Here is a 144,179-nt window from a genome sequence, read left to right as displayed (position 1 = left end):
ACTCAGCCTGTTTTGGCAAAGTAAATTTGAGGCCAATGAAGGTGTTAATCTGCCTTCAGGTTGATTCATGAGCGCAGGGTAAAGCGGGAACGGAGGCAGCGAGGAGCTACTAATATGGAAATAAAGAGAGCGTCGTCATGACAACGTGCGCATTCATTAGAGTACAGTGGTGGCGCCTCGACTTACATGTTTAATTAGCTCCGGGATCAGACTCATAACTCAAAATACTTGTATTTTAAAGCCTTTTCCCCCCGAGCCCCACATTGTGCTCCAACTGCTGAAGGAACCTTGGCCACCAGAGGGCAGTATGAAATGCAGACGCATTCAAAAGACTTATTAGTTGTTGGGTTTATTTGCAGAGGATAAAGAATATGTCCAAGTAATGTGTCTGTCGACATGCATTACTGCACTGTTTTTGTTTAAAAAATGGTTGTAATTATTATATGTGTGTGTGTATATATATATATATATATATATATATATATATATATATATATATGTGTGTGTGTGTATGTGTGTATATATATGTGTATGTGTATATATATATATGTGTATGTGTATATATATATATGTGTATGTGTATATATATATATATATATATATATATATATATATATATAGAACTTCCTGCCTTACCGCCATGTTTTATTTACATGGACGTTTGCGAACGCCCCTCGGCTGTTTTCGAGAAACTCCGCTGAATGTGGCGTCGGTACTCCCCGCGCAGGTTCGTCTTACTTCTTCAAGGGGAAGGAGTACTGGCGCGTGCCAAACAGCGACATGGAGGCGGAGGCGGACTACCCGCGCCTCATCGCCAAGGACTGGCTGCTGTGCGCCGACATGCAGTCGGACTCGCCGGGCGCCGAGGCCAAGAGCACGGAGAGCCGGGTCAAGGCGCGCCCTGGGCCCGACCACGCCGAGAACGGCTACGAGGTGTGCTCCTGCACCTCGGACGGCGCCTCGCCTTTGGGGGCTCGGCCCTCCCCGTCGCCCCTCTGGCTGCTGCCGTCGCTCTGGCTGACCCTCCGCCCTTTACCGCTATGATGCCAAAACGCAGGAAGTACTTAAGACTCACTGATAGACATCCAGCGTACATTGGAAACGGAACCTTCTCTTTATACCAGTACTAATAACTGTACGTTTTGTTCTTGTTTCTCTCTTATTTATTTCTCAAGCCATTTGATGTTTCTTAACTCATTCAATCCCAAAGACGTATTTTTACGTTTTTGTTTTTTTTTTTTTTTTAGTTCACGCATTCAGTCTCCGGTACTTATTTATTTTTTCTTCAGTTTTATTTTTCAAGTGTTTGGCTAAAGGAAAGACTAGAAATGGCTTTTACTCAATAACTAAACAACAAGAGTAATAAATTACTAAAGTATTCACTTACACGTCAATCAATGATGTGGGTGAAGCTCGTAAACAGTCTATTATTTTAATACCAAAAGTAATGGATTACTTTAGTGCTTTACAACCTAAAACGATTCATTACTTTAGTGCTTCATTACCAAAAGTAATGGATTACTTTAGTACTTTATTATCCAAAGTAGTGAATTACTTTAGCGCGTCATTACCAAAAGTAATGATTACCGTCGTACTTTATTAACTAAAGTAATCAATTACTAAAGTATTATGTTACTTTACAAAAGTCAATCAGTGAAATCAGTGAAGTACATAATTAGTATTCAAGTAGCTAAAGTAATCATTTACTTTAGTGCTTTACAACCTAAAACGATTCATTACTTTAGTGCTTCATTACCAAAAGTAATGGATTACTTTAGTACTTTATTATCCAAAGTAGTGAATTACTTTAGCGCGTCATTACCAAAAGTAATGATTACCGTCGTACTTTATTAACTAAAGTAATCAATTACTAAAGTATTATGTTACTTTACAAAAGTCAATCAGTGAAATCAGTGAAGTACATAATTAGTATTCAAGTAGCTAAAGTAATCGATTACCTTTGTGCACGACTACCTAAAATAATCCGTCACTTTGGTACTACATTACCAAAAGTAATAGATTACTAAAGTACTATACATTCTGTAGAAGTCAATTACCTTAGTAGTTCATTAACTAAAGTAATTAATTACCTTTCGACTTTATTATCTAAAGTAGCCAATTACCTTGCTAGTTAATTACCTCAAGTACTTGATGTCTTAGTACTTAATTACCTCAAGTAATCTAATTACTTTACGACTCTATTCATTGAGCACAAGCCTTTTTCAGACCGTCCTTTAGCCCAAAAATAAATCGGTGCCCGGGATTGATTGACTGCAAAAATATGTCTTTGGGATTGAATGAGTTAAAAAACTTGCAGTATACTTTGCGCATACTGTACAGTTTTCATACGGGTGGACAAAGTTAGTCCACGCTTTAAAAATGAGACCGTACAAAGTCTTCGAGCAGCTAAGTAAAGATGTTCGTCGGGTGAAACAAACTTCTAGCAGAGAGGGACTTTTAGAACGTAGACACAAAGTGGGAAAGCAGCAGCTTGACCTTTTTCAAAAGACACAATATGAGATTGCTAAATCCAATTAATGAAAGGCTATAGGGCTGAAGACAGGAAATTATATTTGACTTTTGCCTTGTAAATGCCCCACCAGTTTCACTCAAGATCATTAATTAAAGTGTTATTCTCCTCTAGGTGAAACCAATTCTACAACAGCTTCCACAAATTCAAATGATTTAATAATATTCCTTGTTGTGCCTGACAGATTTTTATTCAATATAATGTTATTAAGAGGATTTATTCCATTTTTTTTATTAATCATAAAATAATACAAATAGAAAATTTCACAACACAATTTCACAAAAATGTATTGCAGTATTGTGTATAGTGTCCAAAGGGTTGAGCAGACATATGTCCTCCTCTTGCCATATAAGGATATGAAAAGGCCCTCCCATACGCCCATATAAGGACATTCAAGGCCCTAAATTACCCAAATGAGGATATTAAAGCCACACCTTTGCTATAAAAAGACTTTGACGGCCCTCAGTCTCCCATGTATGGACAATTAAGACCCTCCCGTTGTCCAGACAAGGACATCAACTCATTCAATCCCAAAGATGTCATTTTATGTTTTTATCTTCTTTTTTTTTTTTCGTTTTTAGAGTCAAGACGTTCAATCCCAGGTACTCGTTTTTGTTTTTGTTTTTCAAGTGTTTGGCTGAAGGAGGGTTTCAAAAGGAATCAAGTACTAAAGTAATTAATTACCTTTGGTAACCGATTGCTGAGGTAATCGATAACTTTAGGCAAGGGTGTCAAACTCGTTTTTATCGTGGGCCGCGTTCTAGTTTTGAAATCAAGTTTTTAAAAGTAAAAGACAATATGGTATTTCAGCCAGAAACTCGAATTAGAATTTGAGGGCCACATAGAATGATGAGGCGGGCCGTATCTGGCCCCCGAGCCTTGAGTTTGACACCTGTGACCTACAGTAATCGAGTGCTTTAGCACCTAGTACCTAATATGATCAATGACTTTAGTACTTAATTCTGCAAAATATTTTGCTAGCCTATAAGTTATGAATTACTTTTTAATTACTAGTTAATTAAACAAAAAAAAACATGTCTTTGGAATTGAATGAGTTAAAGGGCCTTTCTGCCATATTAGGAAATTAAAAATCCTCAGTTGCCCTTATAAGGACATAAAAATGTCTATATGCCCATATAAGGGCAATATACAGTGGACCCCTGGGTTACGGCGTCCCTGACTTATGTTTGTTTTTTCACGTTACAAAGTGGAATACTAAGTTTGTAAGGCTTTTTTTTATTGGTCAGCGTTAGGGCATCACTTTGATTCCGATGTGTTAAAGAATTGATCTTGTGTGAGCGCTTACGATATTGTATTTATTGCGCATTTTACTGCTTAATTCAAACCAATTCGTTAGCAATGGGTCCCAAGATTGCTAGTGATGTAAAAGCGAGAATTTCGAAGCTGATTACTATGGAAACGAAAATGGAGATAATCAAGAAATACAAAGAAGGCATGCGCATCGTTACCCTTGCGAGGGAATATGGTCCTAACTAGCTTAATTTACATCACGCCAAAGGTAAATAAAATGATATTTTTCCTGTATATATTTTTTATTTATGATGTTATTTAATTATATATATATATGTTTATTATATATAAGTAGCACTTATTATACTAATTTGTGACTCATTTTTAATATGTATATAAAATTTGGATGTTTTTACCTGCGCATTAGCTAGTTAGCATAGCTTTCTATTGATGACGATTTGGCCTTACGATCCCAACTCCTGAACGGATTAATTTCGTCGGGCGGGGGTCCACTGTATCGGCTATATGGGCAATATAGGTTATAGATTACCCTATAAATACCTTAAACAGCCTCCACGTGCCTATATATGGACATGAAGTCCTTCCGTTTGCCCTTTTTTAGGGCCAAAAAGGCCATTGACCATTTGGGGACATTCTTACCGACAAAAAAGAACGAAATCAGTAGAATTGAATTGCATTTTTTTTAATAATAAATAAAAAAGAAACGGCCATGCTATTCGAAGCATCCCAAAATTCTCTCCATTTCTTTTCACAGCACATTCTGTTGACGCCGTTTAGTTTTATCCCGTGTGATAGGAGAAGCTTCCAGAAGAACGGGCGCAAGGTGGCATTGAAGAATATAGTCGCTGACGTTTGGGAGCTAACTGACATCCTGACGTATATCTGGCAGGCAAATGTAACCCCGGCATGTATTGGCGAGATTGTTAGCTTTACAGGCGTCACCGGGTAGACTCGCATCCTCCGCCGGAAAACCAACTCCTTTCTTTCATTCTGACAGATACGGCCCGAGACCTTCCGCGTCGTCGTTCCTCTCGCTTGTTAGCGCTCAGAACTTTTTCTTCGCGGAACGGTTTTCGGCCGCCACGCAGACAGAAACAGCTCGGTTGTATTTTTCCAACAGGGATGGATGCTTCCTGTTTGCAAAGCTTTCTTCCCTTCACCGCTGAACTCTTTCTCAAGCCCACAAGCTTGCAACTGGATTTTTTTTTTTCTTTCTTTCCCGATCTCGGTCAAAAACAAGCTGCAATTCGAAACACAAGTATATTTCAATCGTTCCCGGTGGAGTGTATATTTCGAGATGTGTTTTATAATGTGAGATATTTTTGTAAGAAAATAAATCTCTTTGTTTGGAGGATTTTTTTTTTGCTTGAAATGTTTGTCTTTTTAGCAGCGTTTTTTAAAAGCCAACAACCAACCGTGAGGTTCCCATTTCTGAGGGAAATCACTCTTTTTTTTTTTTTTTTCTATTTTTTTTCCAAGTCATCTGAAAATTTGGTTTCGGTCACGCCATCCCAAATTCAAATTAGAGCAGCAATTTCAACCTCCTCTTGACACACTTGACTAGTGCTAATTAAGAAGCTTGACTCAAAAGTTGGTGCAGATGGAATGAGACTCGAATAGTGAAGAAGAAGCAGCTAGGTTACTTCCAGAATTGGATTTCTATGGTTTTTTGCCAGCTAATTTAATTTAAAATAATTGCAAAAATTAAAACTACATGTGTGTTCACTGATAGAGATGGAACTAGCCTGACAAATCATTTCATTATTGCAGGGGTGTTCAAACTTTTTCTTCCAAGAACCACATACGGAAAAATCATAGGAACATGTTGGGACTTTTTATTTTTTTACTTCAATTCATCAAACACATCCAAATCAGGCATTAACCCTGAAAATATCTACCCTAGAAATTAGATATTTTCAATCCTGTCTGTAAAATGAATTTAGTAGTAGCAAATTACTTGGGGTGGGTCTCAAATGAGGGTACACAGGATTTTAATTAAAAATCTTTGAAACACAATTTTTAAAAGTAATTAAATGTTTCAGGAAAATATAGGTTAATAAAACGAATTTTACATTCAGTAGGTTATTCAATTTCATTATTTTAAAAACCCAGATCCTCCCCCACACTAGAATGGTACGACCCAACTTGGCTCGTGCCACCTCTCGTTACCTGTCAAGTTTTGATTTATTTTTGTGAACGCATCTCTACGATGATCCCAAAGGAGGACACTTTAAGTTGAGTATTTTTCTGTGGACAAATATTTATTCATAATTATTTCTTTTTAAAACGTATCTGCCGCTTTATGTTGATTATTTTTTGTGGACAAATAGAATATATAACAGATCTCTACTGTGATACTTTGTTTAGTATTTTTCTGTGGACAAATAATTATAATGATCTCTTTTTCAGAACAGCTCTGACACTTTATGTCGATTATGTTTTGTGGACAAATATTCATCAATAAAGTTGAGGGTTTATTTTGTGGACAGATCTAAAGTTTAACAAATCTGGCACTGATGATATAAGTTTTGGGGCGGAGGTTGAAAAAAAATAATTCACAGAGGAAAAAAATGAACCACTGATCTCGTATATACTGAGGGCCGCTGAAAAAACGAACTACAGGCCACAAGAGGCCCCCAAGCCATAGTTTGTATACCAATGCATTAAAGTCGATTGGTGGCCGTCGTGTATGGCGTTATATTTGTGCCACAATTACGCACGCGCGGAAAAAAAAATTGAGCGGAGAAAATCAAACTGAGCGAGCGAAAACAGATTTTGAGAGCAAGAAAAAAACTATTGAGCGCGTAATGATAAGAGTTTGAGCGCGCGCCGATGGAGTTTGAACACAGAAAAAGAAATTGCTCGCTCAAAATTCCTTTTTGCTCGCTCGCAATAGCATTCTCCCGCTCAACATCTCGCTCTCGCTCGCGATACTCCTCCCTCCCTCGCTCAACATCGCGTTTGCTCAACATCGAGCTCTCGCTCGCTCGAGTCGTCCTCTGCGCTCGCTCAGTTCTGTTCACGCGTTACGTTTGTGCCACAAAACCAGCCAATCAGAGCTTGTAAAAGCACATTGATTGACAGCTTTGTATCCAATGAGATTGCTTGTTGCGTTCACCCGGAACGAGCAAACGAGAGTGCGTCACATCGACGTAGGCGGGAGGGGTGGGCTTATATTATTTAAGTACAAAAACTAACAAGGTATTTCTGTCAAATGATACAATACAGTAATAATAATAATATTAAAAGTAATTCTCCAGCCCACGTCCGTGTTGACGCACACTCGTTTGCCCTTTTCGGGTGAACACAGGGCAAACGAGAGTGCGTCAACGGATAGCGTACAAGCAATCTCATTGGATACTAAGCTGTGTCAATCAAAGTGCTTTTACAAGCTCTGATTGGCTGGTTTTGTGGCACAAACGTAACGCGTGAACAGAACTGAGCGAGCGCAGAGGACGACTCGAGCGAGCGAGAGCTCGATGTTGAGCAAACGCGATGTTGAGCGAGGGAGAGAGGAGTATCGCGAGCGAGAGCGAGACGTTGAGCGAGAGAGGGCTATCCCGAGCGAGCAAAGAGGAATTTTGAGCGAGCAATTTCTTTTTCTGTGTTCAAACTCCATCGGCGCGCGCTCAAACTCTTATCATTACGCGCTCAATAGTTTTTTTCTTGCTCTCAAAATCTGTTTTCGCTCGCTCAGTTTGATTTTCTCCGCTCAATTTTTTTTTCCGCGCGTGCGTAATTGTGGCACAAATATAACGCCATAGTCGTGCGTATTGTATTCTTTTTGCAGGTTCGAAGACGAGCTGAAGAAAGTGGCACACAAGTAAGTATGTGCTGTATAACTTGCGTGGAGTATGAACGTTCTGTCAGGAAAAAAAAAAAATCATCTTAAGACTTCTCCAACAATAACATTATGCTTCAAAAGTAGCATAATAAAAGATACCCCTCGTTTTCTTTTGGTTTATGTTGCAAGGTGTCAATTATCAAGTTTTAATGAGGCTCGTTTCTGTTCAATTGAGACAGTAACACTGCCTCCTAGCGGACAGAGGAAAGATAACCCTTCAACGCGTGAACTTCTTAAAATAGAACCTCTTAATTTTCTACCGAGGATGTTTTGGAGAAATTGAGACGTTTAGGCAGATTCTCACTTGTTCAAACCTCTTTTTCAGGATCATTTGCTTTTAGAGTATAGGTTAGAATTGGGTGAGAGCTGTGAAATTATTTCAGATGGTTACACGCAACCCACCATGCATTGCGTGACAAAACTACGGATATCACATTATATATATATATATATATATATATATATATATATATATATATATATATATATATATATATATATATATATATATATATATATATATATATATATGTGTGTGTGTAAATTTGAGACATCTGCCAAGCAGTCCCTTGCGAACTAAACAGAAGCATGAAAAAAATAAGCTTAAATTTGACCCAATTTCTGCTATGCGTGAACCCCACTTAGTACATTTGCACAGCATTGTAAGACTCAGTACAGCATTGTGTTGTCAGCCAAAGAGTTTTCCAAATATATTCCTGTCATTCTGAAGTTCAAGTGTGATTAATGGTCCTCTCCCTACTCATGCATTTTTACAAGTACAAAAAGCTGAAATCCAAATGCGGTAGTCCGTAGAAATGCGGAGTACAGCTCGGCGGTGATATGGAAAGTGTCCATCCCCGGGGAGGTCTCTGCCGTGACGGGCTCCTGCGACAACCGATTATTTGACGCATATGTCAGACTTGTTCACACTGTGTTCTGGCAATCCTCGGCGGCCACATTCGGAGAAATTCAATCCAATTGTGGCCCACACAAATCAGCCAAGGAAGGAAAGGCGCACCCTTTCATTTCCTGTCAGTCCAGACGTGTTTGAACCTAAATATGACCCCTGTTGTCTTGAAATCTTGACACACCTCTGCAGGAAAGAGAGGCTGGAGTAGTTAAGCGCATGAACAGTTACACGCAATACATACTAAGAAAATCACAGCCCCAAAAAAACTGTTTTATTTGTAATTTGTTTGCCAAGAAGGCGGGACATGAAAAAAGCTATTTTATGGGTTTCTCAAAAGTGATGTGTTATTTTATTTACAGTTAAATGGACCTGAGTTGAAATCCACTTCGCTGTGGGCTTTTTTGCATGTTCTCTCCAGGCACTTCCCCGCAAACTCGTCTTTTCTTCCTGTAGCAGCTGAAGTCTGCTAAATTGGCGACAAAACGTAAAGGAGAATCATCGGCGCAAAGATGTTGACTTAGTTTTACTCAATTGTTGGCTAAATGATGGTCTAAATATGGCCGGCACTAAATAAACTAAGTACTAACGGAATTAATTACTTTAGGTAATTAAGTACCACAGTAATTACTTTAGGTAGGTAATGTAGTACTAAATAAATTTATGTCATTAAGTGCAAAAGTTATTACTGTAGGTACTAACATCTAAAAGTCATCAACTAATTTAACTACTGAAGTGATTGTTTACTTCAGCTATCAAGTCCATTCTGTAAATTGATTAGAACTTGAATCCTAATGTTAAAAAGGATACAGGTTTAGTTATACTTACACTATTTTTATAGATATTCATCTTATTTCTAGTCTTATTTATTAGAATGGGTGGGGTGCAAAAAGTTTTCTCTTTCCTGGGAGGAGCTTGACAAAACATATTTGACAAGCACTGACCTAAAGTCAAAGATGACTTTGGCACGAGACCACATAAACAAATTAAGTAATCGATTACTTTGGTTAAGTACTTTGGTGCTTGATTCATGGCATTTTTAGACTTTCTCTAGCCAAACGCTTGAAATAAATGGGTAGGGGGGCATATACACATATGCATACAGTAAATAAGTTGTAAATGTTTGGACAGAAAAAAAAAAACGTAAAAATACGTCTTTGGCATTGAATGAGTCAAAAAATGTATCTGCCAGAAGAGACACGCTGCAAACCTTCATAAAAGAAGAAAATAAGTACCTCTCATGCCATTCATCATGTTTCCCCTGCAGCTAATGGAAAATATGACAACATTCTCTCAGGAAGTACTCTGCGATAACAACACAGCGTCAAGGTAGCGGGCAAGACGCCTTCTGGGATGCGGAATTGTTTCGGAAGCAGCACGCAGGGCGCGGGGGGACCGCTTCTATCAGCTAACCTAAGGTGACATCAACAAGCTACGTTACCTCAGCTGACAGGACATCAGATAGCAGCCAGTCAACATCAGCTAGCAACACTTGCTCACGCATACGAGTTCCTGACATTCCCAGTGCGCCACGCTATTAGACTGGTGCTGCGATGCATGCAGAAACGCCGGATTGCGTTTCACCACGTCAGATGGTTGGTGCGCTTTGCTCCGAGCGCGCCGTCTCTTCTTATCGCGGACATTTTCTCTGCAGGGGTTTTCAGACGTTTTAAATATTTTAGTCGTTTTGTGCTTCTCTCACAATGATTGATTGTGTTTGGTGCGGCAATTCAACTATCTGCTCGTGGCAGGTGGTGCGGAGGGCCTCAGGTGTTCGCAGCCAGAGATGCTATCATCATTACGCCACTGGCCTTTTTGGATGGGAGCAGGATACCACAAATTGTGGCGCAAATGTACACTGGCTGATATGTACTTTTTATTGTCTAATTTAGCCCTCAACTCCTGTACAGAAAAAACATCTTCAACCCACTTTATAGTCGTTCTCCCATGTACTATACATATACCACAACTTTTTTCTCATGATTTGAGACTTGCGGTTTATAGCCCAATGTGGCTTATCTGCATGTTTTTTTTTTTTTTGTTTTGTTTTTTTTGCTAGCCACCAGGAGGCAATCCACCAGTAAAGCAAATGGGGACACAAGGGAGCTGAAATTTCACTCAGATGGTGACCACTCAGTTATCACACTACCAGGAGTGGGCCATCCCTTGGCTAAAATACTGCAAGAATGATGGGAAAAAAAGACCCAAAATACTGCACATATAGTAGTAGTAAATAGTCACATATACCATAATTTTTGGACTATAAATCGCAACTTTTTTCTCATGATTTGAGACTTGCGGTTTATAGCCCAATGTGGCTTATCTGCATGGTTTTTTGTTTTTTTTTTGCTAGCCACCAGGAGGCAATCCACCAGTAAAGCAAATGTGTGTACACAAGGGACACATGGGAGCTGAAATTTCACTCAGATGGTGATCACTCAGTTATCACTACCAGGAGCGGGTGATCCCTTGGCTAAAATACTGCAAGGTTAAAATGTGTTCAAAAACATTTACACATATGTTCAAACTTGAGGTGTGCCAAAAAATCAAATCACAAAACACTCATGATTTATACAAATAAATATGAAAGATCCCAAAATCTATATACTGAAAAAATCTTATTTTACACTGAAAAGGGTATGAAAATTATAGCTAGCTTCTAAGAATAGCAGTTGGAGTTCACATGTAGAAAAGGTGACATTGTTTACAATTGAAGCTAGCTAGCTACCTGGCTAGCTAGCTTGTGAGCTAAATGCTAAAAGTTTTACATTTTTTAACATAATGCTATGGGGTTTTGGCTTGCTATATATTTTTTATTTTGGCCACCGTTATACCAATTTATTCAAAATTTTGTACATGAACATTGTTTATTAGTCATTTTCATGTTTTTTTTTCCAAGGCTCTGATTTTTTTCCCATATTGTCACGAGTTATATACATGTACAAATTAATATCCTGTGGCATTATGGGGGAAAAAAAATCTCTGTTTTCAGCATTTGGCACACAAAAAAGGTCAAACTTTTTTTTACATGTTTGACAGTCAAAAATTTTTGCTGCATTTTGGCAGCTCCACATTTATATGTGATATTTGGTATGCCTGGTGATTTTTTTTTAAATTTTATTTACTTCCATTGACGGGTGTAGATAACAAAAATTGATTTCTACTGGGCTGATTTGGTTAATTACACTACCTAAAATGTGTTACTTTCAGGAACCATACACAAAATACATCCACATTGTGATGCTAACGTAGAAAATAGCATGATGGTCAAAGCAGTTATCTGCGCAAAAGATGCCTAGATTGATTTTAATCTAAATATCCATCAATATTTCTCCATGTTGTTTCCAAACTATAGACTAGTATTGTATTTATATTAGTTATTACGTGCAGAAAGAATTTGACCTTGGCGTGTAGTTCACCCACGCTTCACATGGCTAACACCTTTTTGCCCTATCATCCTTTTTGATGAGTTTGGTCCCCGGGCTGAATGGTTGTCGGCATTTCCCTCCTAGACAGATAGTACGACTCCCTTCCCCACCGGCGTGAAGGTCAGCGCTTCTTACAAAACTGTCTCGGTGCCGAAATGAACTTTCAGAACTTGATCAGCATAATAGTTTTGTCTGCCTTCTCGCATTGCCGTGCTCGAGTGTAAGCGTCCTCGCCAATAAGGTCAATGCCAGATAATTAAAGTGAGAAGTCGCGGATGGAAACTCGATAGCTCGTTTACCGCCGAGAAGCAGCCTCCGACCGAGGCCTTCAAAAAGGAGCATGCTGGGAATACGTGCTGTTAAGTACTGTATGGCACACTTTTACCAAACCAAATGTGGACACAAAATTGATACTTGGCCTTTGCATTCAAACCAAAGGAGATGTGCATTTGTATCACCGTTTATAGCGGTTCCCAGGTGTCAAAAGCTGTTGTAAAAATAAATAAGTAAATAGTGCGGGGATCTTGCATGTCCAATACTTTACCACAGTGGTTCTCAAATGGGGGTACTTGCAGGAACTCCAGGAGGTACTCGAGATTTTAAGTAAAACAAACAAACATGCAAACATCCTGGAAAAATAATTATTGAAGCGATTAAATGCTTCAGGAAAATATAAGTTCATAAAAGATATTTTATGTGCAGTAGATTATTCAATTTCGTTATTTTAAAAAGTCAGATTCTCCCCCATACTGGAATGGTTCGAGCCAACTTGTCACGCGCCACCTTTCGTTACCTAGTTTGGATTAATTTTTGTGAACACATCTCTACTATTATCCCAAAGGAGGGCACTTTAAGTTAATTATTTTTCTAAGAACACAATCTTGTCACAGGCACACATTCAGTAACAAATTGGGTGTTTTTATAATGTAATTTTGGATTTTTGTTGGTATATTTTTGGAATAACACACAGGGTTATTATTGAGCTCCATTTTGTTGTTTTTGGTTCAATACGGCTCTTCCAACGTTGTGGGTTGTCAACCAATGAGCTAGCTAGATCCGCTGCCCACGGCACTGATTTTCTCCAGTCAGAAAAAATGTCCAATATGTCCCCTTAATGTGAATTGATGAGTTCATTAGACAGTGTTAATTAGACCGTTTGCTTTTGGGGTTCCTTTACTTCAGTGAATAGGCAGAAATAAAAGCACAAGAACAAAAGACTGCTGCAGCAAATAAAGTGGAGACCAAAGTGTTTAATAGTGAATTCCTGTTACTTCAGGGTCTCAGGACAGACCTCATACAAATGAGCAACTCGCTGACATGCCCCTCATTAACTGTATATGCCACAAAAGAGCATTTTAACTAAATTGTGCAGTTGTGTTATTACTACTCTCTACCCTCACTTAAAAAGAATTGACTTTTTTTTCTCTAGGGAAACCCTTTCGAGATGATGCATTGATGTGAACCACAGATGATTTGTACTGTAAAATACGATGAATAAAAGGCAAATGGAAAAGAAAAAAACAACAACTTTTTTTCTTGTTCCTGTGTATAACAGTATATGGATAACCCTATTTTTTCACTTTTTTGTAAAAAAAAAAGTGCTTGTACTTTTAACACCAAAATATTTTTTCACAACATATTCAACATAGGTGGCAGTAGTCTAAACACGACATTCTGATCAATTTTGAGTTAATGAAATAGGAATTATTTTGCAAAATTCATGCATGTTTACTTATCTCTGGGAGCAGCCGTTTTGCATATTGCTGTCGACTGAAAATGACATCACAGTTGCTTCGGGCTCAGCTCAGAGGTGATTGGCCGTCAAATGAGCAATTGTGATGTCATTTGCAATCGACGGTAATGATCAAAATGGCCGCCAGTACTGATGACTAAGTAGACTACAGCAGAATATACACTACACAATCACAATATTGTAACAATCAAAACGGCGTCTTTAAATAGTGTTGGTGCGTAGAACATATTATTATAAAGGAGACTTTTGACATGAGTGAGAAGAGTGTGACTCGGCTATTTTCTGCCACTTCTGCAATAACCTTTTTTTCCCTCTGAAAACATTTATAAACTTTAAAAAAAATGACATCAAACTCACATTACAAATTATAACAAGAAGAAAGAACAAGTCTCAAAAAGTAGCCTTGTATAAACTGTCATGTTTATTTAGCAAGTTCCTGACATCATGAGCCCATAACGACACTCGACTACTCAGAACTCCTGTGACGTCAAGGCTACAGCTGTGCTCGCTTTGCGCATGCGCGTTCGTGCCTAGTCTGCTTTGTTGGGATCATCGATGCTGCTTGGACTCTGAGCGACTCCACTTTTCTTGTAAAGGGATAATGGAGTAGAGTTTAACGTTAACTACTTAATCGATATCCTATTTGTGATTTTAGGTAGCAGCCAGCACCTTTTATTTTGTGTGTTTTTTGACGCTGGAGACGACAGAGGCGAGGAGCTCCTGTATATAAACAAAACGCAGCGCGAGCTGCTTTTAAGGTGGCACGTCATTGGCGACAGCTGGAACAACAAGAGCAGGCTTGCCAGGCCCGCTTGGACGCGGAGGGTCTCGGTGTCCGGTCATGGAAGTCTTCGCTCGGCCTCGTCGGGAGTGAAACTCCGTAACGAGCGAACATGAGAGAGGAGGGCCGGTTGTTGTCTGGACGGCAGCTCCTGGCGAGTGAACGAGGGGGTGACTGTCCCCGCCGTTGCCCCCGCTTGACAGAGGAGAGAGGCGAGCTTGTTAGCCAAAAGGGTGATCGCAAGCCCTCCGGTTCTCCGGCCCGGTCCAAATAGTGCTCGAGCGGACGGAGGTGCATCATGGAGACGGTGGGCAGATTCGAGTTCAGTCGGAAGGACCTGATAGGACATGGCGCATTTGCGGTCGTCTTTAAAGGCAGGAATCGAGAGGTGAGCGATCGCTTCCTGTATAAATTTGATTTTTAACAAAAACTGAAACAACTGCTTTATCTATAAATAAAATTTGCAGCATCGTTTGTATTCTGGACTAAAAATCAAATACGCGATTATCGCGTGCGGTACCTTGAAGCAGCCTTTTCTTGTTTGTTTTCAAGGTACGACCTTAAGAGGCCTAGCTGCACGAACAGGATGTTCTGTAATATAATAAATGTCGTTTACAAAAATTCTGAAGTGGAATAAAACATACTTCGCTGTTGTGTGATGTATTGTCAGCGTCTTTCTTAGAGTTGCCACAAATTGGCCAGTTTTTTTTTACACTTGTCTCTTGTTAGCTTGCATGGTGTGCGAGACGGTTATAAACATGTTGGAACATGTTCACCAACTGGCATAATCACTATCATTATTATTAAAAGACACAAACCGGTATTATAATAAAGAGCTTTTGTGATGATAGGTGTAACTCATATACAGCGCGTTTATTTCTTATCAGCACGAATTAAAACAACAACATGGTAGAATCGCAACAGAGTTGTCCGTTTTTTTTAAACACTACACATGCTGTACCTGGCTGGTACTTTTGTCTTTTTTTTTTCACTGCCCATCACAAGGGCACCAGAATGCTGCAAAGGTTGTTAATATTGAGTCAAAAACATTCACGTTTGTTCCACTTGGCACGCTATTATGTAATGTGTTCTGGGGGCCAACTTTCACGTGGAGCCCCCCCCCCCTTCGAACCCCCAGAAGGGGGAGGAGCCACCATACATGCTGCTTTTACACTTTATGTCATTATTTGAGCAGTGGTTACTACTGAGAATGGCGCCTGCAAACTCATGACTGAGTTACTAAACATAATTCTAATTCGCAAGGCGGGCCATGATTTAATAACACCTTGTGCAGGACGCACCCTAAAAAAATGTCTTGGTTTGTGACAGAGCCAAGCTACACAATAAAGTCAGCTTGATATTGCTGAATATGGGGCACCTTTAGAACGTTTGATCATTTTTACGATTTCATATGCATGGGAATATGACTCTGAAAAATTACAGTATTTTAATTTGATGCTAAGTAACGTTATCAGGCCTTATTTCTTAAGTATTTGGAATGTTTGGAGACCACCAATACCAGCTGCCAATACTTAAAGGGATAATAAATTAAGTTACTTCATGACTGAGTTTATTTGGCATGTACAGGTAATAAGTTGTCATGTGTTTAAGGCTCATGCAACAACCAATCGGGGCTCACTTGTTTTCTGTGTTTGGTCATGTGACATGCACAGACTGAGTTCTGATTGGTCAATACCTGAGTCTTGAGGTCATGTGAAGTCATTTTCAGTCAACAAGTAGGAAAACGTGTAAAAAAAAAAGTAGAAAAACGTGTTGTTAATGGTAAGAATTGTTCATGCAAAATAATCATCAATATTATTTTTAAACAAAATATTGTTACTGCTGAAAATGGCTAAATAAATTTAGCATTCCTTCACGACAAAAATATAATTGATTAAAATTTCCCTCCTTTGACACAGTGAAACATCATCTGTATAAGACAGAAAGGCTTTGTTCGTTTTTTTTGTCATTTAATAAGTCAAATTTCATGTTAGGCCACTCTGATTAATATCGTATAAGTGCAATATTATTTAAGCTGCAAAGTCCACCTCTTTATATCCATGACTTCACAGTTACTCCAGAGGACAGGTAGCAACCAATCACAGATTTTCCGAGTTAGGTCATGTGACATACACAAGCTGAGCTGTGATTGATGGTTAAGTGTACTCAACTGTGATGTAATTTTCAGTCGACACCAAGGGGCAAAATGGCCACCCTCTGAGATGGATTAAAAAATGAGTTGATTTTTCTGCTCAAGTCATATTCCACGATTTTAAAATTCATGGGGGTGTATTCACAGTGTCAATTTGAGCTGTGGTAACTATTTTTAGAAGAAAAGCTCATATGATCTTTCCCAAATAATTTTCAAAAGTAATGGCAATGTGTGCATTTGTGTGTATTTCCTATCAGAAACATGACTGGGAGGTGGCTGTCAAATGCATCAATAAGAAGAACCTGGCAAAGTCCCAGACACTGCTGGGGAAGGAGATCAAAATACTCAAGGTGACATAGAACAGTAGTCATATTTGAATCGAGCAGTTCATCAATTTTTTAATGAGTTATGTGCTCTTTATTCTATTGCCTACTTTATTATTTGCTCAATGGTGGAATGTGTATATATATATATATATATATATATATATATATATATATATATATATATATATATATATATATATATATATATATATATATATAAAACATTGTACAAATTAAATTTAGCTAGTACTTTTCAGTCATTTCAACATGAACGCCCTCTTTTGCAGGAACTCAAGCATGAAAACATTGTTGCTTTACTGGACTTTCAGGTATGTAATAATATGCTTGCATGCTGTTTATACATGTAATTATGCTACAGTCGCTGTCCCAATTTGCTGTCAGTCTGTTCACCACATGGAGCAGATGGGCTGCTGGCCATGTCGGTGCCACATGACCCATTTGTGTGTCATGCAATGTGACCATTTTTTGGTTTGTTTTGTGAGTTATTGATTTCTTTTTTTTTTTTTTCAAGTAAGGCATTGCAGTAAAACGGCCTTTTGTTTTTGGAAGGTTTCACTTCCGGGTTTTTGCCTTGTTTACCTCAAGACATTGTTTACATTGTGCTCTAGCAGCACTTTGGTGGTTTACCTCATCATGAGTCATTTCTGTTTTTGCAACTTTTCGGAAGCCTACATTTGCTGCCTAGTGTCAATGTGTACATGTGTATTTTAAATTAGCAGTATTAAAGTCTTACAGCTTAGGAATCAGCAGTTACAAGTGCTCCTGCTTTGGCATTCACTTTAGCCTGCACACACACACACACACACCTGACATAGTCAGGATGACCTGACATGCATTCTCAACTTAAGCAGGTGGAACATAACTTTAACTGTCAACCGTCAAAATATGTTTTGAACTGAATTTGATTGCGTTCGAGATCTGATGAGGAGCACATGACTTTATTTACACTTTTGAACCGCGTAATCATGCACAAGAATGTTGGGGCTGTTACGCTGCATTTCAGTGTGTCAGCCTACTTGGGAACATACAAAGGTTTTCCTGTGTGCACCGTGGCTGTTTACAAATTAGACTTTTAAAACACTGGAATATGTTTTACTTGTCTGATATGTTGAGATGCTTGTAGTAGCAGGAGATTTCTTGTATTGGTTTTTCTTGACCTTTTTTTGACCGGTACTTATCATGTAAATAAGGCACCAGGAAGGTCATGACCACTGACACATTGATTTTTTTTTTTTTTTTAACATCCCAGCAGAAGATGAATGAATCATCACTCTATGGTTGAATTTTTCACTCCCAATACTGACTGAATTAGTTTGTCATTTTAATATGGGTCTTGGCAATGTTAAAAGGAAAAATAAACAGCTAAGTCTTGGATGAAAATTAAACTTTTGCCTTTTCAGTAGTATAAAATTAAGATTTAAGACTTGACAGACTGATCGTCTGGCTGATCAAATTGATCGATTATGCCCTGTCAACCATCAACCAAAAGTAATCGGACAAATTTTGATGATTTCTTTTTTAACTTTTTACCTATAGGAAACCTAACCATTTACAGCAGTTGTAGACAAGTAACAGTTGGTATCATTTTTTTTTTATCGCACATATATTCATAACATAACCTTGTAAATATAAATCATGAAATTTATTGATGTGGTAAGTCTGTGGTACGGTCATTCAAAACAAAACAAATCTTCATTTTTACATTTTACAAGTTGAAAAGAGGTTTTAAAAATTGAAAAGCCAATCTTTATAAAGATAAAAAGATAATGCTCCGTTAAAAAAAAAAAAAATGTAATGGTTGTAGTTTGTAGGCGTGTAGGCTACACAAGAGTAGCAAAAAAATAGAACCACAAATATCCAAATATATATTTTTTTAAGGCAGGTAACAGTGTGTGCATTCACATACACAACAGCAACTGTGATTCCGTCTGTGCTGTATAATTTTCCAAAACGGGAAAAAAACAGCCTCAAGAGCTGTGACACTTCCAGACCAATGTCATCTGTTGACATGTGATAAGAGTTTGTTTTTACCAAGCTCCAACGTTGTTTTCGCGCATAAAGCGGACAAATGATTCCGTGAGAGACTGCTGTCATTTAGTCTTATAGTGGGTATAAAAAGTTTACACACCCCTGTTCAAATGTCGTGGTTTTATTTTAAAGAGATAAGAGATTTCATAACATTTTATATCTGTGTTCTGGCTCACACTCTGTACATTGCAATTGCTTATGAATTCGACCAAAATAATGAGCCAAATGGCTATTATTTGACAATTATTTTAACTTTTTGCCTTTATGTACTGTAATACTTTACAACAGTTGTTTACAACTAACACTGATGCCATTATTTACCACCCATAAATCAATACCATAATCTCATATCCTGGACTAAAATATATAACATAAAATTTGTCGAGGTCAATTTGTGGATTTGTCATTCAAAACAAAATATATATTTTTTACAAGTAATGATTAATTGAGCAATGCAAGGCTAAAGTCACAGTTTCTTTAAAAAGAATATATGAACGCTGTTCAACATAAATCAAGCACAAATGTGCTAAATAAGACACATTCAACATCTCGAAACACATGACAAGGATCAATGTCCTTCTTACATTTATTAATGAAATGCTTTGCTCTACACAATGTATTTTCGAAACGAAAAAAAATAATAACAAGCGGGGAATAGGAACCAGACTGGCTTGCGAATAGTGAAAATTCAGGCATAATTGAAACATAGTGAGGAAAACAAATGTTATATATTATTCATTATACATTTTTTCATCGATTAGTCAATCTGTCGGTGATGTGTATCTTTTTTCTGTGAATAAATCCATACTGGACGAGCCCTACTCATTAAACTGATGGTGTTTTGCTATCTTTAATTTTATATGAAGTTGAATGTGATTGGTTAAAACTTAAGCCTGGCAGCTCCCCTGTTATATGTGAGGATGTGTACTTGCGTGACTCAATTATCGCAGCTGTTTACTTTTTGTTAACATCCCCCCTCCACAAGATGATGTATTATTTCTGTCACTGTATAACAATATGGTCAACATTGGGTTTCTTTGTTTCACATCGTTGATATAATGATGGCTCTACCTGCTATTTCCTCTTCTCACGTGAAGCCACCTGCTGACCTTTTGATTCATTATTCATGTTGTAGAGCATTCTCCCAAACAACCTTTTATTCTGTATATACTGCAGCACTTTTGCATGTATATGTCCCTTTTACATGTAAATGTCCATACTTTTGCCTAAACCATTCAATACTATCTAGCAACATGTTAGCTGTTTACACAGTCTGTCAGCTCAGTTCCTATCTTTGTCTGTTTTTGACGTTTTCTTTCTTTTTATTTCCACCCCTTCACCCCCTTAGGAAACTGCAAGCTCAGTGTACCTAGTGATGGAGGTAAGCTCACCATGGCCTTTGGCCTTTGTTTGCTCAGTCCTGTGCTCCCTCAGCATTTGTGCTAAAAATAGGCCGGTCCTCGGGCGTTAAGGGGGGGCGCCACCCGTCTCACACGCTGCTGTGTCCAGTACAATCCATCTGATTGTGTTAGTATGTTTATCTTGTACGTCGACATAGAGGTGTCTGTTATACAAAAGAGAATGGTGTGTTTATAAAAAGGCCCATGAAAAAACCCACATGAATAGACCATCAAAGTCTTGATTCTACAATGTAGCTCTAGACTGTGTTTTGTTTAATTTTGTTTCATTTTCCAAAACAAAGTGCATCCTTCCAATCACAAAGGATATCTGATCCGAACACTCAGGTTATTTTTGGGTCGGAATAAGTGATTTGGAGGACGCAATTTCCTGTCTTGATTCATATTAATGCTGCAAATAGGAACAAGGCCTTTCGTCTTGAATTGCATTTTCCTCCTCCGGAAATCAATGTCCTGATCCGCTGATGCTCTTTTGTAGCTTCAGAGACACTTAGTCACCTTGGTCGCACGTCTCCGCCAAATATGGTGCAGTTGATCTCATCACTGTGCAGTTTAGACACAACAGATTACTTTTTGTTATTCTATCCAAATGTCTGTTGATTGCAAGAAAATATTTGTGTGAAAAAGCAAATTGTCATTTTATTCTTTAATGGAAATAATGAGTCACTGTAATTTGTCGATGCACCAGTCATTTCACTGCTGGATCAACTATAATCAGTAACAATTGTGCTCTAGTGGTGAGAAGGTGCCAAAAAGTGCGTAGTAAAAATCCAACTGCTGCCTGGTGGTGGCAACCGTTACTCCTAATCCCGTTCCCTCTTTTCACTTTGCAGTACTGTAACGGTGGTGACCTTGCCGACTACCTACACTGTAAGAGAAGCATTCCAAATGCCTATTAATGCTTTTGACAAGAATAAATGCTCAACAGCTTACTGTCTCTTTGCAGCAAAAGGCACTCTGAGCGAGGACACAATTCGCGTCTTCCTGCAGCAGATTGCGGGTGCCATGAGGGTCCTGCAGGCTAAAGGCATCATCCACAGGGACCTCAAACCCCAGAACATTCTGCTCTCCTATCCACCAGGACGCAAGTCCCACTCCAACAACACCTGCATCAAAATTGGTAAGGTCGGGTTGCATTTCCCCCAAGTCACTATTAAAATTTTAATGATAAGCATTTGTGAACTTTTATAGAACTCGCAAAAGAGTTTTGTTGGTTGTTTATCCTCCTGAGACCCAGCAAATTTAATTGCATCCCATATTAACACACGAGATCTCATTCGAAAGGTCAGCTTGAATGAGTCAAACGATACCAACCGAAAACAAATTTCAATTCAATGGCTTCTCGGCTGAAATGAGTCCTTAAGTAATTCGAGTACCTTAGTTAAAAAAAAAAAAATGCTCGAGGTACTTTTTCCTGTCCCATAAACCTGCTTATTAATGTACACTTCAGCAAAAATATGGCAATCCAATCACAGCAACAATTATCAATTCTCTTTTCTTCTGAAATCATATTTACCTAACAAATGACCTATTTACATTGACTTTGACTTCCAGCACCTATTGGCAGTGTTTACCGGCAGCTCAAGCCCTGTTAGAGCTGGGTTGGTCCTAAATTATCTGCTAGCTAGAAGTACTCGACTGCTCCATATAGGCTGGCGTGGTAGGCATAAATGGCTCTGCACACTTTGATGCTGACAGCCTGACAGAGTTTCCATTCCTACTGATCACAATTTAATAAACCACGCTGACTCAACTGTGCTGTTTCCGCCGAGAAAATTCAACTCACAGATTAAAATTATCAGGAGGGATTTGCAACCCTAGTGGATACAAATAAGCCACATGGGTAACCACTATAGCTTCCTGACAACCTGAGACCGTCTATTTAATATTCATTAACTTATTCATTCCCATCCCAGTTGAAGCAGATCTTTGGTTTATACAGCTACCAATGGATCTCAATAAAAGTGTGTCTTTCACAGTTATAGTACTGAATGGTGCTGAATGAGTTAATGAAGAAATGTGTAAACCATGTACTTTACAGTATATGCCTCAAATTGTGAAGTATATGCTTTTAAAGACACTCATGAATATTCAGGGACTAGCTGACTGAATGTGTTTCTAATCACCTCAATCTCTTTCCGCAGCGGACTTTGGTTTTGCCAGGTATCTTCAGAACAACATGATGGCTGCAACTCTCTGTGGGTCACCGATGTACATGGTAATGAGGCCAGCATGAATACGTGCACATTGCAAGGTTTTCAAAAAGGAAGCGGTCTTATTGTCAAAAATTTAAATCTTTCAATTAGGCTGTTGCACTGCATAACATTTAAACAGGTTCATTGTAATAAAAAAAAAGTAGCTCTCAAAATATTTTTAACCCCTATCTCTCCTCACAAGGCACCTGAGGTCATTATGTCTCAGAACTACGATGCCAAGGCTGACTTGTGGAGCATCGGAACCATCGTGTTCCAGTGCCTGACCGGGAAGGCTCCTTTCCAGGTACACACAAGGCTGCTGCAGTAAAACAATATATCATCATTCTAAGCTCGAGACAAAATAACCGAAAAGCATAAATACAGGGAAGCTATTAGCGCGCCAAAAAGCAGAGCGAAATGAAAGCAAATATTGGACTTCACCAGGGAGCTCATGCTCGACTCCAGGTGCATGTTAATGTTCCTTCGTTTCGCAAACACGTTTGCTATGTCAACTTTGAAGGTAATGAAATGTCAGTTCAATAAGTGCTAAAATACCCTTGGTGCAGCTTAGTTGGTCTATTGAGGATCACGTCTCAGATCTCATTTCAAACATTTTCCTGAAACTGCTCCATAGCAATGTTATTGCAGTGTGTCTCATACGCGCTCTTTTTTTTTTTTCTCTTTGTCTGTGTCTTCACCTCTCTGACACCATACTGGAATTTATTGAAAAGTTTTACAATGGAAAGAATGATACTGACATTAATTTGTCTCTGTTGCCTTTAGGCTAGCAGTCCCCAGGATCTTAGGATGTTTTACGAAAAAAATAAAAACCTCAGCCCCAAGTAAGTAGCTGCCACGAGATTACCACATTATTCGTTTTTTTCTTTGCTTGTAACAGAAGCTGTATCTTTTGTATAAATTTAAAGTTTTGAGACAAGATTATATTACCTGTAATTAGGGGTCTTCTGGTACAACCTTTTCATTTTTTATGTGATCCGATATTGCAACTTTGAGTACGGTCAGATACCAATATCAATCTGATAAGATATCAGCAGGAATGATACATGTTTTTTGTTTGTTTGTTTGTTTGTTTTTTAACATGAAATGTTAAAAGAGACTCAAGTGATACTCTTCAAACAAAGCTTAGGCACCAACAGTAGGTATGAGATAATGTCACCCTTTATTCCAAACCTTTGGGTTCAATTAATTCACCCTCAAGCATGAGAATTTAGTCAACTTGGATAAAATAAACACAAAATAATTGAAAAGACCCTGTGACATAACCCCAAATAAGTCAATAAAAACTCACATTATTCTCTTTAAAGTGCAAAAATAACAATTCAAATCTACTTCAGTCCATTCAGAAGCAGTTTTTTTTGGGGATGGACGAGTACCGATACCAAGTATCGGTATCAGACCTATGCTTGGCCTTAATTTCAAGTTATCGGTTCTCGTAATAGTGGCCAAAACTTGTTTCGGCTGCTCTCTTGGAGCAGTTTTGCAATCGCAAATTTAGAAGAATAGAAAATTGCCATTCATTTCCTGGAATTTTAAGGAAAATGTTATTTATGGAACATATATGTGGGTCTTTAACTCGTGTAATGCCAGCCATTAAAAAAAAGAGAGAAACTGACAGTCAATTTTTAACTTTCTGACTGACCATACATTTTGTTTTTGTTTTTCATCTGTTACCGTCGCTGGCTCTCCTCGGAAGGGTTTCTGTTGTCTTTTTTTCATGTCAAATCCACTCAATAATTTAAAATTGTCAATTTTCTGGGGGTAGAGACTGTGTATCGAAGGTCAACGAGGTCTTCTACTGCGATTGATCTGAAAAAAGAAATGGTATTCAACTAGGGTACCACAGAAGGTAGCGCAAAAAAACAACTAAATATTGTTCAGTTTCTCACTGCTCAACGTGAAGAACCCCGGCTCCATTTTCAAAACAAAACAAACATGTGACTAATAAAAAGAGCAGAAAAAAAATTAACAGTCGGTTTACTGAAATGATGCTGACTACTAATGATGATAAAATTGTGTGTTGACATTATTTGCCCATATCGGTCTTAAAATTTCTTCACGCACAAAATGATAATTTTCCTGTTATTTTGCAGCATTCCTAGAGAGACTTCCAGCCATTTGAGGCACCTGTTACGGGGACTGCTGCAACGAAATCACAGGGACCGCATGGATTTTGGTGAGTGGAAGTCTTTAGGCAAAAGTGCTAATATGCTATAACACAATAATCATGCGAAGTAAATAAGAGTGAGGTCCTCCTGTCTTAGATTGCATTTTTAAAGGCATTTTTCCATGCTGTCATATGCATCACCAAGAATCAGTTGGCAAAGACTCAAATATTATGTTAGCTTATGTGTTTCAATGCAGCGGGGTTTAGCACTGAGCCTCGGGCTTTGTTTGCCTTTGTGTTCCACCTTTCCGCTTCACATTTTTTTCTTGCGCTTCTTTAAACAAGACAGTTAATGATATTATATTGATCGTTTGCAGGAAATAGTTTTCTCACAGTAGTCACATTGCAACAAAGGCGCATTCATTCTACGAGGGGATCGAAATCATAAAAAATACAACTACCGAATATAGTGCGAAATATCTCTTTTTTGTTTCCTACAGATGAATTTTTTTCTCACCCCTTCTTGGAAGCGACCAGCTCATCCATAAAAAAGAGTAAGTTACAGTTTTCTCAAAAACAGATGTGGTGTTATGTGAATGTTGTGATAGAAAGCCTTTTTACAAAAGTTAGTTTTGCTAAGTAAAAAAGGATTTTAATGCGCCTGTTTTCCTGGCAGCAACTCCAACAGTGACCATGACCTGCTTCCCAAGTTCTGCTTCAGCCAGCTCTTGCAGCAGTTCCTCCACCTCGCACCTGGCCTCTCCACCGGTTTGTTTACCATATCGTCAACCCCCACCCCCTCATGTGTGTAAATGATTAACAAAGGTCTTTGTGGCATCAAGAGGCCACCCAGATCCATAGCTAATTAATCATCCCTCTCATTTGCACTTTGATTCTCTTGTTGTGTTGACTCTCCATTGTTGTCTTCTGTTCACTATTCATTTGACTTTCCTGCCTCTGCAGCAATCGCTTGGTGATGCGCAACATTTGCGTGCCAAAGCGCTGGCCTCCCCAACCCAAGAGGCCACCGGGTTCCTCAAGGATTCGTCCGGAGGAGGCGGCAGCAGCAAGAACTCCTCCTCATGTGACACCGACGACTTTGTTATTGTGCCCGCTCACTTCAACGGTAAGGGAGAAGGCTTGTTTTTCTTTTTGGATGTGTCCCCTCAAGCAGTTGAATTGTCACAATAACAGATAAAAGTATGATATAACAGATAATAAATGTATAAGATATGTGGTTATCTTCCTGCAGCTGCTGAGCTGACGAGTGAGAGTAAAGTGCTGCAGGACAGTCTAATGAACAGCGGGTAAGAAAAGCTTATAACTTCTCTTGATAGACAATAAAGACATTGAAGTGGAACGTTTATGAAGAACACTTATCTCGCTAGTGTAGTAAATAATTTTCTTCTCGTCTCTTCTTTCAAGCTCTCTCCTGACTTCTGGTTTATGCGTCCAAGCCAAATCGCCACCGCACTCGCCCTCCTATAGTGGCTCCCCCAATCGTGCCAGGTAACGGCTGGATTTTTTTTTTTTAATTCAATAAGTTATTTATTATTTGAACAGCAAATTTTGAAATGGTCTTATATGACTATTTAACACAATATCTGCAAATCTGAGCAAAACTGATTTAATGTTTTATAATGCCATGAAAGGAATCGTACACTTTCAAATGAGGAGTAAAGTAATTAGAACATGAAGCATCGCATTGCTAAATTGTGTTATAGTGATTGCAAAACACTATGTATTTTGTTAAATCTCATACAGATGCGCATTGTCATTAGTAATGCATTTTTCCTGCACTGCTTTGCGCTGGTGTGGGGGCACTTGGCTGAGCAAAAAATAATTCACATGAGGTACATCAATGAAAAAAGTTGACATGTGATTTAGAACTCAAAAAAGCTGTGTAAGTTAGCTTGCAAAACGATCTTAAAATATTAAGGGAGGAAAATTAGGACATAGGTTCAAAAAATGTATCTATTAATCAACAAAATAATCAACAGATAAATCAATTATTAAAATACTTGTTAAATGCATCCTTAGTAAGTAGGCAAGTTTTGAGTATTTGTTATAGACAATGCGAGGTAAAAAAATAAAATGTTATCTTAAAGGGACAATGTGTAAGATTCTTGAATGGACAATGTGTAAGATTTAGACCGTTTTTCATTACGGACAGCAGGAGGTGCTGCACTTACCATTGTCCTGAGCTATAACATCATAACTAGACCTACAATTATATTTAAAACATACTGTTGGTCATTAAGAACTCATTTATTTGCAAGTTTTTGAAATTTATAATCATTTAATGTATTCCTTTTCAATGAAAAGCTGTCTAAATCTTACACATTTCCCCTTTAAAAAAAAGGTATCAAAAAGAGTTGCATCACCAACTACTATCCTAGCAAGTGTTTTTTAGCTAACTGTGAACTGTGGCTGTTTCGACAGCATGGTGGTCTGTAGACATAAAACTTTAACAAGCCAAAGAAAAACCATAACCTTAAATATTTATCATATCAAATGAAGTCTCATGTTGCTTATAAAAAATAGTGGTATTTCTGCTGCACAAGCAAGGCAGGGTGAGCAGATTTTTTTTATGAATACATTTAAATTGTTTAGCGATCAAATATTAATATGATTCATTTGATTATCTAATCACCAGTGGATTTTTTTTCAGTCCCTCTTAATGGGATGCACTGTGCATTTTTTTTCCATCTTTTGGCTGTTCCTTGGCAGGCCTAGTGAGACCTCTGGGAGTAACTATGCTGGCCCCAGCGGGAACCACGGTCACTCCCTGCCAATCCCAGTTCCCACTCAGGTGCACAACTACCAACGCTTGGAGCAGCATATTTACACTACCAAACAGGAAGGCTCACCACGGTATGTGTCTACTAGCATGCGTGCTGTGCAAACACTATGATCCATTCGTAATGCTCTCCACGTTTTCACTTCAACGAACTTCTATCATTAGGCTGTCCACTCCGGTGCATCGTTGCAGCAGTGGAAGTCCGCTGGGCTTTGCGAGGACCGGACCTTCGCCACCTTACGGAACAATGGCCACCACCCGAAGGCTCTCGCTGGGAGGAGCGAGACCATTTCAACTCTCCCCTCAAGGTAACTTGAGAGACTTTTAACGTTCCAATAGACACCCTTATTTCACCTTAACTACTGCATGACTGGATGCTTATAGCATAATTTATCACCTTCTGAGAAGCAGCCGATTCTCATTTTTTAGTCTTAAATGCAGATCAACAATCCCCGCCTATCAGTTTTTTTTAAAGGTATAGATAAGATAACTTATTGGTGTTATACTGTCAACTGTCCATTCTTAGAAATCTTTTGATCCCCCTCCCATCTATTGCAGCGGCTCAGCATGCAGAATCCAGGCCGACTACTCAGAAACACTCCCCGGTCGCTACAGGATTGGGGACAAGGCTCCACAGCGCCCCCTGTCTGTTAGAGTGCACCACTGGCGGCGGCAGACAAAAGATCCGAAAGCAGCACTCGGATCCGGTCGTGGTCCCCACTGCAGGCTTGATGACGGTCCGCCCGTTGCACTCATCCCCCCGCCTCAGTGAGCTAATGCAGCGAAGCCCACTGCCTACAATCTTGGGCTCCCCGTCGAGAGTGAGTCGTTTTTTTGTTTGTGTTCGTTTTATGTGTTACGCCATGTGAATAGTAACTTTTCAAACAAAGCTCTCCTGCGCTTCTGTGTTGCTTCTGTTTGCAGACTATGCCCCCATTTGAATTCCCCAAACCCCCCAGCTCTCCAAACCTTGTCAACTTCCTGACACAGCAGGGTTTGGTCGTTGGCTCCCCCAACAGCAGAACTGTGCAAATGGAGCCCAGAGATGCTGGACAGCCAGTGCCCACGCAGTGCCCTCAGCCCTCACACTGCATCCACAGGATGAATGATGATACTCGGGGATTTGGAAGGTGAGAGCTGGAATTGCAATTGCTGCCCTTAATAATTAAAGCATGTTTTTGCCGCTGAGAGGAAAACAGTGCAGCGATAGCTTTCATTTTTCATTCTCAGAACGATAAACTACAGTGACGCCTCGAAAGGCGAGTGCCTCAAGTTAGACCATATTTTGGAGGAAATTGGAGCGCTAAATATTAATTTTCATTTGTTACACACAATGCAATCATGCACCACAATTATTTATTTCAGGAACAGTCGTGAGAAGTACCTCTGAAAGCGCTCGCTATGTTTTTGGGGGATGCCAAGGATACTCGATATCTGAAGCCGATGTTCATTTATATTAAAAGGGAATACATTGGCGTCAAAAATAAAAACCAATTCCAACTTTGTTGGAATTTCTTAAAGCATATGTTTATTGAACAACTTTTCAGATTTGCATATTGTTGATATTTTAAAAAATAATTTTTAGACAACAGCATGTCTTAAAAATAAATGAAAATGTAAATAAGTAGCTCCCTATATTGTTTCTCATGTAAATCAAGTTCTCCAAAATTTCAAAATAACAGCTATTTCACTCTTAGTTTTACCTCATTAACTTTCAAACCAGTAAAAACATTTTTTACTACTATAGTTGTCAATGGCAGGGAATGAGTTAAATTATTCTCTGCCAGAAATTGATCTATGACTTCTGTAGCCGTCATTGGTAATGAATGAGTTCACATTGCATCTGCAAGTAAGGGATGCCCACCCAAAATAGTTTGTAATTATTAATAGATGCTACAATTTGGCAAGTAAACACTCAAAACTGATAGGATCATAAAGCGTCAACACTCATATGTATACAATCACGAACCAATGTTACATAAATGATATTCAGTGTTTAAATTGTTCAACAGATAAAAAACCATACAGCTTGAAATGGATATTTAGCATCTATAGAAGTCAGTGGAATGGAATGAGTTAATTATAAACAAAAGCAAAAGATGTGGTGTTCCCAGGGTCAGCAGAATCATTCATAAAATTCATTGAAAATAATAAATAACCATCCTTAAAGTGTCCTTTCCGAATATTCCATAAGTATCTTGAAAGTACTCAATTGAAAAACGTTGCATGCTGTGTGCTGCAGATCTCAGAGCGCCGGCCTCCTGTCGGACATGTTGTTGATGGCGGCCTTTGGTGGTGGAACAGTAAGCGACCGGGGCAGCACGGAGAACCTGGCCTGTGAAAAAGCTATAGACATAGCAGGTATGTCTTTCACAAGCTCTTAAATCCGTTTTGATGAAGCTTCACATTTGGATCACTGGGGTCACGCCATCGCTTTACGATTCTTGTTCTTTAGTGCCCTCAGGTGGTGTCTTGTGTCCTGCACCGGGCTCTTGCAGCCCAGCGCAGGTTGTCTTCACCATCGGCTCCCCTCCCAGTGGTGGAACCCCGCCTCAGGCATGCAGGCAGAGGAAATACTCAGGTAACAACTTGTAAATATTTTAAAATGCATTTACTGTCTCTCAGTCACTGTCAAATCTTTCTAAATAAAATCAATTGAATAATGGAGTGATCACACCCCACCCCATTGTTTTTTTTTTAATTATTATTATCAATTCCCTATATTGAATGTGATTTGATTTTTGTTTTATATAATCTACTAAGGTTGGATGTGAGTTGGAGTAAGCTAATATAAATACTAATTATGTATTATATTCTATCTACAATTCTTAGACACCAACTAAATTTGCCCATGCTCACCAGCTTGCAGTCATGATTACCTTTACCATGCAAGCAATCACTATTTAAGGTCACTAACTACTATTTAGTCACGCATACACCATTTGTACATTATACATGTAATGGTGTCCTAATAAAATATAAGGTCATCATAATGAGATTTAGGCATCATGATGAGATTTGAAGTAATCGTGGCAAGATTTAAACTCGTCAATTAGCATGACGGCGCCCACCATGGCTACCGTCTTGTGATCGCAGAGGTGAACAGAGTAAGAGTTTCACTGTGTGGTTTTGTGCGATACAAATGACAATAATTCTCTACAATCTAAACGATTTTTCTTCAGCAATATTCCATACGTAAACTGCCTGGTAGCTACTGTCAGGTTGATTTCTTCTTCTTCTTCTTTTTAGCCACAGGTTATATTTTCGAATCGTATGGCCCTAATTCTTTTTGGGAGGTTCTTTATTTTGAGAAGCTGTGTGCTAATATTGACTTTAACGATAGCCCGCTAACTACCAAGTCAGTAAGTGTGTTCAAGCACACAAATGGCATCAGTCATTTGGCCACTTTTTTTCTCTTTTTGCAAAAAATGAACTTTTTTCAGGTCTTTTCTTTTTGTTTTAGAAACTATCGTGAACTTGTTATATCCCGTTGACTGTCTGTGGTGCTGCATAAAATATCAGCCTCTTGAGGTAGCTGAAAACAGGACAATTCATCATCTTGATTTCTATTCCCCAACGCAATATTGTGTTCAGACTAGCGGTCATATAGAACATATTATTTCAAAGAACATTTATTACTTTTTTGCACGTTAAATCAGATATTCCGATGAAAAATTATGCACATATTGGCTCATTCACTGCCAGCTCTATTAAAACAGGTTTTTGGCTTTTTTTCCTGTCAATGGCAATGAATGAGTTACTGCAGGGTGGGGCATTCGAGGGTTACTATCCTGCATATATTTCATTTTCCCGACCCTTAACAGACTCGATTCAAATAATCAGGATCATTATCATGACTGCTTAAGTGTATGCTTATGAGTATTATTTGAGCCTAAAGCTGTCAATGGTGGTGAATGGGTTAATCATATTTTAGCTTTTGCAAAAAAGCAGAAGCAGCTATTGAAATTAGTTTGAATATCAACTGAGCCACGCCTGATTTTTAAAGCGCTAAAGAGTTGCGTTTTCCCTCTGCAGGCTCGTTTGCATCTGTCAGCCCCGCAGGCTCCTTCACCAGCCGCTATCCCCAGACCGGCACCTACGGCGACGGCTTTGAGGCTTCTTCCAGCCCTCGTTACAATTTCTTTGACCCCATCACGGCCAACATGGGCGGTCGCATAACCTTTGAGGCCCCCGAGCTTCCTGAGGAGACTTTGATGGAGGTGAGATAAAGGTTTTCATTGTGAAGTCACAAAAGTGGCAGAAAATGGGAAGTCTGCTTTTGGCACTGTGCAGCTACCGATCACAAAAAGGGAAAGTGTAGAGGCTAAGAGGAACAACAAAATAGCAAGTCAGTCCACAAAGTGCTTCAATGACGCCCTGTGTCCTCAGTTTAAAGTGCTTATCCCCTTTGTCCTCCTGTGTGTGTTTCCTGTCCCTGTGGGAGTGCAGCAGGAGCACACAGACACCGTGCAGAGCTTGCGCTTCACGCTGGATTTCGCTTACTGTCTGATGGAGGTGGCCGGGGCCCGCGGCAACACTCTGATGGGGGTCCCGGTTGATGCCGCTCAGCCTCACTTCTTGCAGCAGCAGCAGCAGCAGCAGAGCCTGGTGGCAGATCAGATAAGCTCACTAAGCCGAGAGTGGAGGTAAAAGCTCAATCAGCCACGCTTCTTGACCTCTTTTATTGGAGACAAAACTCTTGTTTTGAAGGCTTGATTGACTGCTTATAGTATTTAACCTTGGAAAATGGATGATTCAGGATATTTTAAATATAAAACATTTATCTATGAATACAGTAAACTCTGTCCTGCTACTTTTTACAATACGGCTCTTGTCATGATTCGTTTGATAAAGAACAAAATACAGAGAGTGATTAGAATACTTTAATAAACAAAAAGGCTGAAATTAGGCCAAACATGTTTGCACTTTTTGTGCATGATTAAAATTCATCGGCATATACAAATGTATCAATGTTATTGTCTCACCAGCCATGCTGAACAGCTGGTTCTATACCTCAAGACTGCAGAGCTCTTGTCTGCTGCCATACAAACGGCCATGGAGCGAGTGAAACAGGGCAAACTTTACCCCTCGGCTACAGTCAAGCAAGGTATGAACCATTCGCTTCAGGAAAAACCTCCGATGTGATTATTTGCCTAATTAATTTTTTATTTATAGTTGTGAGGAGGCTGAACGACTTGTACAAGTCCAGCGTGGCATCATGCCGCTCTCTCAGCACGCGTCTGGAGCGCTTCTTTTCCAAAAAGCACAGACTAATGGACAAAATCACTTCCATTACGGCTGAGAGGTTGCTCTTTAGCCACACCGTGCAAATGGTAAGCCAGAAATGTATTCATTAGAATTTTCAGTAGCTAATTTATTTGCAAAACTTGTAATAGATTAATTACATCTTGGAATTTACATCAGAACATCAAAAAAATATTTTCTTTCAAAGACCTCTATTACTTTTGGTCCTGTAATACTATACTATCTATTCCTGTAAAAGATAACGGTTTTAGGTTCATCAAACCAAAAGCATTTAAAAAATAAACTAGGTGGCTAAAAATGACTAAATATTGTCAAAACAGGTTGAGGTTCAAAACGGCACCATGCTATCATTCCTAAATGCTTGTAAATGAAATTTATTTGATTTAATGACTGTATACCATTTTTAATTGCTTTCTAAAGTTAACGTTTCAACTTTGTAAGCCCTAATATATGGCTCTTAATATATTTATACATTATTGCTCTTAAGCAATTATTTTTTTGACTAATCAAAAAAAATCCATAATTAATTGTGAATACTTCGGTTAATTATTCTCTATGAAGCTTGTAAGAGTTATTTACTTGAGTAAGTGTGGATATAAACTCTATGAAGTACAGAGATTAATGAATATTTGTTAATGCAATAAAAAAAATGTTTCGGGGAAATAACAAGTTTATTTACTCCCTGTGACAGATGACCTCTGCTAACTTTGCAACCAAATTTAGATGAAAGTCACCGGCACACAGATGGATGCTCATCAGAAAAAAAGAAAAAAAAATGCACTTTGGCAAAACCACAAACAACAAAGTCTTTTTAATCTATGATTTTATGTTCATCTCAAGATTTTACTGTTACAAGCTTCAAAGAAAATGGCAAAAAATGGGATTCTACGCATTTAATTATGGAAGATTTTGTGATTAATTAGTTAAAAAAAAATCTATATTGCTTGATGAACATTTATATATATATATATATATATATATATATATATATATATATATATATATATATATATATATATATATATATATATATATATATATATATATATATATTTTTTTTTTTTTTTTTTTTTTTCCACCCACAAATGATGATGGATGAAACGTAAAAGAAAAATCCCTTTAAAAATAATAAAATGATATTCTAAAAAAGGTTCAGTCTGCTGCACTGGACGAGATGTTCCACCAGGGGGAGGCATCGGTCCATCGCTATCACAAAGCCCTTCTGCTGATGGAGGGCCTCTCTATGCTTCTCACAGAACAGGAAGACATTCTCAGTGTGAGCAAATGTGAGTCAAATACGCGTGCAAATTTGTCACCCACTCACTTCATCCCAACTCACCCGAGTCCCTCTTCTCTTTTGCAGGTAAAGAGTGTATTGAGCGGCGCCTCACAGCCTTGCAGTCCGGGCTCTGCGTTTGAGAGCCCCCCCCACGCGATGTCACTCATTGGCTCCTCACCGACAAACTTCATCTCAGCACCTCACGTCCCGTCAAACATCACTTTCAGCTCTAAAGCCTACAACCCGAGCTTGGGAAAACGGCGCCTTTTTCCCTAAATCGGAAATGATGTTGGTCGTTGCTGATATCTGGACTCCTGTGAGAGACCGTGGCCAATGAGGATTTCCCACCCCAGCCTCATTTGAGGCAAGATGGCCAAGTAGTCATATATATATATATATATATATATATATATATACACATATATATATATATATATATATATATATCGACGCGCATGACGTACATACATTTTGAAGATGGACCTTTATGGAGGTACAGTGAGCCGCACGCCTACAAGGAGGTAAAGTTGAAGTATCATTCTCATCATATTATGTATGTTCACATGATACCACTTCTATGTGTGTTTGTTTCAAACTAGTTACATGCTTGCTACAGTGTACATAACATTGCTACAACTGGAGAAGAATTTCCGCCAAGTCTTTTTATAATACGTTTGATTTCAGCTCCACTGTAAGTAGCTTGTTTTGACACTTTATGGACTTGCCCTTCACAAGGAAGGCGGCAACTTATTTCGCAGCATTGCATCAAGCGGGCCCAAAAAGCCAAACGGCACTGCTAGCATCTCGGATTAGTATTGCGCTAACGATGCCCCGCTAACAGGAGGATGTTGTTTTGTGTGCGGCCCTTAATCACCCCCCTGTGTGGTTTCCTGTTTCCTCTTTACGCCATGGTATCTTATCAATCATCGTCGACGTTCAGCAAGTATAATCAAAATACGAATGTATCGGACGGGAGAGGAGCCGCGTCAACATCGGCGACACGCCTGAATGTTTTTGCACTGTTGAAGTACTGTACAGAGTGGAACATGCTACACATGTCAAGTATTGTTTTCTTTGGTTGAATATACTTTGACTGATTAGCTCATTTCTAATTCTACTGCCATACGTGGAGTGCAGTTGTATCATAGTTACTGTGTGTTTTGCGTGTGTGTTCATTAATAGAGGGATGCTGTGAATGCGGAGAACGTTTTCTACAAGAAAATTTTTAAAAAAAGCTTTACGGTGAGGAGGGTTTCAAAAAAAAGTATATTGTGTTTTGCTTCGAATTAGTCTTGATTTTGGAAAAAGATGATTTTGAGCGCTACTGGTAAATATTTGATTCGATTTTTTTTTTTTTTTATTTTAAAGTAAATCCCAAACAGATTTCTTTCACAATTTTCCTCAACTTTGAACCAGTAGACGCGTGTTTTGCCTGCGTTCAAAGGTGTACAGTATCGTGTGCATGCTAGCATGTGTGGAGAGGCCTGATGAGAATAAATTCCGACCCCTCATGAAATTCATATCTCCACTAAAAAGGGATTCCTCTTGTTACGAAGTAGGGCCACCCAAAACGGAATGCCATGGAAATGATTAAAAAGTGGTAATATTGCAACAAAAAAATATTTTTATAGCATCACATTTTGTTCACAACTTTTATCTTTCACACTCGACAACAAAAAAATACTTCATATTTTTTTAAAACACATGGCCATGATACTCCTTTATTGTGGGGCCCAGGACTACTTTCTTCACTGTATTTTCCTCCTTTTTTAAGTTATTAAAATATTCATGTTTCAAAAAGCTAAAAGATAGTTTACAAAGAGATCCAGTATAGTAGCACTGTTAGTAGAGCAGAATGGAAGAGCTTTTTATTTCCACCTATTTAAACATACTTATTTACTTTGAGGCCTTTTATTAAAAAATATTTGCGATATTCTTAGCCGAGACCATGTGTGTAATGGTTGACTTATACATTCCTATAATAGGCTCATCCTGGCTCTCGTCCTGCTCAGTATACGGTGGCGAGTACCTGTGATGCATATGTCACTTTTTTTGTTTTTAAATAATCCCCGCACAATCATTGCTACTGGCCATCCTAATTATTATAATCAGTCTTGGTCACCATGAAGAGAATGTGTGCATGCATTGAGATAACTTTGGGGAGGGGTCAGGAGGGTGCCATGTATTGTTTTCTGCTGTAATATCCTTGAGCAGGATGTTGACCGGCTGCCATTATGGTGGCTGCTACTCAAAAGCATTCCCACAAAGCTAAAATGAAGTGTAACCACCGTGAGGCGAGACTTTTAAGTGTGTGTATAAAAAACATGCCCGGATTTTGTGTGTGTGTGTGTGTGTGTGTGTGTGTGTGCGTGTGTGCGTGTTTAGGATCACCTCTAGGAATTGTAAATTAAGTTATTGCTGTCATTGTATTTATGGATTTGCGGGTGAGGAGGGAACAGTAACATACCATCTAATAATGTTTATTTTTCCCAAAGAAAAGGCTTTTTGCTGATTTCCCAGCAATGCATTTTCATGTTGTCATGTATGACGAGACACTATCTCAATGTCCATGTGTGTAATATAACCCTTACTGTTAGTTGCAATATGAATAAAGTAAAAGGAATGGTCAAGTGTTTTGGGGTTTTTTTTTGGCAGATAAAACTGTGCCCACAGTAGCGTTTTGAAGTATTAAATATTGTTTTATGGTTTAAAAAAAATGCAAAAAGATTGACAAACAGTGCATCAAGGATAATCTTGTTCTCCTTCCATACGAGCAAAGTGGTTTTGAACTTGGTCCCTGAACTGTGAGGCGGACGTCCTAACCACTGTACCACCGAGCCGCCTGCAAGGCTTAACTTGCCTTTGATATTAACAAGCGTGGGGAACTATTGAGAATATTCTGTTAGGAAACCCAGGAATGCTTTAGTGGGGCATGTTTTGATATGTAGACAGTAACGGTTTAAAGTGTATTAATTTAAAGAATCAGATTATTTAAATTTGTTGTTTTTTATAGCTAAAAATATATATAATTTCATGATTTAGTTTTAGGTCAGAATACAACAGTACCGTTTGTTTTAGTGACAGAATTGTTTTAATAGTTTTACACTTTTATTGCCTCTAAATTTACGTACCAATCACAACGCTCAGTTGACATGTTTTGCCTCCCTTGATTGGACGTTTCATCAGTCAGTTCTTCACCTGAGGTCACGTGTATGAATATGAGACGTTTAAGTTCTCTCAATAATCAAGATTTTTTTTACTCCATGTAATATGACTGTCAAATTGTAGTGAGTAAAATCAGACGTGAATGAATCCCGTTCTATTCGCCTGTTATTTCAAAAATTTTGAAATAACAATCCATTAATCGTATTTTCAATAAATTCTAAGAATTCTGTATTAGTGAGTCTTTCTGAAGTGTCACCAAATAATGTCCAACATATTTTTACGGACGCGTTGCTGTCGTGTTTTTAAGTACAAAATGTCGTGCACGATTACGTATTTTATGTTTGTGTCGTTAACCGCACGTCTGTTCTCTGTTGACAAGAACAAGGCGAGTCCTAGTTAATCCGAGGTAACGGCAACGCACCGTAAGAGGTGACTCGTCGCCATGGTAACTGGCGTCTGACCAGAGGATCGTTAAAGTTGACTGCTGACTTGAAGCTCTAAAGCTTTTGCCATACATTGTTTTGCTGACGAACATGGATTGCGATTAGTTATATTTACATATATTGTTTTTACTAAATGACAATAATGTCACGGACTCTTATGTTGCTACTTTAACCAAGTTGTCGCTTTTCGCTAACGGCTAGTGCTAAACGAAGCTAAGCTAGCTGGATGACGCACGGCTATGTCCGGTAACAAACTCCCGCCGGTGCGCCACCTGCCACACTGGAGACGAGTCGGACGTCTCGGAGTGCCGTGCTCGCCTCGACGTTTACCGGCGAACCGACTTCAGCCGCTGCCTGTCCTCCCCGCGAGGGACCGAGTGGAATCGAGGGCGACGGCGGGGTCAGGTCAGGTCGACACGGACCCCCGCGTCGCATCACTGCAGAGGAACATCGAATTTCTGCAGAGCCAGCATAAAGAAACGCTGAAGAAACTTCACCAAGAAGTGGATCTTCTCCGAAGGGAGAATAAAGGTAAGCGATTAACTAGCAAATAAATTGGATCAAATGTCAAGGATTGCTTTTACTTTTTATGTGTATTTTTACCCCCTCTTTACTTTCTACCCTTTCTTAAAAACTATACATGCATTTCGTCACTTGCTGTCAATTCAAAAATACGTCACTCGGGGCTCAGGTAGCAACCAATCATGGCTGGGCTTGAGAATGTCACGTGGCACAAACCAGAAACCAGGTGAGCCGTGATTGGTTGACGGCCCACGGAAGTATTTTACATTTATTTATAATAATAATAATAATAATATCTATTACTGTTGAAAAAGGCTAAAAATTTGAAGTATATGCATAGTTTTGGAAAATGTCTTACAGGGACAGACTACTCATTTCGCCATTTTCAGCTGTTAAAAAAAGTTAGTACAGTATTTTGTCTATAATTAATTGGATGGCTAAATTATTTTTCACATGAAATTAATGCACTAAGAAACATGTTTATTAAATTATGAGGAAACAAATTATAAGCAAACGTATTAATTAAAAATTAGATAAATTAAACCATGAGTAGCATAGAATAGAAAACAAGGAAATCAATGTACACATAAACATGAATGTTTAGTTGAAAAACATAAGCATTGTAAAAGTATGAATAGTACTAATAAAGATTTAATTTCACATATCAAAAATCAATCTAAAGTTAGTTCCCTTTTGTCTATTCTATTCAAAGCTACGCATACTAAACAGATAATTCAAGTTAAGAATTTTGATTAATAATATTGCATGTCGTGTGTTGACTCGTTTTGATTGCATAAATGTGATGTATTTTTCTTTCTGTGCACCTTTAAAATGACATTTTTCCACATGTTGCTTGAAAATTACACCATCTCTGCTCACCTGTTTGTTGTGACAACAGCAAGTGCCAAAACACATCTTTAAAGGTATTAAGTGCTCATTTAAGATGGTTATCTAATTGGTTATAGAAAAACACTAACTTTTCACAGCTGAAAATGTTTTCTGTGGCGAACGTCTTAAAGGGAAAGTCCATCTTGTTAGTCGTTTTCAGCAGTAAACCGTCATTTTGTCTAAAGTCATATTGTTAAATTATCTTTCATGTATAATTATTTTCCCACTTGTGATTGGCTGAAGTTTATTACATTACCTGTGGTCAAGGCTCAGGTAAAAACCAATCATGACTCACCTGTTTGTCATGTGATGTTTGCAAGCCTACTGTGATTGTTTGTTTTCTGAGTGTTGAATATCATTTTCAGTTAAGTAGAAAATGTGTTTTTATAGGTATTAATTTGACAATAAAATTGATTTTAAATTGATTATAGACAACATTTTAACTTTTTAAAGCGGAAAGTATTCCTCTTCTGCTTTCTCCCAGTAACATATATGCACTTGGAGCTAGCCTGCGTGAAGCCCTGGTCCACACAGTGTCAAGTAGCTCACTTAAAAAAAAAAAAAAAATCCATACTCCCCATTATGCCAGCTTTCTCTAAGTGGAATGTGCACACTCCTGACAACGAGGCACTCGTGAGCGGCCGCACAGAGGATTATCCAAAGAAAAGATTCCTTTTCAGAACGTAGGCAGGGTTAGCTCACTAAATGCATGTCGCAATTTGCGTTTGAATACGGTCACGTTCTCTGCTCTTTCTAATTTCATCGCTCATTAAAATGACAAAAGGCTATCCCATTCTAATAATATGATGGCAAGAAATGCAATCGTGGCATTTTGGTCGCATAGCAACGCTTTCGTTTAATTGCATTGAGTGGATGGAGTGATTATCTATGCTGGAGGTAGACATTAGACTAGTGTCACTTTACTAAACAGGTCTCTTGTTTCTCTGTAAAACTGATCACCCCTTTTTATTTGAATGTTGCAGAGTTGAAGTATAAACTGGTCATGGAGACTCCTAAGCAAAGTAGGAAAGGTAAGATGAAGATTTGTATAGCTATTAAATAAATAATGATTATAAAATTGACTTTTTATTGTGTATACAAGATCAGTGGTGTCAAACGTGTGACCCGCGGGCCGAATCCGACTCGCAAGCAGGTTTAATTTGGCCCACGAGATGAGTTTGTGAAGCATTAAGAAAAATGTACATGAGCATTCACGTTAGCATTAGCATCTAGCTTCGTCCCCCAGCCCAGGTAAAATCCTCAAATTGCCAAAGGGGTCGCCATCTGGGTCACGACCAAACTATCGGCTTAGGTCTGTGTTGTATTACTGTATAAACAATTACTCTTGTGTTGCTTTTTAAATTTACTTTATTACGCACAGCACCTCCGTATTTGACCTGACATCCTGACTATCAGTTTTCAATTTCTTTTGTCATGTATGTCATGACGTGGGTGCCACCCATTGTCGAAAATGAGACGCTACAGCACCATTATATTGTTTAATTGTCTTTGCACTTCACTGTACTCCTTGAAAAGAGGTTGTTCACCCACATATTTTGATTGTGGCTTTTTATTTTCATTAGATATTTCTGTTTCATTGTCTTGTAGTTATGTATGTATTTATTCATTTATTTCTCATTTATATATTTAGGGGGGGGTTGCTCATTTTATTTTGTGTTGTATACAAAATATGTATTTTATGAACAGATGGAGGGATTACCTTTTATGCAATTAAAGGAAAAATGTTATATTGGGATAAAAAGGAGATGACAAGGGAGTAATTTTACTTTATTTATCCTTAATAATCGTAATGCCTCACTTTATATTGCGCTTTTCTAGACACTCAAAATGCCTTAAAATTGATACGTTATTTACACACTCACACATGCAAACACCAGTACAGTACAGTACAGTACAGTACATGCACTTTTAGGTTTTTGCAACAATATTAAAAAAAATATCAAACCATAATGATGCTATTCGCTGAGAATTAGAATCAGGCCGACGCTCATCGCAAAAATCTACATAGAAGTGACACTCATTGTTTTTAAATGATATATCATTAATTTACCAGTCCAGCCCATTTGACAATAGATGTAGCCAGTGATCCTAAACGAGTTTGACTCCCCTGGTCTTGAGATAACCGCTTTTGCCCCACTGTTACATAACCAACCCCCCAAACTGTGTTCTTTTAGTAATGAAACCCAGCCAAGTGGGTGTTGGACCTGGTGTTCGGGGGAGGGACCTCACACAGAACCAAATGCTAAGGTGAATTGTCTTTATTTGACATTGTTTATCTTCGCTAACAAAGTCAAAACTGTTAAAACATAACTAGTTTGAGTAAAATCATTCTTCCAAATGTTTTTTTTTTGTCTTTGCTGTACATTTATGAGAACTCACCTGAGAATGATTTCGTCTGACCCTGGTTAGAAGCATAGGAGACTGCGAGGATAATCACTTAGCTTACAGAGGGACTCGCAGGTCAGAGCAGTTAGGGACGTTCGCCACCTCGCTGCGTCCTCTGCAAATCCACAACATTTCATCATCTCATCCACCACGCGCGTCCTCGCTGAGGGAGTGTGAGCTCATCATCCGTCAACTGTACAATACCAACAGTTCACAGTCTCTGGAAGTGAGTATCATGGTTTTAAGCGTTTGTTTTCAATTTTCTCTCAACTCACATCAATACTTGTGCGTCTTTGAGATTGTGCGCTGCAAGGAGTTACTGAGAGATATTGTGTTCAACAAGAGAGTCACCCCAGAAAACTACAATCTGACCAAAGCCTTTCTAGCCGATGATATCTGGTAAAATGCCCGAGAACGTTCATGCGTATTTACAAGCATGTTTCTCATTGGAGGTTTTTGTTTTGATTTTCAGCAAATCCTCTGACAACACGTTTCCTAAAGTGGATCTGCAAACACAAAAAACGTATGTAAATGTAGCACATCTATCTACCTACTTATCAATCAGTCATACATTAGAGCTGTCAAAGTTAAAACCTGAAATTATATTTTTTTTTTGCAGTATTTGTTCCTGTGGCAGCTTAACTTTGCAACCAAACTTAGAATAGTATCACCAGCACAAAGACAGAACATTTACATAATTTGACAATAAAACGTTGCTTAATTGGCTCATTGGATAATTTCATGAAATCTTCAATTAATAATACATTGTTTAAAAATATGAGTAATTAATCAATGAAAAGTTTGTGATATTAGTTTAAAAAATATTTTTTCTCTGGCTTTGGATTTGACTTCAAACCTTCGTGTACCTTTGAAGGGGTCAAAGAAAACCCACCCGCTATGGTGTTTAAAATTATTTTTTTCAAATGCATTTGTAAAATGTCAGGCACTATCTCAGTCAACTTGAAGCCTGAAAAAGAATCAACAACTGCTTTAGTTGTACATCCAATGCCAGTCCAGATGTACAAGTATGTAAACATGTGAAAGATGCGCTCAGTAATTTTATAAACAGAACATCTAAGTCTGTTGAAATTGAACAATTAGTTAGAAATGATATGCTGCTAAAGCGGAATTCACGTCAAAAATAGTTTTTTGCTCTGTACACGGTATATTGATATCTGATTAATATTTTGCTAAAAAAAATCCAACCATTTTTATTCTTCTGAGGCCATTTTGTTCATTACTGCCACCTGCTGGTGAATAAAATGTCACATTGCTTACGCAGAGTGAACATGACTTTGGCTCAATTAGCCTTTGGGCACTGTCAATGTTATTTTCAGTCAACAGCAGGTGACAGTACAGGATCCGAGTTCTAAACTACCTTATATTAAACAATTGAATAGAATAAAAATAGAATAGAATAGAATTTATTGTCATATTATCATCCGGTATACAACAAAGCTGTGAGCAATGATTTGACTAGTGCATATTAAATAAATATGAACAATAAATAGCATACATATTATAGTATGAAAAAACATAGTTTCACAGAGGGCAATTATCATTTTCAATGAGTTGTTGTTTTGTTATTATGTGTTTATAGCTCTGGGGCAAATGGTGTCTTTAGTCTGTCTGTGCGTCTTTCTTGAACGCTGTTGCTCCAGACTAGAAATTTAATTTGAGAAAGTATGGGTCTAGCTATCTAGAATCTCTCAATCTAGAAATATATATCTAATACACTTAAGTGAATGGTCAAGCGTTTTTTTTAAACTCAATTCACTGCCAGCCCAGTTAAAATGGATTTTTGACCGAAATACATGTCCAAGTTCATTTGTCCATTGCTAGTGAATCTCCTCTTTTTTTTTCAGTCTTTGCAATTGAAGTTATCTGCTACTAAACAGCTTTTTTCATGACATAAGTACACTTTTTTTTTCTAGGACCGGCGTGACCCTGCCAGCACTCACACAGAGCCTCAACTCCTCCGTGGCCGAGCGCCAGAGAAGGAGTCGCGCTGTGCACAGAAATCATCTCAAGACTACGGTGCGGTGAGATTCAGATTATCACCTTTTGGCACCAAACCCAGGACAGCCACTGTCCTTTCTGTGTCCCTGGACATTTTAAAGTCACAAATGACTTAAGTACATTCTGGAATATGTTTCCAGTAGCTGAGTGATTCAGGTAATTATGTTTTAAGTGTTGGACATGTCCCAAAGGATTGGTATCATGGACAAAGTTCTAGAGATTATAAATTGTGAGTTTATTAGGGGTTGGGCTGGCAAGGCTCCAGAGACTCAGACCAACACTTGTGAAGTTACTTAAGTGAGTAGCTGAGGTCACTCCAAAATCTTGGAGAAAGTCTTCCTAGAATAATGGAGTCTATCTTTATTACCAGGCGTTCGAATACGTTTGTCTCCAAAGTGGAATTGTTTTGTTTTCCACGTTTGATCATCAAACTTTTATCGCAGAACTTGATTAAAGTTGGGCTTGTTTGATATTTATGATTTTCTCATTCGCCTAAAATCATCCAGCAGACATTTACACCCACACTAGTGTTGTATTTTTCTTGGTCTGTTCGCCGACTGCAACACGATGATGAGCCATAGGATCAAATCAGCCAATCAGATTGGGCTGTTAGTGTCTCTTAACTTTCTCACCCACATATTTTGACAGAGTTTCAAGGCTAATTTAATTTTTAATGCCGTTACTGAAACAGTTTTTTCAAATTAAGAGCCAATTAATTGGAACATGCTGCAACCTAGTTGCTAAATTGTGTTCAGTTCTAGTTCAGTCACCAGTAAAGCAATTGTCCAGCACATGAGAAATAAAGATGTTGCTTAATAAATTACACCAAGAAATACCACTTACAAATGCAGCTCCAACTTTTGATGAATTCGACTTATGAAATGTTTTTATTTTCTTAATGCAAAAATGCTTTGCACTGGTTAGGGGACACTTGACTGAATTAAAAAAAAAATCACAAGGTACAGCACTCAACCCGATGACTCAAATGGATAGAAATGTTGGCCTTTCCCTTGCTTGCATAGATGAGAGGGGTAAATACCACAAACACCTCACAGGGGTAGAGGTGTTGTTTGGAAAAAAACAGTCTCAGATAAACCACTTTATTAACTCACAACTTTATTAACTCTTGAGAGAGATCACACAACGTTTAGCCTTAATTTTGTTCTCAGTTTAATTCCAACAAGTCAATGTTATGTTTTACCTCTATTGCAATTCCTTGATTTTTTTTTCTTTCACCCGGATTTTAGCTTGATTGTAGCATTAGCCATTCAGTGGGGGTCTATTAACATGCACATAGTGTTGCAGTGCTGCTAGCTGTTCTGTGGCAGCTGCAGCCACAAGGGAAACGATGACTGAAACCTCCAAACCAGAAGAACCGCGTCTTCTTCTTTTTATCATTTTTCTCTTAAGCGGCACGCCATTGAATGGCTTGTCACGCTAATTCTCTCTTATCGCATCCTTTTATTTTCCATTGGTTTTCTTTTTCTTGAGGTTCCTTTTTAGACACCAGAGCTGCAAAAAAAAAAAAAAAATCTGCATATTAAGTTCCAGATTTCACAGTTTTATGGCCAATGGCCACCAGCCCTTAAATTAGACTCTGATTATACATGAAGTTTTGCTTTTTGAATGTGTTCCTCAGAGCAAAATGAAATGCAGCTAAGCATCGCCTCAAATAGAATTGGAAGAAAAATAGAATGCAAATGCTGCCGTGCAATAATAATACATAACAGTAAAATAGCAAATATGCCTCCTTGGAGCTATGAGTATAAAAGTGGTATTTGATATTCTGTGTGTGCTATTTTTTTCCTCAGGACATTTACATAATATTAGAGCAACCCAAATTCTAATTTATACCGCTCAGCTTGCAAATATCACATGACCAATCCACCCGACCGTTTCAGTAGACAAATGAAAAAGCATTTCATCTATAATTATTTTTCTTTAAATGTTTTTAAAATATTTTGCCATTTCCTCTCGGATGGAAATGACAGCAGATTTACTCACGGGGATCGGTTTCAATTTATCAAGGCTCGGCTTGCAAAATATCACGTGACCAAACCAAGACAGGTGTACTGTGATGTGATTGGGCGCTATCTTAGTCTTCTGCCTGTTGACATCATTTTCAGTAGCCAAGTGAGGAAACAAAGTTTTAAAGTAAATATTTTGTCTATAGTTACTTTTCTAACGATTTTTTCAAAGTAAATATTTTGTCTATAGTTACTTTTCTAACGTTTTCACGGCTAATCACGGCTCATCTTACGAATATCACACGACCAATCCAAAAAAAACAGGAACGGTGGTTTTGAAGTTAATATTGTGTTCAAATGTTTTTTTAAATATGTTTAGCTTGCAACTGAAAGTGACGTCACATTTGCTCCACGACGCTGTGAGTGTCACGTGACCAAAGTCAGAAAATAGAGCCGTGGTCATTACTGCCTGAACCGTGGGCACGTGATGTCATTTTCAGGTATTTTAAAAATAATAATTGTGCCCGTAAATAATTTAGTTGTCAAAGTACTTATAGATATAATAACTTTTAATGTTGGTTATTCTGTTTGTACTTGGGAGAGTAATAGTGGAAAGTAGTAAGTTGAGAACCACTGTTTCGGCGTCACGGCAATATGATTGACAGCTTACACCGGGGGTAAGGGGCCGGTCCACTTTCGTCACCCGCCCACCCTCTCTCCTTTCCATCCCGCCTTCCCTCCTTTCCTCGCTCTCTCCCCCTCCTACCACCACCTCCCCCTCCGGGCGTCAGTGACGTGCATTTTGAGAGCGGGACCTGCCCTCCCGTCGCCATTTTTTAGTCTCGCACTCGCACTCCTCGGCGGCCGTGGTGAGGGGCGACGAGCGGGAAGAAAAGCAAAGTATTGCGGAAATAACGACTCGGGGGGTATACTAGCGACGTGCGCGCCACCGCTCCGGTGTCACGTGCCTGACATGCGCGCGCACGGGCCGCCGAGCCGCCGTTGTGAAATCATCTCGCGTGAAGAAGACGTGTGGCGTGCCGCCATTTTTCTCCTCCGCCGCCTCCGAAGTCCGCCCGGAGTCGAGACGGGTGCTTCGAGTAGGCCTTTCCGCGACGCGTCTACCCTAGCGTGAAACCGAGAAGCTTCTGCTAAGTCATTTTCCCCCCACCGGCGGCGTTGAGCCGACATGAGGAATTATAAGGCGAACAACTGAGACCGCTTCTCCTCCCCCATCGTCTTCTTCTCAGAACCGACACTGACGGGAGGAGATAAATTGCCAGACGAGAATCTTCGGTGTCTTCTCGGAAGGAGGAAGCAAAAGGGGAAGCTTCATTGATCATTTGTTGCTTTGGCGGCGGTCCATGTTTATCTGTCGTAAGTTTTCTTATTTGGCTTTCTTGACCGCTTCGACCCAACCTGTTTAACCTCAGGAACCGCAGCATGGTCCAAAGTTGGATCGGACCGGCCTTTTTGTGACCCTGTCAGGTAATTTTCTGGGAGGGTCGACAGCCTCCAAGGTGGAGGAGCCGACGACCTTCTGTGATTTATACAGAACCCAGCTTGTGGGTTTCCACCTGTAGACTGACTTAACTTATTTGCGAACAGAGATGTCCACTGCTCGTTTTGACTCATCTGATCGTTCGGTCTGGTATTTTGGACCCGTGTCCCGCCAAGAGGCGCAAAATAGGTTACAAGGACAAAGACATGGCATGTTCCTGGTCCGAGACTCGTCGACCTGCCCCGGGGACTATGTGCTGTCGGTTTCTGAGAACTCCAAAGTATCCCACTATATCATCAACTCTTTGCCCAGCAAGAGGTTTAAAATTGGAGACCAGGAGTTTGAGCACCTGCCCGCCCTCTTGGAGTTCTACAAAATCCACTACCTGGACACAACCACGCTGATAGAACCAGCTCCCAGGTAGGCCAGTCACAAAGTGCCCCAGTGTAAGATTGCCTGCAGATCAACGTGAACTAGGTTGGCTATTTTTATCAGAAGTAACCTACTTTTAGTCAGACTGCATGCAGACTGTTATGTCATGAAGGATCATGACAGATTTGGAAACGGTGCCCATGGCTGCTCTACATATACAGTCGTATAATTTATTGTACTTAGTTTAACCTGGGTTCGATTTTCACAAGTGCGATTTGGATGTTAAAAATAATATGAAGCGAATATGATACTATGCACACAATACAGTGCAGTGATCCTCTGGAACGTGAACGCAAGAACTTTCGATTCATTCCATTCATAAGAGAAAAATTTCACATCCGTGGCTCTTATTCATAAATGTTTAGTATTGTACAAATAAGTTAAAGTTGGGTTAGTCGCTTAAACGTCAACGACAAAAAAAGAATGTTCCCTAATCCCCATATCAAAGGTAAAAATTGTGGGAGAAGCCTAAAATATTTGACTCTAAAGTACAGTTTTTTTTTTTTTCAGTACTGATCATATGTAGACAATGAGACCAATATATATAGTTAATTTTCGAAAATAGGACTTTGAAATAAAAAAATTGTAATTTGTTGAATTGTTTTTAAGTATATGTCTATTTGCAATCTTTTCAGATTTGAATGTATTTTAAAATAAAGTTTAGATAGTGTTTTAGTTACAAATTTCTTAACAAAACGTACCGGTATCATCAGTCTTAGATATTAAAGGCAAACTTAAAAAGTAAAATATAAATAAAGTTAAGTTCATACGTATTTAATGGTTGACTATCAGGTTTTTAAAACGACAGATGCTTCTAGTCTTCAATGCAGGATGCCGGCCCAAACAATAATTTAAATATCTGAACTAAAATTCCAAATTGAAAAAAAAAAAAATCTAATCATTATATGTAACTTAGGGATGCTAAGCCAGACTTAAGCAGCTGTTCAGCATCATAAGGTTAACTTACACAGGTGGCTTTTTTACACAGTCTCTTTGACATTCTTACAAATAAAAGAACAGGTAATGTGAATGAAGGCACCTTAGGTCATTGTCACAAAAGCATCCAACTAGCTGTGATATACTAACCACATTCAAATGTGCTACAAACCTGTTTTTTTTGGGGGGGCAAAAGGTTCCTGTTTTCTTGTTATCTGCATTTTTAATTTCCTCTTTGACTTATCGTCACTGATAATGATGCGCCAGGACGAACATTTATGATATGTAGCCCTTCTTTGTTGTCGGCCAGTTTGTGTAATTTTTTAATAGTCCGAGACAGGGATTGGAGGTTGTTTTCATCCCCAAATCCTAGAATTAGTTTGTGGGTACTTTGCCAAATAAATACTTCACAGATCATTAAAAACTGTTTTGAGAACCATTTCAATAGACTACATGTACAACTCACTGCTAGCGGTTGTTAACATTTCAAATGAACCCTTTGTCTCAATCTCCCAAGGTACCCAAGCACAGCGAGCGGCCCCATCCAGCCCTTGGGCGCTCAAGAAGACAACCTGGAGTATGTTCGGACTCTGTATGACTTCACCGGTAGCGACGCAGAGGACCTCCCCTTCAAGAAGGGCGAGATTCTCATCATCCTGGAGAAACCTGAGGAGCAGTGGTGGAGCGCCAAAAGCAAAGACGGTCGCGTGGGCATGATCCCCGTTCCCTATGTGGAGAAATTGGTACGTCCCTCGCCCCACTCGGGCCAGCCCGCTCTCGGCTCCCGCAACTCCAACAGCTATGGCATCCCCGAGCCCTCGCACGCCCTCGTCCACGCCTACGCCCAGCCGCAGACCCAGTCGCCGCTGCCTCCGGGCACTCCCGGAGCCGTCAACGCCCCGCTGCCATCTTTGCAGAACGGACCCGTCATGGCTAAGGCCATCCAGAAGCGAGTGCCCTGCGCCTATGACAAGACGGCTCTTGCTTTAGAGGTAATATTTAACACATAGTACCTCTAGACCACATGTGTCAAACTGAAGGCCCGGGGCCAGATCCGACCCACCATTTCATATTTTGTGGCCCGGGACATGATGATTTCTCTTCAAATTTCTAGTTACAAACTTGCAAAATTTCTTTAACTTGTGCTTCAACACATGTGCTTTACAACAAACCACAATTTGGTTTGCTGCAAACCTCTGTTGTCAAAGTCAAGGCCGGGGGCCCAAATCCGGGCTGCCACATCTTTTTATGTGACCTGCAAAATGCCAAATATGACTTTAAGATTTTAACTAAAACATTCCATTTGTAAGTTGTCTTCAACTTTAAAACGGTTTTTGAGGACATAACAATCATTTTTTCGTCCCAATCTCTCCTTTGAACAGTTTTTACCTTTAAGACTACGTGCGTGACAAACTTTAAAATTGATTTGACTTCACTGTCATTTCGGCCCTCATACAGAAACTATAACTAAAATGTGGCCCACGATAAAAATGAGTTTGACACCCCTGCTCTAGACGATAGACAATGCGTCTGGCTCTCAAGTGACCTAAAGGAATCGAGGAGAATCCGGTCAGTTTGCAAAATATGTATATATTTTGCAAAATAAAATAATGACCACAGAGTGGCGGTTTGTGGACCCCTGGACTATTGAAACCAAAATTATCAAAGCTATCAGTCTTATGATCGTACTTATAAGCGAGAAAGACCTGCAACTTTTAGAGTTTGCATAAAAAAACAGCAGCTGCCCGGATGAAATTTCTTGTACGTAACAGCTTATGAAAGATGACAGTGATGAGTCAAAAGACATAAACGGTTTCATTCCGAGTCACGGGCGCCGGTGCGTGTCTCAGGAAAGCATTCGTAACTGAGCGCCTTCCACTGCCGCTTACGTGTTGAAACATGTAACTTGATGCATAGTGTGCACATATTACATGCATGGGGGCTCCATGGTGCGTCACGCCAGTCAATGGCGCCTATGTCTGCTACATTTACTGGCAGCCGACACATTTGATACTGATAGTTTTGTTGTTGAAGGGGGGAAAAAGGATGTACGCTGTGGATGACATTTTTCATTTGAGTGTAATGGTGCAATTGCAAGGTCAGTTAAAACATCTCCGCAAATAGATTGTAACTTAATTTGGAATTTGGCTGACAGAGCAACTTCAGGAGCGTTTGTGAATTTTTTTTGAGTAGCATTCAAGGAGCCACAGTTGAAACTTAATAACTTACTAATTACACAGATAAACATGTCCCTAGGCTTTGTCATTCGGTGAAGACTGGCTATCTACATAAGTGTGCGCTAAAAGATTTTATTACCCCTTTGTTCTCGTTTGAAGAGGAACTAAGGCCATTTTTTAAAATCAAGAATATATTGTAATTGCCAGTACTATTGCAGTCAAAAGTATTCATCTCATTCATTCATTAGCTTACACACTATCCTTTACACACAAGTTTAAGCCACGTGTTCGCCCCCTGCTGGTTGAAAAAAAATATGCTAGATTAAATGCATGATAGCATTTTAAATGTAAAATTGAATCAATTTACTAAATGCATACTAAATGCACTAAACACAATCCAAAGGATATCTCATTCGTTCATTGTGATGTTCTAAATTTTTTATCAGCATGAAAGACGATGCCATTTTAGCTCTTAGCTTTTTTTTGTCAATTCCTTGTGCCGTAAACAATGTCTGATGTCCTTGAAATCTTATTGAAGCCAAAAGTACAAATGGCGTGCCTTCACACGAACTTCTGTGTGGCTTTTCTTTGACTCTAATCCTGATGAAGACCATATGGTGCGACCAGAATGGGGTCACGTTTGTGTCACGAACCCATCTGAGCGGGAGCGTGCCGTCTACGACCATTATTTGCTAAAAGCACTTTTGATTTCAAAATGGCAGAAGTCGGTTTTTATTGGGTTGATGTCCAACTCCCACTATTGACTTTTTTGTGATAGTGTCACTGCAATATTGTAAATAAATTGGGACACATTGGACGTTTGTCGTTTTCATATAGACTATGATGTAAATGCAGCGCTAAAGATTAAAATTACTTTTAAATGTTGTTCAGGCTAAAATGAGACTTTTAATGTGTGTGACAAGGTTTTTGTTGAATCTCAATCCAGCTTTGAACATTGGCATTCAGTCGCTGAGGTAGGAGTTGCATAATACACTGAAAGATGCACTGGAATGTATTTCAGCTGGTTGAAAACTGTTTTGTTTCATTTTGTTTTTCAAACTTTTACCCCGGCTTGTGCATTTGTTGTCCTCTGGATGTTTTGGGGAAATCTTAATGGAAGTTATAGTGGGTTGAACAAACAAAAAAAAGATTATGCAAGAAGGGGAGAAAGGTGGGCAGTTAACAATATTTTCATAGTAGCATCATTCATCTTTACCCTGGGCGTTTGTCCCGCCATCATCAGTCTTTTTTATTTTATTTAATAAATAGTTTTTAGTCATTTATTATTTATTTGTCTACGGACATTCTGGCGGAATGCCCACCTCTGCTGATTTACAATGGTTTGAATTAAAAATGTAAATCTCGTTATCTCATTGAAAATTTGACCTGTAAACTCATGTGTTATACATGTCATATTTAATAAATATATGACAAAAAAATAAATCATTTGTGTGCGGCACGCCTGGTTTCCACCGCTGCAATCTACAACCATAAAATGTACTTTTGACAAAAGTCAAGACGCTAGCCATAAAATATCTGTAAAGGACAAATCATTGGTACCTGTTTGGGATTTTAGTATACTCTTTGTTCCCAAAATATTATGCATAAAGGATTTATGTCATTCATGTAGCATCCAACAGTCCAGTAAATTATCCTGCAGTTGTGGCAGCTCCTCTGACTTTAACCCAATAGAGAACCTGTGGAGCATCCTTAAAAGTTAAATGTGTGATGTTGTATGTGTGATAGGTAGTTTACAACTGATGAGAAATTTATCGTGATGATAAACGACACAATTGTTTTTACCTTGAAATATTCCAATGAAATACGGTCCTGACAACCTTTTTTTTTTTTTTTTTTCTTCAAACAAGTAAACACAGTATATTCGTGTTCATTTTTCCCCGTGTAACTCTGACCCTGACACTCCTTTCCCCAGGTGGGCGACTTGGTCAAGGTGACGCGGATGAATATCAACGGTCAGTGGGAGGGGGAGGTGAACGGACGTAGGGGGCTCTTCCCTTTCACGCACGTGAAAATCCTAGACCCCCAGAACCCGGACGAGAGTGACTGACCGACCTAAACGTGGAACCGCCTTGCCTGGACCGAGCCGTACGTGAGTCCACTCGCCCCGTCTGCCACCGGTGCCACCGTGTGCTTTCCCTGCTTGGGGCTCTACCATGAAAACAACCCCCCCAGCCCTCCTGCTCTTTTTTTCTTTTTTCTTGCCACTGCTGTCGCCGACTGCTGCCAGGCTTTGACTGTTTACATCCTCGGATCCACCCAAACTAAAACCGGATTCCCCCTGCCTGACAAGCGGTGTTTGTACACCAGGTTCCATTTCATTTCCCGATCTCTAATGTATATTTAGCACATGACATGTTTTGAGTGTGTATGTTGTGATTATTTGTGCAAATTGAGGGGAGGGGGGCCAATGAGGCGATGTCATATTAGCGCTCCACAATTGAGGGACCGTGAGTGGCCGCTTAAGAAGTTGATGTGGATCAATTGCTAATCCCTTCATAATCCATGTCAATTGGTATGACTTGTGCCACCTGGGTAGCAATTTGTTTCGTTTGCGATGGACAGGATGCACGTAGGCGGGGTGTCACACGTCTCCTAGCGCACGTCATGCATAGAGATTAGCTGCAAGGTAATGGCCCTAATTTTTTGGACTGGAATTCCAGCGCGGGGGCCGACCATACCCACGCATCCCGCCATCAGCCTCCTTAAAAAAAACAAAACTTTTTGCCCATCAATTGTAATAACAGACATTGGATTGTTGTATTATATTTTTCATGAATTTACGATGGCCTTCATTGGATTAGAAACGTAAAATGATTCCCCATTATATCATGTGTGACATGATTTGGCGGGCGTTTCTCATTTGCACCCCCGCGTCGCTAGAATTCTAGCCAATAAGACTCCCAAAATGCCTTTTTCTCTTAGAAAGATAAATGCATCATTTGTCACATTCAGTATTTTTATTTAATGATGTTGCTCCTCTTGTCTATTTAGAGTTTTAACCTTCATTTTTTTAACGTTGGGCCTGCGCAGTTGTTGATCTGCCTCATGTCAGTTGTGGAAATGTTGAATCTAGTTGAACCTTAGGAGCCCCCACCCTCCAACCCCACCTGACATATCTGCTGTAAAAACAATAATAATAACAACCTCTTTATCAGCTACATTTTTTTTTTTGGTTCAACTTGCTCTGTTTTTATTTGTCAGATGAGTTGCTGTGACTGATTGAGTGATGCTGTTCAACAAAAGGGAAACAGGCCTCTCAGACAAAGAGACGCTTGTGGCCACGTGCTGCTTTGTCGATCATTTCTTCATTGGTATTTTGACTTTCACGTCCGGGTCCTCACATTTTAACCAATCTACTAATTAAGCAATACACCCCATCGGTGTCAATGAGCCTCCCTGAGGTGAACTCGTGCTTCTGAGTTGTTTTTAATGGCATTAACAGTATTACTGTGTCCCCCCGACTCCTAGGAAAGCCTGTCTTAAGGATTAAGAATCGTGCCTTTTATTTTCTTATACCATTGACACGTGTTAAAATTTCCCATGGTTAACACCTGTGCTGGTATTGACCCTTTATGTACAGAACAAGTAAATAAAATTTACATCTACTACTGGAAGCTTTTCGCGTGTTCCTTGAAGCCGCTCATGCATGGAGACAAGACAGTTCCGCTTTTTTGTGGCTGTGCCCTGGAGAAAGGAAGCAATTAATAAATTTTAATGAAGTGCTAATATAAGAAAGTCAGCTGACCCAGACAGCAGATGGGAAACTTTTCAAGGGCAGCATCACGCACATGTTTGCTGTTTTCTTCAACACCTCCAACTAACAGGAATGGCTCACAGGCCCTTAGCGCAGTGGTGTGATGGTGCCTTTAAGGCATAGGCGTTAAACTCAAGGTCTTAGTGTCAAATTTGGCTCAGGGAAGCAAGTGTCAGCTTTCATAAATAGATGTGTCTCAAAACTCCATTTTACAGGAACAAATAGTTGTGAAAAACAGGTATCCTTGGCTTCTGACTTTAAAATGTCTAATCAGTTTGCTGTGTATTTTATACGGAACAATATTTGGCAAATGTTGCACAAGCTTCTCCTGCACTGTTACGTGAGATTTTTTTTTTTTTTTGCAAACAAAATTTCTGCACCAGCAATTCAAACGTAATGCTTTTTAAAGTCTTGACAGGAACGATGCACTTTTCTTTTCTAGTTAAGAGCAAATGAATTAGAACACCAAAGAACTTCATCCAAAATCACTTCATGAAATATATATTTGTAAAAATATATTTCACAGAGAAATACTGTACATTGTTTGTAGGATTTCAATATTTGGGTTTTAACTGGGTCCAATGACCGCCGTTTCAAAGGTAATAGGGTAAAAACCTTTTTGAAAAATGCTCTGGAGTTATATATTGTCGATTGTTCTTGCTGACTGATACCTGTGCTTTCAGATGAACCTCTAGAAAAGGGTGACCGAGGCCCTGATGTGCCATTAAATCAATGTTAGCACTGTTCAGTGATTGGTTACTGCTCCAGTCAAGTGACCCATTTTGATTCGAGCAAGTCTGACCTCTCCTCAGGGCACTTTGTGAGTAAATAAAAGTACAAAACATCGATGCCGGCTTTTATACAGTCCATTAGCGCCGCACCCTTTTCCCATCCCGCATACTTAGTTAGCTATTGTCATCAAATGTATCTGAACACGTTAGCATGTTTAGAGTGCTTGCGTGAGTTTTCATATCAAGTACCAGCATCCATGTTAGAAAAGAAAATCGTCGCGACGAATGTGACTTTGCCTGAGATAACTGGGATAAGCCTCGATTCAGTCATTTATAATTGTATCAAAGTACTTTTTCAGGTAAATTAATGTGAAAAAAGAGCTTGAAACTGAAACTTGTTTTTTGTCCAAACTTGTTGGTACTTAGAGAGAGGTAGTGGCATGTCTGATTATTTATATTCTTGTTAGGGCTTATGCATTACAAAAATATCAGAAGTTGAGAATTGTGTGCATGATTTCTGCCTGAAGAAAAATCAGCTATATTTATATGTAAATACAAGTTAAAGAATGTTCTAACGGCGATGCTAACATATTTCCATTACTTTTGATTGGAAAGTCGCCCCTCCCAACATGGCCGCCAGAGTGGCTTCACGTCTATTGTAAGTTAAAACACCCACCAACAGCCCACACACGTGTACAATAATGTTGCTATAAAATGTTTAGACAAAATGTACCAGGTATTTTTGTTCTGTCGAGGTGTTTTTAGGCTACCGCAAAAAAAAAAAAAAAAAAAAAAACGGACTTTGCTTGCAGAGATGGGAAACCAGGTCCAGATAATGAAAAATCCTGCCACATTTTGACTATAGCCACAGGTACTTCTTCATCCTTCATTCCAATGAGCTCATGAACCTGCCAGTTAAGTGGAAGCACCTGTGGCCAAAGCCAAACGGTGGCATGGTTTTTACTTTTGTGTTCCTGAAATGACCAACGTCTGCTTCAACGATTGCTGGAAAAAGCTCGATCTTCTCGCAATCTTAAACACGAACACAATGGGAAAAGAATGCTCGACTGAATTCAATATACAGGTATATGCATGATATAAAGAACCATACAACCCTCGGCAGAGAATCACGCCACTTGTTCCTAAATGACCCATATATTTGTGTTGTAAAATATTTACAGCCCAGACGCTTGTGCCTCCTGCTTGGAGAGAGAAACTGTGCCATAGCTCCGTCTGACACGTCTCCATCTCCCAGACGCTGCCGTAATGTGTTATATCTGGTAAGATTTTTAAAGGCAGCGCCTCAAGATGCACGTCGTGTTCTTGTGACATTTTGTAACATGTCATTTTGTCCTTGTCTGCGTATCAAAATAGTACCTTGGCACTGAAATAGTGCATTAACCAATTTTACATGTTAAAAATATTTGCCCACCTTACGTGCTTAATACTTTAATAACGAGTACTGATATAGAGTAGTCGAAGCAACAATCGTGATTGGTATGAATTCAGGCTGCAGACTAAAATGTCACGTTCGAAGAAGGTGGGAAGTACCAGTTTCAAACTCAAACGGTCGAGGCGAACGTAAACATCAAAGACGGCTATGAGAGGAATGTTTTTCTTTTTAGGTGAAGCGAGGGTCTTTTTTTTCGACTTCCCAACCCCGACCTCCAATTTTAAAGGGGCATTTGAGTGCACGTTCAGTCACAGGTAAAAAAAAAAAAAAGTTCAAATTTCCCACCCTTTCCGACGCAGCATAAGTAGAGTTAATGTCGGAGAGGGCGGAGGCTCAGAACAGCGCTTGGTTTGAAAACAGACCCGCCGCTGATGTGACTTTCACTCGAAACGTAAGAAAAAGCCGAATTATACGTAGCATAAAATACATCAGCGACATATTCGGCAATCAGGTGCGAGCGTTCGATTGAGGTTGCAGTTACGCATCAGGCCTAAAGATGTCGTTGTTTTGCAAAAAACTTGCTTCTTCGTTAATTTACCACTTGAGGTCATTTTTCTGTTGAACAAATCCAATTTTGTGGTGATAAGAGAACGTTTTTTTTTATTATATATTCCTTCACGTGTGTGTGCGCGTTCAATTAGAGCAGCTGCTGCGAAATTCAAATTTTTAAGTGGAAGAAAATGCACACGCTACAGTTGAAAACAAAGTCAAAATTGTCATAATACAAAAATCCTATATTCAACAAGTACGAAACACAACATCTTCCAATGACTGACGATGACGTTGCAAAGTCCAGAAATTCAAAAGACGCCCCTGCTAAGCGATCCAACACGACACATTTCTACACGTCCATACATGTGAAGACCGTGTGTATGGAGTAAGATCTTACTCCATACTTGGGGGAACTTTGAGTCAAGGTGAGGCTTCACCAGCAGGAACAGGAATAGAGTGGGTACTGGCTCCAGTCAGTTGTGTTGCTGTGCTGGTGGTAGGCGGGCTGCTGGTAGCCATTTTGTTGTGCGCCTTGGTCTGCTGTGATGATGGGGTGCACCACATCCACATCATTAGTGGGGAACGTCACTCTAGAAAATTCCCTAGGACACAATGAACAAGATTTCAAATAATAATCCACAATTCTACAGTATGAACATTTTTACAGTTAACTTGATCGTGTATGCAAATGAAACAGATTCAGGTTCTTTCATCTTACCTTAAATCCGGCCTGTACGGCTGATAGGGCACGTAGGCGGGAACCATCTGCTCCTCGCAACTGTAGTCGTAGTCGTGCAGCTCTAGCTGCTCCGCCTGTAGAATCTCTGAGGGGTCCTGACTCCAGCTGGGAGGTGGACCCCTTTTGGCTTCTGCACCCTGATTCTTCTCTGGCTCCTCTGCCTGAGTGGAAGAGGGCGTCCTCCGAAGGCCTGTGAGGGAATTGCAGCCTCATAGCTCATAATAACTCTCCTTTTTATTGTGACACAAGAATGTTGCGCATACCTGAAGGACTATTGCAAAGCTTTTTGCTTGGTGGTGAGGATGTTTTCTCCGAAGGCTTTCTGTTTGAACGACACCTGCAAACAACAATAACAAATGCATCATACTCTTGATTTACAGTTGCCTTGACGAAAAGATACTGTATTTTTGTTCGCGTGTCAAATGTAGCTTTACGACATCAAGGAAGAGAATTACTTTATTGAAAAGGACTACAATATTCCAGTAAAATTGTCTGAGCCTGGAAATGATCCACAAAGCAAGATGGAAATGAAAACAAATGCACATTTGAATTGTTTCAGCAGGTCAAGAAAATAACGAGAAACTAGTCAATAAAAAGTTGTCTAGCTGGTTTAGCTTTCACTTTCTTTTCTCCTGAAGTCCTGTGTGACGACTTCAACACGCTGCCTAATTTTGCACTCCCAATATAGAAAGCTACCTTTTCCCGTGCGTATGACCTCCCTCTCGGAATCCTTTGGCGAAAGGGTTGTGGTCAATCTTCAGCTTGGTGATCTTAAAGAAAGAAAAATATTGCTAATTCTTATAAAGCACATTGAACAATTTTTCCTGTGGGATATGTCCCAAATCTACTTAAAATAGAAAAAAATTGCATTATAGAAAGGTCATATGAACATACTTTTAAACAATTTATTAGAACAACAAAACGGAAACAATATAATTTTTATTGATTTCATGTTAGGGCCAGGCCGATTGAAAACCTTTTAAAGTATTTTGAAATCTCTTAAAATCAGCAAAGTCGGGTATCAAACCAGACATTCCAAATAAGATTTCGGGTTTCGAAGTAAGGGTTACAAGTAAGGCTTAGAGCTTCCAAATAACGGATTAATGGTAGAAATAGGGCTTCAAATTTAAATAATTAAATTTTGGGTTCTAAAGTAGGGTCTCAAACAAGGATGAGGGTTTCAAAGCAGGCCTTGCAAGAAAAAACTTGGGTTTCAAAGAAGGGTTTCAAACGAGGGCTGGGGTTTCAAACTAGAGGTTTAAATTAGGATTAGGCAGGAACCATATGCTCCTCGCGGCACTTCTAAATTCCGGTTACTTCTACCTTTGGGTTCTGGTATGCAGTGACTGCGGTGAAGGTCATCTCAGGGAAGGAAAAGGACTGGAAGGGACCCCAGCAGACCATGTGAGGATTATCCGCCTGGATGACGTGGAACCTCGGGTAGTAGCGATGCATGGAGTGCAGGATGATCTGATGGAAAGGTATTCACGGCCGATGCGGATTTGTGTGCAAACTGGACAAAGCCGTGGGCTCACGTGACGACTCACGTGTCCGTGCTGGTCCAAGGTGTTGTTGGTCAGCTTCATCTTGAGAAAGGACAGCGATTGCTTCATCCAGTGGCTTCCCAGCGCGGGGGAGTCGGGGTGCATGTAGGACCTGCGCGGAGGCTGAGGTTCCGCCTTGCCCGCCGCCTCCCACTCGTCCTTCTTCCACTGCGGAGAGAAGAGCGATTCTGGTTTTGAGCTTAGGCCAAAGTCACGTCTGATCTAGAAGTACAATATTGGTCCTCAGATCTTATGTGTTGAACTTGGCACTTTATTTAGTCGCAGGGAATTTATCATTTTCAATTTTTCCAGAAATCCTCAAGAATTTCCCCCCGCCCGTTCACATAACAAACAAGGCAAAAAAATGTAGCTGACGTGAATTGACGTCAACGGCGCTCCTTGATGGGGTTCCTGTTGACGTCAGTGTTGCTGCAAGAGGTCATTTGATCAACTAAATCATTTTCATATCCTATTAATAACTTTGCAAACACATTTTCACATGCTGTCACCTGAAAATGACCTCACATGTGCTAAAGAACAGCGACAACCAATAACAGCTGTTGGGAAACATCAGGCCAACCTTTTTCGTAAACCGTCATGTGTAGTACAGTAAAGGTTTGTTGTTTTTTTTTTTTTTTAAATGACCATTAATAGTAAGGTTTTTTTGTTTTTAATGGTTGTTTAAAAAAACCTTAGTACGTACACGTAAATGTTCTTAAAAAGTTATCTTTTTTTGTAAAGTCCTACACATAAAAAGCTTTACTATACATGTTTGTTAATTTTTCAGAAAAAATCCTTATACGTGGTCTTTTTTTCGCCAAAGAAGCTGCTACCCTGCATGGTTGTTTTTTGTCGAAAAAAAAGCCTTACTATCCATGACTTTTTTTTAATAAATATATATAAACCCTTACTGTACTTCAGCACATTTTTTTCACCAAAAAGAAAATCCTTCCGCCACAATTTCACATGGAAACAACGTCTAAGTTTGAATTGAAATAGGCACTTTTTTCTTTTCAATTGAGCTTTGGTGAAAGATTGTTTCAAGGCTTATTTTCCCTGGCACATTTTCAAGATAAGATATTCCCGTCTCCGTTCCTCGTTTTTCAAGCCCGTCTTCCACGAGCGAGCAAATGGCTCTCTTGAGCCATTGGGTGGCCGTCCCCCTTGAATGGGATGCTAATTAATTGGGCCTCCGGCTGTGAGTGCACAAACAGGAAGCCGGGAAAGGCTTTGAAATGTAGCCCGCCGTCTGGACCGATGCGGGCTTTGCGTCGGGATTCCACGCAAGAAAAAAAAAAAATGAACATCGGCTCTACCTTGTATTTGAAGGCGTCAACAGGAATCATATCCGTCACGATGACGTAACTGGCAAACGGCTGCAGGCCCGTCACGCTAACGCTGCAGTGCGGAAACATCCTCCTGCCGTGCTTGGTGATGATCATCTCCGTCCCGACGCTGTGAAAGGACTTCCAGAGATGGGCGTTCTCCAGGGTCATCCTCGCGCTTCCCTGCGCCAAGGGCTGGGCGCCCGGGGGCGGCCCGGCCACCATGCCCTTGGATTTGGACTCTGAATCGCCAAAGGTATTCAACGCCGTCACAAAATGACACTTTGCTCGCTTCCGACCTTAAAATTGCAATTCAAACTTTTTTTTTAAACTTATTTGTGCTTTTATGTACACCCCTGAAAATGACATCACGCTTGATCTCGTTTTATGAGTTTGGTCATGTGATATGCTCCAGCGGCGCTGCGATTGGTCATCACACGTGTGATGTCACTTTTTGTAGACAAGCAAGAGGTGTGTGGCTGCTTGATTCATATTCCATAAATCTAATATTAATCAGGAGAGCGCAGTGTTTTATGTTAGTAGGCGGTGCACATCTCAGCATTAAGATTTTTTTGTTTTTTCCTCAGTTAGTTGATTTAATGTGATGACGTGGTTAGTCTCAATTTTATTCATACGGCACTTATTCATTTGCAAGTTTTGGAAATTTACAGTCATTTCATGTATTGCTTTTTAATGAAAAACTCTCTAAATCTTACACACTGTCTCTTTAAGGACCACATCTGTAAAATGAAAAGGTAAAATGGCGACCGCATATCATTTAAAAAGAACAAAGCTGTAACAAAGGAAATACTGCGATATATAAATACTAAGATAACTTTTAGTAGTCACACCGGGAAATCACATAATGTGAAAATCAATAAAAATACATGCATTTCGTGTAGACATATAGGGAATAGTGATGCTGATCAAAAAATACTTTTGAGTATATCGTCTACAAAAACTCTACACAATACAAATTACTCAGTAAAAATAATAATTTACAACCATACCTAAATAAATATACATAGTACTAAAAGCACATGAAGCACATTGGATCTTACCATGTAAGTGTTGCATGCTTCCTCCAGTGGTTCGCAACTGGCAATGTTTGAGATTGGAGATCTGTGTTTGACCCTTGAACTTGATTGGTCATGAAATGAGGGCGGGACCACTACAGCAGGAGTGGGGTGGGTGGAGACACACCGGTGGGGGGTTTTAGGACCTAATCCAGATTCTTATACAACACTCGTTTTTGTTTTTTTTACGTACGTTTGTTTGCATTCTAAATCAGTGAGACGTGGTAATAAATTGAGATAAATTATAATTATATAGAAGACTATTGTCACCATCGCGTAAACTTTATTAAGAATATTATGATTGCATTTCTGGCTTTTTAGTGTAAAAAGAAGTTTGAAATAAAAACTCACGCTTTTTATGCCAGGGTTTTATAATAACCTTTTTGTTGTCCCTCAGATTTTTAAAAATAGGCTGATACAAAATTTGTCAAAACGTCAACTGCTGTCCCTGATAATTGAACACATTTTTTCATTAAATGTGTTGAGGTCAATTTGATTTTTTTTTCACACTTTCAAACCTTTTTTTACTACCGGTACTTTCTCAAATGGCATCGCTGGCCATGTCAAAATGTATTTGTGATAAAAAAAAAAATCAGATGGCGGGCCGCAAGTGGCCCCCGGGCCGTAATTTGGACACCGTTGATTAAATTCTACGTGAAAAATAATTATGTAATTAATCAGACAAAATAATAACTTTCTACTGCTGAAAATTGGTTAAATATCCCGATTACTACTTTACTTAGTAGAAGCTGGAAAGATCAGAAGTTTTGAGGCAAAAAAAAAATGTCTTTAAGCATATATTTATTAGTATTTTTGGACAGACATCTTTGTTCTTGCTTAGTAAGAAAATATCACAGATCACATTAATTTTCCACTTTCTCGAAAATATCGAATGAAATACTGACTTTTCCCAGTATTTTTATTTGAACTTAAAAAATAATAAGTAAAACAATAAAAACAATACATTCAGCGGTATCTATTGCTTCTATTGTTTTATCTGTTGTAAATAAAAACAACTATTGGCATCAAAGTAAAACAAATTACAACTTGTTTGTTTATTTTGAAATGTCTGAAAGCATATATTTATTAGTATTATTTTGGACCGACATCTTTGTTCTTGCTTACAAAAAGAAAATACCACAGTTCTCATTATTTTCCATAGTAAACAATAAAAACAGTAGATGCAGCAGTATCTCACCAAGTTATGTAATTTTATCAGGTGTCCGATTTTTAAATCGGCCGATACGATATTTGCCAAAATGCCAAAAGGCTTTCCATCAAATACAACAAGGTCAAGTTTTTATGACTTTTTGAAATGTCAATATGGTTTTTTACCATTTAAGTGGCCCCCTAGTTAGGCGTACAAATAATTGTTATTGGATTCATGATCCAAAATATGAAGCTGAAAATGGCTACGTATAAGCTTTAATAAGCTTTAATAATAAGCTTTAGCGGGCCCGGCCGCCGCGGAGCCAAGGCGAAGGGCAGAATCTCAAAGTGTTTGCCCAGCCAAGGGGGGCGTGTTGGGGTGGGGGCTGCGGCGCAGACAAACGGGTCCCTTCCTGACTGCTTGACTTTGCGTATTGAGATTGAAGAAGGTGATTGGGGCGGGCCACACAATGCCTCTAATCCCGCCGGGCCGTTTGGCCCCCCCGGCGGTCCCCTAAGCAGAAAAGGGGGCTCCCGGACGGAGCCGGCAGCGCTCGGCCACTCGTCGGGAAGAAGGCTTCATTTCAATGCGCGGATGCTTTTAAGGGCTTCCATATTTGTATGTGCGCTTCTCAACGGGAGCGCAGACACGTTGGGACCGAGCTGGTACTTGAAGGTGGAATCCGGAACGCGATGCGCCCGGGGCCACCTCGGGCGCAGCTCGCCGAAAATAAAGAATGCGCTAATCACGCGTTGATGGAATACTTTGGCTTCTGCCCCGGGAAGGTTTTTTTCAATATTTCGGGTTTTGTTTGGCTATCTGAACAAAAGTGTTGGGTCACACTAACAACTTTTTTTTTTTTTTAACAAGCCTTACTGTTGTTCTTTTGTCCGAAAAAAAAAAAAAGCCTTAGTATAGCCTTGTTTGTTTTTGACTGTCGTTTTTTTAGCGGCTTAAAAAAAGCCTTACTATAGACTGTCGTTTTTTGTGAAACAAAGCCTTACTATAGACTGTTTTTTTGCGAAAAAAAAGCCTTACTATAGACTGTCGTTTTTTGTGAAACAAAGCCTTACTATAGACTTTTTTTTTTTTTTTTTTTAAAGCCTTACTATAGACTGTCGTTTTTTGTGAAACAAAGCCTTACTATAGACTGTTTTTTTTTTTTTTTTAAAAGCCTTACTATAGACTGTCGTTTTTTGTGAAACAAAGCCTTACTATAGACTGTTTTTTTGCGAAAAAAAGCCTTACTATAGACTGTCGTTTTTTGTGAAACAAAGCCTTACTATAGACTGTTGTTTTTTTGCCAAAAAAAGCCTTACTATAGACTGTCGTTTTTTGTGAAACAAAGCCTTACTATAGACTGTTGTTTTTTTGCCAAAAAAAGCCTTACTATAGACTGTCGTTTTTTGTGAAACAAAGCCTTACTATACTGTTTTTTGCAAAAAAAGCCTTACTATAGACTGTCGTTTTTTGCGAAAAAAGCCTTACTATAGACTGTTTTTTGTGAAACAAAGCTTTACTATAGACTGTTTTTTGCAAAAAAAAAGCCTTACTATAGACTGTTGTTTTTTTGTGAAACAAAGCCTTACTATAGACTGTTTTTTTGCAAAAAAAGCCTTACTGTTGTTTTTTTGTGAAACAAAGCCTTACTATACTGTTTTTTGCAAAAAAAGCCTTAATATAGACTGTCATTTTTTGTGAAACAAAGCCTTACTATAGACTGTTTTTTTGCAAAAAAAAAGCCTTACTATAGACTGTCGTTTTTTGTGAAACAAAGCCTTACTATAGACTGTTTTTTTGCGAAAAAAAAGCCTTACTATAGATTGTCGTTTTTTGTGAAAACAAAAAAGCCTTACTATAGACTGTTGTTTTTTTGCCAAAAAAAGCCTTACTATAGACTGTCGTTTTTTGTGAAACAAAGCCTTACTATAGACTGTTGTTTTTTTGCCAAAAAAAGCCTTACTATAGACTGTCGTTTTTTGTGAAACAAAGCCTTACTATACTGTTTTTTGCAAAAAAAGCCTTACTATAGACTGTCGTTTTTTGCAAAAAAAAAGCCTTACTATAGACTCTTTTTTGTGAAACAAAGCTTTACTATAGACTGTTTTTTGCAAAAAAAAGCCTTACTATAGACTTTCGTTTTTTGTGAAACAAAGCCTTACTATACTGTTTTTTGCAAAAAAAAGCCTTACTATAGATTGTCGTTTTTTGTGAAAACAAAAAAGACTGTTGTTTTTTTGTGAAACAAAGCCTTACTATACTGTTTTTTGCAAAAAAAGCCTTTTTTTGTGAAAAGTCGTTTTTTGTGAAACAAAGCCTTACTATAGACTGTTGTTTTTTTGCCAAAAAAAGCCTTACTATAGACTGTCGTTTTTTGTGAAACAAAGCCTTACTATAGACTGTTGTTTTTTTGCCAAAAAAAGCCTTACTATAGACTGTCGTTTTTTGTGAAACAAAGCCTTACTATACTGTTTTTTGCAAAAAAAGCCTTACTATAGACTGTCGTTTTTTGCGAAAAAAAGCCTTACTATAGACTCTTTTTTGTGAAACAAAGCTTTACTATAGACTGTTTTTTGCAAAAAAAGCCTTACTATAGACTGTTGTTTTTTTGTGAAACAAAGCCTTACTATAGACTGTTTTTTTGCAAAAAAAGCCTTACTGTTGTTTTTTTGTGAAACAAAGCCTTACTATACTGTTTTTTGCAAAAAAAGCCTTACTATAGACTGTCGTTTTTTGTGAAACAAAGCCTTACTATAGACTGTTGTTTTTTTGCCAAAAAAAGCCTTACTAGACTGTCGTTTTTTGTGAAACAAAGCCTTACTATACTGTTTTTTGCAAAAAAAGCCTTACTATAGACTGTCGTTTTTTGTGAAACAAAGCCTTACTATAGACTGTTTTTTGCAAAAAAAAGCCTTACTATAGACTGTTTTTTTGTGAAACAAAGCCTTACTATAGACTGTTTTTTTTGCAAAAAAAGCCTTACTATGGACTTTCGTTTTTTGTGAAACAAAGCCTTACTATACTGTTTTTTGCAAAAAAAGCCTTACTATAGACTGTCGTTTTTTGTGAAACAAAGCCTTACTATAGACTGTTGTTTTTTTGCCAAAAAAAGCCTTACTATAGACTGTCGTTTTTTGTGAAACAAAGCCTTACTATAGACTGTTTTTTTGCAAAAAAAAAGCCTTACTATAGACTGTCGTTTTTTGTGAAACGAAGCCTTACTATAGACTGTTGTTTTTTTGCCAAAAAAAGCCTTACTATAGACTGTCGTTTTTTGTGAAACAAAGCCTTACTATAGACTGTTTTTTTGCGAAAAAAAAGCCTTACTATAGATTGTCGTTTTTTGTGAAAACAAAAAAGCCTTACTATAGACTGTCATTTTTTGTGAAACAAAGCCTTACTATAGACTGTTGTTTTTTTGCCAAAAAAAGCCTTACTATAGACTGTCGTTTTTTGTGAAACAAAGCCTTACTATAGACTGTTTTTTGCAAAAAAAAAAAGCCTTACTATAGACTGTTTTTTTTTTTGTGAAACAAAGCCTTACTATAGACCGTTTTTTTGGAAAAAAAAAAAAGCCTTACTATAGACTTTCGTTTTTTGTGAAACAAAGCCTTACTATAGACTGTTGTTTTTTTGCCAAAAAAAGCCTTACTATAGACTGTCGTTTTGCAAAAAAAAAGCCTTACTATAGACTGTCGTTTTTTGTGAAACGAAGCCTTACTATAGACTGTTGTTTTTTTGCCAAAAAAAGCCTTACTATAGACTGTCGTTTTTTGTGAAACAAAGCCTTACTATAGACTGTTTTTTTGCAAAAAAAGCCTTACTATAGACTGTCGTTTTTTGTGAAACAAAGCCTTACTATAGACTGTTGGTTTTTTTTTGCGAAAAAAGCCTTACTATAGATTGTCGTTTTTTTTGAAAACAAAAAAGCCTTACTATAGACTGTCATTTTTCGTGAAACAAAGCCTTACTATAGACTGTTGTTTTTTTGCCAAAAAAAGCCTTACTATAGACTGTCGTTTTTTGTGAAACAAAGCCTTACTATAGACTGTTTTTTTGCGAAAAAAAGCCTTACTATAGATTGTCGTTTTTTGTGAAAACAAAAAAGCCTTACTATAGACTGTCATTTTTTGTGAAACAAAGCCTTACTATAGACTGTTGTTTTTTTGCCAAAAAAAGCCTTACTATAGACTGTCGTTTTTTGTGAAACAAAGCCTTACTATAGACTGTTTTTTGCAAAAAAAAAGCCTTACTATAGACTGTTTTTTTTTTTTGTGAAACAAAGCCTTACTATAGACCGTTTTTTTGGAAAAAAAAAAAAGCCTTACTATAGACTTTCGTTTTTTGTGAAACAAAGCCTTACTATAGACTGTTTTTTGCAAAAAAAAAGCCTTACTATAGACTGTTTTTTTTTTTGTGAAACAAAGCCTTACTATAGACCGTTTTTTTGGAAAAAAAAAAAAGCCTTACTATAGACTTTCGTTTTTTGTGAAACAAAGCCTTACTATACTGTTTTTTGCAAAAAAAAGCCTTACTATAGACTGTCGTTTTTTGTGAAACAAAGCCTTACTATAGACTGTTTTTTGCAAAAAAAAGCCTTACTATAGACTTTCGTTTTTTGTGAAACAAAGCCTTACTATACTGTTTTTTGCAAAAAAAGCCTTACTATAGACTGTCGTTTTTTGTGAAACAAAGCCTTACTATAGACTGTTTTTTGCAAAAAAAAGCCTTACTATAGACTGTTTTTTTGTGAAACAAAGCCTTACTATAGACTGTTTTTTTTGCAAAAAAAGCCTTACTATGGACTTTCGTTTTTTGTGAAACAAAGCCTTACTATACTGTTTTTTGCAAAAAAAGCCTTACTATAGACTGTCGTTTTTTGTGAAACAAAGCCTTACTATAGACTGTTGTTTTTTTGCCAAAAAAAGCCTTACTATAGACTGTCGTTTTTTGTGAAACAAAGCCTTACTATAGACTGTTTTTTTGCAAAAAAAAAGCCTTACTATAGACTGTCGTTTTTTGTGAAACGAAGCCTTACTATAGACTGTTGTTTTTTTGCCAAAAAAAGCCTTACTATAGACTGTCGTTTTTTGTGAAACAAAGCCTTACTATAGACTGTTTTTTTGCGAAAAAAAAGCCTTACTATAGATTGTCGTTTTTTGTGAAAACAAAAAAGCCTTACTATAGACTGTCATTTTTTGTGAAACAAAGCCTTACTATAGACTGTTGTTTTTTTGCCAAAAAAAGCCTTACTATAGACTGTCGTTTTTTGTGAAACAAAGCCTTACTATAGACTGTTTTTTGCAAAAAAAAAGCCTTACTATAGACTGTTTTTTTTTTTTGTGAAACAAAGCCTTACTATAGACCGTTTTTTTGGAAAAAAAAAAAGCCTTACTATAGACTTTCGTTTTTTGTGAAACAAAGCCTTACTATAGACTGTTGTTTTTTTGCCAAAAAAAGCCTTACTATAGACTGTCGTTTTGCAAAAAAAAAGCCTTACTATAGACTGTCGTTTTTTGTGAAACGAAGCCTTACTATAGACTGTTGTTTTTTTGCCAAAAAAAGCCTTACTATAGACTGTCGTTTTTTGTGAAACAAAGCCTTACTATAGACTGTTTTTTTGCAAAAAAAGCCTTACTATAGACTGTCGTTTTTTGTGAAACAAAGCCTTACTATAGACTGTTGGTTTTTTTTTGCGAAAAAAGCCTTACTATAGATTGTCGTTTTTTTTGAAAACAAAAAAGCCTTACTATAGACTGTCATTTTTCGTGAAACAAAGCCTTACTATAGACTGTTGTTTTTTTGCCAAAAAAAGCCTTACTATAGACTGTCGTTTTTTGTGAAACAAAGCCTTACTATAGACTGTTTTTTTGCGAAAAAAAGCCTTACTATAGATTGTCGTTTTTTGTGAAAACAAAAAAGCCTTACTATAGACTGTCATTTTTTGTGAAACAAAGCCTTACTATAGACTGTTGTTTTTTTGCCAAAAAAAGCCTTACTATAGACTGTCGTTTTTTGTGAAACAAAGCCTTACTATAGACTGTTTTTTGCAAAAAAAAAGCCTTACTATAGACTGTTTTTTTTTTTTGTGAAACAAAGCCTTACTATAGACCGTTTTTTTGGAAAAAAAAAAAAGCCTTACTATAGACTTTCGTTTTTTGTGAAACAAAGCCTTACTATAGACTGTTTTTTGCAAAAAAAAAGCCTTACTATAGACTGTTTTTTTTTTTGTGAAACAAAGCCTTACTATAGACCGTTTTTTTGGAAAAAAAAAAAAGCCTTACTATAGACTTTCGTTTTTTGTGAAACAAAGCCTTACTATACTGTTTTTTGCAAAAAAAAGCCTTACTATAGACTGTCGTTTTTTGTGAAACAAAGCCTTACTATAGACTGTTTTTTGCAAAAAAAAGCCTTACTATAGACTTTCGTTTTTTGTGAAACAAAGCCTTACTATACTGTTTTTTACAAAAAAAGCCTTACTATAGACTGTCGTTTTTTGTGAAACAAAGCCTTACTATAGACTGTTTTTTGCAAAAAAAAGCCTTACTATAGACTGTTTTTTTGTGAAACAAAGCCTTACTATAGACTGTTTTTTTTGCAAAAAAAGCCTTACTATGGACTTTCGTTTTTTGTGAAACAAAGCCTTACTATACTGTTTTTTGCAAAAAAAGCCTTACTATAGACTGTCGTTTTTTGTGAAACAAAGCCTTACTATAGACTGTTGTTTTTTTGCCAAAAAAAGCCTTACTATAGACTGTCGTTTTTTGTGAAACAAAGCCTTACTATAGACTGTTTTTTTGCAAAAAAAAAGCCTTACTATAGACTGTCGTTTTTTGTGAAACGAAGCCTTACTATAGACTGTTGTTTTTTTGCCAAAAAAAGCCTTACTATAGACTGTCGTTTTTTGTGAAACAAAGCCTTACTATAGACTGGTTTTTTGCAAAAAAAGCCTTACTATAGACTGTCGTTTTTTGTGAAACAAAGCCTTACTATAGACTGTTGGTTTTTTTTTGCGAAAAAAGCCTTACTATAGATTGTCGTTTTTTTTGAAAACAAAAAAGCCTTACTATAGACGGTCATTTTTTGTGAAACAAAGCCTTACTATAGACTGTTGTTTTTTTGCCAAAAAAAGCCTTACTATAGACTGTCGTTTTTTGTGAAACAAAGCCTTACTATAGACTGTTTTTTTGCGAAAAAAAGCCTTACTATAGATTGTCGTTTTTTGTGAAAACAAAAAAGCCTTACTATAGACTGTCATTTTTTGTGAAACAAAGCCTTACTATAGACTGTTGTTTTTTTGCCAAAAAAAGCCTTACTATAGACTGTCGTTTTTTGTGAAACAAAGCCTTACTATAGACTGTTTTTTGCAAAAAAAAAAGCCTTACTATAGACTGTTTTTTTTTTTTGTGAAACAAAGCCTTACTATAGACCGTTTTTTTGGAAAAAAAAAAAAAGCCTTACTATAGACTTTCGTTTTTTGTGAAACAAAGCCTTACTATAGACTGTTTTTTGCAAAAAAAAAGCCTTACTATAGACTGTTTTTTTTTTTTGTGAAACAAAGCCTTACTATAGACCGTTTTTTTGGAAAAAAAAAAAGCCTTACTATAGACTTTCGTTTTTTGTGAAACAAAGCCTTACTATACTGTTTTTTGCAAAAAAAAGCCTTACTATAGACTGTCGTTTTTTGTGAAACAAAGCCTTACTATAGACTGTTTTTTGCAAAAAAAAAAGCCTTACTATAGACTTTCGTTTTTTGTGAAACAAAGCCTTACTATACTGTTTTTTGCAAAAAAAAGCCTTACTATAGACTGTCGTTTTTTGTGAAACAAAGCCTTACTATAGACTGTTGTTTTTTTGCCAAAAAAAGCCTTACTATAGACTGTCGTTTTTTGTGAAACAAAGCCTTACTATAGACTGTTTTTTTGCAAAAAAAAAGCCTTACTATAGACTGTCGTTTTTTGTGAAACAAAGCCTTACTATAGACTGTTTTTTTGCGAAAAAAAGCCTTACTATAGTGTCGTTTTTTGTGAAAACAAAAAAGCCTTACTATAGACTGTCGTTTTTAGTGAAACAAAGCCTTACTATAGACTGTCGTTTTTAGTGAAACAAAGCCTTACTATAGACTGTTGTTCTTTTTTTGCGAAAAAAGCCTTACTATAGACTGTCGTTTTTTGTGAAACAAAGCCTTACTATAGACTGTTTTTTTGCGAAAAAAAGCCTTACTATAGATTGTCGTTTTTTGTGAAAACAAAAAAGCCTTACTATAGACTGTCATTTTTTGTGAAACAAAGCCTTACTATACTGTTTTTTTTTGCCAAAAAAAGCCTTACTATAGACTGTCGTTTTTTGTGAAACAAAGCCTTACTATAGACTGTTTTTTTGCGAAAAAAAGCCTTACTATAGATTGTCGTTTTTTGTGAAAACAAAAAAGCCTTACTATAGACTGTCATTTTTTGTGAAACAAAGCCTTACTATACTGTTTTTTTTTGCCAAAAAAAGCCTTACTATAGACTGTCGTTTTTTTGTGAAACAAAGCCTTACTATAGACTGTTTTTTTTTTTTTTGCGAAAAAAGCCTTACTATAGACTGTCGTTTTTTGTGAAACAAAGCTGTTTTTTTGCGAAAAAAAGCCTTACTATAGATTGTCGTTTTTTGTGAAAACAAAAAAGCCTTACTATAGACTGTCGTTTTTTGTGAAACAAAGCCTTACTATAGACTGTTTTTTTTTGCCAAAAAAAGCCTTACTATAGACTGTCGTTATTTGTGAAACAAAGCCTTACTATACTGTTTTTTGCAAAAAAAGCCTTACTACAGACTGTCGTTTTTTTGTGAAACAAAGCCTTACTGTAGATTGTCTTATTTTTGGTGAAAAAAAAAAAATCTTCCTGTAGACTTTTTTTGGCTGAAAAAAAAATAGCCTTAATATAGACAAGTCTTTCACACATATTTAAATGACACAAAATTTATAGATTGCTGTCACATGATCAAACAGGACAATTCTGAAGTAGCTTGAAATGCCACAAAAAACAAACGATCCATAAGAGGCACAAATATTTATTAGATTTTTTTTTAGCTGCCTATTTCACAGGAATTGTATAACAATATTTGCACATGTGCTAACCGCGTTAGCATTTTCTATCATGTTAATTTACAGATGCAAACCTTTAGCATTCTCTTTACTTGCGTCACTGGATTTACTGAATGCATTCGGACTGACGTGTGCAAGAGTGTTGGGAAATGATAAAACCGTTTCTTTTTTTCCAAATTCTTCATATCCAGCTGCAAAACTATGTACCAGTACACTCATGGTATTCAGTTTTTCAACAACTCGTACAATCGATATCAAGGATATGGAATAAATGCACTTTCCTCAGACGAGTGTAAAACAATAAATAACAAAGCGGTTACTTACAGTACTTGAGCAACAGTCTCAACTGTTGACAAGATTAGTAAAAGAAGTGACAATGTCAAAGTTTTCTAACGGAACAAAACTTCAAAGACCATCAAAGTACAGTAATCCCCCACTATTCCACGCTTCGCAATTCACTGCACGTTTGTTTTTTCTTTCGAGCCAGAAGTGCAACAATAATGACCAAGTCTTGCAAGTTTTGAGTGTCACCCAAAATTGTTCAAATGCTCAGAATTATAGTCTCTCAAATGAAAATCTGAAGTGCCATAATCGAAATGATTAATGAAATAAGCGTTAGTTGGTGTAAGATTCAGCTGTTTGTGGACAAGGCGTTGGAACGGATTAATGACACTTCCATGTATTTCAATGGGGACTGATTATTTGAGATAAGTGGGGATAGTTGAAGTATTCAGCCATTTTCAGCAGTAAAATCATTTTGTTAACTCATTCAATAGTAGCCATTTTCTGACACGCTCTGAAAACTTTGAAAAAAAAATCCATGAGTACTTAGGACTTGTAAATTTGTCATTGGGATTGAATGAGTGAATCTAAAAAGACACTTTTCTATTTGCGCCAACTTAAAATTATGTGAGCTGTGCTCAAAACCACCAATCGCGCCTCATCTTTCATGTGATGTTGACAAGCTGAGCTGTGATTGGTCTTTACTCACGGCTTGAGAACATGACGTCGTTTTCAGTTAGCGGCATTTAGCAAAGTGTTTTTAGCGGTACTCATTGTATGTGAGTTTGCAGAAAAAAAACCATCTGGCAGACGTGCTCGCGGAGCAAATGAATCAACTTGTCAAACGTTACGACAGTATTTTGGAATCAGAGTTTCGGGTTTGCTATTGGCAGGGGATTACTGCAAACGATGAGCCAATCACGTCCATCGGCGTCCTCAAAATGGCGGCGCCGGCCACACGCGCGTGCGAGTGTTGGCTGCGAATGATTATTTTCTTGGTCTGAGTGGCAGGTCGACAGCGGCGAGTGCATCGTGGTCCTCGAGTTTATTTTGGGCTTTGGGGTGTCGGTCCCTCGGAGGGGCGCTCCGTCCTTTGTGGCCGCGTAAGACGCTTCCTCGCCGGGGTCGGAAGTCCGTCTCGGAGTCGGCGCTTTGGGCCGCAAAGTGGCAGATGTCCATCGCGCTTCCAAAAAGCCGCGCCGGCGGCGCGCGTTAGGACTTCTGCTCGGCCGGGGCGGCGGGCGCGGCCACGCTTTCCGGTTTGACGATCTGGTAGGTGATCAAGTACTCCGGGTAAGCCTGACAACGACAAACACGCCATCGGATCAAAAACCGGAAGCGGAGCACGGGTTTGAAAGGCTTAGCTTTATGCTAATGTATAATGGGAAAAGCCATAAAGGGCTAACAGACGTTAGCAATGATGTTCTGGTGTTTATAACACTTTAACTTTGAAATATTGAATTGATTTAATACTGAATTATTTCCATCTATGATATCTCCCACCTCAAAATATATTTTGAAATTAATTAAATTAACTGTACTTGATCAATAATTACGCTGCCAAATTTGACAAAAGAAACATTTTACTGCTGAAAAATGGAGGAATAAGTTTAGCATACCTTAACATTAAAACGTAAAAATAAAACTGCAGTGCTCTCAAAGTTATTTTCAGATGGTTTGAAACAATACTCTCTAGTCCAAGGAAAAAAAAAATCACGTAAAAGTATTGCTTTGGCGCCATCTGGTGGCACAATTTATACACACTTAACTGCTCATTTCTACGAGAAGAATATCTGACCTGCTCTCCTCTGTAGATGACGTATTCAGCATAGGCCAGTCCGTTGACACTCGGCCGGCCAATGACGGAATGATGTCCGGGGGGCGCGTGGGCCATCTTCATGGCACTAAACTGAAGGAAGGACTTCCCCAGCGTCACCCTGCAGAACAACATCTGCCTGAAAAGGCCAAAGGCGGCATTAGCGCGGGCCGAGACAAAGCGGGTCCCGACTCACCTGTGGCAAACGTAGCAGGAGCGGTCTTTGTGGGCGGGGCAACCCGTGCCTCCGCCTATCCCATAAACGTACTGGTTGCTTTTAGAGGAGTTCTCCGCAAAGTAGATGCCGGCGCCGAACATGCCGCCGATGTAGGCGTGGCGCTCGTCGAAGCCTTTGTGGATGATGGCGTTGATGAAGGGGGAACCTGGCGGGTCGGACGGAGAACATTTTTGGATTTGAGCTCCCCCGTAGGCCGCGAAGTTGATTCCTTTACCGTGAAAAAGCATGCGCTCGTTGTGGTGGTTGTGATTTTCATCCACGATCTCCTTCTGTCTGTGCGAGTATCTCTCCCGTAACTTCTTGTTCACCACCTTCTGGATCTGCGCCCGCAACGTTAAATCGCGTCTTATTTCAGTTATGTCTCTATTGAAGCCCCGCGGGCGAGTGGCGCTTTTTGAGGCGTCACCTTGATGATGTTGTACTGGCTGAAGACGCCGCCGGCGTTGCCGCCGTCGCGGTGCTCTCTGATGGTGCTCTGCAACTGAGGACGCCATCAAGACAAGACAACAGGAGCGCTTTTTACGTATTCAAACGGAGGATGCAAGGGTTTCTCTTTGTGTCTGAAAACCCTTGTGCTTTTCTTTCGAGACGTCGTTTGCGTTTCTAATTAAAAAGTTGAACATTTCCTTTCGGAAGACCGACAATTGATGGTGCTGGTATTAATGAATAAAAACAAAAAGCAACATCGCTTTTATACACGCGGTTTTCGTTGATTTTTATTTGTACTGTTTGATGTAGCAGCGGGACATAATATAGAGCTTACAAGCGTAACGATGACCGAAGGTACGAAGAAAGGTCCAAAACGACATTGCTGGAACTCCTTAGAATGTGTCGTTCACCACAATGATTATGACAATATGAGTTTGCAATTGTAAATTGATTATCACAAAAACTAATAGTTATCCTTGGCTCTACACAGAAGCTAACAATCAGCCTAACTTCTGCATACAAGTTTTTCATCACAGAGCTAATAGTTAGCCTGACCTCTACTTTTAACCAAGGTTCTACAGAGCTAATAGCTTAGCTTCTGCACAGAAGTTTTTACCTTTGGTTCTACAGTGTAGCTAATAGATAGCCTAACCCCTCCTTTGAAGCTTTTAGCTTAGGCTCTACACAGAAGCTAACAATCAGCCAAACTTCTGCATAGAAGCTTTTCGTCTAGGTTCTTTAGGTTAGCCTAACCTCTACTTTTAACATAGTTCTACAGAGCTAATCGCTTAGCTTCTACACAGAAGCTTTTGGCTTAGGTTTAGCCTAGCTTCTACACAGAACGTAATAGTTAGCCTTGGTTCTTCTACACATTAGATCTTAGCCTTGGTTCTACACAAAAGCTAAGGGTTGGCCTCGCATTTTCACAGAGCTAATAGCTAGTCCCTCGAGTTAAACTAATAGTTAGCCTAGGTTCAACAGTACACAGATGCTAACCGTTAGCAAAGCTTCTAAACAGAAGCTAATTGGTTCTACACAGAAGCTAATTCTGTAGGTGGGGCGTCATTTGACGCCGAATAACGAAAACATTCATATATATGTTAGAATCGGCGCCTGTTCAAAATGTATTACTACTATAATTGCAAATGAAATGGAGTACCTTTACTAAAAGAGTGCAAAAATGACTTTGCAGAAGCTTATAAGTGTGAGAATCATTCAGAATGATACCTGCCGTCTTCTTCTAGTATTACTTTTATTGACAGTTACTCGAGCATCTACACCAATATAAAATCGTCAAATTTTGAAACTACGCGGACATAGAGGAACGTTGGCAATGATTTGAATTTGAGCCGCACATGTACGCGCCATTGTGTGTCAGTGCGCTTACTTCTTCCTCCACCGACTGGAACTCCTTGTCGTCTGGGGCCAAGTCGATGAGCACGGTACCCTGGCTGGAGCAGTGGAACGTCAAGTACGGGTTGGCGCCTGCAAACACACCATAGTAACTCTCCACACAATTTTTTTTTTTTAACCGCAGCAATTTTAAGGGGTGGGACCGATTTGATAATGGAAGTACACGAGGTCACTTCAGGGGAGATGATGATATTTCAACAAGGTTCTGCTCCAAAGTAAAATAATGCTGTGACACAAACTTTACATTTTTCTTTTTAAACTAAGAACACAATGATCGGAACAAGAAGCAAAATATTGGTAATTCGTGTTTGCGTTGAAGAGTTTCACACGGATCAGCGTTGTCATTAAGTGACTCAATTTTCCGGGAAATAAAACAAATGCTACGGGAGCTATCATCTAAAGTTGAATAAAATATGCCTCGAAATACATGACATTTCGAGTTCCAAAGTTTATTGATTTATTTTTTTTTTTATCCAAAAATGCTTTGCGCTGGTTCGGGGTTACTTGCTTCAATTGAGTTACAAAAGTGTAGGTATCAAGCAGATCTAATGCTTTATCATTCAATGACAGGTACATGATTTTTTCTTTTCAAATTAAGAGCAAATGAGTTGGAACATGAAGCAACTTGTTAAATTGTGTTGTACTGCAGGACGATTTCATTTTATGATATTAAATGCTTTACTGCACCAACGCTGTCAATGATTTTGGATGGTTTGAACGGGAGTTTTTCAGGAACCCACCCGGTAGTTAAATGAGAACATGGATGTGTTGTCTCACCTTGCTGGCCTCCCAGCAGCCGCTCGATGCCCTTGATGAGTTTGTGTCTGTGCCCGTACGCGTTGATCCCGATCTCCTTTAACTCCTCGTGGCCCATGTCGGCCAACACGTCCAGCGAGATCTGCTCGGACGACGGAAAAAGATCTCGCGTCACTTTTGCCCCGGTAACTAAATAAAATTTCTTAAAAAAATAAAATTTATTAAAAAAAAAACAAACTCAGTGACATAACTATGAATGTAACGTAAAATATTAAAATGCAGTTGAGAGATTAGATTAGAAAGAAAACAAAAAAACTAAATACTGCAACAAAATGTTGTGTAATTGCTTAACTTATCTTAACAACAATATCATCTCAAGTAGCCCTCCAGTCTCAACAGGATGTTTTGATTATTGTGTCCGAATCGATGAATCAGACAAAATGGACACACAAATTATTCATGATTTAAAGTACAGATTTTTTTTTTTTGATCATTGCTTTATAAAAAATTTATAGGGGGCGTTAATGAGCCATTTTTTTGATGAATTAAATATTGATGATTTTGCCTGGCCTGATTTTTGTGTTTGTGCCGTAAGACCCTCAAAATTAGAGTAAAATAGAGTACGTATATTCATTGTGTTTATTATAATATGAATTAATCAGCAAAACCACCCATTTTGACCCTTGACTCAGATTGTGATCGTCTCCAGTCTCTTTTCCCGATAACTGACACCATGTAAATGTTAGGGCGGGGGTCGCGCGCCGTCAAACAAGCGGAATTTATTTTGTTCAAAAACAAGCGGCGACGAAATGGCAAGAAATCATCTGAAGCAAGCGGCGGATCATTGACTAGGCAATCGGTGTCTCTTTGCAGTCACAAATATTCCTGAGAGTCCGGTAACGGAGTGCAGGAAAGGTTAACGAATGCACGGCGGTCGCGGAGCGAGCGATCAAAGCCGAAGTTTGCCAATTGAAATCGTAAGCTTAATCTACTGTCATCCGGACGGCTGTCATGGATGTTTGCGGGCCTCGAGCGCCTGCCGGCCGGAATTCACAAAAAGACGTGCTGGGAAAAATTCGAGGAGAAGTCAGTGTGATGCGAGGACGGGAGTCCCCATCAAGTGAGGGTTTGAATCAATTGAGGTCACGGCTCTTCAGCTTCTCCAGCATCAAAGTCGTCCGAGAAGACCTTTAAGGACCTTGCGGAAAAGAAACTCCTTCCCAGAATACTTGCCGCAATGTTGGAAGCATAACATTGATTAAATTGCAGTAAGAGAGATGTAGAGGCTTTTTATTTTTGCCTTCATTAAGCATTTTTAAGGAATATTCTTTGATAGCCATTCTTTATAATTTGGAAAAAAAAAACGCAAGCAAGTAACTGGGATTGAATGTCTAGATTCTGTAAAAACGTATAAATACGTCTATGGCAGTGAATGACTTAATACCATAAGCATCAGTTCCTGATTAGCATTTTTACTTGATGCTGTAAAATAATTGAATTGCAATGTAGTAATTTAATTACAGTAAGTTCTTACATGCATTATTCAGTCTCAAGTGATTTTTGTTTTACGTGACTGAACCGTACTTGTAAATTGTTCAACCGCGGCAAACATTTATCACAAATATGAAAAGATTCATTCTAAATATTTGAGTCGATATTCTGTAAACGGTATAAAATATATGCAGCGAGTAAGCAAGTTATTCAAAGAGACATTTTGCTTTATCTTGTGATTGGAGCGGTAATTGTTATCAGGTAATTTGTGAAAAAAATCCTGTTCTTGTAAAGTCAAAGAACTCATTTGGTTCATTTTCTATAAACGTGTAACCGCATACGCCGCCAATATTTAAACCGTCTAACCAGCAATGGTGACAGGCTCCAGAAGTCCTGTTACTTTAAAGTCCAGTTGTCTGACTGTGTTACTTTAAGAACTACACATTTTTCAAGTAATATATATACATAAAAAAAAAAAAAAGTTTGACAACCACCGGAATAAATAAAACGCCCCAAAGAATTTGTGTCTATGGTGTAAACAAGTTGGTAATTTTCCCCATGTCAGCCAAGCATAACAAGAATCAATGCGGGCTGGAAAAAAAAAAAAAAATAAAAATCAAGCATACGAAAGGAACAGATACAGTGCGAGTGGTTGTTTATGTTGCAAAAGCTCCTTTTCTCTCTGGGCACAGACGAGGAACGCCTCTCGTCCATCTCAGCACTCAGAATATCAATGCAGACTTGCTTCCCTTCAGGGGAATTAGGAGAAACACACAGGCCGCATATTGCATCCACTCCTGACTTTGCTGCTTGGACTTCAGCCAGCTGTCACTTTCAATTTGTCTTCCCGCGTCTCTCCTTTTCTTTCCCTAAGTCCGCCCGCTTCCTTTCTGCTCTCGCTCCATCCCGCCCGGTCTCCACTTGCTGACTATGCCTGGAAACGTTCTTCTCTTATGGGCTCGCCGCCCTCGACCCATTCCTCGCGCGTCCCTTTTGACTTTGATCTTCTCGGAGAAGCAAAAATGGCGCGTACCTGTTCTCGTTGGAAGATGTCTCGAAGGTGCTCCAGTCCTAGACTCTTTAAGAACTGGTTGATGGTCATATCCAGAAGAGCTGGAAAAGATGAGATGTCAGCAACACGGAGGAGACCTTCAAACGACCCCAAACTTTTGCACGCGTACCCTCTCCTTCCTTCCTGTCCGAGCCGGACGCTCCGTCCGTCGTCCCGGTGGCCCCGCCCGCCGTGATGTCCCCGAGGGGCGCGGTCAGATTGTCGATGCTGCTGGCGGCCGATAGGCAAGACGACGGCGACGGCGAGGGGGAGATAACCACGCCCCCTGTGGCGCCTCCTGTTACTACACTGGCACTCACCTGGAAGTGAGAATTGGGAATCCGTTTCACATTTGTGAAATTTGTGCAAATATGTTGCTGTTTTTGTACACAACTCTTCTTTCTAAATGTCTTCAGAATGAAAAGATAAAACTTCTGTTTTTCCGTCTTCATAACAAAGAAGAAAAAGTACAGTAAGTGCGAGCCAGTCATTAGCAGGGGTGAAAATCGGTGGACATTTACAGCTGTTTCGCGGGCTAACAAGAGAAAATGTCAAAAAGTAGCGATGAAATGAAACCTGGATCAGTTTTTCACATATAACAGCCTTGTTAAAGTACATTATCAAGACCCTGACGAGGAAATACCAACAGATTGGATCTTTGCCTGCTATGTCAAATATATTAACACATTCTCTGCCGTTGACGGCCACGGACGTCAAAAATCAATTTTAACAGGGGTGCCAGGGATTGATTTCAAATCAATGTTTTTTTTTTTGTTTTTTTTTTGCTTTAAGTGCCCATCCATAATCAAAGATAGGACTGACCACTGTGGCCTGCGGTTTGAGACAGCTGGGCAGGGCATCTGGCGGCATGGCGTCGATCAGCAACGCTCTGATGTCATCGGCCTGTGAAGGAAATGTTTATTTTATTGTCATTGAACACTATTACATTTTTGTTTCTCCTATGATTGGTTAGGAGAAATTAAGTCGTTCTTGGGTATTAAACCATATTACAATAGCAAAATGGCATTAAACTAAAAACGATTGTTGTGTGTCCACTATAACGATTTTTTTTTTCACTAAGCAAGAACACGTATTTTTGATATTTGATATTTCTAGAGTGTTTTAATAGGAAAACCTTGACATGGGCCGGCAAAAAAAATTCATTTGTCAAATGAGAATTTTTTTTTGCCTATAGTTTAATTCGATCAATGTACACTTATTCCTTTAAAAGGTTTGAATTTTCCGTGTGTATTTAAATGGGAAATTTTAAGAAAATATGAATGCCTCAATGAGAAAACTATAAATTGTGTGGCGAAGGGTTTTACTGCTTTAAACATAGTGAAACCCTTCCCCACACAATTTATCATTTGACAACCAATAAAATATATGAAGTCTAATAATGACAAACAATGGAATGAAAGCATTTATGATAAATAAAAATGCATTTATCATAAACAAGCATTGCTGTAAAAAAAAAGTATAACTCAGAAACAAAGTGAAATAAATGGGAAAAGTACAATAACTATTAATAATGAAAAAAATGTTTAATGAGCATATATAATAAAAGAAAAAGCATTTATAATCAAAAACCGTTCAATTAAATAATATATACTTATATATATATATATATATATATATATATATGTTTGTGAATTTCACACATTACATTACTACTAAATGCTAGTGTTTGTTGGAAACAAGAAAGTTTCTTACTGTTGCCAAGTCCAGCGGCGTCTGTCCTTCCTGGTTCTTCATGGTGGGATCAGCTCCGTGGGCCAAAAGGAGAGCGCAAAGCTGCGTCCGGCCTTTCTGCGCCGCTTCATGGAGTGGCGTGAAGGCCCATTTGTCCGTGGCGTTAACGCACGTGTTGTACTTGATGAGAAGGGCCGCTATGTCCACATGCTGGAGGCAAAAGACGCAAAAGACAACCATTAGATACTTCTTTGTTGGCCTTTTCCGATGTACTAGCGCAACGGGACTTTCCAAACTTGGACGCTGAACCGGAGAAACCTTCATTTGTTAGTTCAGCGCTAGCTAGCTAGCTAGTACAACGTGAATAGATTTAAAAGTTTAGGAAAAATGAAAGACCACTGGAGAGGAGACTTGGAGGTTAAAGTAATGTATTTTCCGCACTATAAGAGACACCTAAAAGCCTTCATTTTTTTGAAAAGCCGACGGTGCGCCTTATAATCAGGTGCGCCTCATATATGGATCAATATTTAGATTGGGATTCGTAGATGAATGAAATGATAAAGTAAACTTGACCTGTTTCTTTTGTGTGTTTACAGTTAAACAAAGTTGCTCATATTGACATTGAGTTATTATGCTATTGAGAGTTTAGAGTTATTATTTCAGTCATTATTCTTATTACTTTGAGTATTACGATATTGTGATTGAAAACCTTTTAAAATATGTCATTGACCGGTGTTGGTACACAACAACTTTCTCCAAAAAGTGAATATGGCAGCTTGAAATAGCGCTTTAGACAATAAATTGTTATTTATTTTTTAAATATTTAGTGATTAGCGATGAATGTTCTTTAAAAATACCAGCCTGTTTTTGTGAATGACTAAAATTTTTGGGACTATTCTCACTATAAAAAATTTTCTGGATGATCGCTTGATTCTTAAACTAGTCGTCGATTGAGTTGATAATCCATTAGATGTCAATTAATCAATCATTTTGGACTCTAAGCTCTAAATTGGATTGTTCATTTGTTGGACTTGAACGTGTTTTTCAGTATACTGATTCGATGATGGATTCAAGCTTTAGTGGTTAAATGGTGAAAAATGTGAGCAGCGATTACTGATATGGAGTGCAAGTCAGACCGCACTAAAAATTTGTGCATAAAATCATCTTCATCAATCATCCACCCCCCAAAAATGAACAAATGACAGTTCATATCTCAAGACGATGGAGGGACCACTCAAATATAATTTGTGAAGAGGAGCATGTGTGCTTCTGTAAAATCAAAGCAACGCAATATGCTTTGCTGGAGAGTGGGAATTTTATGAATTATTAACCTCTTTCTAATCCTTTTCTCACTGCTCATTTTTCCCCTTTTATTGTTGTTCCCCACTCCGCGCTCACGTGTTTTGGCGACAACTACACAGCGTCCGTCGCCTTTCGCTGAGAAGAAGTGGGAGATGCGAAATCACTCATGTTCACGTTATATATTATATCGGTTTTTATTATTGCAATACCTTACTCGCCGTGTGGAGGTATGAAGTAATATTTAAAAAACAAACACAATGTCTGTCTTCAATATGGCAAGCCAATGGAATTATGAACCATTCAAAATATACAGAACAAACTCATTTATTACTCATTAAATTAAACATGCTCAGTTTTTTTTGACTTGCTCAAATTCAAAACAGCACAAATAATGAATGAAGCAAATAATCAACTCTGCCACAGTATTAACATTTTTTTTTTTTAAATAATAGATGGATGTTATTTTCTGGGGGGCACAAGTGATTTAAAAAAATAAAAAACAAGAAAAGAACCAAGAAAATCAATTGTGTGTTTTTTGTCAAATGTGTTAATTCATGGAATAATTATGGAATTATGGATTTACAACATGTGAATCATACTGTTTTAAAAAGACTGTTATTTAAAAACATGAATTAAATATAAAACTTGATGTTCCGGAGTAAATTGTAAATTTAGAGGTGTTTTATTATGTATAATTTAACTAGCATTCCAATATCGCGTGATAAATTAGCAAAACAAGGGGGTAAGGACTATATTCATTTTTTTTATTATATTCCGTGTTCCTCTTATCATTTTCTTTTGTATTGTGTTTATATGTTCAATAAATCAAATCAAATCAAACATGTATTTGATGATTATTATCAGGCCAGTGATGTTGAGGTCCTCCGGGAAAAAAACAAAACAAAAAAAAAGCTGACATTTTGATCCCCTTCCGATGACGAATTTAGCTGTTGTGCGGCTTACCCCGTATGAAGCGGCGTTGTGCAAAGGTATCAGACCGCCTTTGTCTTGCGCATTCACGTCGGCGCCGTGCTCCAACAGATATTCCGCCACCTCCAGGTTGTTGTAGCCAGCTAGACGGCACAGTGGGAGTTATGACAGGTAAGTAAAGAGCCACAACGTGAAGCAACAAAATCAAGTCGGCTCATTAGCGAGGTGGAAAGAAAAGAAACGCTGTCAGCGGGAACGCCAACAAATGAAGACAAACAGACAGAAGACGAATTTGCTACAAGTCTAAGATTTGTATAGCGATCTAGGCTCAATTAAATCGTCCGCCTGGTGGAATGCTAAGACACGAAAATATTGCAGAAAAATAGTTTTGTAGCTGAAACTTTGTATAGCAGCCTTGGGGCTTATCTGCAGGCTTATTCTTTTCGCCCAAACCTCTTGCGTGGGTTTATCTATACATTTAATGGCTCACACCTAATCGCTGAGTTCAGTCAAATGCTTACTGGAACTCTCCATGTTATAACTTCGCATCGACACAGTGTCAGCCCAAAAAAATATCTGTATTCCTTCACTGCTGGTTGACACATTATCAACACATATCAAGGAAGCTTTTGCACACATTAGCTGTTCTTGTTTCTGGTCAGAATTCTTCTGGATGGGACATTGCATCCTTTTTGAAGCGCTAAAATAAACCACTGTTTTTGGCCTGAAAACGTGCGTATTTGGGTCGCTAAAATGAGGAGTAGTTTTCAATATATTTGATGGATTCCGGGAGATGCTAATTCTTGATAATTAGTCGCGACGGCTTTTATAACTGACATGCTCACTCCACACTGAAGGGTCAGTCATACTGTGTCGGAGTGAAGATAAGTAAACTTGTGTTTACAATGTTTTTTTATAACATATATAGGGTGACCCAAAAAAAAAACGGGCCCCAACTCTAATTAGGCCCCGTTTCTTAGTGTTTTGTCCGAATGAAATGAAACTTTGGTCATAACTAGTTTATTATATTCCAAACATCACATCAAAACACTAAGGTCTTTGGCCTTTTTTTCTCTGTTCTACAGCATATGTTCTAGATGGCCTCCATTTAGCTCCGTGCATTTCTTGAACGCAGCACGAAGTTGTCCATGACGTTCTTACAGACTGAATTGGTAATGGCTCTCATCTCCTCTCTGATGGCTTTCTTGAGTTCCGTGATGGTTCTGGGTTTCCCTGCCTGTCCTTAAGATAGCCCCAAAGAAAGAAAAAAATCGGGGGGGGGGGGGGGGGGGCTTACGTCCGGGCTATGGGGTGTGCCCACTCAAAATCAGTCTTGAGACTGATCACTCGGCCTCCCAAGTTCTCTTTCAGCCAATCTCGCGACAGGTTTGAGGTGTGACAACTTGCTGGAACCAGAACTTGCTCATGAGCGACGAGTAGATGGTCTGGATAATTTCGTGCTGCGCCTCAATAAATGAAAGGAACTAAATGGAGGCCATCTAGAACATTTGCTGTAGAATGGAGAAAAAAAGGCCAAAGACCCTAGTGTTTTGATGTGATGTTTTGAATATAATAAACTAGTTATGACCAAAGTTTCATTTCATTCGGACAAAACACTAAGAAACAGGGCCTAATTGGAGTTGGGGCCCGTTTTTTTTTTAATATATTATAGTTATAATATCTAACACTTCTTTCGAGGCTGACAAAAATGACTATTACCTGCAAGGTGCAGAGGGGTGGAGTTTCGTCCTTGCGTATCTCGACAGTTGATGTTGTCTGGGCTGCATAACTTCTGCACTCTGGCAAGACAGCCTTTCTTGGCTGCATCCAGCAAGGCCGCATCCCCTCTCAGGAGATCCTGGATGTCCGTGTCACCGTCCTTCACCAGGTCCAGGGGTGTGTTTCCATCTCTGTTCTTTTTACTCGGGTCTGCACCATGCTGTGGACAGAATACAAAAAGGAATGACAAAAAAAAAAATCAACACTGAAATTAGGCTAGCTATAACATGAAGGGAATGGATACACAAGAGGCAAGTACATTATCCGTGTAAAATTCTCTCGCTCAAATGCCTCCTATCCCTTTAATGTATTATTTATATGTACACTTTGAAATCTGCTCATTAAATCTAATGTTAGGGGACTACTCCTTTGGGCAATACATGTCTGGCCACAAAATGGTAGTATATGAATACATTTTTGTTTTAGTCTTTGCAAAGATATTTTCATCCCACTTTCTGGTTGCTTCTATGCTAATTTAGCACTCACTAATATTGATTCTCCGTTCGGGGTGTATATCAAGAAACGCATTTAAAAAGCAGTCAGGGAGGCAATCACGGATTTAACGGCTAAGTGTGATGGGAGGAGAAACACATTCAGGATTCTTTTTACAGAGGACACAAAAGGACTGAGTGAAAAAATAGGATTCTAAATGGACAGTTTGCACCATGACACCATGGAAAAACAAATGATCAGATGTATAGCCGCCATTTAGGATTCAGGATGATTATTCAGTTAACCCAAATGACAAACTAGCAATATCAATTTAAGACCAGTAAGCCTGCTAACTCCATCAATGCTTCTCCATCTATTTTCCATGTCTACGCTCTACTGAATGCTTGTCAATTAGAATTACTTCTGTGTTTGTATTTGATTTCCAGACATGGAAAAACAAGATTTCATAATTCTGGAACTTTTCCAAGCTTTGCATAACTGCGATATCCCCAAATGTATTTCAGCATTTTCCCCCACAGTGGACTTGTGGTGATGCAAGTAGAAGAAGCGGCTTTATTCTAAGCACAACTTTGACACAAAATAGAACATGCAAAAAAAAAACAACAACAAACAGAGGCAACAAAAGAAAACCTACTGCTGAACTCAAACATTTAGAGTCAAGCGGATTAACACACACGCATTGCTAGCGTGAATGTGCGTGTACCCTTGTGCTTAGGGAAAATGAAGCCGAAGATGTGCCTATAGGAATTTAGAAAGTAGAATAAAAGTGGTAAACAGCAACCACACCGGACCAGAAAGCTAACATAAAATAAATGTGAGGATGTGTGCCCTTAGAGATCATACAAAAATTATTCCAGTCTTAAAAAAAAATCTTTACTCCTTAATGTTGCGGTTAGCCTCAAGAACACAGTTCAAGGACAATGAAGCATTTCCAAAACAACAAGTCTTGAGGCACAACATTTCCTGTTGTGACAAGCGTGTATTTGCCCATGTATGCCCTGCTTGAATTCTCTTGCTCTAATAATTTATGCGGCTCCATATGGCAACATTGCAGTGGTGATGTAAGCTTGTCTGTCGGTGATTATGAAAGCGACAACAAAAAAACACATTGGGAGGAGAAACTGCTCCACTTGTTTGCATTACTCATTCAGACTGATGTGACTGCCAGGTATTATACAACTGTTTGCCCTGACTTGGATCAGAGAGCAGAAGCCAAATAGTGAGCCATCTGGAATAACATTCTAAGGACTCGTCTTTAAATTTTACAATTATTCTATGCTCACCTGCTGGTCTAAACACGGCATTCTCATGAATTTTACGTTTGTAGAAAATGAATTAAGCAGCAAAATCAGCAAGTTTTTATCCATCTCAGGGGGCGCTCATTTTGTTACTTGCTGCCGACCGAAAATGAAATCACAGTAGTTCAGGGCTCAGTTAAGGTCCAATTCCGGTACGCCTGTTTTCTGAATTTGGTCATGTGACATTCACAAGCTAAGCCGTGATAATCATCATGCGATTTTCAGTCGACAACAAGTGGCAAAATGGCCGCCCCCGTAGATTTTGTTGTGCGTAACCGATGAAAAATGAATCAGAATACAGTGTCTAGCCTAGTGGAGATCCATAGAACATATTGTTGGATGTTCCCATCAATATTTTCGCACATTCTTCATCACCTGATTTTGAGGCTCTAACGATACAGTCCTGATCTGATACCCTAGAAATGTTTTGAGGAGGAAAATGTGAATTATTTTAAATAAACTATTCCAAAATAAGATCTTTGATGTAGGTAGTGAAGTAGTTTCACCAAGTAAAACATTTAAACCCTGTTTTTGTGGGAGGGTATCCATTTGTGGGATGTACTATTAAATTAGTAATGTTAAATGCAACAATGAATTGCTGCATTTTCTTTCCATTCACCTTTAGCAGCAGTTTGCAGATCTCATATTTGCCCTTGGCAGCAGCTTCATGCAGCGGCGAGAACTTCCACAGGTCAGCCACATTGACCGAAGCGCCATGCCTGACCAGCAGCTCGGCAACCTCATAGTGACCGTACGAGCAGGCGTTATGAAGGGGAACTAGACCGCTGCCAAAAGCAGACACATTATTGAGCCTCTGTTAATTTACAGTGATGATCTCATCCGTGGCAAGGTCTGCAATAGTGACAGTAATGTTTATTTTTGTGACTTAGTGTCATACCCCTTGTCCTTGGCGTGCACGTCGGCTCCGTGGTGCAGCAGGTACTCCACCACCTGCACTCTATTGTAGCCAGCAGCAAAGTGAAGAGGGGTGGAGTGGCGCCCCTCCAAATCTCTGCAGTTCACATTCTGAGCCGTACACAGTGACTGCAGGGACAGAGGGATGATTTATTTTTCTCTAATTTGTACAACAAATACACACGCTGGTGTCAAGCTCAAATGTATGCGTTAGAAAACGAGAGGTAGGGGGGGGGTGTCAAAGAGAAATCACAGTAATTCATTATTTCCTGCAGAATAATTAATACTTGTTGACTGTATAATCACCCTAAACACAATAGCCAGCCGTACAATAGCAAATGAGACCTTTCTTTTTCTCATTCCCCTTTCAAAACAAGGGCTAATTTAACATCAAAATAAACAAAGAATACAAATGGAACAAATTGACTCAGGCAAAGAATCGAAAATAACTTTGCTCCGCAGCCAAAACGTCAAGACAGAATCATTAAATTAAATATCGAGAGGGCAGAAAGTGTCCTGCTTGGATTGATTCAGAAATGAAAGGACCGCATCAGTTAGACGGTACCCCGAAATTTATGGGAAATAAGATCAAAGCTTTTTGTCTTTTTTAGTATTTCCGATACATTCACAATTAAACTAGCCAAGAGTTTGCGACTATTCCCTTCTTGTACCCATCACATCTGATTCTTTCTGAAAAGAAAACCCTTTCCTGGCAATCTTTGTTATCAATCAGGGAACACTAAGCCTTTGCTGGCGGGAGGTTTCAGCTGATAAGAAAGTTAAGTAGAAAGACACAAATTGAAAAATGTTACGATAATAAAATGATACTGGTATTTCATGTTAGAAGTGAAAAACGATATTTTATCTTTGTGAAATATCAAGATTTCAGTCAAAATCATAGCCTGTGCCCAAAGTGTATGGGAAGAAATGAAATAAACTTTGTAAATGACATTATCTAGAACAAAATACAACCTTGACCGTGTCCAGGTCTCCAGCTTTAGCAGCTTCTAGAAGTCGGTAGTCCACATCGGAGTTTCTGACAGGGACATTTTCTGTAAGACAAACATTTGCATGCGCTGGTTAAGACAAAAAAAACTATTCATAAATCCCATGTTTTTCCGTTTTCTGAACAATAACAAAAGTGAGCCAGTTTTATTTTCCTGTTGGAATTGGGCATTGCACGGCAACGAAAAGCGCAACACGACCGGCATACCATTGAGTATCTGCTGAACAGCCTCATTTCCCATCTGAGCAGCGGTGAAGCCCTGCAGCGACACCAGCGAGGCGTCTGCCCCGTATCCTAGCAACAGCCGACAGGTCTGCAGATGGCCCGCAAGCGCGGCACGGTGCAATGCTGTTTGACCCAGTGTGTCCAGAGCATTCACCTTAATGAAACAAAGCATTAGATATGGAAGGCTTTTATTTGGATCTTTCATTGCATTAATGTCAACAAAAACAAACAAACAAACAAAAAGAAACCTAAGAAAACGTAACCGGAGAAATGGAAATAGTTGTTTAAAGCACTGCCAATAATTTTGAAACATGCAAAAAGTTCGATATCTGACAAAAGTGAGCACGCCCTTTCTAGCTTGAGAAACTAATTACATTATTAAATGTTATCTTCAAGGACCAATGCCATAGACATGAAACTTGCATTTACTTAAGGAGTACGTGTACAGTTATTATAGCAATATAGAATATTTACAATCCATTGAAAACCATTTAACACAAAGGCGTCACTTTCTAATGGCCATCCCTGAACAAAGCTCACTGCATTGCTGGTGATCGACAAGCTAACAGCCGCCTTCAAACGATTCTCAAGCTGCAGGCATGCAAGTAAACAACAAAATGAAATCAATTGGAACATTAAGTTTTAATATGTTCAGATAAGAAGCAGTCTGAGTGGTTTGCCAACACAATAAAAGGTGGAAGTAAATAGAATAAAAGCATCGTAAAATGAATAAAACCGTACCTTGGCGCCATGTTTCTGTAGCACCTCCATAATATCATTATGAGCGCGCTCTGCCGCCACATGGAGAGGTGTCATGAAACTACAATAGGGGAAAAACAGGCACAACGAACAAAAATGGTCACATTTTTTTTTTTCTTCTCAACATCATGATCAAATTACATTTTTTTCTAATTGTGCTGGACTTACTCTTTATTTTTCTCATTAACATTGGCTCCCTTTCTGATTAAAAACTCTGTCACCTGTTTCCTCTTGGGGTGCGGCGATGCTACAGCACAATGCTGAAAACCACACACACACACGAACACACATAATGAACTTGCCTACAGCGTGTGCAATGCAATCGTTGCGTGTCTTACCAGCGCCGTTTCATGTGTGTGAGGATGTTTGAAGTTGATGATCTCCAGTGCCAGGCTCCTCTTCGCCTTGGCCATGTCAGCTTCCCGAGCGGCTTGAAGCAGTGAATGTCCCTTAAACTCATCTACGCACACACAAAAATTGTCAACATGTCAGCAGAATAAAAAAAACTGAAGTTTTTCTTATAACTCCAAGCAACGATTGAGTTCATCTTTCTGGTTTCTCGCAAAACTGAATACAAACAAAAGTAACACAACTTAACAAAACAGTTGAAAAAAATGGGAGTTCAAAAAAAAAAAACCTCCAGACGGTATTTTTGCTTTGCAATGATTCTGCAGGGTATCAATTTTTCACATTTACTTCAAAGTTTTTGTGCCTGCCAACAACAAGAGCGAAAACGAGAAGTCGCCCTCAGGGGCCCAAAATATTACAATATTGAGCATAAATGAGCCAATAGACATAAAGACATAACACAGAGTCAAGCTTATGTTAAGCCACATAACCAATCAATAATAGGGCCCTTCAAGCATCAGCCAAAAATATTTGCCCATTATTTTAATGTTTTACCTTTATCCAACAATTTACAGCAGTTGTGTCCAAATAATAGTGATGGCATTATTTTAGCCAAGGGATGGCACTCTCCTGGTTGTGTGATAATAATAAGTATAATAAATAATAAGTTGTCATGCCATGTTGAATTTTACACGTCACAATTTGGGTGAAATTTCAGCTTCCTAGGGTCTTATTTCAATGCATTCTCTTTGATGTAAATAAAAGATAAAAGGATTGGTCAAAATACTGCACAAAGGGTCAATTGTGTAAACATATCATTGGACACTATTTAAATGCATTGGGAGGAAACAAATGCTATTTTAGTCATTATATATATATTTTTTAATTATCAGCCAATTAATCTGCTATCTGTATCTTTTCCTGTCAATAGTGTGCCTAAAACAATCCATATTGAGAGGGTCCTAATCAAAACTTCAAGGCAATTATTGAACTATTACATCAATGTTATGAATCGCTACAGCGAAAAAACCCCCAAAACAAAACACTTTTTTCTCTCTACACACGCACAGTTGTACTCACAGGTTTGCATAACAACTTATGAGCACAACTGTATATGTCTGCCAATTACTAGAGAATGATAATGGGGATGCAAGTCATGTGTGCAGGTAAGATATGCGCTTGTGGGTTTAAATACTCCAGTTGTGAAAATGTATGAGAATAACTGTACATTGACCTAAAATGACCAAAGTAGGCTCATAATTATTTAATTTAGTTCCTACTACTCAGTAATGCTTTGTCTAAAGAACTCAGTCTCTTTCCTAGGGGTGGCTTAGCAAAATATAATTGAGAAGCACCGATTTAACCCAACATTTTGGGGATGCATAAATAAACCAAAAAGTTTGGCTTAAAGAACCCAAAAAGTTGAGCCAGTTCCTTTTTGGCACAATTTGAGTCAAAACTGTTTTTAGAGTGAGTGTACACTCACATGAGAGTCTCTCCTTGAGCTCAGGAGTGGGTGCCATGTCGACAGAGCTCTTGCTGTGGCAGTTGAGCAAGGTAGGGTCGGCACCGTGGCTCAGCAGTAGGGAGCAAACCTCGATACGGTTTTTGGACGCCGCCTCGTGCAGCGGGGTGAACTGCCAAAGATCCATGGCGTTCACGCAGGCACCATGCTGCAAAAAACAAAAAAACAGTTGAGACTTTGGAAATATTGATCAAGGAGCCTTGGTATCGTTTTCCACAATGGCTACTCAAATGTGTGTTCATATCACCTTTAGCAGCAACTCAGTAACTTCATAGTGTCCATAGGAGCAGGCGTTGTGTAGCGGCACCAGACCACTGAAACGCACAAAAAGAAAATAAATTACCTAGAAATGCATGTGTAGCCTGAAAAAAATCATTTATTCCATTTTGGAAAGATGCTCTACCATGCGAAAATGAGGAATGAGCAATTCTACCATACTGCTCATTATAACTTATGGTATCTATGAGATATGAACAATAAATGGTAAAAATTATACTTGTGATAGAATCGCTCGGGAAAAAAAAATTATGGCAATGGGCAAAACATTTGGGGAAAATGAGCTGACTAATCAAAGTAAGAGGTAGGAAGTATGGGGCTTTTTTTTAGGCTTCATGGCTTTTAGCATAGTTAACCAAATGTGGCTGCGTAATAACATCTGGTCTTAAAATTAATGTTGTCTGACCATGATCATTAAAGAGCTGCAAAGTTTGTGCAAGCTCTGAAGTCACAATAACACTGATATAAGCACTAGGGCCACATGGCTTGTCCAATAATATAACAGGAAAAAGTTGAGGTTGCTATGAAAATGACGAGATTTTAGTCAATTTATTCTAGCTAGTGGAGCACCTGCACGATGTGGACATTTGAACTCATTCACTGCCAGCCAAACCGAAATATTGCCAAAAATACGAATTTTCAATTTTCAACAGAGATGTTCAACATGGGATTTCTCCGAAAACAACCTCCTAAGTTCTTAACTTTTATTTTCCAGCAGCCGAAAGGTTCAAATTCTAATTGAAGTCTATGAAAATAAGGGATTGGTAGACTATGCGAATGGTTTAAAGATGAACGTGCCAAAACGTGTTTAAATGCGTTTTAATCAAATCTAAGGATTTCAACTTGGCAAAATTCACATTGCCATAACTTCTACAATTTTTTACATACCTCCATGTAGTACCATAATCTCCCAAAAATAAGCCACCATTTTTTCCCCCAAAAATGGAAGGAAAAAAGTATGGGTGGTTTCTATAAACTGTTACTTAAAATGTTGGATTTTTTTCTTCATTCAACACCATTCAAGGAAGATTGATCCATCAGCCACATTAGCTGAGTTTTGACACACAGGTGTGCATTTTTATATCAGCTGTATTCTTACTTACAATAATAACCATAACGGGACAAGCTAGAGGGCGGAAGTCATGAGGCTGTTAGCAGCCAGTGCCTCTTGCGGCTAACAGAAGCTTGTGTTAGCTGAGGTTGTTTTGGCAATGTTTTCAATAAAATAAGCAAGTGGACTGAACCAATGTCCGAGTTCATCCTTGTTCAGACACAGGAATGTTACAACGGAGATGTTATATGAAGTCTCCAGCTGATTCAATTAAGAGGTTAGAGATGCGTCGCGAGGAAAAGGAAAACCAACTGCGAATCAAGTGTGGAATTAGAATATATCAATAGCTCCATTTTCATTTTCGGAGACATAACCCTGATAAATATCACCATAAGTTCATCTCAATGCATTGTTGACTAGTATCCACTTGTCCGTACCCCTTGTCCTTGGCGTGAACGTCTGCTCCATGCTGAAGTAAGAGCTGAACTATCCTGACTCTGTTGTATCCTGCAGCCAGGTGGAGCGGTGTGGACTGAGGAGATACAAAGAGCGCAAGGTGAGCGGGAGGAGGGTGTTAGAGAGACATACAAGGACATAAATAAGAGACAAATGTTAAGTGGCATCCGTGCATTGGCGCATGACGGCTTCCAATCCTGACGTGGGGAGGATCACTCAGCCAGGTGTTTTGTCACGTCAAAACTCTGCGGTCAGGAAGTTATTGTTCCACGCCTGAACCAGACTGCAGTGATAAAGAATAGACTTCTACCATAAAAGTGATGTAAAGCTGCAGTAATAAATGCTTTAAGAGGGCACACAGATGAGACGCTTCAGCTGGCTGAGCGTTGTCTCACTAAAAGTCATTCTTCCCAAAAGCAAAGCAACTACCTGAAATACTGGAAGACAAAAGAAAAAATAGAATTCATTAAAACTAAAAAGTGATGAAAATCATTGCATAAAACACATTTTACCGCCGCTCTAAAATTACGATCCTGGGTAACATTAAATGAATGAAAATGAGAACCCTATTGATTTCCAACACCTCATAGCCAAACACGATGTTCTACTGTGAAATGCAATGGAAAGTTTTAAAAGGGAAAATCAAGCCAAAAATGTTTTCTTTACAGGATTATGTTCTATACGGCCTACACTAAGTTGAGGACAACATTCTGATTAATGGAAATGAAATTAAGCAGAAAAATCCACTAATTTTTATCTCTGTCAGGTGGTGGTCATTTTTTGCTTAGGGCTCAGCAAATACCCAATCAAGAATCAGCCTATGAAGATCACATGACAAAAGACAGAATACAGGTGAGGCCCCTTGAACTTAATGCTAACACTAATTAGATCATAGGTTGTAATGTTTTAACCCTTAAGGCAAAGGATTGAACAACAACATGGCAGCCAACAATATAATAAGATACTAACAGTATACTGCCTCCTAGAGGCCAAGGAAGAAATTGCAATAATGTTCCAAAAACGTGTTTTAATTTCTATTTCATTGTCTTTAAGTAATGTTTTTAGAAAGTATAGTAATTACAAAGTACTAGTTGTCCTTGTTTAATAACATTAAGAAAAAAATGTGTATTTTTTAGAGCTGGAATGGATTATGACCAATTACCAGTGAGTACTCAACTCTTGAGTCACTGATACTAATAACAAGTAATGATACCGCTAAATTACTTTAATTACTGAAGTACTAATTACTTTAGGTAAATAGGCAATAAAATAAATGATTACTTTAGGTAATATAAGTAAGTAATCCATTACTTTAGGTACTTAGGTATTTAGGTAATTGAATATTTTCTGAACTTAGTTACTTAAGTACCACAAGTAATTGATTGTTTTAATGTATAAAATCATTAATTAATTTAGTACTGAATTTCCTGAAGTGACAGATTACTTAAGTAGCCTTCTTGATTCAGTACCCAGCTATTTTTGGTCAGTTTTTGATTGTTAAAAATTTATATAAATACCCGGGATGAATGTGTCGGCTCTTAAAAATTTAAAAATATCTTTTGGGATTGAAAGAGTTAGGACATGAGCATTTTGAATGTGGTCAATGAACAAATTAAACTCATATCTCAAAGCAGCATTGTTCTTGTAGTCACTATCTGAAAATGAAAAGTGACTATATGGGGGATGTTTGCCAACACTGGATGGGAACTCGGCCATCATATGCTGGAATGCGTAACGAGTGGGGATTTTATGCCCAATATTGACATGAAATGTTAAAATATGCATCGTGTTTAGTAACTGCAGGCTGTGAGGGAGAGCTGGGCCTAGGCCTTCATGTACGAGATGCGACAGAAGCGTTAGTAAGGAGCGGAACGTTAGTCATCATCCTCATTGTAGATGCGGCGTCATTGCGCTAGCGTGTATGTGCGTGCGTGCGTGCCCGATTCCTTATTGGTAAACCAAGCATGTACAAACGTGCGTAAGGATTTCATCAGATTCTGAGTGAGTACATCTTTCCGTGTTAGCTACCAGCACCACGCATGTACTCTTGCATCATGGCAATGTCAGAATGAGAAGTTTAAGCTCATTAACTTGTGCGTGTGTTAAAATCGAGGTGCCTTACGCCATCGGGACAGCCTGTTACTTGTGCATGTATTTGTTATTTAATAAAGGAAAAAAGGCAAATAGCATGGCAGGATTGTGAGCGTGTGTTTAGTTTATATAAGCACAACATTTCTGCCACTACACCAATACAGCTGGCTGGAGGTCAGCTCAAGCTGTTAACACAATTCCTTTGCATGATGAGATCACATTATGTGCTCTCATCTTGCAATAATAACACATGTAACAACCCAGACAGGGATTTATGAAACACGTAAGCAGAAAATAAATATCCTCAGAAAACGGGGTGAGAACAAGTGCAACTGTAAATGACTTTTGAACAGATATTTGAATAGCGAGCGTTGACATTTTCTTCCGGCGCTGGCATTATGTGCAGGGGACAAAGGCTTGCTTTGTGTATGAAAAATGAAATATATAATGCTATGATTCAACTAACCTAAATGGCACGCTGCATCGCGACACTTCAACTACACACGCATCATGAGACTGCAAGCGAACAAAAGCAATGAAAAAGGGCCCTTCTACTTTGTTGTTTTTAATCATCTAAAAGCTTTTGTGCAAGCAATCAAAGGGTGTAGGAAGGCAAGCGCGTACAAATAAAGGCGACGGGGGAAATGATGCGAACTGTAGGCTTTGGCTAAGTTTTCTTTTTCTGCCTTTCTGTGAAACTATCCATTCACTGCCCTAAAGAAACAAACATTGTGATGACTCACACATGCACATGGAAGTTAAAGAATTCTAAGATAGTGACTGAAAATGGCAATTACTCAATATATGAATGACAAACTATTACAGTTACTTCCTCCTTTATTGCAGCACTGAATTGTTCAAATTAATTGTTTAAACGCATCTGCCAAGATGTTGCCATGACAACAATGACTGCTAGCTGTCAGCAGGTGCCAGAACAATGCTATGTGATGTACAGTATCTTGGGGCGTGAACAATCACTGGCTCAATTATGTTTTGTGCTGCGAGGGAACAACATATCATCACGTGTGCTGTCAGCAACAACCACAAAGTAAAATAAAACAAACAAACAAACAAAGCCATTTAACTGCTTGAGGCCTGAATGATGAAATAAAGATGTTCAGGAAATAAAAGACAACTAAACAAGATCTTCTGCATTAAAATAAACTTATGCAAGTAGGGCTGCAACTAATAACTAGTTTAACAATCTCATTATTCACACTTAAAAAACAAGTTTTCATTTGCATTTGTTTATTCAAAAACAGGTCATTGTTTCAAATTGAAAAAAAGCAGAAGACGCAAAACAAATGTATTAAGATTCAGTTACTAGTATGATCAACGACGTCAGGAAAAAGGCAAAAAATTCAACTGTTTTCTCCTGAAAGTTAAATCCCTGCAGTTTTTGTTTTGTTTAAATACATTGCCAAGGTATCAGATTGTGACTCGGTATTAGGAGATCCTTAAAACCAATGACTCACGTGCCAAAAAACTATGATAGGGACACTCCTATCAGAAATGAATTATCTGGGTTGCCGTGGCATCCATTTTCCCTTCTTCCAATTACTTCCAGCTTTTTAGCTTGGATAACACCCATTTTTCGAATTCTTTTCCATAAAATGATTGACATGCAAAGAGCTTTTTCATTACAAAGAACATTGTCTGTTGTCATGGTGCTCTTTGGAAGCTAAGCACTCATAATAAGTATTTAAACATGTCTTCGAGCGCCATGTTTTTCTTCTGTCTTTCTCAACCTGGCTGTCAATCCCTCTGGCACAAAGACGCTTTCCGCTAAAACAAGAGAATCCTAATTCAATAGATATTTAATTTCAAACATGGGATGTGTTTGCAGAGAAATAAATACAATACGTAAACGGTCTGCTAGTGTTAGTGTTTAAGAAGGAAAACCTATTGTGCATACAATACAAATATATATGAGAACATGAGCATCACAGTGACTATTCAGTGTGGGGCCGAGAATGACAAGTGTCATCTATATTTCACAATGTATCTTTGCACATTAAGAAGGATTTTCTCCATAATTCATGTTAGCAGTGGAAAGTAATCCCCATCAAGCCATTAATTTTACCCCTAAGACTATAACAAGGATAAAATTGCACTTGCGTGAAAATGTATTCCATCTACTCTGCTTGGTCGCTTTTAGTCAGAACAATTTAAAGAGCTATGGAAATGTGGCGTGAGGTCATTTTAGAACAAGCTAGGACTGGACGGATACCGCGCTGGAGAATTGCAGTTGTCTGTTTCAGCGCCATTGACTTTATGTTTCCCTTTGTGATCCCTTTTGTTTGTTTTGTGGATTTTGGAGGACATTTAATGTAGCTAATAGGCCCACTTGCTGGAGAATGAGGTGCTGCACAAATGCTGTCACACAATTACGGGTACGCCGGTGATATGATGCAAGTGGGCTATAGACGACCATTATCAAGAGCTCTTCAGTACCTATAATTATAGACGACAGCTCCTTTGGGCTTTTATGGCATCACTTTGACATTGACATTTACTAACAACGAGGTTGTGTTCAGTTTTCCTCATAAGGTTCGCGGCGTTGAAGTTAAGTTGGCCATGCAAGCCAACCAAACAGACTAGACTTGAATAATGTAGTACACTATCCTTGCAGTCTGTGGGGCTCATAGGTATGGGCAATGATACACAGCTGCTTTACAATACCCGACGGGACTGAGCCAAAGCGGGCAGGCTTGGAAAACATGGAGTGAGGAAGTTGGCGTATCTGGTGAGTTGTTTCAGTTGTTGAACTGCCAACCAAGTTGGCACTAAGCTGCTAAAGTAACTCAACCGTGGAAACTAGATTTGACTAATAGTTCAAAGATATCCTTGTGTAGTTCCCAAGAAGAGTGATGTGATGAGTTGTGGTAAAAGTGTTTGTGAGCAGTTACGACGCCGGCTACACTATCATTGTGGCACATATCGCAGTAAATCAAGCGCATAGAAGCTCTCACATAGACGAAAATGTATCCCTGGGTTTAATCAATGGAGAAACAGCCGGCCGAGACATACAAATCTAATCTGTACAGCAGGCCTGTGCTGTGTGTTACAACAATACCTTACCATATTTACAATACTGGTGTATGAAAGGGCAAAGCTTGTGGTGAAAATGTATGTGAAGTACGCCCATGCAGTGCCATTTCCATTCAAATGAATAAGAGCAAGCCCTTCTTTGAGGATAGGTTGTGGTAAAACCGTATGTTTTTGTTTTCTCCAAAATGTACTGCTACATCAGTGGTTGCGATATGAAGATGATAATGGATGCAGTTCCATTTAAGTGAATGGGAGTGAGCCCTTTATATCCCTTCTCTTTTTGGGTCTTCATTGCGGGCGCACACCCTCCTCCTATTTTCTGTAATAAGCAGTGTCTTCCTTATCTTTCTTATGGAACCTCAGAACGTGTTATAGTCTTGCACAGTTCACAACACAGGGTGGGTGGCTCACTGTTTGTCTCTGTGTTTCCTTCTGTCCCAGTCCCGGGATGTCCCTTGACTATCATTTAAAGAAATCTGGGACTACTTCCAGCTCCTAACAGCCAAAAAGGCTTTTAAAGTTCACTGGTGATTGGATAATTTGATAGTATCAAGGCCTGTGGCCGCTAACATGAGCATTTGCAGTAACCACCAATAAGAAGACCACAGCAGGTGGATGGCCATGTCACCCTAATGAGTTTCCTGTCGCTGCTTGGCCATATTTTCTTTGCGTGTGGCAAAGATTTGTTCTTACCTTGCGGCCGTCACTCGCGTGGCAGTTGACGTTAAGCGGTGTAAGCAGAGCCATTAGCTTCTCCTCGTTCCCACTCCTGCGAATGTACATGCGCACACATTAGAGAACATCCGCCACCACGCGGGATTAGTGCTGTACCTCAGCGGGAGAGCATGGATGGGTGTGGGGAGTGAACAATGAGATAAGCAGCACGAAGGACTGAAGCGAAGAATTTTCATTTGCAAACTGACATGATTTGCAAGTGTGTGTGGTTGTGTGCATACAGCAAAAAAATCTGCCCAAGAAGACAGGCCTTGAAGAATGAGGATAACGTTCATGTTCCTGATGGGTTTCCTGGTTTGTGGCCTTACTGCCCTGTCATTGGATAACCAGAGGAAATAGTTGCCATGGCAGCCACCAATCAAACTAGGAATCCTTAGACAGCTAAAAGAATCTATCAGAAGAAACTAGCTGTTGCCTTGCTCATTAACCTCGTCATTTTGTTCCATTCTTACTCTTCTGCTTTGTTTTTCTGTCTCTAATCTCAAAATCCAGTCACCCCTCCATGTTAAAACCCACCTTTACACGCAGTATCATCTGCTGTAAATTTTCAATCACTCTCCTCTCATCATCTCAAGACAAAAGCTATTAGCAAGCATCTTCCTTCTTTCACTCAGGTACAACAGCCAGATGCCTCCACAACATGAGCTGAGATATTTAACATCTGATTTTCATTTATTCTCAATTTATTATATTGACCGTCCTGCCAAAATTAACAGGGGAACGTGTCTAAACTGCACAGAGGTAAAAATGAATGCAACTATTTGAAGTAGATTAACTATCAGATGTTAGCCTTAAAGAGCATTGTCAAAGTTACATTCACTTATAATATGCATAATTTCACATCCAGTGTTAAGTGTTTGAGCCATAATGCATTCTTTTATGCTAATAAATTACAAAGAAAGTGAGACGAATCATTCTGACTTGTCTGTGTCAGTTAATTAAGTTGGAACCATTTTATAAGCCGCCACTTATACTTCCATGCCACTGTGCAGTGATGATACGCGGGACATAAAAAGCTGAGAGACAATGTTATCCCATAAGCCATGTGTGGGAGTTATGTTTCCAAAACTATTAAAGTTAAAAAAAAAAGAGAGAAAAAAAGTTGCTCCGAAATACTGTTAGAAATGTATTAGTGAGGTCAGCTTGTGGCTCAGCTGTTAGAATGACATGGCGAAATAGCCCGCTGACCCCATAATATAGTGCTCAACCACCCACACTATGGTGGAGATACAAGAGAAAGAACCACACACGCAACAGACAGAGCCCACCTTCACTAACTCTAACAATAACAATCAAACTAGTACGCTTAAGTAACTATAAAAGTTACTTAAGGCCACATCAGAATGTTCCAGTGTTCTGTTAAGTGCTCATGCACATCTTGTTCTGAATGCAATGACAGTCTTCAGATTTCAAGAACCACATGCACAATAAACACCTCTTACTTAATGACATAAACTGAAAAACATCTGGTCTAGACTGATGCATTTGAGTCAAATGTAGAACTTGTCTTGTTTATGTAAGAGATATGCATACAATTTCAAATACATTACTTTTTGTACAGCTGCACTTTTTCATTCTTTTCAATATATGCCTAAATCTCTATTGTACAATATTTTAGAAATAATGCTACTTCAACATCAGAACTTATTATGATTCAGACTGAAGTTGTTCCAATTGAAGATCTGTGGTCACCTGTTCACATGTGACCTGATCTATTCTGATATGCAGTTTACATGCTAGACTACGTTAATCAGATCGGCCGTTTTATAGCTGTCGGACAAAGACTGAGATCAATGTAAACATTAAAGGATTTGCCAATGGGGTTCATAAGTTTATTTAGCACAATAGTTGTGATTGTTTCGTTTTTATTCAAAGAACATCTTGATAAAAAGTCCATTTCATCACTGCTGACCACCAGAGGCGGATCTTAAATTGCTGTATTATATGTTCAACACAATCAAAGAACTGAGGTTTTAGTCTTTTACTTAAACGATTTTAAAACAAGATCTCCTATCAGAGAAAAACCATCTTAAAATGTACATATGATTTACGTCAAGCCTAAGGGTAAAACAAGTCCTCGAGTAACTCAAGTGCCTTGGTTAAAAAATATGCTTGAGGATTAATTTTTTTTGGTTGAAGGTACCCATTTATTTAATGTACACAGTGTTCCTGCTATGCATGACAGTAACGCTGTGCCAATGCAGTGAGAAGGTCAACTTATAATCGACTTTACCTTCCCAAATAACATATGGACATCGATGCCTCGGTAACCTTTTATTCTGAAGTAAACCCTGGCAGTGTGTTGTGGTGTAATGGCTGACTTGACTCATCACCAAAGCCAACAACAAAACACCATCCTGAAATCACATTCAGTTGCTAGTTATGCTAATTAAGGATGTCTAAAAAAGACAACTTAAAATTGACATTGTTTTAACGGGAACTCTTGTCAGCTATGGTGACGGCAATGTTAGCAGCTAGCAACAGCAAGCAGCATTATATGCTAATGGAGCTAGCAGCACTCAACAACCCCATATATGGTGGTGAGAGCCGTCAGATTACTTCTCAAAGTCATCTAATAAATGTAAATGATTTGGCTGAAATTGGTGACTTTTCAACCACCCGCACTTAATAAACCAGATAGTGAGATGCTGATAGATATTGATAGTGAGATACTGAGATAACAGTTTAAATTTAAGTTAATAAATTAAATCTAACAATTAAAAAAATATACTGAGTGGAAATGTGTTTAAATCATAATTGTTATTTAACCAAGCATAGAAATATATTTATTACTTTATCCAAATATCTGATTGTTTGACTCGATCTTTAGTAGGATGTGCAAATACAAAAATCTACAATAGCTGCAGTCCAAGTCAAGACAGTGCATGCACACACACATGCAGCTTGGCTATTTCGATCAAACTGGAAGGAAGATACCACCCACGTGAATGAATACATGTCTACATGTAAACCCCGCAAACGCTAAAACAACAAGCGTTGACGCAAGACATAAGTCAAAGACTAAGGCATTAAACGAAAAGAATAAACCAAACGGTAAAACGTGGAGGAAGAGGCAATAGGGAGGAGAAAAGAGGATGGCATCAAATGAAAGTAATGATGGATAGGGAGAAAAGGGAGGATACAAGATGAGGGACACAAAAAACGTCGGGGAAGAAAGTATGATTAGGATGTAGGGATGTGAGTGTGGGCGTCAAACGGAGGAGAGGAGACATCATGCGAGGATGCCATAAAGTTGGAGGAAGCGGGAGGAGGCGAAGAGACAGAGGAGGAGTAGAAATGAAAACAAAAGAGTATCTGGTACTCACCTCGCTGCCTCCAGCAGCTCATCCTTCTTGTATTCGCCTAGATGGTGACAGAAGATCATGGTGTCAGTCAACTGGTCGCGAACACACAACCGCGTGTGGACATGCTAAGAACACGCACACAAAGGCACACACACAAACAGACACACACAAACAGGAAGGATCTGTCTGTCTCTTGAGAGAAGGCGCTCTCTCAATCGCCCCCCTCGCTCTCTTCGACTTCCACATTCCCGCTCAGTGCGCACCCCTCTGGCTCCGGTTGCCGTGACGATACGTTGCCGGCAGCGACCACAGCGCGTTCATTGTTTAGGCGAGGAGCAACGCTTCGCCGCTATCCATCCGTGAGTCCGTCCCCCGTGTCCCCCTTCGTTGTTGGTATCGCTAACCGTCCTCCATCGCGCCCCATCATCCCCCCATCCTCGCACGCGCCGTCTCCCTGCTTTTGTCTCAAACCCCCCCGTGGGCTCCGTAGGCGCTGTTACCGTCAGGATACACAACAGAGATAAACAAACCCCTCCCCCTACCTCGCTTAGCCTCTCTCCAGTACGCGCTCCCTCGTAGTCATGCACCCCCACCCCTCCCAAAAGCCCACCCTTCTCCCTTCTGATGATCATAACATAATCGACATCCCGTATGTACTTTGTGCAAGGGAATCTGCATCATTACTTGCTTCTTTTGTATGTAGACTAAAGGCCTCTTCCATGATGCATTGTCAGCAAAAAGAAATGAATTGGTAGCAATGGTCTTGGGTGGAGGTGAGCGCCCAAATGCATCTCCGAGCTTTCTTAATACTAACCAGTCTGTTTTGATTAAGCATAAAATGTATACAAGGGAGGGCTGAACCAATCACTAAAAGAAAAAAAAAAAAAAACATGAACACGATGAACAAAAACTGCAAATAGATAATAGATGTAAATACGAAATGACTGATAGTCAAGTGTGAAAACTTGGATTGTGCGATACCACTTTTTTCCCCGCTACCAGTACGAGTAGTCACAGATACCAAGTACTTAAACCCTAGTAAGTGTGATAAGCAGATGCGTTTTCTGTTCTTACAATTTGTAATTTCATACAACTGCTCAAGTGAGCGGCTGATACTTGTACCATCTGCCATCGCAAGTACCAATACCTTGAAACGAGGCAACAAGTTTCAGCCCAATAACCAATACTTGGAATCAGTGCTCGCCCACCCCGAGAAAACTAAGAGTACCCCAATTCAGTACGAATTTAACACACTGTACTTCAAACTAGAAAAACATAATAAAATGAGCAAGTAGTTCTATCCACTGGTTAAAAAGGTGAAGACTAAATCGTGGAGCATTGCAATTAATTTTGTGCACTCAACATTTCAAGAGGCTTTTCAATTCCAGGACTGTGCGATTTTGGATTCTGGGGTCAATGGAATGGTTCAATCAAGGCTCACACTATTTCTTCTATTTATTTTTCTTTTTTTTTGCTGGTAGTGGACAGATTAGTCAACATGCAAATGATAGTCCCTGCACATAACTTTCAAGGAACTGCAATGCCACTGAAAGCCACAATCACACTGAGCTACACATGTTGGTGAACATAGCGAATTTTGCGCTTCGTCACTCTTCGTCAAGATGCGGAATCAGTCATCAACGTCTCCGTGATTAGTCTTACTTTTCGCCATTGTCACGGACATTTTGAAGATGTTCAAAATTTCCTTGCAGGTGCATTGTTTTGCCCACATGTACATTTTTTCGTAAGACAACCGTAATCCATTGTAATTATGTTGGCAAATTCTTTCGATACTGCCAAAGGATTTTTCCTCATCCCTCAGTTCAATTCTAGGAATACATCTAACAGTACTTGAGCGTCTGCGGTGCAACAACGCTATGAATGGATTCATATAGTATCATAGGCACCTGTTTCCAAAATTCACTCAGTGTACAGCACTACACAGTTTACTATCGCCAACATTTTAGATTGGACTATGTTAATGACCTTTCCAAAACACCGCCTCAAGGAAACAATCCAAACTTTCCTGCACATTTGCAGAACAGAATAGAGAACTGAAAAAGTGAATTAATCTTTGAAAAATTATCTATGAAACGGAAAGAGTCAAATATGATGGAGCTACATAAGGAGAGAATGAGGAGGATGAGCTTTATGTAGCAGACGGACGGCTAGGGTAGCAGAGGCGCGAGGTTACAGAGAAGGGAAAGGGGGAGGTGGGAGGGGAACAAAGGATTTGCAGATGAAAGAGAGAAGAGATGATTAGGGATCTGGAAGCTGACATGCATGGATTTGACACAGTATAATTGGTGTTAGCCGGTCGAGGGCGGAACGGTGTGACGGCAGATAGGGGAAGCAAGAGAAAAAAAAAATTCAAAACTATGAATATAAAAAAAAAGAAATGAGCAGGGAGAGATCAAGAAACTAAATTAGATGACATAGTTTGGAAGCCGTTTGAACGGTGAAACAGTTCAATTCAGGTGTAACCTGGTGGTTGGACATACTGGCCTTTCCTGTTTCGTTAACAGGCTCATTAGATTACACACAATTTGACTTTAAGAAGGCTATTACTTCACTTTAATTAAAGTAAACCGCAGTGGACTCTTTAGGACATAAAAATACGTCTTTGGGGTTGAATGAGTTTTTAGTGAAATTGGGTAATTTCCCACAGCACCCTTGAAGAACTTACATAAATCCAGGTTAGGAATCATTGATCCAAATAAATGGGTGACTGATTTAAACCAACATCGTTATGACAGTTGTTAATCTAAAAAGATATTTGTGTTTTTAAAAATGAATGTGATTTATGTATTTGCTTACGTTATTTCATATCAGAGGAATATGGGCAAATTCCATCTTTCTCCAAAACAACCACTTTGGAATTTACCAAATTTGGCCCTAGAAATTTTAGGCATATTGGTGACGATTTGCAACATAAAAGTTAATACTTCAAATAGATTGATTTTTTTTTTTAATCTGTATAAAGAGTGGCGCTGAATCTGTGAAATAAACATTTTTTATCACAATTGAAAAAAGATACAATTTCTGCAAAGGTAGAGTTCATGAGTACTGTAAATCCACACAACATTTTAATTTCAACTCCAAATGTTGAGCAGGCAAAAAGGATGAATGAGGGAAATAATGAATGACTGAACTCGCTGTGTCCCTTCGGCTACAGCAATTAGTTTCTCGCACACTCTCTCATACACACATATTCATAATTGTGTAGAATGGCTTTTTCCTATTTAGTTTTAAAAAGTCATTTTAGTGTTAAGTTTCCTTTCTTATTTAATGCCATCAGAAAATCTAGACATAAAATGTGTTGCAATATATACAGTGTGGCCGATACGTATTGAGCAATTCAGCCATATAAAAAGATGATCGTGGTACTCTTGATGTGTGTGATGGAAACTTACTAACAACCTCTCATATCTTTTTAAATTGCTGAAATTGCAAATGTTTTAAGTTGCCGAATACTTATTGGGCCTCACTATATGATACAGCTGAGAGTAAAACTGCACCATGGAGGTTTTAAATGATCCCATCCATTAAATGCCAGCTCATAATGCTGTAAAATACTTTGTTAGCAATTAGCATGAAATCTGCAATAAAACTAAAGACCGATTGTATTTTTTTTCTTAAGGTGGTTCTTATGGGACCCACTCCGTCCTCTGAGCCATGTTGCCACCTACTTCTTGAATGCACTGACAATGCACTAATGAGGTGAAACGGACCGTTCACATTTCCTGGAAAGGAATGATTGGAAATCGGACCAGATGCCGCTGCCGTGATGAAACGATGTGTTAACATCCTCGCTACCTTGCTGCACGTTGACAGATTGGATTTGGGGCGGGGGGGAGGGTGCATATGGATGTGCGCGGATGCAAATGGGATCCCTCCGTCAGCCAGTGGAAATCAGAATCAGCTTAGAACATAGAAGGGAAGCAATTTGCGGTCAGGGTGTTTCATACTTAAAACGTTATTCGTCTCTATAGAACTATAACTTTTACCATTATGACTTTGTTGCACAACGTGAATAATAATTGTGGCACTGGGCAAAGAAGAGATTGTTTATTAACACCAGAGCATGAGCGTAAACTGTTTCAACACTACCAACCAACAACTCCAGACAAAAGTGAAAAATTAGAACCCGCATTTTGGACAGGCTCGCTGTCTCCTGAATGATGATCTTAAGTGTGTGTCTGTGTGACCCTTGACAAAGTGCAGCAGACACCGGCGATTGCTGTTTGAATTCCAAATGTCGGAGGCTTGAAAGCATGTACTACTTTAAATGCAAAGGTGTTGGTGTGTATGTGCAAGCCTGAGGAGAACCAGATTGCGCATATGAGTAAATGTCACGGATAAAAAGACACTGACCAACTAAGCAGTCTTTTTCCCGGTTTTAACCTGGCTGTCACTGGCTCGCTGTAGGACTGGGCAATTTGGCCAAAAAATGAAATTAAATCTCCATTTTGTTCAATCCTTCTGGATGATCATTATAATTGATTTTAATGGATCGAAAAGAAACCCAACACATATTCATTTGAAGATTTATTAAAATAAAAATATTAGATCCTGATCTCAAATCAGTTTTACTGTATACTTGCTTTCCAGAAGTAAATTGTGCATTGTCTAAAATTAATTTCATATTTTTCATGCACAATTAATACCTTCAAAAACACATTTTTCTACTTGCTGTCGACTGAAAATGACTTTACCTATGCTCAAGACTTGGTTAACCACCAATCATGGTTCACCTGCCTGTCGTGACGTTCAAAGTGTAACCATGACTGATCGGTCATTACATGAGTCTTCAGCACCTGCTTGCTTAAACTGCTTGAAAATGTTTAAGAACATTTGGGACCATGAAAGAACCCAGAAAAAAATGCAAAATTCACTACCTTTGCAAAATCCTTTTATTTTGCTTTACCACCAGCTTGTCAGTCCTACAAGCAATACAAATCTTATAGCATCTTAAATCGTTGAAATATTTTATGGCTAATGTTTCACGTAACCTTTTAACGTTTCCATTTTAGATCCATGGCACTTTGCCAATTTCTAGTTTGCCTTATTATTTCTATACTTGTAAATGGTTCAAAGCAAATCTACAGAAAATGCAACTTTGAGGAAAAAAAAACAACAACAACAAAGATTGGCATCTTTTAGCATCTAGCAAGATGGCGGCCACCATAGCAACCATCTCCGTTTCGCTTGAATCTTTCCCCTAAATTTTGGACGATCCCTGAGTTGACACACTCCAAGAGGTAATCAGGAGAAAATCCTTTTCTAACAAAGTTATTGTAGTGCCTTATGACACATGTCTACACACAAAAATTTTAATGTACTGTAGCTGAGCTTAGTCACCCAATTTTCATCTTAACCTTCAGAGAAGAAACGTCATAAAGGGACCAAAACAATAGCAGTGATACACAGCCAAGATTAAAAAAATAGTTGGAAGAAAGAGCGCGATGCTGCGGGGCCCCGAGTGAAAGACTTTCATTTGAAACTTTTCCTTCCCTGAGCTCCTTCCTCTTTTGCCTAAAGCAGTGCATCGTCCGATAAAAGTTTTCGTGTTCGAAAAAGATATTTATCAGTGATGATATCAGGAGACCAAAACACACTGAAGATAGCTTAGTAGTGCAGGTCCAGTCAATATATCCAAATGAGTCTTGACATTCAAATCTCTACATATTTGAAAACAGTGACCTTTATAGCTCTAATTTAAAGGGAGTATTTGTATATTTTCGCATGCGCCCGTGTGGGCATTACGGTAAATGCAACAATACACATCCTCCTCCAACTCCGCGTAACTATAACAGACGTGGCGACATCCGTAGGAGTGCCACCCCCCATGTGATATAATTTAATGATAACTAGACTTGTGATTATATTTAAAACATACTTTTGGTATGAAAAACAGAAAAAAATTACTGTATTTTCCGTACTATAAGGCGCACTGGATTATAAGGCACACCCTCAATTAATGACATATTTAAAAAAAAAAAAATCCACATATAAGGCGCACTGGATTAAAAGGCGCATCCTCAACTAATGACATATTTTAAAACTTTTTCAATCACAATATAGTAATACTCAAAGTAATAACAATAATAACTCAATAATAACTCTAAACTCTCGATAGCATCATAACTCAATATGACCAACATTGTTCAACTGTAAACACACAAAAGAAACAGGTAAAGCTTACTTTATCAGTTCATTCCCCATCTACGGATCCCAATCTCAATATTGATCCATATATAAGGCGCATCTGATTATAAGGCGCACCATCAGCGTTTTTAAAAAAAATAAGGCTTTTAGGTGCGCATTATAGTGCGGAAAATACGGTACATATTGTCACTTTTAAGCCGATAAGTCACTACTGAAAAAACTGAAAACTTTTCATTCCCAGATGACGTCACAAAGTAGCAGATTTAACCAATTATCAATTGCAAATTCATTTCCAGCCTAAGTTTGATTTTAGATGTTCATTCAATTTGCTTTCACGTTTCCATTTTGATGTGCGCAAATTAGTCTGTGCCCCCTCATTTTGATTTAGTCCATTAATCAAATTCTGTCAGCCTACTGCAGAGTGGCCGCTTGCCTTCACTAACTCGCACGGTGTTGTGGAGCTGGGCATCCATGCGGAAAACTAGGCAATTTCAGCTGCAGGAAATGTGCTAAATCGGGGCGAGGCAACCTCAGAAGTGCATCAGATCTACACGTTGTGGATATATACATGAAACAATACCCAACTTCTCTTCCTAGGTATTTCATCTTGTCTTAGATTAGAAAGCAACAAATCTAAAATAATGTATTGATCCTGAGGCGTGAGCGCCCGCGAGTCTGAGCGGAAACAAGGTCCAACTCATTCATCACTAGAAGCTAATCGAAAAGCAGTCACCATGGTAATCAATGAGCGTGTCACTGATTAGGCGAAGAGGGATGCACACCTGGCTTTTGGAAGATGCGGGAATTCACTTAGTCTGGTCCGCGCAGGTGAAAGTTTGCCGTTTTGCTCACTATTGTTCTTATCAGGCAAACGACTTCAGAGTGTTTACTCTTTATCTTGATGACACCCTCCACCTCTGTCTCCGTCTTGCATTATTCATACACCTCAAGTCTTAAGAATACATTTACAAGACGGCAACCGAGTTTTTGGTTTGACAGCGTTTGCTAAAGTAAGCAGATTTGGCCATTTTTAGTCATGTATTCTCAAATGTTACAGTGACTTGGTAATAATCTACAGATGAATCTAGCGTTGTCTTAGCTAACCAGGTAGTAGAAATCGTTCCTTAAAATAATTTGTGTCTCAAGTAGTGTTTTTTAATGTTTTTTTCACGTTTTATTTACAGCTAAGTACCTCCAAACTGGCATTTATGGATGTGAAGTACACCCATGTCTGAATTAGGAAACACTGCAACTACATTTTTTTTTGGTGATACCTCTCAGCATATGTTTACCAACTCCCAAATTGCATTCGTAGAAAACTAAACTAGATGAAAGCGTGCAGTTTTACAAAGGAGTGAAAATAATGCATTCTAGCAACAAGTTGAGTCATTCCACTTAATTCGCTCTTAATTTGAAAATAAAAAAGAAAGCGACTAATTCTTCACATGAAAAAAAATAATATCAGGAAACAAACAAACAATAACATTCATGTAAATTTGTTATAAGGATAATATAAACACGGGACATTAAAACAAACCTCATCAAAATCAACAAAATAATCAACAGATTAATCCATTATCAAACATTGATTTTACTGCTGTAAAGTCAGAAAAAAATCATAACAATTTTGAAAATTGAAATGTTTTAGTTTAAAGACCTGAAAATGTAAACTTTTTTTTAAAATTATAATTCTTAGAGTTGAGCAATCGATTAATCTACAGAATAATCAATGATCAAAATCATCCTTGATTGCTCTTCTACTTTTGTCATTGAAAACTGGCAAAATTAGAGCTATGTTGAACACTTGTCGATGATTAAAAAAGAAAACAGCAAAAGAAGCACTACACACAGTTACATACTTTAATACACTTTGCTGACCCAGATATCGATTTAAAATTGGATGTACAATTTCATCCTGAATATAAACAAAACAACTGCTGGGATAAGCGACTATAAAAAAATGAATGGATGGATGGTTTAAAAAAACAACAACAACAAAACAAGGACCTGGAGAAGCCCAAGTCATCTTGCCTATCAAAAATGCTACAACTGTGGCTGGATCCCTCCAAATTATCAATAAAATATAAATAAAATGAATTAAAAATGCTGCTTAAAATTAGCACAAGGACAAAGTACACTGTAACAGGTAGTAGTACCCTAATAAAATATCTCCATTCTAATTTCTCTGCATCTCAATAATCCAAAGACTCTCACTTCTTAGCGCCCTTCAGATGCAAATGCCGTTCAAATTCCTATCCCTCTGATTCATGAAGTATTCATTACAAGCCTTTAGTTCGCACAGCAATTCAAAAAACAAGACCTGACCTTTCTAATGATGCCAGTTACTCGCCTGTGCACTGGCAAAAAATAAACGTTCACTTTTTAATCGCAGTGAAAATATGCACAGAGCTCAGTTGCTACTACCGCTTTGGAGGGATAAGTAAGTCGTAAAATCCCAAATAATTATGAAATTTAGTTTTCCTGCTGATTCTAGAGGTTTTAGATCTGCAAAGAATTTAGATATGTCAATTCGTTTCCCACTTAGTCTCAGTTTGTCATGTGATTGAGTGGCTAAAAGTCCAGGGGTGTTTTCCGACTTTCATCCCGATTCAGCTGGGAGAGGCTTCAGCTTCCCGCACCTGAGCAGGATAAGAAATATCTTTTAAACAATTCTTGACTTGTCATTCGACTGTATAAGCTGGGACAAAGTCATCCCAAAGCTTCAGCTGAGCAGCAGCGACTTGAAAAGCCATAATTGATTCTAAGAGACGGAAAAATGATAAGATCCACTTATGACAGCTAAAAACAGCAAAAACCCATTTTTCTCTCCCGCAATCCCTTTTCCTCCTCAACTGTCTATCTCAAACAAGAATATTCTTATAAGCACTTTTTTTTATTACCATGTGACGCTATTGCAGCAGTCTCACATGAAGAAACATTCACTGTGACAAGATGACAAGTGGAGGGTGGCTGGGGGATCTAAAATAAATGTTAAGTTCTGTTCAAACAGGCACACAAAGGTTTTATATATATTTTACAACAAAGGAGACAAGGAGCGTATGGAATTATTTGAGTTCCTTGGTGGCAAATCCAGTTGTTGGACATACCAAAGAGAAGCAAATCATAAGACAATAATCGAATAATTGACAAGTTTTAATAATAACCTAAAACCGTTTAAATCTTCCCAAATCTTCTATTCGAGACTCTCAATAGTAACTATTACTTTTATGTCTGTAGTCATTCATAAAAGCAGTGTGATTCATTTTTGTGTTTAAAGAAATTTGTTTCATACTACTTTTGTTCAGAAAGATACAAGTACAGTAATCAACTCTTGATTCGTCAACGGAACCAAGCATCGATACAACAAGTACTTTGGATACACAGAATCCTCTCCACCCAAAAAAAAGAAGACAGATAATTCTCAAGAAAAACCTAGCTATTGCAAGATTGAATTTTCCTTAACATTTCATGAAATTAAAGGCATTATTTCTGATTTGTACTTTCTGGTTTGTGATGGCAAAACTGCTGTAACAGAGCAGGTGCCACTAGTACCAACATCTTGAAATCTCAGTACTTGCCTGTACCTACAATTGCAAAAATCTGCTTTTATAAGAAATTGATTTTTTTTTTCAATTTGGGACAGCACATATGCTTGTCTTTTTCCGCAAACTGCTAGTTATTAAGGAAAAGACAACTCCCAAATGTTCCCATCGGGCGCATTTTGATTAGTGGTATGTTTGTAGAAGGCTTCTTAAGCAGCAAAATATACCAGTTTTTATCCCTCTCATGGGGTGGCCATTTTGCCTCTTGCTGTTGAATAAAAATGGCATCACAGTTGCTTAAGTAACAACCAATCACAGCTTAGCTTACAAATGTAACATGACCTAAATAAAAAAAAAAAAAAAACAGTTGAGCTGTGATTGGGTGTTACTTGAGCAACTGTGATGTCATTTTCCATCAGCGGTAAATATCAAGCTACATTCATATGCCACAAACGCAAATGTTCTTTAGAATATCGTATTTAGACTTGTGGGCCTACAGAAAACATCTTATTGCAAAGAATGGTTCTGGGCTGACTTCCGCCTTAACTTGACCTGAGACATTTTCAATGTGGATTTAACCATTTTCATTTTATTCTACGGTCTACTGTTTCGACCAGCAAGGATTTTGTGACCTTTACTTTGTCAGTCTATCAGCAGCAGAATTCTAAAAATGTCACACAGTTATTGCCTTGCACTTTCTGACTCAACTGAGCAACACTCAAAAGAAAATAGAGCAAGAGTTGTTTTTAACGTGTCAATATGTGTTCATCTCTTTGTATTTTATGTATCTTCTGACTGAATCGCATGGAATTACGGTCTATTGTATAGGAAGTACGTAGTCATGGTATGCTTTCACAAATGGTCCAGCCCTAAAAAGACCTTTACAGCTCGACTCCAAAGAACTCCAATTTCACTTCTAATCCCTCAATTTAGACTTATTTCAAGGACAAAGATAGGGCATAATACCAAGTACTAAACTGCTTTTCTTGTCAAATATTCACACAGAAGCAATTGGAGCAAACCCAGTCATGTACAGAGGGCAAATATCTATAGAATGGCACTTTTTTGCAAGAAACGTTTCTTGTTGGAAAAAGGGTAATGATTCAATACGCACAACAATTTAAGTGCAAATAAACTGATTTGAAAGTATGTTTGATGTAACAAACAAGGTACCATGTAGGGCTTGGCGATATGGCCCAAAAATTTCGATTAATCTGTCATTCTGGACAGTTACAATTGTAATCAATTTTAATTCAGGTAAACATCCCAATAGATAATCACTTAAAAGTTTGATTTATGAATAAATATATTGTGTTGAAAATATGACAATAACAATAATGTATACTGACTTTCAATCAGTTTTGATATAAACTAAAGATTCATTGCTTGTGCATAACTTGCTTAAGTATTACAATTAATTCATCAATCGGTAAAGAGAGATGTATTTTTACATATTTTAGCTGAGTCCAGGCATTCAGTCGTGGGTATTTATTTATTTGTTAAATTTTAAGTGTTAGGGAAAAAGCCGCTTTTTCCAACATTTCCAATTTTAGCTGATTTTCAAATCTTCGATTTTTAACATGATGACAATTGAATGTATTTGATTTATTGCCCATTCTTACTCCCTAGACCTTTAGTTTAAACCTATTAAAAAGGTTTGGAAATGATGTTTTATTGCTTGACAAAAACAGCAAAACCTCATCAAAACTATCTTTGCAAACCTCTCATGTGAATTTACTTGAGTGGGGTCCAAAGTGGAGAACCCATCTCTGAAACGCTGAAGAAGCTTGTCTACGAATACCAATTAGAAGTAATTAATATAGTTAATGGACTCCCTCTGTTCATCTGTTTTATTACTTCCATTCCAGTGCTTGTTTGGGAGAGAGAAAATCTTCATTAATGATACGAAGATCAAGGCAGGTAAAATGAGATTTCCGCCTTTATTTGTTCAACGAACATTTATGAATAGAAATTGGACCTTGTAGGTTCTAGTTAGCAAATGGAAAAGCAACTGCACATCTGGCCAGGCTATCTAATAAAACCTGCTGATGACAGTGAATAAAACGCTTGCAAAAAAGTTTTTAACAGTTATAAAAATAGATAAAAAATAGGTACTAAAGGAAGCTTAAGGGGAATTTCAGAATATAATGCAACACTTCTATTTCTGTCACACTGTGATGATTTAATGCTGACAAGTGAGACGATTGGGAGAAGAGGTGACAAACAGAGAGGAAAGATGATAAATGGGTGACAGCAGGGGGCAGAGGACAACATGTACAAATGATGTGTTTAAAGACAGGTGAGTGACACTAAAGGAGCTGGTGAACTGGTGACACAGTTGTGAGTTCATTAAACAACAAGGCTTGAGAGTAGTCAAGGGCAGACAACCGGATGAAAGTGAACTAATGATAGCGTTGCGATTGGGGCAGGATCAATGACGGGAACCACGGTGAAGAAAAACAAATCATGACGATTCTTTTGTTCCACAAGGCAGCTCTATTGGGAATTTTCACTCAACTAATGTGTTTATTTTAATTACGTCTGTCTGCTTGGCAAAACTCTTCTCAATTTTCTGATTTGATCACTTTGCGGAAACGTGGCTTAACAAGTTGGCCGTCGAGCCAGAACTTTGGAAAAGGTTATCAAGGATTACACGTAAGAAGACCAAACTGTGACTATAACTGGGGATTACATGCGCTGCTGAATCTGGATGTTTATCTTTCAATCAAACACTCCTGGTCTGAAGTCGATGAATTTGGGTCAGACTTTGTTTGGGATCAGATTTTGGTGTCCTGTCTGCTTAAACCCCTCTCAAAATGCTTCCTTTCGGTCTCGTTACCTTGTATTTTCCAACTTTTTGACATCTTCGGTTAGTTAGGCATCTAAAAGCGGTGTTTCAAAGATTTTTTATTTTTTTTGGTACATTAGGATTGAAACAGTTTATGACGCATTGTATTACAACCGTTACATGACGAAACTCTCAAAACGTGAGCTGTATTTGGTCGCAACCTGAGTGCTGAGCATCTATGATGTCATTTTCAATTAATAAAGTACTTTGGGGTGTTTAGGGTGAGAAATCAACATTTTAACATAGTTGCAACTTCTAAAAAGTTGACTTTCCCCCTTTAATTACACTGACATGAATATATGGCACCTGTAGCCAGTGTTTACCGGTGGTTTGAGGTTCTTTATGGCTGCAACTAGCATAAATTAGCCGCTAGCTAGCAGTGCTCCATATCGGCTGGCAGTCGATTTCTTTTCAAAAGCAGTTTAATAGATGTAACTGCACACTTTGATGCCTGTTACGGTTGTCTTTCCTACTGATCACTTTTGAACAAATTAGGTTGAAATAAATAAATGCATAATATTGCACATATAACATGCTATTGCAAAAAAAATGTTTTGACTTGACTTTTTACCTTCAACAAAATTTACTGACAATGAAAGTTACAGACATCAAAGAAGCATTTTAGTGCCCTGAGTGAATAAGTTGACTCATTAACTGCCATTGATGGCAACACAAGTCAAAAATCAATTTTCACAAGGCTGGCAGTGACTCCAATTAACAAATACTGAAGACCTCACGGCTGACTTATACTGAGGGTGTTTCTGTTCAAGATGCCATAACAAAAACACTCATTCTCTGATTCAAATCCTGCTATGTGCAAACCCAATAGACTATTTGCAGTAGAAGTTGTACTGAGAAAAATACAGGGGCATAAAGCCAAATTTGAATCCACTGCAGACTTGTTTTACTGAACCACGTAGGGAGGAATTCAATTGTAACTTCAATGCATCTGTAATAGGCTTTGCTGCCCAAACTTTATATCCCCTCATTTGCTTTGTGAAAGAGCACAGCCTCAAGGTGGTTTAGTACGTTTTGAAACAAACAAACCAAAAAAAACAACAACACAAAAAACTGGTGGAAATGTGGATGGTATTCATGGCAAATGGTGCATGTTAGGAACGGCACACACCGAAAACTAGAGCCAAAACAATATAAATATTTTGAGGCCGATTTTTACCAGAAAAAAAAAAAAAACACAGTTTACTAATCGGCAGATACATTTCAAAACCCTAAAAATATTCTTCTTATAAAAAACAAATTGACCTTAGGTTGTGTGTAAATTAGTGACCGCCAAGTCATTTCCTTGTACAACTTCCTGGCATTGCTCACCTAGTAATTTCTTGTAGAAATTAAGATTTGCTTTGTGATAAATGATAAGTCCATGACCTTATAAACAAATTTCATGATATACATTTAAGAATATGTGGTTATGATGTCATTTGTGTGGAATAAATAATGCCACCCGAGTTACTTGCGTACAACTGCTATAAATGGTTAGAGTAGATAAATATAAAAAGGTAAAATATTCGACAAACAATGGTCATTTGGCAAATTATTGTTTTGCAGATGATTTAAGTGCTGTAATAGGCGATTATTAGCCACCCCATTAATTGCTCGGGTTCAACCGAAAACTGCTTATATCATGCTACTCTATGAGACAAATGGATGCTTGTGTCAAAATGTTGCAAATGGCTGATTAATTTTCGCTGATATAAAAGCCATAATCGGCCTATTTAATGGAGAGGCTGATTAATCATTCAGCCTCTACTGAAGACCGCTCATCAAGCTATATAACACGTTCGTGGAAGCTCCTGTCAAATGATGCATGTGAAAGTGTGCCCCCTGGTGTGGCATCAAGAGTGCAATCTCATGAATGGCTGAAAAGCGATTATGTGCTGTTCTTTCTTTCTCAAGAACAATTTTGAAAATGGACCTTAGCATAGATTTTGACCAGGACCATCTAGGTTGCGATGCCTGTTTAGCCTTATCGGGGATAAAATACATTGCTTTCCACTTTCTTAAAGTACACCTTCTAGAAAAGGGGGTTTAAAAAATGTCCTGTCTTTGCTTTTCTGTTCTCCAGCTAACAGAGAAGAGAGTCTATCATTCCTCAGAGCAGTTTGGATGTGACAGAGCCATACAGTTAATTTATGGGTCAATATAAGCTTCCCTCACCACTGACAGAAGCAGAAAGCTGTGCTTGCCTGCGGCAGAGATGAAGACGGTGAGCCGAATCTCTAAATCACAGTGGTAGAAAATAAAGGAAGGGGGAAAATGTGCAGGTTGTCACTGTAGACATTTGCATAGTGGCGACAGTGCATATAAAGTCTGCACACCCCTGTTCAAATTAGGGGTGTACCCATTATCTACAAGGAAAATTTGGCATTTTACAGAATATTGGCATCATTTTATTTTTTAAATCTAATGGTCAGTATGAGAACACTTTAAAATTGTTACCTTCAAGGAGCCATGTATTAAAATTCCCAGTTAGATGGATACAAAACTTATTCAGCCATTTTAATCAGCAAAAAGTTATTATCTCATCAATAAAGAAATTGGCAACTTCTGGAAATTATTTTGAATCTACGATGAATACCTTTCAATACAAAGTTTTCCTCTTGTTGTTGACTGAAAAATGAAACCGCGCATGCTCTGGTGACTGGTAACAACCAGTCACGCTCACTTGTTTTCTAGGTCTGGTCATGTGACATACACAAGCTGCTAATAGATTCTGCTGACCCTGGGAACATTCTGCACCTTATATGATTTGACTGAAATTAAAACACAGATAAGTGGAAATGTTAACATTTCCATCATTTTGAAATTTTTGAGAACATTTACTGTAGAAAACTTTACGGAGAGTTCTCATTTAAATTTTTAGGACATGTTGATGACCATGACAGCCTCTGGGCCGTTTTGTTTGGATTTTACAACAATGATGTTTGTCGACTAAAATCAATTATAAAATAACTAAAAGGTAATTTAAAAACACAAACATCATGCAAAGCTCATTAAAGTTATTCATAGTCAGTTTATTTAGCCATTTTCAGCAGTAAAAAGTTATTTCATCTATATTTAATTGGACGACAATTATTTTCATAGACAATAAATACTTTTTAAAAGAATTATGCGACTCATTGTGAACTTAAAATAACATGTTTTGAAGGCTAAGGTAATAACCAATCACAGCTCTGCTTGAGAATGCCACATGACCTACAAGTGAGTTGTGCCTGGTCATCACAACCTTGAGTACAGGTGATGTAATTTTCGGTCGACAACAAATGGGAAATATATTTTTAAAAGGAACTAATTATATATGACAATTTGGTTCTGAAATTAATTATTTAAAAAAATAGTTGTTGCTGCTGAAAATGGCTTAAAAAGCGGACTATTTATTTAAAGAAATTTCAAATAAGAGTTTAGTTTTTTTATTTGGTTTGTTTTTAATTTTGACTGCAATATTTTCCAAATATTTACCAAAAAAGAATATTGGGTCCAAATACATTATCGGTCTCCTCAAGAACTAATCATATGTATGGGCCCTTAAATAAAAGATATCGGTCTATCTCTAGGTCAAATACCATTATTATGATGTAAAAAAAAAAAAAAAAAAAACGAGACCAAGAAAAACAACTTCAAAACCATTACCGTGACGCTATTATATATTATGCTATGCAATTGAAAGAAGCTATTGATGACACTGTGCCAGCATGTTGAAACTGCAGCACTCTGAAACAGGAGGCTATTGCAAATCTGTCTTGTCTGATTTGTTCAAATATAAATATGCCCATCTGCTTCTTTTGGATACAAGTGAAAGTTGGCATGTCCGCCAGTGGAATAACCAACACAGTACAGCAGAAGAACACAGATTCACACAAATCAGCCAAAGCGTCCATCGGTCCAGCTCATGAAAAAGCAAATTAGCTTGGAAACTCGTAATTACTCCAAGACCAACTTTAACACTGGCCTGTTAGGTACTGGAAGATGCTGGGAACGCAGTCAGAAATCAATGTCATGAACTGAGGGTTCCTACAGTGACACCTTCAGGTTCAAAATAGGACCGCACCCATATTTATCACTATTTAGATGGAGCATCTGCTAACTTCTTTAGCCACAGTAAACCACTACCAACTGCATGGAGGTGGTGACATCTTGCTGTGCGGCTGATCTGGCTCCCAGGTAGAGATAAATGGAAGGACTACCTGATTCTCCAGCATCGCGCATGTGAAATGGTAGATCATTTATTTGCTGAAGGTTTACCCTGAGCAATGGGACCTGTGTTAAATCTCGGTTACTCTAAAAGCAGCGTCATTTTGTCAACGCTGTGTCCGTCTCAACTTGTTGTCATGACAACGGTGAGCCAAAATTCAACTCCTTGCCATAGTGGTACTTATGTGTGTTGAAAATAAGATGAGAGAGAAAAAAAAAAGCCAAGTGTGGATGGTGACTGGGGAAAGGTGCAACTTGAGATGCCAGTGTTAGAGAGTTGGAGGTGAGTCATGTTGATGACAAGCTGACAAACATTAACTATAGCAAAAATAAAGTGCACCTCCATTTGAGTCCCGCAATTGCTGCTGTTCTCTCAGTGTTGAGTTTGCCGCTGATAAATTTAATTGCTGTGTGCACGTGCTGATATTCAATCACTTTTCATCAGGTTAAATTAGATTAACTACGTTCAAAAACATCTTCCGTCAAATAATGGTTGTAAGGGGGGTCCATAACTATTTCTAAGTGCTACAATGAATGGGAGGTGTACCATCACTATTTTTGATATGAGAAAAATATGAATATTGAGTCATTTAGACCACCACACACAAAGAGATGTATTTCAAGACTTTGTCTCAGTTTTGATAATTATGTCATAACAACAAAAATAAACAAGTCCAGTATTCCACAAAATTAGAATCTTTCATGTGACAAAAAAAAAAAAAGTTGACCAGAAATGTTAGCTTTTGAAAAAGTACTTTGTTGGGCCTTGTTTTGCAGGTTCAGGTGTAATTGTAGCCCATGTTTCTTTGATAACTACAGTGACTAAGAGCAGAGCATTGCAACAGCCAGAATTCTACAAAGACTGGAATGAGGCCAAAAAACAAACAGCAACAAAAACAACTGCCAACAAAAAATACAAAAACATTTTAAAAAAAGCAACCAAAAAAAAAGATGGAACACAAAAATAAAGGGCAAAAAAAAATTGCTGAAATTTGCTGCAAAAAAAGATGAAGACATTCAAAGAAAAATGCTGCAACTAAAAAAAGCAATCACAAAAACGGCAAGGACGGAACCTTAAAACAAAAGAAATGAAAAAAAAAAGCACTTAAATAAAAACAGCTATAACAGCAACAAGTCAGTCAAACCACAGGGGTGCAAATGTAGACATTTTTAATGGGGTTCGACTAAGGCGACTTTGTTGGTCAAAGCAAGTAGTGCTATTCCGTGCAGGGCCCAAATCCTTCTGGAAAATAAAACTGTTGTTTCCAAAAAGCTCGTCAGTAGAAGGGCGCATAAGGAGCTCTAAAATGTCTCTATCTGTGCTTTTATAACGCCGTCACTCGATCCATGCAGTTTAGATCCAGACTTTAACAGATGGACGAGTTGGCTAGAATGAATATATATGAAAATATATGAGTGAGATTGGATGTAACATGACCGCTGTGCAACTGTGATATCATTTACAGGCGAGTACAAGAGGCAGAATGTATAAGAGGCATATTATATTATATTAATTATATCAGAAGGTGGTGTTTAGGCTAGTGGGGCTGCATAGGACATTGAAATGAAAAATTTAGAGTTGCCTTTGTATTTAAACATCAGGCAAATTGACTAACATGGTTTGAAATCTGCACATTCCAAATGTGCACGGGATTCTGTTGATAATTCTCTGCATTCTCATTGAGTAAAGTGTAATAACACCCTGTCGTAATACATGATGATGATGGTGAAAAATGCCTTGCAAACATTCTATTTTACAACTCAGCTCAGTTGCAGTCAGAGTAGGCAAACCAACGGGAGAAAGTAAGCAATCGGTGCAATTAAATGGCCATTCACGGAAGGTGTATAATGCACGTTGATCCTGTGACATGCCTTAATGAGTCACCTCAAAAGTCCTCATTAAGAATATTAATTACAGCAGAAGTTAAATCGTCCGCCTTGAAAAATCGTCGACTACAGTCCCTTTTTTTATGCAAATGAAGGCGCACACAATCCCTTTTCACATGATAGAGGGTTACGATTCAGCCAGATGGGGTCTCATATCTGCTTCGGCCGTATTTTCCATTTTTAAAATAAACCACGGTTCAACGGGTCACTGATGAGCTACGACCTTTGCCTGAATGTAAGCCACAAAACTCATAAATAAATGCAAAGTGTGAAAGCGGCGTATGTGCACGGAATCTAATTTCACTGGACTCTCACCGCAAAGAATCAAACAAGAATATAGCCAAAGAAATATAAATTTTGCAGCCACCCTCCACCAACCAAAATTCATTGAATTCACGTCTGGCATTTGTTAAGTGTGTCTGCTGCAGTGAAATTCTCCTCAGGGTTTTGACACAATACTGCTCCTCGCCATGTATCAAAGTTTATCTCATTAACCACAGAGCTCGACGAGGGGAATTGATGATGTAAGACAGTGTTAACATTGAGGTGGGAGAGCCAAAAGTGATATAGAGACTGCATCTATTCCCAGGCAGACAAAAGTGAGGAAGTGAACAGAGGCGAGAATTTGAAATCAACATGTCAGTGCAGATTCTCTGTCATCCGGGTCATGGGGGTTCAGTTCTGAACCGGCGAAGCGGAATAAAGGTGAAGTGGCTTCAAAATCCAAGGAGTTGCCTCAATCTAACTTTTGCAGATTTTAAAGGGGAAGTCAGCCCAATAATGACCTTTTCAATTCTATGTGCTAAAAAGCCCCACTAGCTTAAATGCACCATTTAGTTTATTATTGTGTTTGTGGTAATGACTAACACCGTAATGCTAATCGCAATTTTGACTAGTTTGCATAGGAACATTTTGGTCTCTAATAATTCATATGTCTAAAGCAGTGCTTCTATAGTGGGGCGGGCCCCCATGGGGTTAGGTGATGCTGGGGGGGGGGGCATGAAAAACCTAATTGAGAAGCACTGGTCTCAAGGCATTTATATCCACTCTTCAATTCATATCTAACTTGAATAAATTATTAAAAACAAAACTATAACAATATTTTGAGGGGGGCTCAATTATCTGATTGAATAATCCATAAAATAATAAGTTTAAAGGAAATAGTGACAATAATATGTCGTGTTCTCCCGCTAGTCCAATCAAAACATTCAGATTAATCTTCGTAAAATAATAATGACGCAGCAGAATCCAACCAATTTTATCCACCTTTGAATACCCCAGAACACCCAGTTTAAACAGGTGAAGGCAATTAGAACATATTATAAGAAATTAAATTAAATCCTAATACAGTAAAACAAGAAAATTAATGTGAACGGTGGCTACAACTACAACCACACTGCCGCAGATCATGCATATCATAGTTCCTGTTTTTATTTCTCTGCTACCACAGTAGGCAGCAGAAACCATTTTTGAGGGAATAATTTGTGAAAATACATATATCATGCCCATTCCATTTCTCAACATTCTTGGATGATAAATAAAACTTTATCATTTTGTTCCTGCACCATGATAAGAGTTTAGCCTTGGTGCAGTCAGTAGCAGGCTCTGCTGGCCTGTGATCTGCAATAAACAATATTAACACATTCACTGCTAGCCCATTTAACATTTCTGACTTATATAGGGGTCCAGTTAAAATGGATCTTTTGATGTCTGTAGTCGTCAATAGCAGTGAATGAGTTCAAATAAAAGGCAGTTTTGTTGATGTGTGACTGAGACGCATGCACAGTAGAAAATGAGTCCGATTATCTGGCCTTGTCTAAAATGTCATTCTCTCCTAGCAGTACAACAGGGCTGAATCCAATCTGTGTTTTGCTCTCAAGTGGCACAATACAGCAGTGAAAAATCGACATAACTGCATAGAATTGGTTATCTGCAGATCACAATCATGCCGCTCCCAAACGTGGATAAAAATGACACATATTGAATGTATCTGTCGGTGTGAGTGTGGCGTAAACGCGCAGATCAAATATAACCTGCCAAAGTGAGCTTGACATCGTCAAAATATGCCCATCAGTGGCATGTACGCATCCGAGTCAAGTTAAAAAACACAATATAAACACATTACAGAACACCTGCTGCAGCTCTAAACTACGGCAAATTGCGGCGAGTCGAGTCTTAAACAAGCAGAATAATTGGTGACAGTGGCCAAAAAAGAGATGGTGAATTTTAAGCAATCGTGGGGATTGGGGACTTTGTCATGGAAGACAAAGGCAATCGGAGAATGTTTACCGTTGAGAGGCAATTTCACTTCTGCAGTATTTGTAGCTTGTATGCCAGAAAATTGCATCACTAACAACACTTAACAAAATGAAGGCATACAATATTTTGCACTACAGTCACTATTACACACTTTAAGCAATAAATTGATTCATGTTCCAAATAATTTGCTCTTGATTTGAAAAGTGAAATGTAGGCGAGTACCTACTAACCAGTGCAAAGCATTTTGGTTGGACACCCAAATAAATATGTAAATAAATCGAATTCTGTGCCATCCGTGTCTGTTTTAATACATTTGTTTGGGTACATCTAGGTGTATTTTATTCAACAACTCCACAAGATAAATAATTAAACATTGACTGTTTTATTTCTGGCTCGTCGAGCCACTATACCATAATTTAGATGTATGTGACTGTGTTCCAATTAATTTGATCTTAATTCAAAAAGAAACCTGCTTGTCATCGCATTGGAAAGGATTGCTGATATCTGCAAAAACTGTTGAAATTTCACATACCCTGTCTTCACATACTCCCATTGTGCTGTTGTGTTTATTAATGTCTTTAGCTGTTGTGTCTGTATAAAGTACATTGAGTTTCTTGTGTATGAAATGTGCTATGTAAAATAAAGCTGCCTTAAGTTATTAATTTAATTTAATTTATCGTTTGCCCATTTTTATATCCAGGTGCCTTCACGTACCCCAAGTAGAGAATAATCAGGAAAAACAAAATAGAAGCAGATATAACAATAGCAGCAGAAGGAACAAGCCATTTGTCTGAAAATTTGGTGTGGCATCCTGGCCACTAAATCTTCTGCAAGGATTGTTTATTTTTTTTTTTTTATCAGGGCACATAAAACTACTTTTGGCAGAGTTCTCTCGGAAAACCAACTGTCCACCCCATTGGCCAATCAGCGCTGGTTGTTGGGCGGCGGGCGAAGCCCAAGAATAATCACGACGTGGAAAGTGGCACTGACCTGTAAGCACGGCCTTGGCGGAAGGTTCGGCCAGGTCCAAGGCAGACTTTCCGTCCGTGTTGCGGATGTTGGGGTCGGCTCCATGCTGCAGTAGAACTGTGCAACAACAGGGCAGACACAGACAGTAGCTCAGCTCCTGGACTGACATGCAAACTCCCTGACATACGCTCCGACCCAGTCCGGAACCATATCCAGATCCGAAAACCGCTCTGTCCGGACCTCCCCGTTGCTCCTGAACTTCGCATCGCTCTCCTCCTCTGTTGCTAGCGCTGCTCCCTCGCCTGCCCCTGGCTGCCCCCGTCCTGCGAGCCATGCTGCTGATGTAAACAGACATGCCACCACAAGAGCAGCGAGGGCAAGGCTACGGCACACCGCCGCAAAAACGGACCAAACAAAGCGGCTGCGTGACCGCCTCCATCGTACTTGTGGGAAACGGCGAGGAGGAAAGAACGGGTCCGGCGGGAAAAAGCTCACAGTTACAACTAAGCGAGGTAGCGGTGATTAGGCAAGCGGGCGGGCAGGCAGCGCGAGTGGAGCGACTCTGGCTCTCACTGACTATGTGAGAGATGCAGCGGAGAACAAGATGAAAGGGGGGGGGGGGGGGGGGGCTACGAGTCAGAGAGGATGGGTGAGAAGACTTGGAGAGAGAGCAAAATAACCCCAATAGTTTGGCAAAAAAAAGATCATTTTGAGATTGTTAAATGGGAATGGAATCTCTTATGACTGTAATGGACAAATGGAATTCAATGCAGATAAAATTGCATTGTTGTAATGATTCTGAGCTCTACAGTATAAGAGGTGCTTAACATGTACTGCTGAGCTGTAATGGAACCGATGTGTATAATTAAGCATGTCTCATGGTGCTGTTCGTGAAGAAATTTCCATAGTGTGTCCGTCTGACGCACCGTTTCTGTCAGGTCTGCCTAGCAACAAGTGGCCTCACGACCGTGATGCAACCAGGGGAAAAGTAGGATCGTAAAATGTATCCGTCAAGCACCTTTAACGGAAAAGGGCACAAAATGCTAAAGTACAGTATAACACAGCAGAATTACAAAAAAAGGGAAGTATTGTATTCTTAGGGTGCAACTAACATCTTTCAATGAATCAAGTCTTTTTTTCATTTCTATTAATTTGATGAAAAACAAAGTAAAAGGTTCATTGAATACTGCAGAAATCAGAATATTTACTGTTGAGAGGCTGAAATTCTATTGGCCATTTTAAATTAAAAAAAGCTATCTAAACAATTCACTGATGGTCAGAAAGAATTATTGATTACATAATTACATAATTAGCTATGGTTAATTAACTATTTGAAAACTCTAAAAAATATAGTTTGTTTTTTTACTTACTGCTACATTATGCCTCATATTCATGTTCAAATCTGCTGCCTTGAAGTCACTTCTTATTCACAGCGGAACGCAACTGATAAACTTAAGTATGGCGAGAGAAGTGGTGTGAAAGCTGTCAACATCACTCTCATTGTGTTTCTGCTGTTGACTCCGAGTTAGTTTAGTGCATCATTAAATGTGGCAGGGTTTTAAATGATATGTTCAGCACCTTGCTACAATTAACGGCTAGCTAAATGTTGGGCGGCGGTGTGCGGACGTAATCAAGGGGCTGCAAAACATACTACGGCTGTTTCCTTTGTATACACAAAGTGAAGGGGAAATAGAAGCAGTTTGCTGCAACAATTGGACTATTGAAAAAAAAAAATAAGAGAGACACAGAAGCAATGGGGTACCGTAGTTTTCGGACTATAAAGCAGCACCTTTTTTTCTCATGATTTGAGTCACGTGGCTTACAGTTCAATGAGGCATATCTGCAGATTTGGGTTTTTTTTTTTTTTTGCTATCCACAGGTATAGCGGATGTGTGTATCTATTGTGTCAATTTATAAAACATCGATGAAATAGAACAGAAAAAATGTGAATCAATGGCTGTGCTCGGAAAGTTTGAAAAATATCGTAAAAGTTTAGTGACGTGCAAATTTGATCGATTTTCGTTTTTTTTGCCGACTTCCCCCTCCTATTTTTTTTAAGAAAATAAGTAAAAATGACAGACAATTCAAAAGTTTTGTTTTTATTTTACCCAGCATTTAACATACATAACTCCCTCTTAGAATTTAAGTGCAAAACGTTTGCCTTGCACGAAATACTTCTGTAAACGAATGTATTATAACTATTTGGATAAGACCCTGCCAATTTTATTGTATAACAGCTATACAATAACAATAAAGGCATTCTGTTTTCCCTCTGCCTGTCCACTGCCTCTGGCTTAAGGCATGATCCTGCTGCATGTGACAATTCCGCCCCAGTCTTTCCCATTCTATGTAAGTATGGAAGCTTGTGATCTATAGTGATGTGCAAGGAGGCAGATATCGTGATCGCTCGCCGTCACGCTCCGATCATATCATACGTACTCCTCCACAGCGGCAGTTTGTTGCTAACGCGGTCTTGTTACCCTCTCAAAGCTTGACATTTTACATACTCGGGTGGAACTCGGGTCCAATTGTTATAGTTGCCAAAATAAGCTTGTTGTGCCGCTGCCTTTTGTTGCAACGGGCTTCGGACAAACACTGCAGCAGTACTTGCTCCACGTATGTCGCCGCAAACAAAAACGATTTCTAAACCACCGACGATACGGCTCCTGACTTTTACAAACAAATGGTTTGCTTTGTCTAGCCATTGCTATGTTGTGCTATCTATTTTTTGTGAGAGAAACATAAGGACCAAATGCAATGCAGCAAACAAGGGAGGAAAATATCAATTATTATTATTTTTAAAATCGGCCGTAACAAAAACTGCGTCAATTGGTTAGGCTTTATAGTAGCTGACGCCAAAGTTGTTGATTGCTTGGTTAACATCGCTCATTAGCAAACACAAGAAATCTTTAACTAAACCACTGAAGTTAACAACATTAATGGTAATCAACTTACAGTAAATGAAAGTAGGGATGGACTGATTATCAGCCAATCCTACTATAAGCACAGATGTTTGGCATTTTGCAGTATGTTGGCATCCGCATTTGATGGCAAATCATTTTAAAACTGAGGCAACTTAGGGCAACTATTCAATTTTTCTGTTAACTTTGCAGGAGATTCTGTTGATACTGGGAAGAAAAAAAGATACCTGAAAAGTGAAATTTTAAGTTTTCCTCCAAGCTTTTAAGAAATGATGATAACACTTGGAGCTAGCTGAACTTTTTTTTTTTTTAGAATTTAGGATACAGGTAATGTTAAGAGATGTGTTGTGTTTATACTTTTGCTATTTTGGTGTTTCTATTCTCCCCTTAACTGAAAATGGACATAGTCTTCAAATATTGGTTATCGTCTTTCTTCACTACTAAAAGTTGGTATCAGCTCTGAAAAAAAAAAGATCTTTTCATCTCCAAATAAAAATTGTGTCATATTTGAATCACAATTTTTTTTATTCCTTCTATGTCACATTTAAATAAAACGACTTGATAATATGAAGTAATACATTGAGTAATATTTTACAAGGCGATGTTCACATCCTTTAAAAGGTCAGTTCCACAGGTCTCATTACTTGTTTAGATTTGGGGCACTAGGTAAATGCAGCCAGCCCTTGCTTCACTCCTGGTCGTCATAGTAACAGAATCCATACTCACTATTGTCCCAGTCTCAATGTTTTGAAAACCTACACACAAAGATGGCCTTGTAGCATTGTCATGCTGGTGTCGTGGCTATCTTAACAATGAATGCAGGTACACAATAGCTCTCCCACCAAACGCACAACATTATTGAAAATCAAACCTTTCTTCAAAACAAAAACGGAGTACTTTCTGCGAATGAGAAAGGAAAACATCTGCTAATTATTTCAAGAAATTTGGTATCTCGACCCATTTCCTCAGTCCATGAAATCCAAATAAAATGGTCCTAATGCGATTGTGCTGAATTCTTGAGGCGATATTTTCACAAACCATTCAAATTCAGCTAACAATATGGAAAACCAGATTTTGTCATTTGCTTCATAAATGAACTAAGAAACGTGAAAGAGCTGAGCTCGGTGTTTTGCTGAAGTCGATACTGCAACTTCTTTGGCCTCATTCTCGTGTGACTGCTGAGACGTTCCCAAAGCGGGTACACTTTGACAAGTGTGCACGCCAAACAAGTGTACACGCCAACCTATCAAGCTCAGCTGCAGCATCGAGGCTTGGGTGTGTGTGTGTGTGTGTTTTGTTTCCGTGTATGTGTGCATGTTTGCCTCTTCACAGCTCTGATGCACACCTTCCGTCACCCACTCACCTCTCAACAATAATATATTTTGCCTTAGCTGAGATCCCACTCAAACACACACTGGTACCCGCAGAAGAACGTCCGGTATATCCACAGTGAGGAATCCATAATAAAGTCCAGCCATCATTTTCTATTGCACTTGTCCTTGTTATTTTTTGAGTGCGCTGGACACAATACCAGCATACACCTGTAGTTGGTTCATTGGTTGATTGTTATGTATTATCACAGCAGGGTGTTGCGCAGGGTGAAGCAGAAATTTCACCTGATTTTCCCAAAATTCGGCAGGATTACTTCTGAAGAAATAATAATAGATTTGTTGCTGATATACAGTGATAGAGTTGCAAATAGCAATTATGTTAATAATGGATAAATCTGTCGATTAACTCATTCAACACCAAAGATGCATTTTTACGTTATAACTGTATTTTTCCCAAAAAATTAGGGTAAAGAAAGGTCTGAAAATAGCTGGCAGTGAATTAGTTAATCGGTTAATCACATTTTCTGACTTTTTTTTCCCAAAAGGAGTGTAGAAAATTACCTTTTATTCTGTGACTTGCTTTGTCCGTATCATTAGAAAAAAAGGCAAAAATGTTTATCATGGTTTTACAAAATAAAAACAAATGTTTGTAATTGTTTCATTTTGATTCAACATGTTCTATATTCAAAAACATTGCCCTTTACACAGCCTCCTACCTTAATGCTAACATAGTGGAAAATGGCAATGACATGTTAACAGTTGGCATCAATATGGTGTCAAAATAAACATAAAACAAAGAATTACACTTTCTGAATTTAAAACACCAAATAACATTGCCTTATAAAGAGCGTGCTACCGTAATGCTATCGTAATGGAAAATCCAATGGCATTTAGGCCAGTGATTCTCAGCCTTTATTTAGCGGCCTACCATCTGTGAAATATTTTTTTCAGTCAAGTACCCCCAAGCTATACTCTTTCTTCATGAAAGACAAAAGAATTCTGTTAAACTATTGAGGAGCTAAAATTCTGGAAAATGTGAGATTTCTATGAGTATAAGTGAAAAATAATTGGTTAATTTTATTATTTATTACTTGTCAATTAATCGGTTCATCTTTGCCCTTCTAAAAGCTGCAAGTATTTAACATTTAAGGCTAACATTGAAGGCTACCGCTTTCACACAATTATTGCCAAATGGGGTTAGATTTTAATAGGGTTTTTGGCGGTATTAGCAATTCAAATTAAAAGCCTTTTAAAGCAGAGACGGGAACAGTACGTTTTCAAATTAAGAGCAAATGAATTAGAACATGAAGCAACTCATCAGTTAGTGTTCCAAGACATGCACGTGAGGCTACTTGAAACTACAACGCAGCCTCTAATCCAAAATGAGCCAGCTCATCCGTGACTCCAAAGAGGCCCAGTACTACAGAAAATTGCCATATTTGTTACAATTTTAATAACTGAGAGCTAAAACTACATTTCGTTAGCAGCAATAGATCGCAGCCCGCCCTCGATCTCAATGCAGCCAGCAAATGGAAGCAAAATCTTTGTCAATCATACTTTCGCTTTTCCAATATCTTTTTCTGACAAATGTGACCTTGCACTTGATGAGCTGCTGGGCTAAGAAGGAGATTAATTCCACGCTCAAGTTGTCTGAAGCCCACAGAAGAGGGCAGACAGTCCATCAGAAGAATCAAAGTTGATTTGGCCGTCAGTGCGAGGCCAAATCTCTAACCTGGCACCATGACATCCTGGCAGCAGCTCTGCTCAGAATGAAATAAATAAATGAAAAAAAGCCACAGATTCTGACGTCTGTTTGGCATGTTTCACTTTGACGTGTCCAGTTACAGGCAAAAACAGATAAATAATACAAATTCAGCTGTCTTTTGACATAAAACGTTGCATGTATATTAATTACATGATGCTTGTGAATGTGGATGATGGAGTTATCTTTTCAACCGTGGATTATGTCAATACAAACTATTTATTCACAATATATTAAATTTTAGACTTAAATTTCTTCCGTGAACATACTACACAAAGTATAACTGTTTGGTGTTGAATTTGACAGCATATCTATGCCAACTGGTAGCATGTTATTAGACTTTTCTATTATGTTAGCATTAAGCTAGCAGGCTTCTTGAAAGACAATGTTTTGTAGTTTTTAAATACACAAAGTACTTTTTTTTAAGTTGAATTTGACAAAATATCAATGCTAACAGTAAGCATGTTATTTTCATGGTCCATTGTGTTAGCATTAAGCTAGCAGGCTTTTTGTAAGGCAACGTTTTTGGTGTTTTTAAATACAGTTTATATTTTTAATTAACATATAAATTGAAAACATGATGCACACTGTTATCATGCCATTGGTATTTTTCACTATGTCATTAGCATTAAGCTAGCAGGTGGTTTGTAGGGCAACATTTTTTGGTGTGTTTAAATACACGGTGTAATTCTTACAGATGTTAAGAGTTTAAATGATGCCAATGTTTAGCATGTAATTGACATTTTCTATTATGCTGTCATTAAACTGTCAGGCCGTTGAGCAGGGTGATTTTAAATACACAGTTTAATCATTTGTTTTATCTTTAATTTGACAACATATCAATACCAACAGATGGCATGTCATTGGCATTTGCTGTTTTTAGCATGGAGCTAGCAGGCTATTTGTAGTGCAACTTTGTTTTGTGTTTGTAAATACACCAAGTGTTATTATTTGTTATCGTTGTTGTTATAGTGAATTTGACAGCATGTCTATGCCAATTGTTAGCATGTGATTGGCATTTTTTTATTACAATGGCATCAAGCTTACGAGCTGTTGGTAAGGTAATTTTGTTTTTGTAAAACAGTGTTTTTCATTCTCTGTTTTATGTTTCATTTGACAGTAGACTTCAATTTTCAGCGGCATTAAACGGTACTTTTGAAGCTTTTTTTTTTCAATGAATTGTTAACGGTTTGAAGGCTTGAAGGCAAACAAACAGTGTGAAACTAAACTATGCAGTGTGTTTGGCTTTTCTGCTTTTTTTGTAGGATAAACTTTGCACATGATGTCACAAAAGATGTCATCGTAAGACGTGCGTTTTGCAAGCATTACAGGGTTGACTGTGTTTCTTTAAATTTGCCTTATTTTGCAAGGCTTACTTGAAGGGCCAGCCTCAACAAAGGGTGTTAAGAGAAGACAAACGTGAGGAGAGAACCAAGCACTCTCAAAGCTGTAAATCTCCAGAGGCCTCATAAGAGTGTTTTCTTTTCACAGGGATAACGACAATTTACACTTGTGAGAAGAATGTTAAAAACGGATGACTGACTAACACGTTTACCTCGTTAGGGGTCTTACATTTTAAGTATCATTTCAACCGATTACTGTATAGCCGGCAAAGGTGTTAAACTCATGGACTCATACTTTTATTTAGAACTATTGATTGATATACTTGGACTGCCTCTGCATTCAACTCAGCCTTGCTGCTACTCAGACATTCAGGGTCAGACAGTCTGCAGATGCCATTGCCCCAAATGACGGTTTGGCACTGTGAGCAAGGTGACACAAACCATCATTTGCCATTATAAAACGTATCAAGCTGTTTATATTGGAATCGTAAAGACATCCTCTCCGAGCAGCAAAACATCCTCGCTGCTTCAAAGGCTAATATTGCCTCGCTCTGTCATAAACAGTGGTGCAATAATTGCAAATTGTGCCCTTACTTGCATCTATTTTTACGGAAAAATAATAGCTCGCAGCATGTGGTTCGTTGCAGACAATTACTGCGTGATTATGTGCACCTCCACATCTGAGCGCAAACGGGGTATAAAACGCAAACAAGTTTGCCACGGAATTGGATTATAATTTTCAAGGCAAGAAATGGCACGACAACATTCTGTTTTGTGTCAATGTTCTTACCTATACAGACGTCGATCTTGCCCTTGATGGCTGCCTCGTGTAAAGGCGTGTAATTCCAGTTGTCTCGGGCATTCGGCTCGGCGCCCTGACACAGCAGCAAGGACACCACCTGAAAGCAACAAAGTATTCTTTACCCCCCATGATCAAACTATAAATGCAAAATGAAGCCCCACAAAAGGTGTTTTCATGCACTCTGGAGGACATGTCTGGTATTACAAGTCATCACAAAGGGCCAGGGCTGCAACTCATTTTTTGTTTGTAAAAATAATCGAAAAAAAGGGCCACTTTCTCAAGTTGACAACGCTTAAAAAAAAACCTAACAAATAAACTAATATTTTACAAAAACTAATATTTTTTATTATTACTCAACATCTGGTTTGGACAAAATGTCAAAAAAAAACAAAACTAAAGTATTGATAGAAGCGCTCCATAAAGCAGATGTTTGTAAATGTAATCAATCTGATTTTATACAGAACTGAATAAATCAGAGGAAAATTCTTTGGAAAGCTGAAATTCTGAGGATTTGCAAAATTCAAGGTCTCTTAATGATTAATCGATTATAAAAACAATTAATTTTAGGAATTTTCTATACAATTTTTTTTTTAGTCCCATAGAAGTACGAGCATTCGACTCTTGAGCATTCAGATACTAGTTACTAATACCACTACTACCTTTAAAAACCACCCCCCCCAAAACACAATGGCATTTGTCCTACCTATTCCAATTAATAGTATTCTATACATTGTATAGAATACTTGTATAGAATACATTGTATAGAATACTATTAATTGTATAGTATACAATTTCATGAAATTAATGGCAATTTTCTGTTATTATAATTTGTAGTTTGAGAGCATAAAAATACTTGAATTGTAAGTACAATTCGCTGCCATCGTGAGTACAGATAGCTTGAAATAAGTGTCAGCTGGATACCGATATTTGGTATCAGTGCTCGCCTATACCTAATCCCTAACACTGTGTCCATTCTCACCTCCGAGTGACCAAAGGAGCATGCATTGTGTAGTGGGATCAGGCCGCCATCATCCCTGGCGTGCACGTTGGCGCCGGTCTGAAGAAGGTGGTCAACCACATCTTTGCGTCCAAAACCTGACAAGACAGGTGAAAGAATGGCAAAAAGATTGAAAAAAATGTGCAAAAACAGATTTTGTTCACTGCAGAAAAGTAATGATAGTTTAAAAAAAAAAACTTGAGCTACGTTCTTATTTTGGAACCTCAATCGAATAGTTTTTGTTAGGGTATTGCTCAATCAAGCCCCCAAAAAATTGCTAAATATTTGGGTTAGTGATAGGGAAAAACCACTCTGACTTGAAATAAACCAATATCGTCACACCGAAACCAATTTATCACCCTGATATACAGTATCACTTCCAAGCGAGATGAGTCACAGGCATGTCACAGATGACAACACTTAGATAACAAACTACTAATGATGCTTTTCAAAAGTATGATTAAGTCTGCAGGGGCAACAAAAGAGGCGGTCGCCCCGCTAGTTATGACATGTCCAGGAAGGGCCAAGTTTCTCAAACCACGTGATGAAAAACAAAAACAAAAGGATGGCTCAGAAAGAACTGCTGCATTGTGATATATCACCCAAATAGGAAAAAAAAAAAAGCAAAGTCAAAGTACTATATCGTATGTCTTTGTCACTACTTTGTTGAAAAACATTTTGTCTTCCCCAAAAGTAGTTTGCAATTTCTTTTTGCACACTTTATTTTGGAGATGTAGATTTAAACTCTAACAAGCTGTAAGTGCAATCGCAAGTGAAGTTCCACTGACAATAAACAACAAATAGTAACAAACAAATAGTATTGAAAAAGAAAGCTTTGAAGAAACTAACTTGTTTTCCAGATAAAAGCAAACAAGGGGTGGCTCCCACAAAACATTTCTCATCTATCTATCCAAATATGCAGTGGAAGACATTTTAAAAGTAGATATTGAAGAAAAAACTAAGAGTAGTAATACTACAAGGTATTGTGACTTTTATGACAATCATTTATTTCCCTTATTCCTTGGCTAAAAGAAAAAAAAAGTTTAGCATGAATCTGTCCATGTGGTGAAACGATTTTTAAAAAACTACTTGTGAATGAACTTTGTAAATATTTGCAAAAACCTACATAGAATAGAATAAAATACAATTCCCCCGAATCTCAAAGGATTTTGCTTGCTCCGTGGAATTTTGTTTAAAAAACATGCCAAACAGACTTAATAATAAAATCATAACCATTACAAATAAACTGTTTACTTAATTGCCGAGCGTATTGGTATAATGTATTGTCAATCGCTTGTACGTACGCATGCGCAAGTCAATACAGTGACAGAATGGAAAAGTGCTGGTTTACGCATCTCGCCCCCAAACAAATACGTTCGAACGTACTGTGAAACAAAATCGCACGTAAGCATTACGTAAAATTGTTTACGTCATGTCAAATGTTTACGCCAGTCTTCCGTGCAAAATTGACAACTTTGTTGATAAAAGTTATCGTGGTTACCTGCAGCAAAGTGTAGGGGGGTAGATTTTCGTCCAGCCATATCTTTAGCGTTCACATTCGCTGTGTCCACCAGTTTTTTCACCCTCAAAACATCTCCATTCCGACAGGCTTCGAATAGCTCCCTAAACGCTCCGTTTGGACCACCGAAACCACAGCCGCCGCTGTCCGCGTTGCCGTCACCCGTGTCGGGCGTCGAAGCTGCACTCGCCCCGCTTCCCTCCGCGGTGGTCGGGGAGCTAGCGATGCTGCTAGCGCCGCTGCTAAGGGCCAAAGCTGGGGTACTGCTGCCGGTTGTTGCGGGAGAGGCAGGGGAAACCTCGCCGTCCGCGGCGGCTTCGCGAGGCAGAAGCGCGGCATCGTCGGCCGGGGTCGAAGCCGAGCTAGACGGGGAGACGGGGAGCGAGGAAGATCGAGGTGGGGAAGAGAAAAAATGAGGGGAGCGACGAGGAGTCGCCATTTTCACAACACAACAGTCCCTAGTAGCAACAAACACTGGTGACAACTTCCTGTCAAGTGAACCCAAACTTCCGGTCAATTTGTTTATTTTACCAAAGGACACACAACAACTACTTAGTTTTACAATTTCTTGTAACAATTTGAGATTGTTATTTATTTATACGAGTCTAAAAGCACAATGTATAATGAGAAATAACAAAACACTGACCTCTTGTGGTCATCCCGGTGTCCGTTTCAGAGTGAACGCTTATTTCTTAACCTACAAAATATGAAATGCCATGACTTATGCCACGCCATTGTCAAAATGTTTTCTTTTTATGATTATGAAGCCTCGTTTTAAATGTATTTCTTTTTAATTTGGAAGTTGTTAGTAACACTCTCGTCAGCGGCGTTTTGAAAGACAGTGAAAAGTTTGGAAGCACCCACTAATTGAGTGCTTTTTCAATAATAAACTACCAAATTAAGTTATCGACAATAACAAATAAATATGACAAATATTTGTCAAAAAACATGTTAATCACAAAATGTTTTATAATTTCAGTTCAGCAGCACTAAACTGCTTGTTCCCGGTGTTGTGCTAGTGTAGTAACGTTTACATTCCCCGAGCTGACATGCGCCCGTTCTGTTTTTGATTTGTCAAATATACAATGAAGTGTTGTTACGTTCACCTTGCAATGTGTTCATGAACCGGTTAGGCGCATTGAATTAGAGTTCATATTGAAGTTTGAGATGGTCCTACTGTGGCTGTGGTAATTGAATGCATCGCCTTTCTGAGCAAGCACAGAACTCACTTCTTTTGCTTCACCACATAGCGTTGAATCGATCGTTGAATGCGCACAGTCCCCCCCCCCCCCCCTCCTCCTCCTCCTCCCCCTCCCAAATCATCCTTGTAACTCGTGGTCACACTTTACTGGGAAACCCGCCCTAGGAGAAAATTGAACTCCTTGCAGTCTAACCTAATTTGTCCATGATTGGTCATCTGTAAAGAATAAAATAGTTGTAGTTCCGGTATGACGTAAACGTTAAAGTAAAACGTTTAAATTCCTTTTTAATTGGTTCATTGCACAAACAGCTATGGCGACAGTAGGATTGCCGTATGCGTGGCCCAAACGATTTGTTTGCTGGACAAAAAAGGCTTAAAATCTGGACAGTCCCTGTTAAAATTGGACATCCGGTCACCCTTTGTCAGTAACGTAGACATTCAAAATGTTTTCATTAAATAACAATGATCATCTTTGTCAAGAGTGAAAAACATGAATTAACAGTGACAGTATTTGTTCAAAAATATATTCACTTAAGAGAATACATAAAAAACAGTTTTTATTTAATGACATCGAACACACAATTTTATCCGATGAAAATAAAAGCATCACAATATGTAATAAAACGAAATCTAATGAGCTATTTATCAGGTTAAGCGACTCAGACTGCAGATAGGAAGTGAGAAATAAAAGTCGACAGGGTCGAGACACCCAGTCGTGTCTGGTTGGTTGACATAATTGTCATACTTGCTTTAACCGCTCTCTTTTGTGCGTCACCTAAATAGAAAACAATCCGTTGTTCTTGAGTAGCAGTTCAAACGAAAACAAGTTTAAAAATTAATATATAACCATGCCCACTGGGGAGCAACACGAAATATTTGTTTGGTATAAACCCTGAAAGGCAAGGTCTATAAAGTCTAAAGATTTTGAACTTAACACACATTAAGATTGCCACACAAAACTTCTGCGTTTCAATTGCTGCGATGTGTGACGTCACATACGATCATTATCTTTTGTTTTGATTCTGGTCAAAGTTCAACAAATCAAACGCCGACCACTCGTGGATTCTAAAACATCTGAAACTGACTTCAAAATGACGTCAGGCTTTTTCGCTGTCTCCTATTCGAAACTGATTAAGCTTTGGATGGCCGCATAACAAAGGAATGAACGCCCCCCCCCCCCCCCCCCCTCCCTCATAAATAGTTTCCTCTGTTTGAAATGAGTACTTTTTGAATGAGAGATTTTGAAGAAAAAAATAGAAACAACCTTTTAAGGTGGAGTAGTCCGTCCACACATGTTTTTAAGCAGAACTTTCCGGAAGAACAGCATTCTTAAGAGCCATTCCCTTTTATGATTCACATAGATTTTCACAGGTCCCTCATAGGAACTAAATGTAATATACTTGGTGGATTTGATGTTCCTGGAGTGGGAACACTGATACCTAGACACTAGTACATCTCAGTAAATTAGAATATTGTAGCAAAGTACATCTGATAAAAAGTTTGACTGAATCCATTAAGCACATGGGAAATTACTCATGAGTAGGCCGATTTCTTCCTCGTAATTTATGTACTAAAAATGATCAGAATTGTTTCTTCAAAACAGTTGACAATAGATGTTTTCTAAATTTGTTCATGGGATGTTCACAATGGTTTGTTACCTCAATCCTGAGCAAAATTATTAGTGGTTCATTGTTACTGCCCTTATTGCTCTATTACTAATTTCTGTTTGTGTTTTATTGCCTACCTTATTATTTGCTCGATTATGGAATGTCTGCTCGGGAAGGGAACAGAATAAGATTTTTATTGTGTGGTATTACTATGCATATGACAATAAAACTCTTTAATCTTGAAATGGCGGCTCTGAAATAGTTAGTAAAAACAAGTGAATTTCGATTCTACAAACATGATTGTCAGTTTTGGCAGTGGTGTTGTTCAGCCTGTTTTAAGGGGCTTAAGCCCCCTTAAAATGTTATCAAGCCCCCCCTTAATTTGGTTGCATTATTTAAATATTTTTATTTTTACATTATTTTATTTTTTATTTGTTTAATGTATCAAAAACTGAGGAGAAAAAAATTAAATCTTGCACATTATACTAGACAAGTTGGTGAGTTAATTTATCCCTCCTGTTATGTTGTGGGTGAAACTGACCCATTTGAAAGTTAAAGTAAATGTTAGCTATTGTTTTTCAGGACTAGACTTCTCCTTGTCTTATGTAAAATAAACAAATCAATTTAAAAGTGCATCTGTATGCATTTTTTTATTTTGCTAAACTTCGTATAAATAATGGCCCAGAGAATATTGTTGCTGTTCTTGAGAAATCAACAAAATCACTATAGTTAAAACAAAGTATTGGATTTGGATTTAACACATTTGTGACAGGTTTAGGTGACTAAATATGGCCCAGGGATATTATTGCTGTTCCTCACAAACAAAAATAACAAGATGTTTACATGTAATCGTTAAGAGTGGTTTGTTTTGAAATATTCACATAAGTACAATTGATTTTTTTCTGTTTGCTTGGGTAAAATGTCAACATGCGTTTCAACATTTGAAGTCACGCTTTAGTCTGTCATTGTTTTAATTTCCTTCTCAATGAAAAAAAAAGAAGTGCGATGCGATTCCACAAAACCGGGACGCGGGGATTAGTTTTTAACGAAAAAGCGAATTTTTGTCAGAGATATCCATTTTGGGATTTCTAAAAATAACCGCTTTAAGGTGACTTTCATTGCACAGCTTCCAAAAGGTTCAAATTGTCATCACGGTTTATGAAAATAAGGGATTAGTAGACGATGCGCGCACAGTTGAAAAAATAGTCGAAACGTTTGTTTTTTTTCAAAACGATGTCAACTTGCAAAATTCAAATTGCTGTAACTTCGCCAATGTTTTAGGAACACGCGTGTATTTTATATTTCAACGCTTATTAGGTGTTCGGTTTTTCCATTTTCATTATTAAGAAAGAGTTTGTGAAATCGCATCACATATAAATATCCTAATAGTAACGATGACGTAAAATATAAAAAAAAAAACATTTAAGAACGAAAAATTAAATAGTCCTATTTCTTTGTTAAGTGTTTGACTTGTTTAAAAAAACAAACAAATCGAAACTCATCTTTCCACTTGGAGAAGAGCAGGTCAAGCCCGCAAGTCCACGCCCACTCGGAACTTGTTAAGCACCTGTTGCAAGCGCCTCGAGTCAGTCGCCGCACTCCTATCGTCAAACACACACATCCACACACTGGTCGAGCCAGATCGTCCCAAAATGCCGGGTCGAAACGCTCAGGAATGGATGCGCCTGTCCCTCCGCACGCCGGGCATCTTCATCTTCGGCCTGGTGATGGCGCCCTGCGGCTGGGTGCTCAACCTGACGGCCACGGTGGCCCCCAACTGGAGGACCATCGAGGACGTGCCCGACACGCCGAGCAACCAATTCATCGAGCAGGGAATCTGGGACATCTGCCGCTCCGTCACCACGTCCACGTCGTCCACGTGCGGCCTGGAGGACAGCACGTACTTCGGTAACGAGATCATCGACGTGGCCCAGGGCTTGATGGTGGCCTCGCTGGTGGTCACCCTGGTGGGCCTGGCCGTGGCCATCCCCGGGGTCCGCTGCTGGAAGGAGAGCCCCAACTGGGTGGTGGCAGGTCTCGGGGGGATCCTCATCTTCATCTCCGGGGTGTTCGCCATCATCCCGATCTCGTGGTACACGCACATCCTGGAGGACATCAGCACGGTGACGCCGAGGGCGACCGTGCGCGTGGGCTACTGCATCGTGCTGGGCTTCATCGGCGGCATCTTCGAGATCCTGGGCGGCTTCGTCATGTTCATCGGTATCTGCCGCTGCTGCGGCGGCAAGAACCGCGGAGAGGTTCGGGTGCGCGAGACCGGGCGCAGCCGCTTCAGCGCACGCCCGCAGTCGCAGCCGAGACGCGTGGACGTGCCCACGCTCAGCCGGGACCGGAGCCCCGCGCCCAGCAGCGTGCCTTACATCCGGGACTCCATGGACGACGACGTCTCCTTCCCCCGGGCCAAGAGTGCCGGGCCCCGCTCCGTGGCCACCTCGTACAGCGGGAGACCCTACGACGCGGACCTTTGAGGGGGCCACCCCTAGAGTATAATTATATATATAATATATATATATATATATATATATATATATATATATATATATATATATATATATATATATATATATATATATATATATATATATATATATATATATATATATATATATATATATAAAATCTCTCACACACACAGAAAGTGGATTTACTGCAGTGTTTGCTAACTTTTGCTGTGCCAAGGCAGAAATTTTACACAAAAGTCCAATACAGGGAAAGTAGATAAAAACGAGATTTGTTTTAAAACGTGCTATCCACTTGATTTACTTTCTAACATTTAACTTCTTTAATCTCTGTTTCGTCAAAAAACAAAAGCTCGTGCTCTGGGGAGTAACAAGGAACAAATATGTCCTCATAGTAATGTTTACTCGAGTACTTTGACTGGTAACTTCCAACGAAGTCAAAACAAGACAATGAAAAAGGAAAACATGAGTTGAACAAAATTATTGAGTAATCAGTCACAGCCAATATTCAGGTTTCAATCAATTGAAAATATTCAGATGGCTATTTTTAAATCGAAGATCAAATATTGTCAGTGATGGTTTATTTCAGGTTGGGATCATGTTTTCTTTTTTCAACCTAAGGATTTTCCGAGATGTTCTCAAGTATTTATTTTTCTGACTATTTTTACCTTAACTCCCTGATTAGCACAGTTTACTCCTTACACTGAAAGAAAACATGAGCTTAACTTAAAAACATTAAACTATTCCCCAATATTCGTGCTTCGATGAACTTAAAAAGATTCAACTGGTGTAATGATCGAAACCTGAATACTGGCTGTGATGGATTATGTGAATATTCTAGTCTGGGAAGTCACCACCAAGAAAAAAAGAAAAAAAAAGAACAACAATGGCTCAGCAGGTTTGGTGAAGCAAGTTACACCCTATCCATTATGTCAGTCAAGTACAATATTTGATGTTGGTTCCAATCAGGATTTGTGGTGAGCTTTGCATCTTGTTCCACCACCTCAAAATTTCACCACCTAATAATAATTTTGTAATTCTTAGCAATAAGAGAGTTCAAACTTTTTTGAGGGCCACATAGCAAAAAATTAAATGACTCCTGACTCCAAGTTTGGAGACCACTGCTATAGATCCCTTTTTTTCCACTTACCTATTAAAGAGTTGGACCTGTACTTTTAATTCATTATTTATAGTTTCTAACACATTCAGTAATGTAGTATATAAAGCAAGTTATTCATTATCAGTAGTGGCAACAAATCATTTTTAATTTTTTCTTTCTTAAAATAGCCGTGCACGCCATGTCATGTCAATTGTAATTTTGAGTAATTTTTTTTTGGTCATGTTGCGGACTGCTGAAAAATGGATGAGGGACCACAAATAGGCCCTAAGCCATAGTTTGGACACTTTTTTTTTTTTTTTTTAAACCTACTCTTAACGTCATAAGACTTGAATCTGTACTGGTATGATAACCAGAATATTTTTTTTCCAGACAAGTGTCTCTACTACTTGAGTCCAGCTGGTGGTTACTTTTGTAACCTCCTGTAAATTCTCATTTTCCGCCATTGAACAAAAGTCATGAGAAATACTGAAATGGAACATGACTACAATGTTTACTTGCCATCTGCGGTCGTGTAATAGTCACTATATGTTAGCGGTATTGATAAAGACACAGTACATTGTTATGCCTCAAGGACGGAGGTGTCAAACTCATCACGGGCCACATTAGAATTGTAGTTTCTGTCGGAGGGCCGTTCTGTGAGGTCAAATAAATCTTATGTATGGTCATCACATTTTGGGGAAAAAAATGTGTAAAAGTTGTCACAACTTGATAATTTGGTCAAATTTTGCCAAAAACCTTTAGTCATAATTAGCATTTTGCGGGCCACATAAAATGATGTGGTGGGCCGGATCTGGCCCCCAGGCCTTGAGTTTGACACCATGCTCTAGGGTAATCTTTCACAGATGACCAGTTTGGAATCACTGATTTTTTTTGGACATTAGCGCTGGTTGTCACATGACATTTGGACATGACTTTTTTTCTTTTTAAACATTATTCCAAACTGTGACTGCCTTGTTTTAGTCTTACAAGCCAATTGAAGGTGCAAGTTGCTAAGAGATCAAATATATTTGTATATTGTTGTACCACGTAATGAAGGATTGATTTTTAACTGCAGTTTTTATGGGTTTGTGGAGCTATTTGCGCTTAAAAGCAGTGCACTCAAACATTTAAAGGGGAAATCGAGTTTTTCTGTGAGGAAAATCAGCCATGTGAAAAGTTTATGATTTGTACATATTCTACATTTGATCTTCATTTACCGGTACTAACTAGGAAAATGAACAAGCTTTTCTTCTGTTATGTAAATACTTCTATATGCACTTTACATTGATGACACGGAGTAATCTGATCAATACTGTTTTCCCAGTTGTGCGATTGCTTTATTAAACTGCATAGCGTCTACAGGCAAGTGGATGTGATTTTTCACTGAACTGGTTGACCTAAAAATACAATGTAATGTCATTGGATGATTCAAAGACGAAATAAGGTTGTGCTCCACTGACATTTTGCCGTGCAGGCCGCCCTGTTTTTCATTTGTAAGCTGTTAAGTATACAGACAATGTCACCTTACCGGTCCGGATGGCTCAGTTGTTCCTGCAGCCTGTCAGGCAACATTGGCTCCTCTGTTTAAACTGCTTTCATATGTCAAACAAGGCCATACTGTGGGGAACAATTTCAAATTAAATATGCTGACAAAATAATAGTGTTTATTTCAACAAGTATGAGAATTTATATTGTCAAAAAGGGCAAACCAAGGACAATGTCCCTCTTTGTAACCCCAATCTGTAACATTGGATTGTATTTTATATTTAACACCTAAAGTAGTTTTATGTAACCAGTAGGATTAAGGTTGCTACTACTGCACTTCCTGTTTGAGCTTTTATTTTGAAAGCCATTCCAACCACTTCCTAAAACTTAACGGGTTGGAGAAGTGAACCAGCAAGAATTCTCTAGCACATGCAGATTACTCCACGTTTGGGTTTTCAAAGTTTAAGTCTTTAGCAAATAAAGTGAATACAAGTAGAAAGAAAAACGACTCGGAAATTGTACACCACAGAGAAGTGTCAAGAGTCAACTTTATTGTATGTTTCTTGGATGGTCTGAACTCAAAACTTTATTGCCTTGCACTTGTGCAGGTGTAATAACAAAGATCTATACAGTATATCAATGGTTTGTGCACCCCCAATAAAAAAAAAAAAATCACAAAAATTAATATTACATTACTTCAATTAATTGATATATGTTCCAAAATGCATTTTATATAAAAAAAAAAACCCAAATCTGCTTCCTGTAGGCTGATATAGATGGAGCTATATATATATATATATATATATATATATATATATATATATATATATATTAGAGCTGTTTTCTATTTTCGCTTTGGACGGGCAGTTCAATTCGAATGAGCACGCCAGCTACCATGAGAAACATCAAACTATGTGAGCAGCTATTGCGAAAAGGTGAGAGCCCTCATTAAGCTTGACAGTTTGACTCAGAGAGGCAGCACTTCATGAAGCCTCCTATTACTCACCAGGTAGACTGGATTTACACTGCAGTCTTCAAAAGGATGTTTTTTTTTGCCCACAAGTAGCACAATTAAGGTCCACCCCTATCTACACTCATTCCAATCCCATTTAAATCAAACCACTTCA

General features: G+C 38.6%; 7 protein-coding genes across 13 annotated transcripts in view; 5 read left to right on the top strand and 2 right to left on the bottom strand.

Moving 5' to 3' along the window:
- mmp17a (matrix metallopeptidase 17a) overlaps positions 1 to 5,156 on the top strand; it is a 100,276-nt gene extending 95,120 nt beyond the window's left edge. For 4 of the 5 annotated variants that reach the window (XM_088435680.1, XM_088435681.1, XM_088435682.1 and 1 more), the window contains one exon: positions 728 to 5,156. In XM_088435680.1, the coding sequence (XP_088291806.1) occupies positions 728 to 1,044 (317 nt within the window). In that variant the 3' untranslated portion in view covers positions 1,045 to 5,156. The remainder of the gene's footprint in view (positions 1 to 727) is intronic. The other variant, XR_015868033.1, reaches the window with a different exon arrangement.
- A 9,097-nt stretch (positions 5,157 to 14,253) lies between these two features.
- On the top strand, positions 14,254 to 36,754 carry ulk1b (unc-51 like autophagy activating kinase 1). Its single transcript, XM_088435187.1, has 27 exons — positions 14,254 to 14,903; positions 16,925 to 17,017; positions 17,281 to 17,322; positions 20,391 to 20,423; positions 21,294 to 21,330; positions 21,407 to 21,580; positions 22,605 to 22,678; positions 22,858 to 22,959; positions 23,439 to 23,497; positions 24,767 to 24,849; positions 25,281 to 25,334; positions 25,457 to 25,548; positions 25,744 to 25,906; positions 26,033 to 26,087; positions 26,206 to 26,289; positions 27,511 to 27,654; positions 27,746 to 27,888; positions 28,139 to 28,401; positions 28,505 to 28,710; positions 29,823 to 29,941; positions 30,036 to 30,161; positions 31,616 to 31,800; positions 32,030 to 32,226; positions 32,569 to 32,687; positions 32,756 to 32,913; positions 33,996 to 34,131; positions 34,209 to 36,754. The coding sequence occupies exons 1-27, from the start codon at positions 14,814 to 14,816 to the stop codon at positions 34,262 to 34,264; spliced, it is 3,087 nt and encodes a 1,028-aa protein (XP_088291313.1). The 5' UTR covers positions 14,254 to 14,813; the 3' UTR covers positions 34,265 to 36,754.
- A 951-nt stretch (positions 36,755 to 37,705) lies between these two features.
- Positions 37,706 to 44,021, top strand: ccdc74a (coiled-coil domain containing 74A). Its single transcript, XM_088435396.1, has 7 exons — positions 37,706 to 38,263; positions 40,126 to 40,173; positions 41,338 to 41,410; positions 41,573 to 41,774; positions 41,847 to 41,947; positions 42,021 to 42,071; positions 43,483 to 44,021. The coding sequence occupies exons 1-7, from the start codon at positions 37,972 to 37,974 to the stop codon at positions 43,592 to 43,594; spliced, it is 879 nt and encodes a 292-aa protein (XP_088291522.1). The 5' UTR covers positions 37,706 to 37,971; the 3' UTR covers positions 43,595 to 44,021.
- A 2,309-nt stretch (positions 44,022 to 46,330) lies between these two features.
- crkl (CRK like proto-oncogene, adaptor protein) lies at positions 46,331 to 54,209 on the top strand. Its single transcript, XM_088435405.1, has 3 exons — positions 46,331 to 47,455; positions 48,921 to 49,395; positions 52,514 to 54,209. Exons 1-3 carry the CDS (start codon positions 47,145 to 47,147, stop codon positions 52,646 to 52,648), a joined length of 921 nt encoding a protein of 306 aa, XP_088291531.1. The 5' UTR covers positions 46,331 to 47,144; the 3' UTR covers positions 52,649 to 54,209.
- Positions 54,210 to 57,283: 3,074 nt separating this feature from the next.
- Positions 57,284 to 61,717, bottom strand: LOC148411745 (T-box-containing protein TBX6L-like). Of its 2 annotated transcripts, XM_088435404.1 has the most exons (9): positions 61,701 to 61,717; positions 61,356 to 61,379; positions 60,631 to 60,769; positions 59,318 to 59,482; positions 59,094 to 59,240; positions 58,467 to 58,540; positions 58,034 to 58,107; positions 57,750 to 57,960; positions 57,284 to 57,633 (listed from the first exon to the last, which is right to left on the bottom strand). In XM_088435404.1, exons 3-9 carry the CDS (start codon positions 60,754 to 60,756, stop codon positions 57,465 to 57,467), a joined length of 966 nt encoding a protein of 321 aa, XP_088291530.1. In that variant the 5' UTR covers positions 60,757 to 60,769; positions 61,356 to 61,379; positions 61,701 to 61,717; the 3' UTR covers positions 57,284 to 57,464. The 2 variants fall into 2 exon arrangements, with proteins under 2 accessions (XP_088291530.1, XP_088291529.1); XM_088435403.1 differs by lacking the exons at positions 61,356 to 61,379; positions 61,701 to 61,717 and having other exon boundaries at positions 60,631 to 60,904.
- A 10,186-nt stretch (positions 61,718 to 71,903) lies between these two features.
- On the bottom strand, positions 71,904 to 135,641 carry LOC148411744 (poly [ADP-ribose] polymerase tankyrase-1). Of its 2 annotated transcripts, XM_088434962.1 has the most exons (29): positions 135,166 to 135,641; positions 133,647 to 133,762; positions 132,656 to 132,764; positions 124,530 to 124,625; positions 102,648 to 102,684; positions 99,280 to 99,355; positions 93,426 to 93,520; positions 91,909 to 91,975; positions 91,623 to 91,809; positions 90,127 to 90,248; positions 89,957 to 90,048; positions 89,771 to 89,849; positions 89,012 to 89,183; positions 88,771 to 88,850; positions 87,782 to 87,927; positions 87,503 to 87,668; positions 85,073 to 85,292; positions 83,387 to 83,496; positions 81,143 to 81,331; positions 80,252 to 80,332; positions 79,560 to 79,749; positions 79,412 to 79,491; positions 76,909 to 77,029; positions 76,106 to 76,203; positions 74,696 to 74,770; positions 74,504 to 74,609; positions 74,248 to 74,434; positions 74,034 to 74,190; positions 71,904 to 73,534 (listed from the first exon to the last, which is right to left on the bottom strand). In XM_088434962.1, exons 1-29 carry the CDS (start codon positions 135,620 to 135,622, stop codon positions 73,448 to 73,450), a joined length of 3,798 nt encoding a protein of 1,265 aa, XP_088291088.1. In that variant the 5' UTR covers positions 135,623 to 135,641; the 3' UTR covers positions 71,904 to 73,447. The 2 variants fall into 2 exon arrangements, with proteins under 2 accessions (XP_088291088.1, XP_088291089.1); XM_088434963.1 differs by lacking the exons at positions 124,530 to 124,625; positions 132,656 to 132,764; positions 133,647 to 133,762; positions 135,166 to 135,641 and adding an exon at positions 102,890 to 103,016.
- Positions 135,642 to 139,589: 3,948 nt separating this feature from the next.
- cldn23.1 (claudin 23.1) lies at positions 139,590 to 140,504 on the top strand. Its single transcript, XM_088435361.1, has one exon. It carries the CDS (start codon positions 139,644 to 139,646, stop codon positions 140,475 to 140,477), a length of 834 nt encoding a protein of 277 aa, XP_088291487.1. The 5' UTR covers positions 139,590 to 139,643; the 3' UTR covers positions 140,478 to 140,504.
- The last annotated feature ends 3,675 nt before the right edge of the window (positions 140,505 to 144,179 follow it).

Source organism: Hippichthys cyanospilos, chromosome 15 (genome assembly GCF_059441005.1).
Source record: "Hippichthys cyanospilos isolate Australia breed blue-spotted pipefish chromosome 15, RoL_Hcya_1.0, whole genome shotgun sequence".
Taxonomy (NCBI): domain Eukaryota; kingdom Metazoa; phylum Chordata; class Actinopteri; order Syngnathiformes; family Syngnathidae; genus Hippichthys; species Hippichthys cyanospilos.
The sequence above is the reverse complement of the archived record's forward strand: the minus strand, read 5'-3'. Positions and strand labels throughout refer to the sequence as shown.

Coding starts and splice junctions, on each gene's coding strand:
- ulk1b (XM_088435187.1), top strand. CDS start 14,814: ATGGAGACGGTGGGCAGATTCGAGTTCAGTCGGAAGGACCTGATAGGA. Junction 27,889..28,138: donor ATTTCAACTCTCCCCTCAAG/GTAACTTGAGAG, acceptor CATCTATTGCAG/CGGCTCAGCATGCAGAATCC. Junction 32,688..32,755: donor CTCGGCTACAGTCAAGCAAG/GTATGAACCATT, acceptor TTTTATTTATAG/TTGTGAGGAGGCTGAACGAC.
- ccdc74a (XM_088435396.1), top strand. CDS start 37,972: ATGTCCGGTAACAAACTCCCGCCGGTGCGCCACCTGCCACACTGGAGA. Junction 41,411..41,572: donor ACACAGAACCAAATGCTAAG/GTGAATTGTCTT, acceptor GACCCTGGTTAG/AAGCATAGGAGACTGCGAGG. Junction 42,072..43,482: donor GATCTGCAAACACAAAAAAC/GTATGTAAATGT, acceptor TTTTTTTTCTAG/GACCGGCGTGACCCTGCCAG.
- LOC148411745 (XM_088435403.1), bottom strand. CDS start 60,864: ATGGTGGCCGGGCCGCCCCCGGGCGCCCAGCCCTTGGCGCAGGGAAGC. Junction 58,108..58,466: donor GGTCATACGCACGGGAAAAG/GTAGCTTTCTAT, acceptor TGTTGTTTGCAG/GTGTCGTTCAAACAGAAAGC. Junction 57,634..57,749: donor CCGTACAGGCCGGATTTAAG/GTAAGATGAAAG, acceptor ATTGTGTCCTAG/GGAATTTTCTAGAGTGACGT.
- crkl (XM_088435405.1), top strand. CDS start 47,145: ATGTCCACTGCTCGTTTTGACTCATCTGATCGTTCGGTCTGGTATTTT. Junction 47,456..48,920: donor CTGATAGAACCAGCTCCCAG/GTAGGCCAGTCA, acceptor CAATCTCCCAAG/GTACCCAAGCACAGCGAGCG. Junction 49,396..52,513: donor AGACGGCTCTTGCTTTAGAG/GTAATATTTAAC, acceptor TCCTTTCCCCAG/GTGGGCGACTTGGTCAAGGT.
- LOC148411744 (XM_088434962.1), bottom strand. CDS start 135,622: ATGGCGACTCCTCGTCGCTCCCCTCATTTTTTCTCTTCCCCACCTCGA. Junction 87,928..88,770: donor GAGACCTGGACACGGTCAAG/GTTGTATTTTGT, acceptor CTGTCCCTGCAG/TCACTGTGTACGGCTCAGAA. Junction 79,492..79,559: donor GGACAGGAAGGAAGGAGAGG/GTACGCGTGCAA, acceptor CATCTTTTCCAG/CTCTTCTGGATATGACCATC.
- cldn23.1 (XM_088435361.1), top strand. CDS start 139,644: ATGCCGGGTCGAAACGCTCAGGAATGGATGCGCCTGTCCCTCCGCACG.